At 39.8% G+C, this 141,933-nt stretch overlaps 1 protein-coding gene across 2 annotated transcripts; it reads right to left on the reverse strand.

The window, feature by feature from the left end:
* Positions 1–270: 270 nt before the first annotated feature.
* SEL1L (SEL1L adaptor subunit of SYVN1 ubiquitin ligase) lies at positions 271–61,102 on the reverse strand. 2 transcript variants are annotated; one of them, XM_003808901.5, is made up of 21 exons: positions 60,863–61,102; positions 54,881–54,918; positions 53,902–54,133; positions 33,292–33,459; positions 31,407–31,512; positions 29,928–30,090; positions 26,822–26,875; positions 26,672–26,731; positions 25,626–25,707; positions 25,104–25,258; positions 22,295–22,351; positions 19,717–19,785; positions 17,629–17,706; positions 16,493–16,555; positions 15,097–15,184; positions 14,630–14,778; positions 13,533–13,698; positions 12,916–12,990; positions 11,474–11,646; positions 6,940–7,068; positions 271–4,537 (listed from the first exon to the last, which is right to left on the reverse strand). In XM_003808901.5, the coding sequence occupies exons 1-21, from the start codon at positions 60,930–60,932 to the stop codon at positions 4,328–4,330; spliced, it is 2,385 nt and encodes a 794-aa protein (XP_003808949.1). In that variant the 5' UTR covers positions 60,933–61,102; the 3' UTR covers positions 271–4,327. The 2 variants fall into 2 exon arrangements, with proteins under 2 accessions (XP_003808949.1, XP_008959269.1); XM_008961021.4 differs by having other exon boundaries at positions 33,292–33,396; positions 60,863–61,068.
* Between the last annotated feature and the right edge of the window lie 80,831 nt (positions 61,103–141,933).

Raw genomic sequence — 141,933 nt, forward strand, 5'->3', positions numbered from 1 at the left:
TTACTACATATCAAGGCTGCTTCAAGACAAAGATATCAGAGATTTAAAAGATAACATTTCTTAGCAAATTCATGTTCTCCCTAGGGCAATATTGGACTTGTAAAAATCTGAATTTCAGGAGTTTAAAATGAAAGATAAATTCAAATTGCCACAAATGCATGTTTTCAGAAGCTTCTGAATTTCCAAAAAACATTAAAAAATTGAATCATTCAGCTTAAAAAAAGTCTGTCTGGAAAGGTGCTTGGTTGTGGTATATTACAGCATACAGGATAACCAGAGGTGGAATCTTTATTTCACAAGTTTCAAGATACAGTACAAAACGATTCTGTACATCTCTCTATTAACAGGATTTGTTTACACAATTATATTACACTTCACCAACCTTTATACTGCATTTCATTAAATACAAAATACATTTACAAAAAGAGTCTACCATGGTGTTCCTTCACAATGCCAGCTTAAGGTCTTTTAAAACTTCCTCTTCTACATATTTATAGTGGTTACATCTTGATTATATCAACATTATGAGTTTTACGAGTTTATTTTCCAATCAAAGAGAATAGTGTCAGCCTGTTTCTCAAACCAAATAGGGAAAACAGCATGTGAGATGATTCCCTGCATATAACCAAGGAATCCCTTTCATGCACACAACATCGGACTTTTACTTGTGCAAACAGTCACTTTAACATACAAATCATCTTTCCTTGGGATCGTTTTAAATTTTCTTGAAATACCAAGTGGGTGGAGAGCTTCTTTTCAATGAATACCACACATTTAAAATCCAGATCGTGCCTCAGGCATTCAGGAGTGTTATATTTTAATTTATATTTGAGAGTGATGACTGATGAAAAATATTTGCATGAAAATAGAAATTTTCTTTTGTTCTGATCATTTCTTACATACTTCTAGTCATAATAATGTGTAATACATATATATATTATGAGATTCACTTTCAAAACAAATATCAGCTGTCACTGAAATATAGCCCTGCTTGTCTTGGCAGGTAAAGGGGCTGTTTTCATGACACATCTTGTTTTGAAATGTGCATGTGAAATGTTAGTCCGAACCTCTGTAAAGGAAGTTTTTGCGTATGTACTTAGACATTAATACACATGCTATACACATAAAGAATTGTGTTTTTCATTTATAGGCCTGCATGCATACTTCCAAAACACTGGTTTGAAGAATGAACATGAGGATAAAAGAAGGGAGAGAAAGACAAAGCAAAATAAAAAAAAATTCCTATATATATATTAATAAAATACTTAAGTTTCCTGGAGGCATCAACGGCTCTTTAAATAAATCATCAGATCATCACCAGATCACTGGCAGGGGTTTCCAAAACTTCCCAACAGTACAGAGACAGAATGGCTTAGTGGTAAGACTCTCACATGTAAGGTAAAAATTAACCTAATATGCAGAAAAGTAACAAATCCTTAAGAGTATCAAGATTAATAACTTATAAATTCATCTGAGTTAAGTGCTAAACAATACATTTTGAAAAGAAGTCATCTTTGATTTACTTTTTCTTTGCCATTGACTGCTAATCAAAAATAAGCCTTACCTAGAAAACAGAAACTGAAACTTCAAACACAGAGACGAAAAAAAAAAAACCCACCAATGCTACCTCTGTAAAATAAAAATAGAAGCAAAATGAATAGTTTCAAGAGAGTCGGCTAACCAACAAACCAAATGCACAAGAGAATACTAAACAGGGTTTTACTGTCATCAAGTTCGAAGGCAGGAAGACAGACTAGAAAAGGTCTTAGGAGAGATGGGCTACCATGGACAAATGAAGCCACACTCTATCTGTTAAATCTAAATTCTAACATTAAAACTCCTGAATCCTGGAGTTAGTTTAATGTCACTGACATTAACTAGCTTTAGTTATTGTCATTTTATTCAAATGGATGCCATTTGATTAGGTAAGTATTGAGCATTATTTTAGGAGAAAAACCAAACCCAACTCCTATTTGCTTAGGTACCATGTCCCATGAACAAAAAAGAAGAAGAGAGCAAAGTATTTTTGAGACAGTCTTTAAGTGAAGCCATAAGAACTAAGTTATTTGAAAGACACCATTCACAAACTGCTGGCAGCAAGTGACCCAGGGTAAAACGAAGTAGAAACAAGCCAAGAAAAGGAAATTCAGAACATTAACAATAGAAAAAGGCAAGTGGTAAACTAATAAGAAGTGTGTTTTTATATGAAGAACAAGACTGCGCTTTCCCATCCAGCCTTAGGTGGCACACACTGTTTTAAGAAATGTTTTCTCAAAGCACGTACTCAATGGAGGGAAGGAAAGTTAGATATAAAAATCTTGCTAAAGGAAAAATGAGGGTGGATGGCAGAAGAAAAAAGTGAAAGTTGGTAGTCATCTTGGGTGGTTTTTCAACTTTTAAATAAATTATAACAGTTCCTTCTAAAGGAAGTGTGGCTGCTACCGTGGATTACACTTATTTTGAAGCGGGGAGAAGAGACAGTGGTGGAGACACCAAAGTCCTGTACCAACTGCACTCAAATCTCTACATGTAAGAGACCAAACAAGTCTCACTATTTACAAGAGTTGCCTAAAGCAACATTACACTTAGCGGGGTTAAGTTTCCTACCTTTCACAGATATGCTTTCATACATATGGCTCTCTTGGTGACCAACTCTTCGAATTTGGAAGCAATTATCTGGGAGGAAAGTTTTGCTTACCAGGTTTCCCATAATTCTCTAAACACAAAAAGGTATACAACTTCATATATAAAAGCCTTCATGTTCATTATAGACTAGTTAAATCTAGTTCTAACTACTACCCCAACTTCAAAAATCAAAGCAGTACAACTCTACAAGCAATAAACTTTTCAAGTTTTCTGGCAGATGAGGGATTCTGGGAAAAAAGCATGAAGGTTAGTATAAACATACTGACATCAGTAGGCATAGAACACCTGCTCAGATACGAATGCAGTCTCAGACAAGATACAGGCTGGTGACCACCACCATCTGACAATAAAATGAAATACAAATTCAGTTTAAGCTTTAATTATTTCACATGTGTAATTATGTGAAACACTTCAGTTTTTTTTCCCATACTATTTAACCAGACAATCCTGAAGCACAGTAGCCTTGATTTTCCTAATGTTAACAGTGAGAAAATGGTGATTATGATAGCTAAGCAGTGGCTGGCTTTCTATTATAATATAAAACTATCAGAAGTAAAAAGATACCTGAATAGTATAGAACAGTATAAACAGGTTTTGGCTTTCATCAACCACTGAGTTTAATCCATCTTTGATTCTCTGAGTTTTAGTATTATAATAGTAGTCACTGTAAGCCATACCCTGGCAATGATATTTCATATTTAAAGAATTCAGGAAGGTGATGTGTTCTTTGTGCAAAAAGAAATGCAAAGTAAAATAAATCCTGGGAACAAATGCTTCAACTTTAGGAAAAGTGTGTCTGTGTCTGTGATCGTGGTACTCCAACCAGAGTTCGTTTTGTTTTCTAATTTCTCCCACTTAGTCCATCCTCTGGCTTCTGGATCAAGGCTCTGTATATTCAAAACAAACAAGCAAATTACAGAGTAGGTGGGGCAAACTCACGTTAGCGCAAGGAGTCAGTTTGCAAGGTTTTGCATAAGTATATTCCATTCCAAAGAAGTAAAGCTCACAAAAAACTCCTTAACAAGGCCTTTCATTCTTTGAAGGAGAGGAGCATGGTATACCGTGTGACAATCACCAATAAGAAACCTCCCAACCTTCCCTTTTAAAATAACGAATATGCTGAATATGTCTAATTGCACGTGGACTGGTAAGAGTTTCTCAGTTATCGCAGTTCCAAAACACTTTCAAGATAGCTTTTTTTTTTTTTTAACTTAAAAGGCAAGTTCTATTTTCAGACTTTTGAACACGTTTAAACTTGCAACTGGGTTTTCCTTTTTACATTGATCAGTTTTTAGTGTCGATGCACAATACCTTAAAGACGGTTGACATTAAGAACTTATGCACACTGAAATAATGACCAAAAGGATCCAAGAAAGATAGCTGGATACAGTAGACGTTACTTTGAGTGTCTCACATATGTTTCCAGAAAAGAAAAAAAAAAGCCACTGAAAGTTGTTATTCCATATGGCACTGAAACAAACATTCAGCTCAGTTTAGGTAAGAGTTACTTATCCCTGAAAATAAAGGCATCAGATTCTAAGCAGCTTTAGGAATTCAATGCTTCCTTGTGCCGTGCCTCTTCTGGGAGGTGACCACTGATCCAAGGTCCTAAATCAAATGCAAGTGTTCCCAGCAGATAACTTCCTTCGCTGTCACTGATCAAGGCTGGACCCAGTGCCTATTACTGTGGTGGCTGCTGCTCTGGTGGCCCCTCCTGCTGGGGTGGAGCTGGCCGTGGCCCTGGAGGCCTGGGTGCAGGCATGTCTTGGTGCTGCCTTTGCCTGTAAGCTATGACTGTTCCCAACAGCAGCGCAATGATGGTCATGAGGTAAAGGTCCCACTCAGGTCCCAAAAGCTGGTCCATATCAAGTTGGGTGAACATATCTCGAATCTTAATGAAAATAATATAGAAACCATTATTATCACTAAAATGTCAGGCAAGGAACTGGGAAAGTTACATCACCAGAAGCACAGAAATTAAAATAATTGGTTTTAAAAACGTTTTGCAATGTGTGTGTGTGTGTTTAAAGCGGTTTTAAAAGCCTTCAACTGAAGCTCAAAATAATGTGTCTGAGGAATTAAGCTATTAATTTATAATAGCTGACACTTAATATAAAATGTCTGACAGTGTTCTTTCCACCAGTAATCCAATACACTAATTTTAACCATTTTTCACAGAAAATATTTGGAAAACAAAACAAAACAACACTGGGGCCAGGCGCGGGGGCTCATGCCTTGTAATCCCAGCACTTTGGGAGGCCGAGGTGAGTGTATCACTTGAGGCCAGGAGTTCGAGACCAGCCTGGCCAACACGGTGAAATCCCAACTCTACTAAAAATACAAAAATTAACCAGGCATGGTGGCAGATGCATGTAATCCCAGCTATTCTGGAGGCTGAGGCACAAGAATTGCCTGAACCCAGGAGGTGGAGGTTGTGGTGAGCCAAGACTGTGCCACTGCACTCCAGCCTGGGCGACAGAGCAAGACTCTGTCTCAGGAAAAAAAAAAAAAAGAAAAAAACAGTGGTTAGCCAAGGGGAGAAATTAGTATCTTGGCACAGCGAACCTACTGGCAGTGACAGCACACCAGCTGGAAAGCTCTGTTCCATGACAGTGGGGCCATTTCACAATTCCCATGTAATTGAAAATAGCAGGAATTCAAACATTTAATAGCTGAATGAATAATGCTTCTCAATTAGGATTTAACTAAAACACAAAATATTTAACATCTGAATTGAAACCTGAAAGTTATGTTCTTAGCCTATGATATTTTAATGGTTTTAGTATCACTGATACTTTCTGACTTTTATTATACTTACCCATTAAGAAAGTAAACATGGGGTATAATTTTTAAAATAAAATTACATTTGAAAGATCTCTATAACACATTTGTAGGTACAGGTGCTAAATTTTTCTGGAAAAAAAATGACAAGAAACCACTAATTGTGTTCTCTGGGGAAGAATCTGGGATGGGAGATTTGTGTTCTTCTGTACTGTTTGACTTTCTTATGATCAATACTTATTAGTCTTATACTCTCTTTTTCTTTTTAGTTGGAATAACTAGGTGGTAGGATTATGGGGCGTTTTTACTGTCTTCTTTATACTTCTGTATTTAAAAAAACAGCAAAGATATAATATACCCAGTACAGCATATTATAAGATGAAGTCCTAGACTATAACCAACAGTTAGTAATAAAAATTGTGAGAGATAAAGGTCTGAAATGGTACTGAAAGAGTAGGCTGCCACACGATCAGCTTTTAATTAAAGGAACAAAGATTGTTTCAATTGGCAGCGGTTACAGCACACCTGACTCATGCTACCATGCAATTATAGCAATTGACATTACACATGTGTAAGCGACTGGGAGGCCAGAGTCCCACAAGACCAGTGCTCTGGAGCCCTCTCTGTGGAGGACTTCAGCTGCATGGACTAGACAAGTCCATTTCTTTTCACTGATGCTGGAGCAGCATGGACTACATTTATACCTGTGACACACATGAGGGAAAGCCCATTCTTGAATCTAAAACTGAAAGACATTAACAAAAGGGTGAAACATCATCCTTTTCTGGTCCTGAAGAAACTTTCCTTGTCCTGAATAAGCCTATGTTAGAAACAAGGGCTCTGAACATCTTAGGGCTTTCAGAGTGAAATGCTCTACCAGTTAATCCATTCTAGGAACTATAGTACTGGAAACAAAATATAAAGCTGGCAGAACCCAAGAGTACCTACATACCAGTATTGCCAACTAAAGTTGGTGATTTTGAAGAAAATGGGTAACCCACTTCCTATATAGGTTCTCCCATTAGCCTATTTAAATAATTCACGCTATTTTTAGAGAAGAAAATTTGGGTGGTGTTTTCAACTTAACGCTTCACTATCGGAAGAATCTGAAGTACAACAACCTGGGGAGGTTCTCAGATTCTTCTTTTTTTTTTCCTTTTCTTTTTAAGGGACTGGTTTGAGTCATCTGATTTAATGTTTACTGAATTAAATACTGTTTCAAACTGCCATGAGTTAGTCTCAGTTTTCCCTAAACCAGAAAACATCTGCCTCCATGAAAAATGCTTTAGCGTCAGGAAGTGTCAAATGCTACCTAAAAACTGCAGTAGCTGCTTTATGCCTGCATTTATCCCTCCCCTGATAAGGTCCTCTGGTACCTGAGCTGAGGAGAAGGGAACACACCCGATACCTGCAGGACACTCTTCCCTGTGCTTCTCAACTTTTGAAAAACAAACCTCCAGGACAGACCTTCCATCATTTATATTTTAATGAAAAGAGGCACGGACCACTTACGTTTGTTTCCCGTATGTACTGCAAGAAATAGACAACGCCCAATTTGCAGAGGGCTAGGAAGACTGGAACTTGTGCATCTGGGCTGGCTTCAGCTGCCATGTCATAAAAACGTTTTGCAAGGTGAATATCCTATAATATAGGTAAGAAACAAAAATGCATTTCTTGTCAAAATAAGTAAAAATATTTAGTGAACATATTAGACAAATTTATTTTACCTTTGAGGTTTTCATTTTAAAATGAGTTTCCCTCACCTAAACAAAAATGCCAAGCTTTACTTGGGTAAAATTCATTTAATTATCTAACTGCTTAATATTGAAAAACTTAATTAAAAAACTCATTTTCCCCCAACATAACATCTAATTTGCTGTGTAGATATGCTGCATACAGCCATATATCTATGCATTAACACTGTTAACCTAGAGATTTCCAAGGGCAACTTCTGAAACTCACACTTATTTTTTGCTACTTAAAACTTCAATCAGTATTAGCAACGTCTGGTTTCAGTTCTGGACAGTGATCTTCAAAGTGGGGTAGAAACACTCAAGATTTTACAACAGATGACAGGCACGGTGGCTCATTCTTTTTTATTTTTTTAGAGACAGAGTCTCGCTGTCACCCAGGCTGGAGTGCAGTAGCGTGATCTCGGCTCACTGTAGGCTCCGCCCCCCAGGGTTCACGCCATTCTCCTGCCTCAGCTTCCCGAGTAGCTGGGACTACAGGTGCCTGCCACCTCTCCCGGCTAATTTTTTGTATTTTTAGTAGAGACGGGGTTTCACCGTGTTCGCCAGGATGGTCTCGATCTCCTGATCTCGTAATCCGCCCGCCTCAGCCTCCCAAAGTGGGCTCATTCTCATAATCCCAACACTTTGGGAGAGCGAGGCAGGAGGATCACTTGAGGCCAGGAGTTCAAGACCAACCTGGGCAACATAAACTGTCTCTACAAAAAATAAGCCAAATTAGCTGGGTGTGGTGGCACCTGCCTGTAGTCCCAGCTACTTGGGAGGCTGAGTGGGAGGATTGCTTGAACCCAGGAGGCAGAGGTTGCAGTGAGCTGAGATGGTGCCACTGAACTCTAGCCTGGGTGACAGAGTGAAACCCTGTTTCCAAAAAAAGAAACAGATTTTACAAGAGGTACTTGCATGGACATGTTAAGGGACTCGATTCTGCAGTTCTGCAGCTTCCATATGTGCTTTTTCCTGAAAGGGATCTGCTGAGAATAGGCCTGTGTGCACAGCAACGTTTCTCTGCTTCGCTTTGCTAAAGGAAGGCACAGCCCTTATCTACCCGACTCTTTCCTCAAGTGCATTGCCTTGGGGTGTAAAAACCTCAGGGGCTACCACCGGAAAAGATACCTTGAAATACTGGTTCTGGAGAAGGCTCCTTTATTGACTAATTATAAACCCTTATTAGGGCATCTTGTGTTTCCCTGTGTTAGATGTATTTCTGTAAAGGGTGAAACCAGTCATTCTTAATTTTGGCCCAGGCTGGAGTGTTCTGAATTCAGATATGTAATAGAATGGGATGGTGGGAATTTTCACTTAAAAATCTCACTTCTACTCCCTATTATCAAAGAATACCAAACTCTTAAGAAAGAATTCCATGAGATATGAGGAAGAAAGGTTAAAGACCAAAAATGACTCCCCCTCCAAACATATTTAAATACAAGCAGTTATTTTCAGCTATTCCTTATTCTTGTCCTTAGGGTGTGTCATTATTTAAAAAGAAGAGCATCTTCAAATAATGCTAACAGTATGGTTAGTGTCTGAGTTTTTAGAAAAATATAACTCAAATGGTTTTTTCAACTGCTATATTTTTCAAGATCATGGATCAAACTTCATGTGATTCATACATTGGATGATTCACTAGGGTAATTAAATAGATTCACTAGTGTGTAATTAAAACTTATCAAATAATATGATGATTTTTTTCCAATTATAGTCAATCCTCACATTTAATATTTTCCTAACTATATTAAATGGGGGATTGTTTTTAGTAGCATGAATATTTTAAACCTCAAAAGAAAAAAAATAGAAAAGGTGATCACGATGTCTTATAAAAAAAGTAATGGGACCGCGTGCAGTGGCTCACGCCTGTAATCCCAGCACTTTGGGAGACCGAGGCAGGTGGCTCATGAGGTCAGGAGTTCAAGACCAGCCTGGCCAAGATGGTGAAACCCCGTCTCTACTAAAAATACAAAAATTAGCCGGGCGTGGTGGCAGGCGCCTGTAATCCCAGCTACTCGGGAGGCTGAGGCAGGAGAATCACTTGAACCCAGAGGGCGGAGGTTGCAATGAGCCAAGATTGTGCCACTGCACTCCAGCCTGGGCAACAGAGTGAGACTCCATCTCACCGAAAAAAAAAAAAAAGTAATGGAGTTACTGATTTTTATACATGATTATTTTCATACATGATTATTCTCAAAAGCTAAACAAAAGTTCCCTCCCCCTACTCTTATCAAAGGAATACTATGCCTTTTATCATATTCTTTATTCACAAGAATTTCTATTATTAGCTATACAGTGTATTACAAATTAAATTAAAAGAACACATTTTCTTGTTTTATAAGCTATTATAAAAACAGATTAGTTATATCATTTTAATTTTGACTACAGTCAGTAAATTATTACTAGATGTACTCCATGAAAGCCATAACTTACATGTGATCTTTATATTAGTCATGTTAAACTTCACTTGAATTAAAAATAGTCAGCTGGGTGCAGGGGCTCATACCTGCAATCCCAGCACTTTTGGAGGCCAAGGCGCTTAAGTCCCCAGGGGTTTGAGACAAGCCTAAGCAACATAGTGGTACCCCATCTCCATTTAAAAAAAAAGACAAAAATCCGTCAGCCTTTCTGATAGAAGCTAAGTCTAATTTGGGACACTGGATGACTGGTTTGACAATAAAGAGAAGCTTCAGTTACTACATTAAGTGGCAGAGATCTTCCAGAAGTTGAATGTACTGAGTTTGCTGCTCCTGAGCCTTGACTGAACTATATTTAAGTATCTAATATTAGTAATATTCTAAATATTAAGGTAAGTTTAAAATATAAATATTTACATACTGAAATTAAAAGAAAATGTCCAAATGTGGACAAAGCAGCAGCATTTTGTCAAGAAAATACCACATTAGCAAAAATGAACTTAACTTTCCCTCAATCCTTAGGTCAACAAAGGGCCTCTAAGTGACACAGGAAGGAGTATAATTAACAGCCTATTTCATAAGTCTTGGTAAAGGCTTTTGTACTCTTCCTAGAAAATGAGAAAAGTGAAAGGTCCCAGTGTCAGGGAATGCATGCTTTCACAAGTCTCTGGTTTCCAATTCTTTGCTTTCAACACAACTGAAGAGGGACCTATCAAGTAGTCAGGAGATTGATCATTAAAAATAATTTCTAATGACAAGTCACTCTGATTTTTGGCATCTAACTCTTAAGGTAGTTTGAAGAATTAAGTGACCATGCTATAGTGAAACTCTTCCCATTTTCACATACATGACATTTTAGTCATACATTTAAAAAAATGAAAAACAGAATTAATGTGAAATCTACTCAATTTTTAACAAATACTCCATTTATCTCATTAAAAGATTCATTTTCAATTAATAATACAAAAAGCAAAGTTTTATCAAAACGTATTTTGTAGATTTGATCAACAATGCATTAACTGACCAACTGTGACTAGTAATATCTCATGAATTTTTCTTAACACTTAGATCACTGGTAATAAAATTCAAAATGAATTTATACACTTGTTTGTTTCAGGTAAGTATGATACAGTAATCAATAAAAGACCTAAGCATTAAAAACAATACATTAGTATTACATTCTACAGAAGTCGTGGTAGAAAACATAAATTTAGGGAAACAGGAAAAGACGTAATTAAAAAACTTGCTTGTATATTTCTAAAAAATTAATAATGGTAGGTGGGTATTAAATTATTGTTATTTAGATTCTGTTGGATATTTTAAGGGTAATTAATTTTATTTAAAAATGTTAATGCTTAAAATAGCTGGAACTTAGACCCTGTGAAACTTAAGAAACAACTTAAATGCCAACTTAAAAATGTACAAGGGGGTCCGTAGTTTTTCCAAATTCTTTTGAGGGCACACAGGAAAAACCTTAAGTCATGAGTCCAGAGAATGACAGACTTCATTAGGCAAGTATAAGAATCAGAAATAAATTTATCAGTAGAATACATTTAGTTCATTTCAAAATAATTTGAAAAGAATAGAATTTGGCTGACGATGGACAGATAGTTTCTCAAACAAGTAGTTATCAGCAGAGGAAGCACTGCACTTCCATTCTCATGAGTCTGTCTTCAGCTTAATCCCTAAATAAAACAGCGTGGATAGCAGTATCTGTGGGTGCTGGAAGATGAGAGATGGAAGGGCAGTCTTCTGAAATATTACAAATCAGTCCCATAATTTAGTGGCCTGAAATCCAACTGAATGTCAAGGAAAGTCTATTTTCTATACAAATGCAAGTATTTTCCCCAATCACAATTATGTGATTCAAACGTGTTTGGAAGCCACACTCACCTGTTTAATGCCCAGTCCTTTCTCATGCATATATCCCAGATTAAACATAGCTTGCGCACTGTGTTGCTGCTCAGAAGCCAGACGGTAATGAATAAATGCAGTTTCATAATCTACATCGGTGCCAAACCCATAGAAATGGTAGTCTCCGAGCTTAATTCTAGCCACAGTATAGCCTTAAACAAAAGTTAAATGCAGAACTGCCAATAAATAAAGTATGTTTAAAACAGATCAAACTTTTTTCTCCTCCCATTGACATGCTTACATAAAACAAAGAATTTTAATTCATAGTACACAAACTTTGTAACAAATCCTTTCAGCCAAGTTATAAAGTCCAGTAAAAATTTAAACTAGAAGTGTAGCTCTTCTGCAGAAGGCTTTGGAATACAGAGAGGTAAAACCAAGTTGGTGTGTGTGTAGGGGGACAGGTTTAATATCCCTAATTCAAAAAGCTGAAATCTGAAATGCTCCAAAACCTGAAACGACATTCAAAGATCATGCTCAAAGGAAATGTTCACAGGAGCATTTCAGATTTCAGATTAAGGATGCTCAAACAATATGTATGTGCAAATATGCCAAACACACACAAACAAACAAAAACATCTGAAATCTGAAACACTCTGGTCCTAAGCATTTCAGATAAGGGATACTCAACCTGTACTCCCTTCTTTCACAAACACTCCTACGTAAATGATCAGGCTCTACTTTATAATGTCATTTACATTTTAAAATAGTCCAGCTTGACCATTTAGGTTTGGAGAAGGAACAGGCAGAGAATGTTGAAAGGAACATGTATAAAAAATAAATATTCAAAAGAAAAAGAAAAGTCTCTTAGGTTTCAGACTAATGTTCTATCATACATTCTATTTAATTCCCATTTCACACAGTATACTGGCCTCAAACTGGAAACCAAAGAGTGAATCATACCTTGATGGAAATGTGTAGTACAAAGACTTTACAACCCAATTTAGAAACTCTGGCTCTAGAAACTTCTGTTAAGAATAAATACCAATAATATGCAAACAAATTAAGTCACAGTATCTCTGCTTAATTAATTATTTTATTTTTTTGAGAAGGAGTCTCACTCTGTCACCCAGGCTGGAGTGCAGTGGCATAATCTTGGCTCACTGTAACCTCTGCCTCCCAGGTTCAAGCGATTCTCCTGCCTCAGCCTCCTGAGTAGCTGGGATTACAGGCGCCTGCCACCATGCCCAGCTAATTTTTTTTGTTTTTTTTTTTAGTAGAGACAGGGTTTTACTATGCTGGCCAGGCTGGTTTCGGTTTCGAACTCCTGACCTCAAGTGATCCTCCTGCCTTGGCTTCCGAAAGTGCTAGGGTTACAGGCGTGAGCCACAGTACTCAGCTTCATGATTTAATGTTCATGGGAGATAAACAACATAGGGAGGTCCCTGGGTGAAACTCTTATCTTAGAATTAATCACTTACCTTGAGAGGCGGCCCTGTTCCAATGTAGCAAAGCTCTGGGATAAGTTTCATTCTCACCTACAATGGTTGCTTCTCCTACAGGAAAAGAAATGAAATACAAATCAGGCATTTAAGAAAAGGCACTAGACTTAATTTTCATTTGCAAAGTAGGAAGGATAGGTGAAGCATAAGTTAAACAAGAATTAGGATATAAGAATTAAAACAAATACTGAAATTAATTACTGAACTAAAATAGTGAGTTCAAAGCAATCACTGGATGCAAGAGGGCACTACTTTATGAAACATGTTGTATCTACAGAACCAGTCATGAGACTATTGAGCCACTCTTCTACAGTGTTGGGAAAATGGCATTTTTGTATCCACTGTATTTTGAAAAATACATTTATGCAAAGTGCTTAATTTTAAAATGAATGTCAAATCCATTTCTACAGTCAACTCGTTATAAAACTAACTTTGATGGCTAAAGTAAAATATTAATAACTTAAGCCTGTGTGTTCAGTTCCAGTTACAATAATAAAGAACGTTTCCTAGTAGCTTTTCTTTTTGAATACATTAAACAGTTTACTGGTGTGAACTCATACATTCTAAACCTAAGGCAGGACTAAAATGAACCTTACTCTGATCAAGAATAAAAGCTGCATTGCTTTGTGCCACTTCATAGCCCTGTTCGGCCAGGAGGAGGTACTGGATCACTGCAGCATTGTAATCGCCATCTTTATAGCTGTTATAGGCAGTCATAAGCCTTTCAGACCAACGGCCTCGTTCACATACATTCTTAAACAACTGTGTGAGGTGGGGAAAAAAAATACCAGTAACAGAAAATAAGAAAGATATACCAGAAAATCACTTATGCACTTTGGTTACACATGACTATTAAGCTTGCTCCTTCAATTTCTGGCAGCTTTCTTGAACAGACATAAAAGTTTGAGATACTTATTTAAAGTTTTCACTTACTCTTTAGAAGTCAACAGGTTTATAAAAAAAAAAACAGTACACAATTATTGTACTACAAAAATGACCATTTACTCTGCCCGGGCACTGTTGTAATGATTTATGTATATTACCATTCTTAATCTTCCCATGAGATTCATGAGGAACCACCCTAGGAGGTAAGTCCTGTTAAAAGCCCCATTTGACAAGTGAGTAAACTAAAGCACAGAGATTTAGAAACTTTGCTAAGCACTTATCAATGTCACTCTAAAGTGCCAAGTCTAAGAGACAGCAAAGAGACAATTTCCAATTAGGAGATATTAGCATTCCTTTTTGGAACATTCATTCAACTTCTTTTTCTTTCTTTCTTTTTTTTTTTTAAGAGATAGGTTCTTTCTATGTTGTCCAGGTTGGTCTCGAACTCCTGGGCTCAAGCCTTCATCCACCTCAACCTCCTAAGTAGCTGGGACTATAGGCACGTGCCACTGTGCTCAGCTTATATATTTTTTTGATGCTGATTATTATCAGATACTGTCTTAGGTGCTAGAGATACTGCAGACACCAATATCTCCCCTTATACAGTTGATTGTAATAGGGAGACACTGAATAAATAAGTATGGTAATTACACACAGACCCCTCGGTCTTCCCTCAGTATATCAAAGCTAGGTAGGCTGAGTCTAGAACTATAGAAGAAAACATACAAAAAAAAACAGAATTGAAAGCGCAGACTTTCCTGCTGGGCAAATCAACTCCCTACACACAAGATGGTAGGAAAGACCTTACCTCCACTGCAGTGTGACATGATCGCATCACGCCGGTGCCACTGGCATGCATCTGAGCTAGGTTATAGAAAGCCAAGATATGGCCTCCCTGAGAAGCTAAATTAAAATACTTCAAGGCCTGTTTATAATCTCTCTTGACTCCAATGCCGTCTGTAAGAAAAAAAAAAAAATCACACGAGATAACAGACTTAAGATTTAGCTAAGTATCAGAGAAGGCTTATATATGAAGAATAAAACTCTAATGAAAGAATTCTTACTGAGTAAATATGTGAATCTAATACAAGTTAACACACTGATACAGATTAATATAATTTACAATGAAAAACAAGATGTACAAATCATTGAACTGGGAGAACATTTAACCAGCCAGAATTTGATAGCACCCATTTCCATATCATAATGCCATCTAGTAGAAAACAGCTTAATTTAGATCTTGGTGTATCCATCATTAATTCCAGTGTTACTTACTATAGTACATGGAACCAAGCTGTAGCTGCCCATCCACCCAGCCTTGTTCAGCAGCTTTCTGGAAATACTTAAGGGCTAGATCATAATTCTGTAGAAAAAGATGTCATATGATGAGAAAGCTCAAAAGGCAGACATACTCAAAAGTTAAGAGATTTATTTAAAAAAATGAACAAAGCATATAAAAAATATTCCCAAAGAGCCATTAAAAAGACCACTTTCTAATTCTTATAATAGATAATAATATACATTAAGTCATAGGGGGATTAATATTTAAGGTGGTGAAGAAAAGTAAATAGAGTTTTTGTGAAACAATTTGTATGCTGCTCTCAGAAAGCATAAAAACTAGTAGAACATCAGACCAGGAATTAAGAAACAGTCAATCTTCTCTGCTAACCAATCAACCCTTTTTAAACCCCAATTTTCCTAAAATTAAAGAAAGAAAATTATCTCCTTATTCATTTATTCCGTGTACCTTACCAAACACTACGATTATTATACTTCAAAGGTCATATGTATCCAAGAAGAAAAGTTAAAATAAAGGTTACTACTGAATTTTAGTGTCCTAGAATGACTAGAAGGCCGCAAAATGAGAACACATTACTGTCTTTTGTGTTAGAGAATACCTATAGATATTAAAAACCTAGCTCTTAAACCTAGCTCTTAGTTTCAGCCTCAAATTAAAAGGACATATTACTTGGAAAGATCAAATAGAGAAGGAAACTGCAATGTGAATCCAGGGACATCCAACATGAGGAGGCTGCACAGAAGGATGAGATGCAATGGCCAAGGAAACCCAGACACAGACAGAACACCAGGGAAGCGAGAGGTCAAGTGAGGTAGAACCAAAAAATGTCAATTGGACCGACATTTAGGAGGTTACTGGTGATCTGTACAGAGAGTATAGTTCCATGAAGCAGAAGTTCGATTGCTAAGAACTCAAGAGTGAATGACAGCAGCTTAGTTTGACTCTGAGTGAAGGGCTGGGAGAAGACAGGTGGTAGCTAGAAGGGGCAAAGGGCAGAACAGAAAGCTTTCCTCCTCCTCAATGGAAGGCAGTTATGCATTTTGTCAGGCTTGAGTAAAAAAGCAGGCAAGGAGATGTTTAAGTCCTGAGAAATGGTTAGAGGACGTGGGGTAGAGAGCAGAGATGGAAGAACAAGAAACAACTCCATACCTCTGGGAGAAAGTGCCAGACACAGAGCTGTTCTAAGACAGTTGAGATGGTGTCTGTCAGGTATGGGGTGGTAGTGAGACAAACTCAGACAACAGAAAGAGGTTCAGCTTTGCTTACAATGGAACAGCCCCACCTGGGCTGACTGGAAGCTAATTAAGGAACATGTCCCTACCTCTCCAGCTGACTGCTCATTAAAGAGAGAATGTCAGACTGAACACTTACAACTTGAACTCCTCTCCCATAGAGGTAGGCCATTCCAAGCCCACTCTGTCCAACTGGGTTGCCCTGCAAAGCAGAGAAATCAGACAAAAGAGTGAAAAGAATTCATTCAAAAATAGGCAAGAATAAATAACTGCAAAATAAATCATTTATAAGCATATTCAAAAACATGTCTTAGTACTTTTCAATTCAAAACAAAACTTTCTTCTTCTCATCAGACTAAACATAATATTGACTTTTAGACATCTGGGGGCTTTGGGTAATTTGCTGAAAAAGAGTAAGTAGTAAATTCATTTAGAATTACATTTTGTTGACTTACTTTATGACCATCTCTACCATGAATTTATGACATAAAGCATGACTAATGTATTTCATCAAAATGAAAGGCAGGTCACATTTTTGCAGTTTTTCACTGGTAACATCCCACTCCAATAAAGAGGGAAGATATCATGGAACACCTTGTAATAATAGCATAATCATGTAATAATAGCAATGCTGCTATCAGGTGACAAAGATATACTTAGGATTATTGGAGTGTCATGGAACAAAGAGAATCACTGTTTTGGGACTAGAAAGAAAAAAATCTAGAATTTGCCTAAACTCAGAGGGACAGAAGACATCTTTAAAAAGATTGTCATAGCATTCCTTTGGGAAGCATTCAAGTGACATCTGGAACTACAGTAACATGTATAATAGTTGACAGAGAGGTAAGTGTACATACTGAAGACATACAAGATTTCAGGTACTCATATGCAGTTTTCTGAGCCAAAGAAAGCCTAAATTATGTACTATGATTATCAAAAGTACCCTATTATGTAAGCTTTTAAATTTCATGTTGTGATACAAATAGGGTAGATTATATAAGCTCAAGTTCCATTACTAAAAATCAGTATTTCCCCGATTAGGAAACTTCTCAGTGAAACTTAACAATTAAAAATTAACAACTTGGTCCCTAAAAAAATTGCCTTTTATCGGGAGGGCTTTGTTTAATTAATACATTCACATGAATCATACTTAATATGCAGTTTCAATAATGTATAGCATGAGTTGGTTATGATTAACCCTTTAATATAACAAATTCATTTATTAAAATATTAGTAATATGGTGCACATTTCAGTACACTGAGACAAAGCCTTACCATGTCAGCAGCTTTCTTAAAGTAGTGGAGAGCTGTCTCATTACTCTGAGGTACAATGTCACTTCCTTCCGAATACATCTGGAAAACAGATCCCAATTTCAGTAAGAGCTGTAACCCTCTCTCCAATTACATTTTTCTCCTTTCTCATCTCCTTTGAGTTTTGTCAGATCTCATTAAATCTTTCCAAAAAATTTAGAATTCCCCACAGGATATTTTAGAATTAAAAGCAAAGGCCGGGTACAGTGGCTCATGCCTGTAATCCCAGCACTTTGGGAGGCCAAGGTGGGTGGATCACCCGATGTCAGGAGTTCAAGACCAGCCTGGCCAATATGGCAAAACCCCGTCTCTACTAAAAATACAAAAATTAGCCAGGCGTGGTGGCGTGTGCCTGTAATCCCAGCTACTCAGGAGGCTGAGGCAGCAGAATTGCTTGGGCCCAGGAGGCTGCAGCTGCAGTGAACTGACAGCTTGCTACTTCACTCCAGACTGGGCCACAAAGCAAGACCTCATATCAAAACAAAACAAACAAACAAAAAAAACAAAAGAATTAAAAGCAAACTCTTAAAAGCAAACATTTTAGTAATTATATACTCTTGCCATCTCAAATTTATGACTTATTTATAAACATGAATACATAAAATCAGCTCATATATTAGTCTCAGAAGAAATCTTTAAGCCCAACATGAATCATTTTTCTCACTCTATTCCAGGGCAGTCAAATGGTTAGTAAGTTGCTTAGGATCAGATCAGTGATTCAACAAGGAAAGGGGAAGCTGCTTGCAGCATTCATTCTTCTTTCTCCTCTACCACTACTTTCCCCAGGATAAGATCACAAGTGGGTCTTAAGTTCAGGAAACGAAGTAACTAAAAGGTTTACTTGAAGAGGGTTTAAACACCAAACAATTAGAGCATCAGGTATGGAGAATGATAAAGGGCCAAGAGAAAGAAAAACAGAATGGTCAAGACTGTCTTTATTCACATACATGTTAAAGAAACAATAAATGCAAAAAATAGTTTTTAAAGACAGTGACAGTAATTCAGAGCAAGAACCAAAAGAGGAGGAATGAAACGTTCTTAAATGCTTAACAAAAACAGAGGGAAATACCAAGTTCTATGCTATGGAACAGCTGGAATATTTAAATATAGTTACCACACCCCAATTACTAGTATGATCATGAGGCAAATCATGATGAAATTTCCCTATTGTAAAAACCTTTGTGATATATTCCATCTAAACTTCCTTACTTTAGGATTTAGTTATAAGTGAAAATACCCATTGATTTATACTATGTTTCAAAATAATGAAAAAGTTTTGAGATTCTTCCATGACATATGGAATTTATTTATAAAGTTTCTAGACTTAAATGTTCTGTTCCCTTGATTGAGAACACAGCTACAATGAGAAGAGGTGGGTCATGGCTATCACATTTAAGACAATTAAAAACTCTGCAGATAAATTTCAACAAACTCTAATTGCCTCTATTCAGCATGGAAGGAAAGACAACTGTGAGAGTCTTAGCAAAAAACTGCACAGCATCAAGAATACATTCCTCATTATTGCATACAATACACAAAAAGTAAGAGCTCAGTGAGAGCTAATTTCAATGAAGAATTAACATACTGATGAGCAAACACTATTTTTTTTTTTTTAGATGGAGTCTTGCTCTGTCGCCCAGGCTGGAGTGCAGTGGCGTGGTCTCGACTTACTGTAAGCCTCAGCCTCCCACGTAGCTGGGACTACAGGCGCCCACCACCACACCCGGCTAATTTTTTGTATTTTTAGTACAGATGGGGTTTCACCGTGTTAGCCAGGATGGTCTCCATCTCCTGACCTCGTGATCCACCCGCCTCAGCCTCCCAAAGTGCTGGGATTACAGGCGTGAGCCACCGCGCCTGGCTGCAAACACTATGTTATATTTAAGTTGCCTAAGAAAATGCCTCAGAACAGCACTTTAAGATATAATAGTCTTGCACTAGAAATCTTATTTCCAATTTATTTTTGGTAAATTGTAGATCCTGAACACAATACATGCTAATTATGCAAACACCTCTTGCTATTACATAAAACATTCACAGGATGTACAGTACCTTTCCCAAAAAGGCCATGGCATGTGAATTGCCAGCATTTGCTGCTAAATTGAAGTAGTCAAATGCTCTCTATGAGAAAAGAATTTATTAAAATAATTAGTTTTTAACAGAATCTGCTTTTGACTTTCAGCCAAAATAATCATTTCAGGAACATTTAAAAAATCTTGTTATATTACAGTGCTTTAAAAACAAGAATACCCAGTTGCCAATATTTTGAAAGAGAAATCAGTACATCTAGAAGTTTTATTTTACCAAATAACAGTATCATTTATCATTAAGTCATCTGCATAATTATAGATGCAAAGAAATTTCTTGTGCTGCCTAAACGTAAGGTACAACAAGCCTCCTGTTACTTACAGGCAAAGCGAACATCAGCCTGCTTAAAAGACATTTAAGAGCAGCTTGACTTCTTTGGTCTATTTCTCTAATGATAACCTGGGAGAAAGGAAAAACTAGAAGTCTTTCCAAGACATGGAGCATATTTTCATTGTTGTCTAAAGGAATACATTCCTCTTGTACTGTTTAGAGAAAAATTCTTGACCCTACTTAAAAATCACTTAAGTAAACACACTAGCATCAGCAAAAATTCATCATCACCACTCTCAACTGTATTGCAGCCCATTTTTGTTAAGGACCTTGTACCATTGGTTATTCCTCTTATTTTCCTTGCTGACTTAACTTCTCCCTCTTTTGGAACCAGTGCCCCCTCAATCACATTCTATAATCTCATCATCAAAAAATAAAACTCATCTGTAATCCCTGCACTTTGGGAGGCCAAGACAGGCAAATCACTTGAGGTCAGGAGTTTGAGACCAGCCTGGCCAATATAGTGAAACTCCGTCTCTACTAAAAATACAAAAATTAGCCTGACATGGTGGCATGCACCTGTATTCCCAGCTACTCAGGAGGCTGACGCAGGACAATTGCTTGAACCCAGGAGGTGGAGGTTGCAGTGAGCCGAGACTGCGCCACTGCACTCCAGCTTGGGTAACAGAGTGAAACCCTGTCTCAAAATAAATAAATAAATAAAATAAATAAAAAATAAAACCCAAACCAAAACACACAAGATATGTATCTCCTTTAGACCCCCAATTTCTCTCCAATGATGACTGTTCTGTTAGCTACTTTCCTTCACAGCCAAGCTTCTCGAATAAATTGGTGACATGCACTTCAATTCACTCTGCAATCTAGTCTTAATTGGCTTCCACACACTACATCAAAAAGACAGCTCATCAAGGCCAGTGATGATCTTCATATTGCCAATCTAAATTTCAGCTCACCTCACTCCACCTTTCTCTGCAACATTTGGCAGAGTCCATCATGGCTTCCTTCTCGACAGACTCTTAGCTTGGCTAACAAGATGTCACACTCTCCTGGTTTCCATCCTAAGTCTACCTGTACCACCTAAGTCTCCTTTGCTGGTTATTTTTCTATCAGTTGACTTCTGAACATTAAAGTTCTTCAGGGCTCAGTTTTGGACTCCATTCTCACTTTGCATTCTCTAAGCAATCTCATCTATTCCCATAGATTCACACACCATCGAGATGATGGCAACTCCTAAATTTATATTTTCACCTTCAATCCAGTCTATTTGACTACCTCTGAACACACTATCCAATGCCTGAACATACCCCTAAAATCTTCTCTTCTTGACCTCAACTTGCTTCTCCTCCAGCAACTCAATTTAAGCAAATGGCAATACCATCTTACTGGTTGCTTAAGGTATCAGCTCCCCTTCACTTATATCCCATCCATCCCTAAGGCCTGTTACATTTACCACCAAATACAGCTTGAATCCACTACTATCTTCCTTTACCGTAGTTCTAGTCCAAGCCACATTCTCTCTCACCTGAACTTCTCGAATATTCCCCTCCCTGATCTGCCTGATTTTATTCTTGGGGTCTTCTAATTCATTTTCTATACTGCAGCCAAAGCCATTGTTTTCAAATCTGAACATGCTGATCTTTGTAGCTCCTTGAAGTGCTGCAGGGATATGCTGATGTGATCAGGCACTGCTTAATCTCAGTTCTGTTTCATGTACTATGGGCAGACCAGTCATATTCCTGTAGTATGGGCAGACTAGCCATATTCCTTCCTGTCTCTGGGCCTATGCACATACCGTTCTTTTTGGCCTGGAAGGACCTTATCTCCAGGGTCAACTTCAATGTTTTCTACTTCTCTTTACAGAAGTCTTCCCTGGCAAGCGGTACCTCCTACCCATTAACCAATTATTGTATCTTTTAAATCTCCTTTGTAAGAATAACCACAATTTATATTTGGTGTGATCATTTAAAAAATATCTAATACTCCTATTAAAGTTAAAGCTCCAAAAGGTCAAAAACCAAAACTATTTTGTCCAATATTGCATGGTGAATGCCTACCAGTGAATGGCACATAGTAGGTACTAATATTTGTATTCTTCAGCTTTCTTAGGGGTTGGTTACATCTTGAAAGCTCATTTGTGATGGGTGTTTAAATGACAGAAGTTTGATACTGGCATTGACTTAGCAAGAAATACATTGGGAACATCATTTCCTGCTATAACTGAGATGCAAAGCCCTAGGAACAGGGTAGTTACCTGATGATTCTGTTCTACTCCACGCCCTCCGTGCAGGTGCAGTTGTCCAAGACCAACCTGAAAATGATCACAAACAAGGCAAAAGTAAGTGGTACCATCTGGCACACAATTAAAATCAGACCAACAAGAAATGATTTGGTCATAAAATGGCTTCTGTTCATGACTCAAAAAACAAAAAGATTTAGTCTTAACTCCTGAAAATGCTATTCTACTTTAATTAACCTAAAAATTTTGAAAAGTAAAAACGTGTACTTGTAATTGCAAAGTACCATTTGCGGCCAGGTGCGGTGGCTCATGCCTGTAACCTCAACACTTTGGGAGGTCATGGGTGAATCACTTGAGCCCAGGAGTTGAAGAACAACTTGGGCAACATCGCAAAATCCTGTCTCTACAAAAAAATAGAAAAATTAGCCGGGCGTGGTAGCATACGCCTGTAGTCCCCGCTACTTGAGAGGCTGAGGTGGGAGGATCACCTGAGCCTGGAGAGGTCGAGGCTGCAGTGAGCTGTGATTGTGCTGCTGCACTCCAGCCTGGGCGACAGAGAGATGTTTTCTCAAAAAAACAAAAAACGGGCTAGGCACGATGGCTCATGCCTGTAATCCCAGCACTTTTGGAGGCTGAGGTGGGTGGATCATCTAAAGTCAGGAGTTCAAGACCAGCCTGGCTAACATGGTGAAATCCCATCTCTACTAAAAATACAAAAATTAGCTGGGCGTGGTGATGGACGTCTGTAATCCCAAATACTTGGTAGGCTGAGGCAGGAGAATTGCTCGAACCTGGGAGGCAGAGGTTAAGGGGTGCCGAGATCGTGCCACTGCACTCCATCCTGGGTGACAGAGCAAGACTTTGTCTTAAAAAACAAACAAATGAATAAACAAAACAAAAAACAAAAACACAAAGTATCCTGCTAAAGTGGAAGTGAAATAAAGGCATTTTCACATAAATTAAAACTGAATTTGGGCCGGGCACGGTGCCTCACGCCTGTAATCCCAGCACTTTGGGAGGCCGAGGCGGGCAGATCACGAGGTCAGGAGATTGAGCCCATCCTGGATAACATGGTGAAACCCTGTCTCTACTAAAAATACAAAAAAATTAGCCGGGCATGGTAGCGGGTGCCTGTAGTCCCAGCTACTTGGGAGGCTGAGGCAGGAGAATGGCATGAACCTGGGAGGCGGGGCTTGCAGTGAGCCGAGATTGCACCGCTGCACTCCAGCCTGGGCGAGAGCGAGACTCCGTCTCAAAAAAACAAAACAAAACAAAAAAAAAACCTGAATTTGTCCCCAGTGAACCTGCTCTAAAGGAAACACAAATGGGTGCTCTTCAGAAAAAAGGAAACTTACTAGAAGCTGGGAGATACAGTAAGAAATAAAGAGCTGGCTAGGTGTGGTGGCTAATGCCTGTAATCCCAGCCTTTGGGAGGCTGAGGTGGGTGGGATCACTTAGACCAGGAGTTCAAGATCAGCCTGGCCAACATGGTGAAACTCCATCTCCACTAAAAATACAAAAATTAGCTGGGTGTGGTGGTGCATGCCTGCATTCCCAGCTACTTGGGGAGGTTAAGGCACAAGAATCGCTTGAACCCTGGAGGCGGAGGTTGCAGCGAGCTGAGATAGTGGCACTGGGCAACAGAGCAAGGATCTGTCTCAAAAAATAAAAAACAAAAAAAATAAATAAAAAGCAATGAAAAGGTAAATTTGAAAATAAATGTAAATTAATATGGACTGTACAAAACAACAGTATCTCATGGTACCAAAATATATAAAATCAAACACACACAGAATACTCTGAGATCTCTGCTGTCCTGGAAATGGTAAAAGTGCTCATCGTACCAGACTTTGATAAGTCAAGGATGCATGTTGTGATCGCTAGATAACCACTACAAGAGTAGCATCATGCTGGCAGAGGAGAAGAGATGCAACAGGAAAAAGCACTCAACCAAAAAAGGGCAAGAAAGGAGAGAAGAGTAAACACAACAAGCAAGATACACAGAAAGCAAGTAAAACAGAAAATTTTAAGTAAACTAAATTTTACAATAATGTAAAAATAAGATGTTTAATTGAACAAGTTTATTATAATTTCTATCAGCTAACATTTAGATCTACGTTTCACTACGTTTTTTTTCCCTTAAGACTCCACTGCTAGTCTTAAAACCAACTGTTCTTAATAAGTATCTAATGCTCATCTGTACATGTCCTAAATTCGAAATAATTGCAAACTTAGTGGAAAAAAATATAAATGTTAAAGTTCTTTTTATTTTAACATCAAAAGAAGCCACGAAACCTGTGTGTGCACACATGGTACTTTGATGGACATTATACAACTTCCATTAAACGAGCTTACTTCTGTTCTTGACCTTGAAGAAATTATGATTTTAGATGAGCCAAAGAAACATGAATGGTAAATAGCTCTGAAGAGCATCTGATATTGCAAATATTCCAGGGACTTCTTGTTTAGAGAAAGTGACAGTTTTCATCATTGGTGACTCTAGTAACAGCCTTCATCATCGGTGTTAATGCTGCTCTGTTCAAGCAGTGATTTTTTTAGGGGCAGTACACGGGAGAGTCACCTGGACAGTTTTAGGAACCCTCAATGCCTAGGCCCCATCCCACACTAACCCAAATGGAATCTCCTGAGAGTGTGAGACTCTTGGTTTTTTTTTTTTAAGGGGCTCAGGTGATTCTAATATGTAGTTCATAATTGCTCAGGGCAATGAAAATGTAACTTACAGATATAAGTGCTTGCTCCCGTCCCCCACAGATTACAATATACAATGCAGTAAAGATATTTGGTGAGATGTTCAAACACGTACCTGTGCTTGTACATCACCTTTTTCAGCTAGGAACTGGTAATATTGAATCAAATCTTCTTCTAGCATTCCACTGTTCATTCCTGGATTTTCCACTTCATCAGGCAGCCGTATTCTCTGTACTACTGAGCCTCCTGTTAGCGAGATATCACTAGCAACTGAAATAGAGGGATAAAATAATAAGGTGGAGGAAAATCAGAAGAATTGTTCCAGAGAGAGAGAAGTACAATTCCAGCTGCCAAACGTTGACGAACACATTGTTAAAGGAAGCTGTTTTTACAGTAGTCTATATAGATCGCAAATCAGTAATCTATTAATAAATTGAACTTTTTTTCACAACGTAAATAGAACCTAAAGCAAAATTATATAAAGAAAAAAGTACTTCTGAACCTCTACTAGTTTAAAGATGAGTCCACATAAAAGAGCCATTTATAATACTTCAAATAGAACAATAAAAATAGAAATGTTTAAAGTTAATTCCATTTATTTTTTTTTCCTAAAAGGTAAAAGAGGAAACATAGATACCATGATTGGCAACAAGACGATAGTGAGTCAGGGCAGATTCACAACTCTGGAGGACGCCGATGCCAGCCCAGTATCTGTAACCCTGTAAAACAACTTCACGTGAGGAGGCAGCAGTTTCACGTACTTCAGTGTCATTCTTCGTGGAACAAACAAAGCTAAGCATACCCAGAATTTTGCTGTCATTTGATCCAAGTACACTAACACCTTATTTATGCTAAGTGTTAGGTTTTGAGGTAATGGATTCAGCAACTTCAACAAGAAGGCCATAGCTAAGAGCAAGGAAATAAATGATATAGTTCCTAGAGCAATCAAAATAGATGTCATAAACTTTATTTTTGAAGTGTGTGCATTTTACTCATAAGAGAAAAATTATAAGGGCTTTTGCTTAGAACCAGTTTTAATCTTAGACATAATTTTATTAAAAATGAGTTACTCTTCCAAATTAGCAAAGAAAAAGTAACAAATTAGCAAAACAGGGAAAATGAGACTACTGGAAGCAGGCACAGTGTCACTAGCAATAAATGACCAGAATAAATGAGAAGACAGCCAATCATGAAGAGTAAAAAACAGAAAGTAGAGCTCTCTGGAGTCATTCTGCACAAACAACTCCATGAATTTTAACAATTCTTAGGGCATTGTTGCAAAATATTGTATAATATTTCATGTTGTTTTTCTATAGCCACCATTTACAAAATTTTGAAAAACTAAAGAAAAATTTTAAAAATTATGATAATCTAATGTAAAAAATGATTCTGACAATTCCAACTCAGAGAAAATTTAAAAAGAGCCATTTATCAGATCTCTCTTTTTAGGGGCAATCAGCCAAACTAATCATTTTAAAGAAAAATTGTGGACTCCACCAACTTTAATTTACATGTAGATTCCATGTGTTATATCCATTAACAAGAATTTGAAGGAAGTTCAACTGAATATTTGGTCTTAATACAAGCAAATCTGGATCATGAAAGCTGAAAAAGTTGTGGCCGCTATAAACCACAAATTCTTCTGATATTAATATTATTAGCCTTCCACTAAAGTCTACTTACCAAAACCATGTGGGCTATTAGATTGCCCCCAAGAGCTCCAAATGTATAATATACAAGAGCCTGTGAAAGAACAAAACATGTTTAACTGAACATAGGCACGCATTTATTCAATTCAAATTGTAATATGCAATAAAGTTTTAATAGTATTACCTTTGCCTGACTTGAATTAACACCAAGTCCAGAGGCATACAGAAAGCCAAGAGCCTGAAATAGATGATAAAAGTAAGAAATCTTGCTTTGGTGAAGGTTTATCCAAGACAGACACAGACAGACACAGTTTTATATACTATGAAAAAATGCAAGAGTCTTTAAATGCTAAAAGATTTGAATTCAAGTATGTACAAACATGGATTAAAGAGCCTTGGAAAAGCATTCAGAGTTTTACACATTACACAATTAAATTAAATGTAGCATTATTTAAAAAAAATTTTATTTATTTGTGGCTTTTTTTTTTTTTTTTGAGACAGGGTATCACTCTGTCATCCAGGCTGGAGTGCAATGGCACGATCTTGGCTCACTGCAACCTCCGCCCACTGGGTTCAAGTGGTTCTCCCACCTCAGCCTCCCAAGTAGCTGGGACTATGTAGAGGCGTATGCCACCACACCCAGCTAGTTTTTGTACTTTTTGGGAGAGACAGGGTTTCACCATGTCAGCCAGGCTGGTCTTGAACTATTGACCTCAAGTGATCCACCCGCCTCAGCCTCCCAAACTGCTAAGATTACAGGGGTAAGCCACTGTACCCGGCCACAATTAAATGTAACTTTATTTTTATTAATTTATTTTTTCCGAGACAGAGTCTTGCTCTGTCGCCTAGGCTGGAGACCAGTGGTACAATCTCGGCTCACTGCAGCCTCTGCCTCCCAGGTTCAAGCAATTCTCCTGCCTCAGCCTCCCGAGTAGTTGGGATTACAGGTGCCGCCACCATGCCCAGCTAATTTCTTTTTTGTATTTTTAGTAGAGACGGGGTTTCACCATGTTGGCCAGGCTGGTCTTGAACTCTTGACCTTGTGATCTGCCTGCCTTGGCCTCCCAAAGTACTGGGATTACAGGCGTGAGCCACCACGCCCAGCCAAATGTAACTTTAAACAAGACAAAAAGTTTAGCTTGAGGACAATTTAATACTAACTAGAAAGACAAAGCTGAATACATGTAAACATGACTTTATCTTTATGAACAGCCATTATGAAGACAACTCCCGCTATAGGTACATCAGCATATTTCTCTATATATGCAGAAAGGAATACACTATGAAAACAGACAAGATATGAATTACCAAGATAAACTATCTCAGATATAAAAAGAGGAGCAAGGGGTCAAGCTGAAGAGGTCAAGGGAGAAAGGCTGCTCTACAATGTTAGAGCACACATGATTTTCTAAAAATAAAAACACAAAAATGGAAGAAATAATGCATTGGTGAAGTTCAACCTTTTCAACCCTTTGCCTTCTATGGATCATCCTTGATGATAGGAAAGTATAAGCTAACATGACAAAGGCAGGTGTGGCAGAGACTGGAGTGCTCACTGAAATCATGAGCTCCTCTACGTTTTCCAGCCTCTCCGTAGAATCACATGCCTGGGGTATGGCTGTCAGGGATGTAAGCCTGAAAACACCCTAATGAATCCTGAGGCTCTCTTTTCTCACTTCATCATGGCATGGAAGCCCCGTGTAGCAATCAGTGTAGCTACATAATAGAAACAGCCCATGACCAGGAGTCACTACTCAGAAAAGAGTGATGCCAACAGGAGAGCTACATCAAATCTAGTATGAGCAAGAAATAACTCTCTGTAGTGTTAAGCCACTGTGATTTGCGGGTTTTGTCTGTTGCATCAACTAGAACCAATTTTCATGGAGAGGGTGCTTTGCAACATATAAAGTGCTGTGGCTTTGTAAGGTTCTAATATTAGAGGGAACTGATGCCTTATAAAGTAAAACCGTTCTTCAGAGCAGAATACCTCTGAAAATAAGAATATATGTGTTTTTATATAAACTGATTCACGCAAAGAAGAGAAAAACCTTTGAAAACAAAGGGGAACAATTAAGATATAATCTGCTTATAATAAAATACCGAGGAAAGAGCTGCAGAATTGTTAGGTATTCAGTTCTAAGAAAACAACTGTTATGACTCCTGTTATTGTTTATATAGTTTGAAAACAGACTTCCCTTGTGATTAGATATTTCACTTATCTTTAAGCAGGTCTCGCAGCTTGAATAAGCTTGAATTATTGAAGGAATTTTAAATAAATATGATGGCCCCCTAAATCCAGGTGTCAATCTTAGCATTATTAATGGGGAAACAACCAGATATGTTATCAACTGTTGTGATACAATGTAGAATACAGAACATCCCTTGTAATGTAGTCTAGCCAAAAATATTTTACTTGTATTCATCAGCCTTTAGCTGTGACATCCTATTGACAGGAAATACAGGTGATGAAGAAACAAACTAAAAGCCACCATGAAAACAAACTGAGGTAGGATATTCTGCAGAAAAACTGGCCCTATCTCTAATATAGACAAAAAAGGGATTGGGGTATACTAGATAACAACCAAATGTAAGGTAGAGTCCTGGATTGAATACCGGTTTGGACAAAACAGGTATAAAGAAAATGTTTGGGTTCAACATCATATGAACATAGTGTGGGTATTATATGACTTAAAATGTGCTGGGATGAAAAGGTGAAGTTCCAGAACAATAGACAGTGATATCTCATTTTAATAAAAGTATCGTGTATATATACACAAAGAGAAAGATCTATTACAGAAAGATATGCATGCACACTAATATATTATTACTCATATTTGGGTGGTACATATGTGATGTGTACTTCTTAGTTTTGTTAGTTTGTATTTCTAGTTTCCTATAATGGACATGTACTGCTTCTGTAATAAAATACTTATTTAAAAAAACACCACGATTAACATGAGCTGCAACATCTGAACTTTGGAAAAATGCAATGGTGAGTAATTTCAGATAAAAAGTAATTATCTTCATATTTCATTCTCTACAGATCTAATTTGGAAAAGTACAAATGTAATTGTGGCAAGGCACAACTGCAAAAATGTCTTCCATGACCATAAATGTTCCCAGACTAAGGAAAAAGACTATCCAAGAAGACTGATAAAATGGTCAGCCACAAAATTGGTATTTATCTTCCAGTCTGACTTTTTAAAAGAAGTCAGGACAGAGAGAGTAAACTGCTTTTAAAACTAACAAGTGTTACATGCAGAGAGATTCTTCACTGAGAATGTACTTACAGTCTGTCCCTTGGGAGAGCCTTCCTCAGTCAGCTTCTCAAACATCTCTCTCGCTGCCTGGATATTCTGTGGCAAGTAATCACCAAATAAAAGAGCATATGACACTCTCTCCAGGGCTTTGGTATGGTTCATGCTTGCTGCCTTTTGGAGATACCGATATGCTCTTCAAATGTAAACAATTAAAAACCAAATTAGTAATGTTTTGAAACTGCCATTAAGTTTTTTTGATCTACTAAAACGCAACATAAATAATCTCCTTATGTTACAAAACCCCTTTGATAATCTTTTTGAGATGGAGTTTCACTCTTGTTGTCCCGGCTGGAGTGCAATGGCATAATCTTGGTTCATTGCAACCTCCACCTCCCAGGTTCAAGCAATTCTCCTCCCTCAGCCTCCCGAGTAGCTGAGATTACAGGCGTGCGCCGCCGTGCCTGGCTAATTTTGTATTTTTAGTAGAGACGGGGTTTCACCATGTTGGTCAGGCTGGTCTCGAACTCCTGGTCACCTCAGCCTCCCAAAGTGTTGGGATTACAGGCATGAGCCACCACACCTAGCCACCCCCTCTGATAATCTTATTTCTATTCAGTCATATTACTTATACATGTAAAAAACATCCCTTTTTAAAATTTTTTTTTGAGACAGGGTCTTCCTCTGTTGCCCAGGCTGGAGTGCAGTGGTGTGATCACAGCTCACTGCAGCCTCTCTACCTTTCAAGTTCAAGTGATCCTCCTACCTCAGCCTCCCAAGTAGCAGGGACCACAGTGTGCACCATCATGCCTGGCTAATTTTTAAATTTTTTTTAGAGACAGGGTTGCACTATGCTGCCCAGATTGGCTAGCTATTTTGTTTTTCATATAAGGTACAAGTTCTCCCTGTTATCCTAATATCTTGAAATAGTCTAATTATACTAACAGTAATTTTAAAAACTTCTATTAAAAAAAGTTAACCGATTTGCAATAAGAGAATATGGTGGTGTCCAGTATACGATCTAATAATAACTGTTGCAATTTTCTTTTTAAATCTTTGCAGACTATAAAAATGTCAGCTGAAATTAAAAGGACATAAGATGTTACGAGATAATCACTTGTTCTGTTTTTTCCAAGCACAAATTCCTAAATTCCAGTCAAAAATTACAAAGCAAAAACAAAAACGTACTTGACAACAATTCTTTTTGTTTTATGTCATTTTGAATTCTAAATAGTATATGCATGCTTGGTTCTTAGAAACTACTACAACTTGAGTCAATCATTGCCATTTTACTCACTGTTTGTTACTGTAATCAGTATAACAATTTTACCTTAACTAAAGTGTGGTAAAAGCAATGCTACTAATGCCCGTAAGTGATATTACGTTTTTTTGTAATGGAACTTAAAAAAATCTTCTGCGTCTCTGGCAGTGCACTTTTTAAAGAATGTAGTTGCTATTTGTCTCAGTAATGGCCTGTCATGGGGGAAAAGTGGACTTAGCAGTGCTACCTACTCTCTTTTTTGGCTTTTCTTATTGCTTCCATTAAGGATTTTCATTCCAGTTTGATACATCATTTCTGCTTCCTGCATCTGCCGTCTCTTAGCAGCCTCTTCTTCAGCTAAAAACAAAACGTCAGATGCATTTAAATGGATTTTAATTCTACATCAATTATCAACCATTAGTATTCTTTCTTTTGGGCAGTCATACAAACAAAATGAATGATCTTTCACTATTCCCAAACATGATTCTAAAAACACTTAAGTGTGGCCTTTACATGACACAAGATAAAACTTAAAAAAAATATATATATATATATATATACACATATATAAAATTCACTGAAATCACTTTTTTATAGAAATACCAATACCAAGCCACTCTTAGAGGGTACTTTTCTGTTAGTAATGCTAACTTTTTAAATATAATTCAACTAAAATTTCAGATTATATGTGATATGGTTTGGATCAGTGTCCCCACCAAATCTCACACTGAATTGTAATCCCTGGTGATTACAATCTCTCTCACCTGTAAGGCCTGGTGAGAGGCGACTAGATCATAGGGGTGGTTTTTCATGAATGGTTTAGCACCATCCCCTTGGTGCTGTTCTTGTGATAGTAAGTTCTCACGAGATCTGGTCATTTGAAAGTATGTGGCACCTTGCTACTCATCATCTCTCTCGTTCCTGCTCCCACCATATGAGACGGCTGCATCTCATATGGTAAGTTTCCTGAGGCCTCCCAAGAAGCCAAGCAGATACCAGCATCATGCTTCCTGTACAGCTTGCAGAACTGTGAGCCAATTAAGCCTCCTTTATTAATAAATTTCCCAGTCTCAGGTATTTCCTTACAGCAGTGTGAGAATGGACTAACACAATATGCCAAGGTCGGCTAAAATAAGGTCAAGACATAAGAACACAGTAGTCAGAAAAATACTGTTGGGGTCAAAGGACACTTTAGCTCTATTGGAAATACTGTATATCTTTACAAGGTGAAAATATTTGATTAACTATATAATACAAGTTAGTAAAAAATAGATTTTTATTAAATATAGAAACTGATTTAATGTTCAAGTTCACCAATTTTTCAAACTGATATAACACTGAAAATCATAGAACTGTTATAGATTTTTCAAAAGTTATTTTGCTACTGTAAGAACTCATCAAAACAAACATATTTCATTAGAACCAGTATTTATAGAAACAGAAGCAAATTCTTCTTATAATATAAAAAAATTCTGGTGCATTAACTGGAGTACCCAGTCACGCTGGCCTACATCTAAAGATGGACTATATTTGATGTGCTCTTTTAGGATTGCCCAAATATTCTATAACAGCCATTATTTTTTTAAAAATTGGTATTTAAGGGGTTATGTTCAAGATTTTCTGTTGTTTTTTCATAGTTAGAAAGTTTTTCCTGAAAATAGCTTTCCTTAGAGTCAGCATCTTTATAATGACATTTATACTAAAGATGGTTAAATACACTGTATTTGTCAAATGTTACCTTGGTATAGCATATTTCACCTTAAGTATTTTTAAAAAGTTATTTATTTTTCTTCTAATCACTATTAACCTTCTCCATAATGGCCCAGTTTCCTTTACTGCCCCCAAAATGTTTTATGTTTAATAATTTATCAGCCTGCCTGAAGGGTTTAACAAAACAACCTGTGTATACCAACGGAAAACCATCTCTAAATAAAACGTGAGTGTGACTTGAGTGACAGCCTGAAAATAAATACACCACGTTTCCCACTCTTAAGTCCACTCTTTAAGGCTGTAATGACATCAGCAATGCTGGCCATTTCTGACCAATGTGGAAAAAGGATGGCTAGAAAAAGGCCTTAAAAACATTGCCCTAGACATAAAGCAATGCAGATCTGCCTCCTACTGAGCAATACTTACTTTCACAAAAGCCCCACTTTTCATCTGCTTTGTAGTCATAGGTTGTAGCACACCACAGTCTGCCATCTTCCCTCCCATCTGATGTACATTCATCATACTCCTTATCTAGGAAAAGAAAAGGGAAGTGGCAGGGCTCCCCATGTGCTGTGCCTTCAATGGCGGTCAAAGCTGGAATGACAAGAAATAAAAATCTAAACATGAAACAACACCTCTGGTATTCATGGATTCAATGCCATCAATTTTGGCTGTTGGAATTTGAAGCAAAGATTCATGATGCCTGATTTGTAACTGGGAACATAAAAGGGCTAGCAATGATTTTGATGAGGGAGGACTTGGTTTAGTCAATTTAGTGAGCATGGCTAGTTGACTACATAGCATCTGTGTCTAGGTTAGACTTTCTGAAGTTCCTGATATATAACCTTAGAATATTAAAGGTCTACTGTAAAACTCCTGCCCAAAAAGTAAGCAAAAAATAAGGCAAAATGCAAGTGAATCAATTCTACTGCTCAGCACAGCTCTCGTTTCTGAATGCTGTAAGTCAATTTCTTCAGTAATACAGAGTTACAAAGGGCAAATGCTCCCCTCAAGGCAAAGCTAACCACTCACACACTCCTCTGCAATCCTGTGGCATTTTATTAGAGTACTTATCACATGTATGGAAGTTACTTCTTTACCATACTCTAGTTCCCATCGGACTTTGAGCTTGTTAAGGGTAGAGACTGCATCTGTAATTTATTCTATAAATTATTTATGAGTATCTCTTAGGTGTTGAAAATTATGGTAGGTGCTAGAAATGAGGTGCATCAGAGATCTTTGCTACACACAACTTACTGCCTAGCCAGGAAGAGAGATACTAAGCAAATGTGTGATGGATGCTGTGGAAAGGAAAGCCTCCCCTCTCAGGAACTGAGGTTTCAATTGAACCTGAAGGGCGTGCAGGAGTAGCAGTGAATGAAAGGCTCATGGGTGGGGTGGGTGGGAGTACTCAAACAGATTGGTGCTAAGGTGACAAGTATCAAATGAATGGCAAAGTGGACAACAGAAGAGGCTAAAGCAGCATGAGGAAGACAGACTGGGGAAGACCTTACATGTCTTAATAAGGAGTTTGAACTTTTATCCTGAGAACAATGGAAACTCACTGAAAAGTTTTGCAAAGGAGTGACATGCTCACATTTTATTAAAAGAGTGGAAAGTATGTAAAAAGTAAGGCTGGATGCAAGGTGACCAGTTTAAAGGTTGTTAACAGTAGTCTGAGAAGCAATGGTAGCCCGGAGAGGGGAATGGAATGGAAGATGTGGATGTACTCAAGTGATGCTAAGAAGGTAGATATGGTACCACTTTCTAGATGTGTGGATAAGAGGAAAGTTGAGTCAAGGAAGATACCCAGGTGCTTTAGGGGTACATAGATGGCTGCCCTTACTAAGATACAGAATTCTAAAGGAGGAGTAGGTTACTGGGTAGGTACTGCTACATTCAAGGTGGCTATTAAAAAAACAAACAAACAAAAAACAAAGAAAAAACCCACACAAAAAAACAGCAAAAACAAAAAATAAGTGAAAATGTCTTAAACATGTTTCAGTTATAGCTAAAAAAAAAAAAAAATTCTCCAGTACACAGATAACACTTGAATTCAAGGGTATGCATAAGAATGCTGCATGAGAGGTATATGAGAAGACCAGAGGCCCAGGACTAAGCCTAAAACCGTACACAGTAGGTAGGAGCCCATGTCAACTTCCACTGGTTGCTTTTACATGGAGAATTTAATTGGGTAGCAGAGCTCAGTCATGAAGGGTATAGATTCTGGGGTCAGAACATTTGATGCAAATCCTACCACTTATTAGCTGTGCACTTTGAGCAAATTATTTAATCTCTTAAGATTACTTAGAGATAACATCCTTATCTCCAAATAGGAGTAACAGTCCTTATTGTTTGCAAAGACTGACTGAGATAATACATGTAAAGGACTCATTATGATGCCTATCACTTTAGGTAATAAAAGTTCAAGAGATGACAGCTGCTATTATTATGGGCATCCCTGCTCTGAAGGCTAGAAAGTATCCCTTCTATCTTTCCAGTGTGAAAAAAGACATATCCTACAATACTAAATTAAAACATACTTTCAATAAGCTATGAAAGACAAAATGAATTTCAAATGGTTTACACCAAGTAAATGTCACTCATCATCCTGGTAATAAGAGGCAAATAACTTTTTTTACCTTTGCTTTGTCTATGTTTTAAAGAAAAGATCTCTAATGCAATGTATAGGCAAGGAATCCTTTAGCAACAACTTCAGAGGAGTCATTCTGACTACAGAATTTGGAAAGGACATCCCTATACACTGCTACTAGATCCAAATCTGCCGCTGCTTTAGAAAGACAGTGTCTGAGAGCCAGGCACGGTGGCTCATGCCTGTAATTCCCAGCACTTTGGGAGGCTGAGGTGGGCAGATCACTTGAACCCAGGAGTTTGAGACCAGCCTGGGCAACATGGTGAAACTCTGTCTCTACTAAAAATTCAAAAAATTAGCTGGGTGTGGCAGTGGATGCCTGTAGTCTCAGCTACTGGGGAGGCTAAGGCAGGAGGATCACTTGAACCTGGGAGGCGGAGGTTGCAGTGAGCCGAGAAAGCGTCTGTAGAACTGCAGTTTGTAAACCTGAATTTCAAATTAAATAGCAAATGATGGTTTAAAAGAATTAATACTTCTATGATAATAGAAATCTTTGTCTTAAAAACAAATAACTTATCATAGGAATTCTAGTTTGCCAAAACTTATATTTTCTAAATGTTTCAAATATATGAAATAATTCCCTTTCATGTGATGAACTATACAACAGAAAAGAAACTGGAGAGAGTAAAAAAAATTTGACAACAAAAGTTTTTCATCTACTGCTGATTCAGCACTGACATAAGGAGGAAGAACCCTCAGGAGGCACTTGCTTCATCAATTTAGTCAAAACTGCAACCTGTCAAAATAATTCATTAGTGAGTTACTACAAAGAAAATTTGTTTCTCTCAGCTACCTTCTCCAAGGGAAATCACAATATGGAAAGTGTTACTACCTTTTAAACTTGTTCTAAAATCTTCCAAAAGTTACTGATTGGGACTCTCTAGTTTCAAATCGATTATCTCAAACAGAAACTCCTCACAATAGTTTTAATTTCAGTTAATTTTCTTTCTAGGGAGAAATCCTGCAATAATTTCAAAGCCATCCTTTTAAAAACCTCCACTAGAAGAGTATCAATTTTAAAAACAAGGTAATCACTGCTCCGGTATAATGAAGCTGACAGGTTATGCAATTTAAATTAGCGATAACCAGTATCAAATCTGACACCATGAAAGGGAAAAATGGGTTCTCAGTTCTGCAGCTTCATGTAAAAATTCACATTTTCTAGGTAATGAATCATATTTTGGCTCTACAATTAATGACACAGTATCCCAATCTATTTAGACCTCAAGAGGAAGATATTTATAGTACAGAACTTATTGTAATAATGAACAGAATGCTTTACACTTCAACTAGTAGAAATCTGCTCTTGCAAAGTCAATTAAAATCAGTCAAGAAAGTAAGAAAAAGTAAAAAGCAAAATAAAACGGAAAATATGCAGTGTCGGCCAGAAGATGGGTAAATAGGCACTTTCATACTCTTAGCAAGTGTATGGATTAATACAATCTCTTCAAGAGGGGGCATTTGGTAATATCTGTTAAAATGTAAAGGTCCATATCTTCAGATCCAGCTTTTCTACTTCCAGGATGTTTACTTAAAAAAATGCTCCCATAAACACACAAAGAGATTATGTACAAGAGAATACTTGTACAGTATCCTAATTTTAAAAACATAAAACCAAATGAACTCAAAGATCTACTGATAGGAAACTGGGTAAATACACTATGGGGCAGCCATTAAACGAAAACCGGGGCATCGTCAACACGGAAGGAATTAAAGGTCCCTAGAGAGTAGTGGAGCCAGGGAAGAGGATCAAAGGCTGAGTCCTGAGGCAAGCTCATGTTTCAAGATCAGACAAATTCTAAGGAACCAGCAGCCAACTGAAGAAAGTATCTTCAGGGAAAAGAACACTAGTGAGGGGTTAAGATGAGGATCAGGAACCGACCAGGTATTCAGCAATTAGAATGTGACTAGTGGAGAAGAGTAGATTTAGCAGTCTGGAGGAGGCTCAAGCCTTGCTGGAGCTGGATTAGAGAACAGGAAGAGAGAAAGGGAAATCAGTGATTATAGAGAACGATTTCAAAGAATTATGCTATAAAGGGGAGTAGAGGAGTGGGATGGTAGCTGGAGGGGGACTAAGGGATACAAGATTTTTGTTTTTAACAGATAAGATATTACAGTATGCTTGAACATTGAAGGAAAGAATACAAGATAAAAAAGGTAAACATAGCTAGAATGCTGATCTCTCTCTCTCTATATATAGACAATTAAAGGCTAGGGGAATATAAGCACATCTTTTTCTCACTTTAAATTGTAAAATCAAAACAGAAAACTAAAAGTTAATTTCTTGATCTATACAGATAAACAAAAATAATTTAGCTTTGCAAATTTCTCATTTTAAGAACTTTTACAGTTTACATAGGTGATATTTAAATAAGAAAATTATCTATGTAATCAGACTGTCTCTCTGAAACAATCTGGTACTTCCAAACATAGAGTACTAAGTAGCATATGAATCAAATATACCTGTAGTCAAAGATAGCTGAGAAACAATTATTTAATGTTAAAAAGCTACCAACCTCAAGACAACTGTCATAGTGTTCATCAATTTTAGTAAACACCAACATAAAAGCTCAACCAAGCAAACGATTGTCACCAAAAAAAATCTCCCAAGGACTATGAACAAAGCACCAGTACATATGGTTTAAAGGAAACAAAGTACTTGACTTAAAGTAAGTGATATAGGCCAAATGATACAGGCAATATTTTACTGTTGTCTGGGAATATGCTATAGTAATATTTTGGGGAAAATACCAATGGTATGTAATTTGCTACAGACTGCTTTCACCAAAAGTTGAAAACTGCTAAATAAGGTCTAGAAACACGCTATACGAAGAAAGCCACCGCTTTACAGATTAAAATGTATTTTTCAGAAGATGTATTCATATGCAGAATGAACAAAACGTTAAGATCACGGTTCATACAAAGCTCAGCTCTTTCTGTGAGAAGCAACTAATCATTTTAAAATACAAAGAGAAAGCAGCACAATCACTGGCCCATGTGACCAGAATAAAGTGGCAAACTTCATATTAATCAGGTGACAGGCACTGTCAAAAACCATCCAGAGTAAAACTTGCTCAGGAAAGCTGCTATTTAAGAACAGTGGGTTTCTCTAAACAACGGCTTTAAAGACACGTGAGTTTTCAAAGCTGTGGTGTGGCTGGGATCTACAAGGATGGTCTCCTAAAGGAGTTTCCTTGCACAAATAATTTGCTTGTAAAACCAAATCAAACCAAAGAAACAATAACAAAAAAAGCCTTTTCATGAAAGTCAGGACCTGTTGCAGGCAACTGCCTATTCTTCTATCTTCTGTTTAATATGATTGCTAGGTTAAAGGTCGTTCCTTTCCTGCCATCCCCACTTAAGCAACAATGAAGTAGAAATGCCATTCTGTTGCTCAACAAACTTGCTTCAGAACCCAATTTTAAGCAAGATGTAGTCAGTTTAAACTCAGTTCCTTTTGTGCCATTTGAAATAGATCAAGATGCCAATTACTCTATTTTTCTTTTTTAAGGCTATAAGGATGTGTTTACTGCAGAGACAAACAGTAAGAAAGTATACAAAATTAAAGAAAAATGACAGTTATCTTTACCTATCACTTCAAGTTATTTCTGTCAAGAGGTAATGACAGTTAGTGAAAAAAGAAGTTCTGGACCTTTTTCATTTGCAAACTTATTTTTACAAATGGCTTCTCTTCACATAAAGGATTTGTGATGGTTAATTTTGTGTGTCAACCTGGCTGGGCCATAGTGCCCAGATACTGAGTTTATCATTGTTCTGGAAGTTTCTATGAAGGTGATTTTTGGATGAAATTATTTAAATTGGTGGACTTTGAGTAAAGCAGATTATCCTCCATGATGTGGACAGACCTCACCCAATCAGTTGAAGGACTGAGCAGAATGAAGACTGAACCCTATGAGGAAGAAATTCTCCAAGCAAATGGCCTTTGGTTCTGTTTCTCTGGAGAACTGTGACTAATACAGGATCATACTAACTGAACTACTTTTCAATAGGACATTTTTTTGCTTAACATATCATTGACATTCTTGTAGGTGGCAGACAGGGCAGACTGCCTCATTACTGATTCTGAACCACTTCCCCAGGAAAAATAGTTTCAGAATTCTCCTAGTGTCTTCTGAAAATGCTTCTGCTCTTCTGATGCAGGCAACACTTCTTCCTGAGGACCCAGGCCCTGAAGGTGCAGCCACTATCAGATTTGACCACATGGAACAAACATGAGGATGAAGCCAGTCTACTGAGGAGCTGAACAGGAAGAAAGGGAGAGCTGGAGTCTCTGATGGCACAAGTCCTGAACTGCCTATCTGTGAGTTCTAGTTACATGAGCCAAATAAACTTCTGGTTCTGCCATTGTCTGATGGATTTTTTTATTTACAACAAAACCTGTTCCTTTTAAAATGGCTATGGGTATTCTATAATAGGGAATACCACAATGTAATCATTCTCCTTATGATGGCCTTTTAATTATTCATTCATGATCAACAAATGTTTATTGAGATGATATGCAGAAAACAGTTAACACAGCAAGCCTGACTAGTTATCTTTTGAAAGACCGCTTATCATGTGGCCCTCGGCTGCTATCTACAAACTTAGATTTTGGAAGGGTTCCCACTGAGAGGTGAAGCCAGCTGGGCTTCTGGGTCAGGTGGGGACTTGGAGAACTTTTCTGTCTAGCTAAAGGATTGTAAACACACCAATCAGCACTCTGTGTCTAGCTGAAAGTTTGTACATGCACCAATCAGCACTCTGTAAGAATGCACCAATCAGTGCTCTGTGTCTAGCTAAAGGTTTGTAAACACACCAATCAGCTCTCTGTAAAATGGACCAATCAGCGCTCCGTAAAATGGACCAATTAGCAGGACATGGGCAGGGCCAAATAAGGGAATAAAAGCTGGCCACCTGAGCCAGCAGTGGCAACCCCCTCGGGTCCCCTTCCACACTGTGAAAGCTTTGTTCTTTCGCTCTTCACAATAAATCTTGTTGCTGCTCACTCTTTGGGTCCGCACTACCTTTATGAGCTCTAACACTCACTGCGAAGGTCTGCGGCTTCACTCCTGAAGTCAGTGAGACCACGAACCCACAGGAGGAACAAACAACTCCAGACGCGCCACCTTAAGAACTGTAACACTCACCGTGAGAGTCCGTGGCTTCATTCTTGAAGTCAGCGAGACCAAGAACCCACCAGAAGGAATAAATTCTGGACACATTTTGGCACCCACGAAGGGACAATCAGCAAGCAGTGAGTACCATCAGACCCCTTTCGTTTGCTATTCTGTCCTATTTTTCCTTAGAATTCAGGGGCTAAATACCGGCACCTGTCAGCCAGTTAAAAGCGACTAGCGCGGCCGCCGGACTAAAGACACGGATGTCAGGCTTTCTGGGAAAAAGCTCTCTAACCACCCCCAACTCTTCGGAATTGGGAGGGTTGGTTTGCCTGGAACCAGCTTCCGCTTTCCCTGTACTTCTGGGCTGAGCCAAGGGTGGACAGAGAGGAAAGCCATTCAGCTCCGGGGTCCCGACAAGTTTGTTGACCCTGTGGCCATGAGCGGAACTCTCGAAGTCACGTCGCCCAAGTGAGACTTGCCCATCTATCCTATCTATCCTGACCCTTGCCTCCTGGGTCCTAATGCTTGTCAGACAAACTTCCTCTTGCCTCTCTTCTCTGAGGCTAGTCCTGCTTCTAAAACAACTCCCTGTCTCTGGTGCTTTTCTAGTTTCTCCTATGAGACTGATTTCTAGTAAATACTCCAGGACTCTATTCCCTTCTTTAGGCACCTGGGCTCACTAACCAGAAAGACACAATTTTTGCCCAAAGCCCCATCGGGGCGGGGGACTAGCCTATCTGTAATTTTAGGATCCCTCCTCAGGGTAGCAGGCCTAACAAAAGCTATTCCTGAAGCTAGGATATGGGGAGCCTCAGAAATGATATCCTTCCTATTCAAGTGAGGACAAAAGGCATCACTCTTCCAACTCTGGAGATCCCTCCCCTCCCTTAGGGTATGGCCCTCCACTTCATTTTCAGGGCATAACATCTTTATAGGACATGGGTAAAATCCCACTACTAACAGGAGAATGCTCAGGACTCTAACAGCTTTTCAAGAATGCGTTGTTAAGGGTCACTAAATCCGATTTTTCTCAGTCCTCTTTGGGGTCTAGGAGGACAGACAAGAGTGCAGGATTTTGAGAATGCGTTGGTAAGGGCCACTAAATCCAATCTTCCTTGGTCCTCTTTGTGGTCTAGGAGGAAAACTAGTGTTTCTGCTGCTTTGTCAGTGAGCGCAACTATTCTGATCCGGAGGGTCCAGGGACCCTTGTGGGTTCTTGGGCAGGGAGAGAAACAAACCAAAACCGTGGGCGGTTCTGTCTTTCAGATGGGAAACAGGCATCAATAGGCTCACCCTTGAAATGCATCCTAAGCCATTGGGACCAATTTGACCCACAAACCCTGAAAAAGAGGCAGCTCATTTTTTTCTGCACTATGGCCTGGCCCCAATATTCTCTCTGATGGGGAAAAATGGTCACCTGAGGGAAGTATCAATTACAATACTATCTTGCAGCTTGACCTTTTCTGTAAGAGGGAAGGCAAATGGAGTGAAATACCTTATGTCCAAGCTTTCTTTTCATTGAAGGAGAATCCACAACTATGCAAAGCTTACAATTTACATCCCACAGGAGGACCTCTTAGCTTACCTCCATATCCTAGCCTCCCTATAGCTCCCCTTCCTATTAATGATAAGCCTCCTCTAATCTCCCCTGCCCAGAAGGAAACAAGCAAAGAAATCTCCAAAGGACCACAAACCCCCCCAGGCTATTGGTTATGTCCCCTTCAAGCTGTAGGGGAGGGGAATTTGGCCCAACCTGGGTACATGTCCCCTCCTCCCTCTCTGATTTAAAGCAGATCAAGGCAGACCTGGGGAAGCTTTCAGATGATCCTGATAGGCATACAGATGTCCTATAGGGTCTAGGGCAAACCTTCGATCTCACTTGGAGAGATGTTATGTTATTGTTAGATCAAACCCTGGCCTTTTAATGAAAAGAATGCAGCTTTAGCTGCAGCCTGAGAGTTTGGAGACACCTGGTATCTTAGTCAAGTAAATGATAGACTGACAGCTGAAGAAAGGGACAAATTCCCTACCAGTCAGCAAGCCGTCCCCAGTATGGATCCCCACTGGGATCTAGACTCAGATCATGGGGACTGGAGTCATAAACATCTGCTGACCTGTGTTCTAGAAGGACTAAGGAAAATTAGGAAAAAGCCCATGAATTATTCAATGATGTCCACCATAACTCAGGGAAAGGAAGAAAATCCTTCTGCCTTCCTCAAGAGGCCTTAAGAGAACATATTCCCCTGTCACCCGACTCACTTGAGGGTCAATTGATTCTAAAGGGTAAGTTTATTACCCAATCAGCCGCAGATATCAGAAGAAAGCTCCAAAAGTGAGCCCTGGGCCCCGAACAAAATCTGGAGGCATTAATAAACCTGGCAACCTTGGTGTTCTATAATAGGGACCAAGAGGAACAGGCCAAAAAGGAAAAGTGAGATCAGAGAAAGGCTGCAGCCTTAGTCATGGCCCTCAGACAAACAAACCTTGGTGGTTCAAAGAGGACAGAAAATGGAGGAGGCCAATCACCTGGTGGGGCTTGTTATCAGTGTGGTTTGCAAGGACACTTTAAAAAATTGTCCAATGAGAAACAAGCTGCCCCCTCGCCCATGTCCACTATGCCGAGACAATCACTGGAAGGTGCACTGCCCCAGAGGACAAAGGTTCTCTGGACCAGAAGCCCCCAACCAGATGATCCAACAACAGGACTGAGGGTGCCCAGGCCAAGCACCAGCTCACGTCATCACCCTCACCGAGCCCCGGGTACGTTTAACCATTGAGGGCCAGGAAATTGACTTCCTCCTGGACACTGCGGCCTTCTCAGTGTTAATATCCTGTCCCAGACAATGTCCTCAAGGACCACTACCAACCAAGGAATCCTGGGACAGCCTGTAACCAGGTATTTCTCCCACCTCCTCAGTTGTAATTGGGAGACTTTGCTCTTTTCACATGCCTTTGTTATGCCTGGAAGTCCCAGTACCCTTATTAGGGAGGGATATATTAGCCAAAGCTGGAGCTATTATCTACATGAATATGGGGAACAAGTTACCCATTTGTTGTCCCCTGCTTAAGGAGGGAATCAACCCTGAAGTCTGGGCATTGGAAGGAACAAATTCCGGACACGCCACCATTCTAACTTATAAAAGTGTACGGAGCCCAAACCGTACAAACATGTGGTTTACACGCAATACTACCCATTTTTCTTCTGGGATTCTACAGTTTTGGTACATGCTAGCAGAGGGTGATTACAAACTAGTTTTCAATAAAAACTCCAGGCACTGGGTCTCTAACGAGCCTCCCTGGTAGACAACATTTCACATGCGTTGTTACAATTTGCCGCTGGGGTAATTAAGTGATCCTGCATCAGTTCTGTGGGAGAGGACCCTTGGAAGCTTCTACCTTGTTTCCTCCAGACTTCCCCGCCATGTACCTTGCACCTGTGCTGATTTTGCTTTGTCCCCTTTTGCTGTAATAAATCATAGCTGTGAAGGCAACTATATGTCAAATCCCCCTACCAAATCATTAAACCTGGGGATGGTTTAGGGGTTCCCTGACACAGATGCATCAGAAGTGGGATTTGCTAGAATGACCCTGACTCACTGATATGTGGTGAAAGCGTTAAGAAGAGGAAGGCTAAAGGGCAGAATATGATGAATCTCTGGGGCCTGAGTGGTCATGGAGTCATCCACGGTATGAAACAGTAGCTGAGCTGCTGTTTGTTGAGAGCCATAGAATCTGAAAGTAAAAGATCCAGCTCCAGGAAAGCTGGCTTGCTGGATGCCCCTGACTGCTTTTAGTCCTGCTGGCTAAAATGAGGGAAAAGGCAGTGTATTGCAGGTGAGGCCTGTAGTTTTTGTTCTCTCTTCTAGATGGGAAGAGAAAGGACCCCCAAATTCCCAAGGATGGGCCAAACCAAAAATGTTACAAGTTTGAACTGCTCTCTTTAAAAAGTTAAATCTGGTCTGGAACAAAATTTTAGATAAACCAGAAAACAAACAAAAAAACTGGGGGAGGTAACAATCCAGCAGTTTTTTTTCAGCCTGGCTGCTGCTCTTGCTACAGTATCCTCCCCCGCCTCCCTTCCTCCACTGCATTCCAGGATCTTCCCTGGCAGCTGTAATGTTAACAGTGCAAACACTGAATTTACTGCTAGGAGGCTGAGTAAACTGCAGTAGGGAGAAAAAAGAAAAAGAAGAATATTTTTAAAATGGCTTTATATTTTGTGGCTATTGCATCTAGATGTATTGTAAAAATTAAAATAAAATGTTAAACACCTGTAATTTTGTAAACACCAGAGGAATAATCCTGATCAGGGGAAGCTGCAAAAAAATGTTTAGTGGGACACAACTTCCTTGCTTTTTGCTGCCAGTGAGAGGACTGGAATTTGAACTCTTTTGAGTTCTGGAAACAGAGTATCTGTAATTGATGGTTTGCTTCCAGGGTTACCATGTGTACCCTCTGGGACTGAACTTCTTTTTTTTTTGAGACAGTCTCACTCTGTCACCCAGGCTGGAGTGCTGTGGCATGATCTTGGCTCACTGCAGCCTCTGTCTCCCAGGCTCAAGCGATTCTCATGCCACCATACCTGGCTAATTTTTTATATTCTTAGCAGAGATGGGGTTTCGCAATATTGGCCAGGCTGGTCTTGAACTCCTGGCCTCAAGTGATCCACCTGCCTTGGCCTCCCAAAGTGCTGGGATTACAGGCATGAGCCACTGCGCCCGGCCTGGGACTGAACTTCTTGTACTCTGACTCTCATGAGACTGACTCAGCCCTGGAAAGCTTTTAGGTCAGCTTCCACTTACTAGGCCACAGTTGTGCTGCAGCTGATTAAAAAAAAAAAAAGTTAATACAGAAACTTAAGACCACGTACAAAAACAAATAATAGGTAAAATGTGTTTTAAAAAAGGTAGGCCAGGCGCGGTGGCTCACGCCTGTAATCCCAGCACTTTGGGAGGCCGAGGTGGGTGGATCACCTGAGGTCAGGAGTTCGAGACCAGCCTGGCCAACATGGTGAAACCCCACCTCCACTAAAAATATAAAAATTAGCTGGGCGTGGTGGCAGGCGCCTGTAATCCCAGCTGCTTGGGAGACTGAGGCAGGAGAATTGCTTGAACCCAGGAGGCGAAGGCTGCAGTGAGCAGAGATCACGCCATTGCACTCCAGCCTGGGGGACAAGAGCGAGACTTTGTCTAAAAAAAAAAAACAAAAAAAAAAAAGGTAAAAAGATTAGAAAGGTTAATATAAGAACTTAGGGAGGAAGCCTATTGTTTTTCTAAGATAGACCATTATGATAAATGGGAATTGTTTTAACTGGCTAAGTCCAGGCCTCCTAAAAGGCATACCTAAAATCAATACTGCAGGCTGGTCTTACTACTATCTGGGTCTTACTGGTAACTCTGCTATAAAGATGCCTTGGCCAATGACCTAGGGAGTAGACTGTGCAGAGAAGAGTTAAAAAAACAGACATAAACTTCTCTCTTTGAGAAGGCTGGCTTCCAAGGTTGGCCCTTGGTTAGCATCTGGAAATTTAGATTTCTGGAGAGTTCTCACCATCCTACAGATAAGAGTGGCTCACCAAACTGTACAATGTTGAACACCTGCTTTCCTTCTGCAAGTTTGGTACATGCCAGGAAGAGACTGCCAACTTAACCAGCCCCCAATAAAAACTCTAGTTCTCTAATAAGCTACCTGGGTGGAAAACATTTCACATGTGTTATCTTAACTTGTTGCTGCTGGATTTAAGCACTCCGTGTGACTCCTCCGGGAGAGGACCCTTGAAAGCTTACATCTGGTTTCCCCTACACTTCATTCCATGCTTTTCCTTTGCTGATTTTGCCTTCTAGTCTTCCACTATGACAAATTATAGCTATGAACACAACTCTACACTGAGTCCTTTGAGTCAGCATAGATTTACTAGGAACACTTCCTACCAAATTACTGCACCTGAGGGTGTGGTCTTGGGGTTCCCCAACACAACTGGGAATAAGTGTGAAATATTCAAGAAATAGCAAGAGGGCAAGTTTGGTGGGAGTCACCTAAAGGGGAGTGGCAGAAGAGTTAGTTAAAGAGACAGGAAGGGCCTGATGTCAGGCCTTGTAAATAGAAGAAGTTTGGATTTTACTTTGAGTAGGACAGGAAGCCAAAGGTTTCTGAGCAGGAAGTAGTCTCAGTCTGGCTGCTGTTAGGGAACTGATAGTGGGGGAAAGAGCAAAAGGAGGAAGGCCAGATAGGAAGCTCTTACATATAGTAAACACTTTGGTTCAGGAACCACTTCAGAAAGGAGAAACCTACATTTATTTTTAAGAATGAACAGAAATTTGACAGTGGATTTGGGCAAAGGAATGAGGAAGGCATCCTAAACAGTGAGGAGAATCTGTACAAAGGCCCAGGGGCATAAACTGTATGTTGTGTTTGGAGAACAGAAAAGGGTTTTGTATTGCTGAAAAAGGCTGCTTAGGGAAGGGGTACACTGAAGGCTCTGTGAATCATGCTAAGGACTGCATACTTCATCTCTCAGGCAAACAGGGAAGTAATGGAGGCCTGTAAACAGGGGAGTTATGGGGTCAAATTTGAGTTTGAGAAAGATTAATATGGTAGCAACATGATTGAGAGGCTGACAAAGGGCAAAAGTTTCAAAGTGACTGTCACATAATCCAGTTCTAGTGTAGCTGGAACTGTACACAGAGCCATATATATGCAATTTATGTCATATATTATATATGCATAAGTACTTAAGCATTTTCATATATTAAGAATAAATTAAAAACAAGTCTAAATCATTATTGAAAAGTGAAAACTGGTACAAATTAATCTAAATGTTTATAAAGTTGTTGATATAACCAGAGAATTATTAGTGATTTTAAAACACTGTATTATTACAAGTCCCTAGCAAAATATATACCGAGAATAAGAAGGACCATAAAGGCATCTTGGGCTGCATTCTGTGGTCCCACAGTTAGTGGTAAGGGCCACTGTTATTTTGAAACTATATATGCATATTTATTATGATAAAACAAAATAACATTAATGTCATTAGGTACCAAGATTTTCAGCACCAGTGAAAGGAGATAACACAAAAGAAGCAAAAACTCTGATAAGGTGGAAAGGGCTCGCAGCAGACCTGTAGTCTGTTCTTTCTTCTCACTGGCCCAAAACAGAGTGAGCAGATACCTCTCTCCAAGCATCATCAAATCACCTTAGAAATATGGTAGAGAGAGACCTCTGGCAAACACACTGAAGGTATTTACTATTGGAAGAGTCCTTGCTCATGAAATGCTTCAGCAGGATGAACTTGATCTGTCTACATTGCTCATTATACAAAAACCTGGGATGTATGTAGGCATGACTCTCTAGAAAATATCACATACACTATGTAATTATCAGAGAAGAAACCAGTGATGTCTCATGTCGGAAACAGCTTTCTTTCGTGGAATTGACACTCTACAGGCATTACTTAGAGGCCTCGAGTGTTGAACTCTGGGCTGGAGCACAGTCTAATTGAGGAAAGAAAGGACCCGAGAGCAGCTCTGGCAGTCACAGACTTCTCTACAACCCGCTCACGTCTTATGATAATTTTATCTTTGAAAATATTTGCCAAGCTCGATACTAGGTTAGGATCTCTGATTCTTTTAAGTTCAATTTGTCAATGTGATTTTTGTTATCTTGCCTGTAATATTTAATTTGAACTGAAAGTTATCGGTATGAAAGATACATTTCCTAACCCAATGCACCAAAAAGGCCTATAAGTAATGAAAATTTAGCAATGTAGATCACTGGTGCTTATATTATCTAACCCACCAAAAGCAATCTGGGTTCCTTGGAGAAATAGCTGACATTCATTTCTGGGTCAAGAAATGTACAAAATAAGTTTAGCACATCCTTGTTCTGCCTGGAAAAAAAAAGTTAGGAAAGATCACCAGGATCTAGTCAAAAAGACAAAGGAATGATTACCAATGGCCAAAAAAGGAAAATTCCGAGCAATCAACAAAAAAGAATGATTGCAATGAACAAAAATACGATCATGTGACACATCATAACTTCTTGGCCAATGACAGACTGTGTATACCACGGTGGTCCCATAAGATTATATCGCTGAAAAATTCCTATCACCTAGTGATGTCCTAGTCGTTACAACACTATAGCACAATCCATTACTCATGTTTTTGTAGTGAAACTAGTGTGAATAAACCTACTGCACTTCCAGTTGTATAAAAGTATAGTAATACAATTACGTACAGTACATAACACTTGATAGTGATAACAAACAACTATGTTACTGGTCTACATATTTACTATACTTTTCATCCTTAGCATGTACTCCTACTTATTAAAAAAAAAAAGTTAACTGTAAAACAGCATTAGGTATGTCCTTGAGGAAGTATAGGCATCGTTATCATAGGAAATGACAGTTCCATGCCTGTTAATGGCCCTGAAGACCTTCCAGTGGGACAAGATGTGGAGGTGGAAGACGGTGATATTGATGATCCTGACCCTGTGTAGGCGTAGGCTAATGTGTATGTTTGTCTTAGTTTTTAACAAAAACGTTTAAAAAGTTAAAAAATTTTAAAAATAGAAAACAGCTTATAGAATAAGGATAATATATAAAGAAAATATTTTTGTATAGCTCTACAATGTGTTTGTATTTTAAGCTAAGTGTTACTACAAAATAGTTGAAAAGCTAAAACATAAAAGTTTATACACTAAAAAAGTTACCATAAATGAAGGTTAATTTACTATTGAAAAAAAATTTTGAAAATAAATTTAGTGCAGCCTAAGTGTACTTGTTTATAAAAGTTTACAGTGGTGTACAGCAATGTCCCAGGCCTTCACATTCACTCAGCACTAACCACTCACTCACAGACTCACCCACAGCAACTTCCAGTCCTGCAAGTTCCATTCATGGGAAGTGCCCTAGACAAGCGTACCATTTAAAAATCTTTTATACCATATTTTTATGTGCTTTTTCTATGTTTAGATAGGTTTAGATATACACATAATTACCACTGTGTTACAGCTGAGTATGGTATTCAATACAATAACAAGCTGTAGAAGTTTGTAGCCTAGTAGCAATAGGCTATAACATATAGCCGAGGTATAGGCTACACTAGCTAGGTTCGTGTAAGTACACTCTATATTTGCACAACGATAAAATTAACTAGTGATGCATTTCTCAGAATGCATCCCCATTGTTAAGTGACACATGACTGTCCCTCAGTATCACTGGAGGACTGGGTCCAGGACCTGGCCTGGTGGTACCAAAATCCATGAGTGCTCAAGTTGTTTAGATAAAATGACATAGTACTTGCATATAACCTACGCAATCCTCCTGTTTTACATCATCCCTAGACTACTTCTAATACCTAATATAATGGAAATGCTATGTAAATAGTTATGCTACATTGTTCAGGGAATAATGACAAGAACAAAAAGTGTGGACATGTTCAGTACAGTTGCAACCACCCATTTTTTCCAAATATTTTCAAATATTTGGTTGAATCCATGGATACAGAGGGCTGACATGTATATAAGAATCCATGAATTTATAATGATGCTTGTGATATTGTGAAAAAAAATTTGATCTTCATCCGTTTCCAGAAACATAGCTCTTAAAATCCCTGAAATCTCTTGAGTGATAAGAATGTCTTCTGTATGATAATGAGATAATTGGTGGCTGGAGGCTCCTAGATAGCCTTGGGATAGGACTTGGTTGCCAGGGAAACCAACCATTAGATTAGATTAGAGGGTTAGAATTTACAGTCCCACCCCCCAACCTCAGAAGGGCAGAGGAGCTAAAAGTTGAGCCAATAAATCAACGCGCAATGATTTAATCAATTATGCCTGCATAACAAAGCTTCCACAAAAACCCAAAATAGCTGAGTTCTGGGAGTTTCTGGAAAGCTGAGCACATGGAGATTCCTGGAAGGTGGGTGGCGTGATCAGATCAGAGAGGGCATGGAAGCTCTGCAGTCCTTCTCCCATACCTTGCCCTACGCCTCTCTTCCATCTGGCTTTTCGTCTCTATCCTTTGTAATATCCTTTATAATAAATGTAAATTTATATTTACATTTATCCATTTATCATGCTTCCCAGAGTCCTAAGTGCTAGCAAATTAATTGAACCCAAGAAGGGGGTTGTGGGAACCCTGATTTATAGCCAGTCTGTCAGAAGCACAGACAACCTGGGGCTTATGATTGGCATCTCAAGTAGCGGGGACTGGTCTTGTGAGACTGAGCCCTAAACTTGTGAGATCTAATGCTATCTCCAGGTAGTGTCAGAATTGAATTAAATCAGCAGACATCCTGCTGGTCTCTGACAGAGAATCCTCTGCAGAACTGATTGCTTACTTGGTATGTGGGGAAATACCCACAACATATCTGGTGTCAGAAGTGTTAACTCAGTGAGAAAGAGAAAGAAAAACACACCTTGGTTTGGTTTTTACGATATCCTTACAATGCTCAAATACAAAGCAAAACAAAACAAATACAAACAAACAAAAACATACTCATTAGTCTCTTTCAGAGATTGCTTGGGCACCAAATTTTCATTTCACAACAGTGCAAAGGAAATAAGAGTTTATCTAGCTTTCTCTGGATGAGACTATATTTCAGGGTAATCAAAGACTTGATGAGAGAAAATTCTTTGTAAAAGAATCTCAGGTAACAAATGCAGGAGGAATGGTAGAATTAGAAAGTCACCATTTTGCAACCCCTAATAATTAAAAGATCCAGGCAACAAACATAAATGGTTGCCAAAACCCCTAGGCAAAAGATTAATGAGGAACTTTAGAATGGTGAGATCAGGGTGATACCACCTGACCTCGCTAATTAATCTTAACATCAGTAAAAGTAGAAAAATCAGACACTACATGTCTCTCAATGTAAAGCAATAGAAAGTACACACCACCACCTACCTATGAAATACTCTCAATAAAAAGACAGAACCAAATCTACCCATGTCTCTAGAACTAACTCCCAGTTTATAGAATAAACAGCAGATAATGGAACAAGCTCAATGACATTACAAGTTCATGACCAGCAAGATCCAAAACGTGGGAAACTGTATAGCACAAAGGATACTGCATATTTCTTTAGCAAATAAGATGACACTTAAAAACAAAGGAGGGGCTGGGTGTGGTGGCTCATGCCTGTAATCCCAGCACCGTGGGAGGCCAAGGTGGGCAGATCACTTAAGGTCAGGAGTTCGAGACCAGCCTGGCCAACATGGTGAAACCCCAACTCTACTAAAAATACAAGAAAATTAGCCAGGCATGGTGGTACGCGCCTGGTATCCCAGCTACTCAGGAGGCTGGGGCAGGAGAATCTCTTGAACCCGGGAGGTGGAGGCTGCAGTAAGCCAAGGTCATGCCATTGCACTCCAGACTGGGCAACAGGGCAAGACTCTGTCTCAAAAAAAAAGAACAACAACAAAAGAGGGAGAACAGCAACAGATTAAGAGAAACCTAGGTCTTACCTTAGAAATGAATTCAAACAAATAAATTGTAAACAGACATTTGAAGTAACTAGAAAAATTAAACAGTCTGGGTATTAGGTAATAAAGGAGTAATGGCTAATTCTGTGATTTTGCTGAAAAGAACATTCTTACTAGAGAGAGACACAGAGATGTAAAAGCACATGCGGAATTTGCCTTAAAATATTCTAGGAAAGAAAAAAAGGGCAAATGTGTGTAGGGTAGTAAAGATGAAAAGACCAGCAGAATGTTGATGTCTATTGAAGCTGAGTGAGGGTTGGTAAGGGGTGTCATTTTACCCTCTACTTTTATGCATGTTTAAACATTTCCCAGGCTTGGTGTAGTGTCTCATGCCTATAATCCCAGCACTTTGGGAGGCCAAAGAGGGAGATCACCTGAGTTCAAGGCTGCAGTGAGCTATGATTGTGCCACCGCACTCCAGCCTGAGTGACAGAGTGAGACCATGTCTCTAAAAATATAAAAACTAAAAAAAAAAAAAAATCCCTAATTAAAAAATGAAGAATGAATTAAATTATAATATTTAGTAAAAATTTTAAAATGGTAATACACACTTGGGTGAGGTACAGGAAAAGAGGTATTTTCAGAGGAAGTAAACAGAATTACTTTTCTGAAGAACAATTTAACAATGTGTATCAACTGTCTTTTAAACTTTTACATCCAATTCAGCAAATTTACTTTAAGAATTCTAAGGAAATTTTCACAGATAGGCACAAAGATACATCTAAAATGATCTCCCAGCAAAACATAAACATTTTGGTTTATGGTACCATATATTTACAAATAAAATTTTTTATAGCCATTAACTATCAAATTGAAAATAAGCTAAATGACATGGAAAAACATTCATGGTAAACTGTTAAGTGCAAAATGCAGGCTGCAACATAGAATACACATTTTGACCCAATTTACTTTTCTTAAAACTACTGATACACCTAAAAAAATCCTGAGAGAATATTCTCCATGATGTGAGTAGCTGTTATTTCTAGTTGATGGGATTCAGGTACTTTTAATTTTTTAAAAATAGTTTTCTATTCATGAGAATGGTATATTTGTAGTAAAAAAAAATTCTATTTTTTTAAAAAGTTCAAATTTGGATCAGTTCCTGAGAGTGGTTAGTAATGGAATAATAAACAGATAAGGCAGTGATCATTGAAATAATAAATGACAGAAGGGCAACAAGACATGGTAGAATGCATACATTAATAATTTTTAAAAGGATTAATATTTAGAAGACTATTGTGAAAAAGGTCAAGTTTTAAATTGAAAAGTAGAGGTTTCAAGATTGTGAAAGTTAGAATAGGATGAAGTACACACAAGCGTCAGCTGAGGGATAAACACCTAAATCAAATTACCTAGGATGATCGACAAGGTTATTGTAGTAATAATCCTACCACAATCCTGAAAATAACCACAGTGGCATGTTAGACGGTTCTTCCTGAGTTTCTGTTTTGTATGCTACCCTGACAGATTATTTTTTTAAATTTCTCAGTGAGAAATGTATTTACATACTGGAGTCCAAAAAGAAACGTCAGGATATTAATAAAAAGATAAATGCAATCTCATCTATTGAATTCAGCTTATGTAACTTGGGTCAAATCTGTTAAGTGAATAACTTTGGTATATTAAAATCTAGAAATTCTCTCCAAACTACACTCCATATATTATTTGTGGGTAATAATCAGTGAAGCCAGTCTTCTTCAGCCTCTTTATTCATTAGCTTAAAATTTTCAGTTGTCCCCTAAATAAATCAAAAAGCAAGGAAAATGTCCAGACTACCTGGTTTCCGTACTTTCTTTGGCTCTTCATAGTCCTTGTTTTCTGGATTTGGAGACTCTAGAAAGCTGATATCTTCTGTGACACTTTCCCCCTCTTGGCTCTTGAGGCTGTCTTCCTCTTCTTGAATAGAGGATTCTAATTCAGATTCTTCTGAATCAAGAAATATTTGACCAGCAACTACTCTGCCTGCAGTAGTATGGTCCTTTACTGACTCATCTGATGTCAAAGTAGTCTGAGAATATAAAGTATTTTTAGTTATCAACAATGCCAAGACTTTCCCCAACCCTATTTGACCGTTATTTTTACTAATCCAGATATCACATCTCCTTCAGCTCCTTGAAGTGCCACACTCACTCATCTCTATAGGCTTTGGCATGTGTCCATCACGTGCCTTCCTTCATCACCTAACTTGTAGCCTTTTTGAATTTCAACTTAGATGTTACTTCCCCCAGAAGCCTTCCTTAATTCCCAAAGTCTGGGTTCGGTTTTCCTCCACATGCCCCCAACATACCTTATACTTCTACTTCCTGCTTTTATCTACATTCCCTCAAATCTAAAGATCAGAGCTCATAACTGACTGCAGGGTTGGGCTTGGTTAGTACTTGGAAGGGAGAGCTCAATCAACCAATAAGTGCATTAGCTCACTGGATTTATTTTTGAAAACTGGAAAGTGGAAACAAATGACACAGGTTAAATCTTCAAACTTAGACACACACACACACACACACACACACACACACACACACACACACACACAGAGCACATTCAAGTTGAAATATTTACTATTCCCTCTTGTAGGTCAGTAATTTTTTCTTCCTCCAGAAAAACTAGAACTAATACTAATACCATCTGTCTTTTTCTGTCCTTTTTAATTCAACTGTTACTCAAAAGTTGCAGATCTCATATCCTTTCTAAGATATATAATTCATCCTTTTAAATCAGGCAGCAAATACTGGCCAATATACATTTTAGTACATACCTTGGAATCTAAGGATTCATCCTGGCTGCCTTCTTCATCTGCAAAGAAATTTTAAGACAATTTAGTAATCTTTCTTGTTGGGAAATTAGTTATTATTAAAAGAAAACGTGAAAAGTATAGCAAATAATAATCAAACATTGGATAAATAAACCTAGAATTATTTTAAAGTTAGCTATATTCAGCAATTGTTCAGAAAAGATCAAGTGAAAGGAAAAAAAAAATGGGTTGGGGGTTTAGTTTCTCTCTTTCTCCAGAAAAGACATTAGCTCCATCTGTTACAAAGGTAGGAAGACCAACAGCCTCCACCAACAAAAACAGGTATTTCTTCACATTCCATCCAATTCTTGTGGGTCTATTTAGTCTATTTCTGAGAATGAGTTACTAAGTTCATAAAAATAAATCTCTAATTTCATACTCCGGGCTTCCACCTATTCTGTTTGTCTGCTCAGGATCTTGAGTTAGAGTAGCCCATTTTAGTGCTAATTAGTATTTGTATTGTTTACTACTATAGTAAGGATGGAAACTAAGAATTATTATTTGATAGCAGAGTTGCAAAACAATTATATTTAGGATTTGTGTTCTACTCTACTCAGAGATAACCAGATGCAGGTAAAAAGCAGCATGGTCCTATCATATATTCACTCAATTGACAGCTATGTAGTAAGAAATCAATAACTTATATTAAACAATGAAAAACAGCCACCGGTTACACCTTGCTTACACATTCACACAGCCGGCTTTGGTGTTGTCTGATTACATTAATTTTCCTTCTGTTACTTTTTCCATGTTTTCTGACTATTACTTTTCTGGCTGCTTGTTACTCTTCTTCCTGCTCTTACATAAACACATGCAACAACTCAATGTTCAGATGCAAATGCTTGATTTTTGTATTCCTTGCCAGTTTAAAACAGCGAATCTGTCAGATCATCTTTAAGTTTCCCTCTTGCTCTTAAAATTACCTGATTTTATTCAGGAGTGAGTTTCAGTTTTACCTGCTCCATAAGCTGTATGAGAAATTAACCAGTAGACAAAACCCTGTAAGACCATGTGATTTTTTACTAGAAAATTTGCTACTATAGTTGTCATTTATACTTTACTTCATATGGCTATATCTTAAATATCGTTTGTAATTTGCAACTCTAAAATATAACAAAAAACCTGTGTTAGAGTTTGTTATCAAAGTACTGAGTTAAGACTAAGAAGTATAACCAACTCAATTATGCACAAAATACCAGACACTACCTCACAATATTTCTTTCGAATATTTGAGGAAACTAGTCCATTAGTGAGGTTTTGCCATATATGAAAGTGCTGTCAAGTCAAAGAAAATTTAAATTACAGCTACTATTCATATTCACCTACTTTTAGATTACCTTCAAAGTATGTTTTACTTCTGGCAGGTGGAGAGAAGGGTATGCCACATATTAGTCCCACAGCGCCCATAACATTAGGCAATGATGTCAGTTAATTAACAATTGTCCTTCATGCTAACTTCTTCACAAGTATTACCCAAAGCCCAATTTCTAACATGTGGTTCAAATTCCATTCTCAGCAAATCTTTAGATAAATTTAAAAAACCCATCTCTATAATATATCAAAGTTGTACTGTAAGTATATGTAATTAATCACAAACTTCAACTAGTTAATATATCAAAACAGATATTAAATGTTTAAACGTATATGAAATACCCCCAAATACTGAATGAAACTTTAGATTAGCTGGAACTCTAAATCACTATCACTAAATTGCTACATTTAGTACCTCACCACAACAGGTTACATAGGTAGCTAACAGGTGAATCATATGGACACACCTGTAAATACACTTAAAGACATGTACATTTCACACAGCACAAGCTGTTAGGCATTAGAGTAGCAAAACGTGTTTTCAAACTCCAAGAAACATGATTTGTAACATCAGAGTTATTTCATGTGAATTGCATCATGCTTCTCTTTCTCTCCCTCTCTCTTCGCAACCTGGACTATATGCTAATATTACTGGTGAATAAGATAATTCTCAGTTACTAAACTGGGAAAGCCTACTCCAGATGGTAGTCTCAAAGCATAAGCTATTTTCTTTTTCAAACTGATATAAACATTCACACAACACTTTTTAAAGAGTTGTTTATAACCTAGGAACTTCTGATAAGTAGTATTCAGGTAAGGATTAAAGAGACTGAAGTTATGCATAAATAAAAAGCAAATAGTAATGTTTTCATCAGAACACAGATATCAAGCAACAAGAAAAAAATGCAAAAGGATTAAGTTATGTGCTTCTCGCTCATCAGCATCACATCCAAATGGTTCATATTATTTTATTAATTGTACACCTTCCTTTGAAAAGGACCAGTTTTTATTGTATTAGCTAACAAAACTGCAAAGTACCAGAGATATGCTTTCAGGGAAAAGTGATCACTACAAAATCATTTTTCCATTCATCACGTAAATTAAACAGACTGATAACCTTTAAACACAGAAAGTCTAAATAGTTTGGTGAAAACAGACCAGATATCCTGTTCTCTGCTTTAGCTCTAAATCGGTACAGATCCTAAGATACTCTCGATTCTAAATTTCTTCAATTCTGAGACCTGGAGAGCTAGGTCTGGAACCTGGCTTCATCACATGTTAATTCTGACACATGGTTCAGTAACAAAAGCTTGCTCAGTCTCTGTTTCTCAATCTGTCAAAAGGGGTAACATCTCTGTCCCGCTGACTCACAATATTTTAAGGAACGACCAAAACAGTGAAATTAAACATCCTCTGCTGTCTGAAAACTACTCTCTGAATTTATAATTATTACCTGAAATACCTGGCAGTGGACCTAACTAAAATGACTAACACTGCTTGGCACAAAGAAAAAAAAAAGGTTAAGCCATTTGCCTCTTCTGCCAAAAATAAGAAAGCACGCATTTGTGAGAAAAATTATAACCTTTGCACTATTATCCTGAGAAAATGAAGAAATATCTTTTTAGTGTCCTCCTTTAAATTTGTTAATAGAAAAGAGAAAATGTTTCTAATATTAGCCACGTGTCAATGACGAGGATATGTTCTGAAAAGTGTATCACTGGGCGATTTCCTTTTTGTATACTTAAATAAACCTAAATGGGATAGCCTTCTACATACCTGGGCTACATAGTGTAGCCTGTTGTTCCTAAGCTACAAATCTGTACAGCACGTGACTATACAGACTACTGTAGGCAACTGTAACATAACAGTAAGTATTTGTGTACATAAACATAGCTAAACATAGAAAAGCTACAGTGAAAATATGGTGTAAAAGATTACAAAACATATACCTGTCTAGGGCACTTACCATAAATGGAACTTGCAGGATTAAGAGTTGCTGTGGGTGAGTGAGTGAGTGAATGTGAAGCCTAGGATGTTACCATACACTATTGTAAACACTGTACACTTAAACTACACTAAATTTATTTTTTAAAAAGTGTGCTACCATGTTCCAATGGCTACAATGTCACTAGGTGACAGGAATTTTTCAGCTCCATTATATTCTTACAGGGCCACCATCTTACATGGGGTTCACTGTTGACCAAAATGTCATTATGTAGCATGTGACTATATCATATTTTTACATGCTTCTAAAACATGATACTAGCTAACAGCTATCAACAGCGATAGAATCAAGATTCTCTTTGTTGGCTGACCATACTCCACCTGGAGAGATGCGACCTGCCCTGGGTAACCACTAATGTTCAAACACAAAATTATAACCAAAAACTTGATTTTAATACTGGAGTAAAACTTTAAACTTTGAGGCCGAAACCCTGTGAATGAAAATCACAATTGAAAATCCATAGCTTAATTTACACAACTTTATTTAACACAGGGTTTTTTTTTTCTTTTTTTTTGAGACAGGGTCTCGCTCTATTGTCCAGGCTGGAGTGCAGTGGCATAATCACAGCTCAGTGCCGCCTCAACCTCCTGGGGCTCACTCCATCCTGCCACCTCAGCCTCTCGAGTAGCTGGAACTACACGTGTGCACCATCACACCTGGAGTTACGTAGAGATGGGGTTTCACCATGTTGCCCAGGTTGGTCTTGAACTCCTGGGCTCAAGTGATCCTTCCACTTCAGCCTCCCAAAGTGCTGGGATTGCAGGTATGAGCCGGGCCTGCACAGGTGTTTTATGATATATGAACTTCATGTGAGCACAGCACTGCCTTTATTACCTTTTAGCATGCACATCTACATTGTTTTAGTTCTGGCTAAGGCTTTTGCCTTTACCATTGAAATGTTGTGGCACAGCTTTAACTATGATGGAAATCAGAGCAGACATTTCTTGAATACAGTCCTCTACCTACATCAATACAACCCAAGGATTTAATATATCAGTGTTAAGTCTTTTATTATAACATCCTGAAAGCCCCAACTGTTGATCTTCAAATATCTTTTCCACTGGCATGGAGCTCTAAGTATGTAAAATGCAGTCAAAGACAGACAGCACAATTCCTATGCTTTAATTTTCTTTAAACTCTGCCAATTAAATTCAGAGGGATACACACCGTGCTCTTTCATTACTGTAGTTCTCTTTAGTGTGAAGAATCCCTCATGGAGATTGTTAATCTATGTATACCTGAGCTGTTCCAGACCTAAAACCAAATGTTTAACAAACCCATAAGAGGAATTCTGATGCAGGAGGTCCATGGTCCAGCAGGTACTCTACTCATTAAGCTCAACAGCTTCATTTCATGCTTTTTGATCAAATATTAAATAACTGCTAAAAGTGCTTCGAGAGTTAAGTATAGTCTGAAGATCTGGTCATTAACTCAAACCATCACTACTACTGGAGGGAGGGGAGTGGACCTGAAAGAATGATGTTGGCAGTAAAGTAATTAGCATAGGGTTGGTGCTTTTGAAATGGTATCTCAAACCACATCATGGATAGAATTTAGGTTTAGGCCTCTTATTTTAGAAGCAGAATGACGTTATGGCATTGATTTACAACTAGGACAGGTAATTTGGGGATTCAGATAACCATCTGGGAAATTTTCTGTTAAAAAAAAGCTGACATTTATTAAAAAAAGAAAAAGCTGACATTTATACTCCGTGTTGTCCCCCCAAAACGTCAAGCCACAGAACACCTGTCCTGTTAACTGAAACTGATTAAAATTCCAAAGTTTTACTGTACTAATTTTTATTTATCAACACTTAGAAACACGAAGTTTTCATGAACACTCTCAAAATGGAAATTTTCAAATGTAGGCAGATTAAAACATTAAAAAAGGGGGAAAAAAGCAGAACCAGAATAAAAATTAGCTAACTGGAAAATCAATTCAAAAGCACACAAATTTCTGTATCTATATAAAACGCATCTTATAAGAACCAAGATTTTCCCGAACATCATAAAATGACTGTCAACAAACATGGGGCAACTCAGAAACACTGTGACAGGTCACCGCTTTCTCAGGAAGGTTTCAAAAAAGTAAAAAGTGGCTACGATGAGATCAAAAGTCTTCGTTTTTAAACAGACAAACAGACCAGGGACCATCTCAGGTGTTAAGCAAACTCACCAAACTACTGTCAACATCCTGGTCTGGATGGATCCTCCTCTGCCCCAAAGTGACAGCTCCAGGTTTGTCAATTATTTAACTTACAATTCCCAAGCCCAGAGTTCTAGACCAGACCCTTCCTCTACCCCAGGGTCGAGGAAGCTCCACTCGGGCTCCTGTATCAGGATTCATTGCTTTGGTGTCAATTCCGCGTTCGTGAGAAGAGTCGCGCAAAGTTTGTTACGTGGGAGAGAGGTGTGGGCAGGGTGACCGCCCCTTCTTTTTCCACCCCACTCCACCTTCCTAAATAGCCCCTTTGGCGCAGGCCAAGCAAAGCCAAAGAGCGAGTGACAGCCCAGTGCGAGATGTGCCCAGGGAGAACGGGGTCCCGAGCCTGGAGTCCCCACGGCCCCGCCGGCTGTAGAGGCTGGGGGGCGGAGGCTCTGGGCCTTCAGCCCGAGGGGGCGGATACTGACCCGAGGACGCCGAGGCCAAGCTCAGCAGCACCGCACAGAGCAGCAGCGTCAGCCCTATCCGGACCCGCATCCTCCTCTCGGGGCCGGTGCCAACCCCTAGAGCTGTCGCCTTCGCCTGTGCCACCACGGACTCAGCCACCACCGCCGCCTCGCCGCTGCTCTTCCTGCTCTAGTCTCCTTCCTCCGCCCCTTCCCAGGCTTCCCTGGCCCAGCGCGCAGCCAATCCTCGCCCGCCGTCGCGGGCTTCTGGTCCAATCACCATGGTCTCCCCGCCCACCCCCATTGCTCCGCCCCGGGGGTCATTCATTGGCCAATCATTGTACGAAGCTCCCACACCAGCTTTCTCGGTTGGACCACGACTCACGGACATGGCCCCAGCTAATTGGTAGCCCCTGGGTTCAACCGGAATCAGCGCGTGAGTCAAAGACTGGGAGAAAGAGGCTCATCCGAGACTACAATTCCCAGAATGCGCTTCATGTGATTAACTCGGGGGGTGCTCTTGGGAAACGTAGTCCATCGTAGGGCAAGATTTACAAGTGCGGGTGACTGTTGAAGTTAGAATTTAACTAACACCTGGGCTAAATATTAACTCAAGGCTATGGATTCACAAGCCTTTTTAAATTGACCCAAAATAAATATTAAGGAATAATTTTAAGAACTTGTAATGTGTTTAGCATCTTTTCCTGTTTTATTTAAAAAATTTAAATTGGGCATAGTGATAAGAGCACTGAGAAAAATGCCACAGCTAGTTGAATTTGAGGTGCTTTTTAAAACTTAGATAAAACAGTACCGTGAAGTACGGAAACCAGGGTGCAACTCAGTACCTGTCCTCCTTTCTCCGACAAAACAAAAGGAAATAAATCCGCTCAGCACAGATTATCTCAATACAGTATTTATTTTCACTAGGTTCACCAGACAATAATCATCAAGAAAATGTGTCAACAGCTTTGAAAAATTATTTTAAACACTTGTCCTCATCCTTCTCCTCTTGTGAGTTGCATTGTTCTCTTCTTTCCTAACTAAAGTCAGGAGACCAGGTTCACGTGTGTGGAGGTAGAGGTGATAGTGATTGCATCGCAGGCACGGAAATACTCTATGTAATAAGCACGAAATCCAGGCATGTTCCAACTGAGTAGCAGAGCAGTGGCTTGGTGTGCCTGCCCCTTCTTTTCTCAAACCGTGTCATTCTGCTTTCCCTGTCATCCACCCACAGTCAGCTCTAAGGCCTAGAACCTAGTCCAGCCAAGTGAAGGACTTTGGAAAAGTCTCTGCTGGCCATGTGTCTTAACACTTCTGGGCATTTGTCTTCCTTCCTTTTTTTTTTTTTTTGTTTTTTGTTTTTTGTTTTTTGTTTTTTGAGATACAGCCTTTTATTTTCAGGAAGATGGTAAAAAACCAACCACTGTTTCTCATTCACATCGGAGGAGATGAAGGAAAGAATTATCTCCTCCAAAAACTTGTCTTTTCAGCTACATCACCATTTCTGTCACTAACAATGTTCCCTCTGAGTTCCTCTGATTATAAATCATAGAGTAAAATCTGGTATATTTTCCTTTATTTTTCATCTTATTGATAATCAAGTTCTATCAGTTTAAACTATGTAACTTTTAAATTGTTTTATTTTATTATGTACCTCTGTTCTCTTCCTCACTGAAAACTCCCCTAATGGCTTTCATTTTCTCTCACCTGGATGATGCACCTGAGTTCCAGCCATATTCACTGACATCATTCTCCCTTTAACCTGAATCACATATCATGGCCATATTAATTTTCCTTAAACACTGCTTTCATATGCCTATTGAAAATTTTCAATGGCTACACTTTTCACAGAATAAAAAAAATTAGAACTTATTCTACTCACAAAATAGGAACTGTGCTGACAGTTCTACTCTGTTGGGGAAGTACCAGGGAAGAAACTTCTGCCTTCTACAGAAGAGCCAGTGATTATCTGTTTGATTAAAACTGAGGAAAGTTTGCTGCTTAGTTAAGCCCCAACTTCTTTTTTCAGTTTTGTCTTTACTGAGTACGTCTTATATTTAAGGGTTGTTCTGGGTGCTGCTGCATGGACCAAATAGCCACTTCCTTTTTACTTTCCAGATTTCACATTAACACAATCATGTCTTCCTAAGGGTTCCTCTACCCTTTCTCCAACTGCCCTTGCTTCTTTCACTTAGCCATAACTCTGGCATCCTTCCCAATTTCATTCACATTTCGTCTTGGATCACACTTCTCCAACCAGATCTGTCCTCATTAATCTTCATTTCTCTAAGAATCTATTGAACACTCACAATCTTGCCTTATAAACAGATTGTAAACATGCTGAGGCTGGAGATGATCATGTGATTCTGTGTATAGGTATATAGTGCTGGACTTGCCACCACTAGCACTAGTTAATTATTTATTGGTTGATAGATTATGTCTTGCCTGTCTGTTGTGAGATTCAAAATGGAGACACAGGATAAAAGCACTTTCTACATTGTAGGATGTTTTACATATAGTATTGTTTCTTATTGATTGCTTGGTTGAGGCGAAGGAGGGAAATTAGTTTTATACCCTTAATGCAAAAAGGGCTTAGAGCTGCTAGAGCTTTTGCCTTTAGCCAGCAATGAGTAGCTGACGTGCTCTGAGAATTCTCATAGGACCTGACTTCCTGGGGAAGTTCCAAGTCTCCAAAGTGGTTCAGAATATGCTGTGGGAAAGTCAGATTTATTTTATCAGGCTGCTATATTGCATGAGATTAATTAGAAAAAAGGTTGTGAATTCTCCATGGCCTATCCAGTCTGTGCATACACTCCTCAAGGTTACCTGCCAGCATTCCCAGTTAAGGTTATGTACTTGTACAAAATGTTAATATTATTTATTAATTCTTAGACTGCTTCAATATTTGCTCAGCTGTCTTTATTCCATCTGTCCATATCAGCATTCTGGGTCATTGTCAGAGATTTCCAAGTTGCAGAAAACCTGTTTGCTCTGCATTGCAGCACAGCATAGCACTCAATAGAGGTAGGTAATAAACACCTTTTAATGCAGATGACACTGATGTAACCTCATTCCATTGAAATGAATCAAGCAATCAACAAATGCTGAGAACCTGAACGTGTTGAGGACATAAACCCAGCTTGCTTTTCACTTAAGGATGGTGAGACAACCTCCAGAGACTTTTCCTGAGAATGGGGCAATTGTCACCAACTCTAGTGGGATATATCCTTTCCTCTGCTTTTCTTTGCATTCCATTTGAATTGGTAATAGGCAAGACTGTCAGCATTTGTATTAAGGTATTTGCCAGGGCAGGATTAGGGAGAAGCAAGAAGCAGAATATTTTTCCCTTCAGGGCTTAGAAAAGAATGTACTTTCTTTCCTATAGATGAGGTAAATTAAAGTTTTCATGCATAAATGAAAATATAAACTCTTGCATTATATAGTGAGATAGAACCTGGCATCTTCTTATTTATATTCTGAGCTCTTGGAGTAAATGAACAATGGACTTATACCTCATCTTATCCCTCCTAACTTCAGGACAGCATATGGCAGGTGATCAAAGTGATCAAATTAATAAGTTTTGGGTGTTCATGCCAGTTTCCATGATTATAATTAAGAGCATTAAGTTTGGATTGTAGATCATAGATTGTGGAGGAGTATGTTTGATCTACCTAATCTTTGAAGCTGATAGAAGATGAAAGGGGGGAGGGGGCCTCAGGCTGTTTACCAAGTTTCATCGTGAAGTGACATTTGCTCTGGACATGTGTATTCTCTGAGCAGTGTTGACTCATACCAGATAAAGGAAAGGCCAGGATATGTTTTTACCCTAAATAACTGGACAGGCATCTTTGGGTCCAATATTTTCATAAATTTGTTAACTGCTAGTTCCAGGGAGAGACTGGATTATAACTAAATTTAAATAAGAACTCGATGAAGTGAACTTTATAAGGTAGAGATAAACAGCTTAGAGCTCCCATTAAATTCAGTTAACCCTTGAGTAGATAGCAATGTATTTAATTAGTGAATGTTGCATTAGGAACATTATTTTCACAGGACCTTCCTTCCTTCCACAAATATACAGGAACATTCCTGTAGTTGAGCACATTGGCTTTATTACTCATTGCAGTGTGGAAAAAAAACACACCATAAGATATCTCTGTAGGAGGGTATTAGAAAGAACCTATCTTAGAATTTGGGCTTTGATTGGGTGATTTGTCAGAGACTAAGGAAGTTGGGTTTGCTCTAGATTGGATGCTGTTAGAAGTGCCCCTGCCTTCTATCGGGGGAACCAGCCCCCAATATTTCAACATAGGTTCTTTTTTATTTTCCCTAAGTGTTGGCTGGTCTGAAAAAGAGAAAGAGTACAAAGAGAGGAATTTTACAGCTGGGCCTCTGGGGGATGACATCACATATTGGTAGGACCATGATGATGACCCCGAGCTGCAAAACCAGCAAGTTTTTATTAGGGATTTTAAAAGGGGAGGGGGTGTATGAACAGGGAGTAAGTCACAAGGATCACATGCTTCAAAGGGCAATAAAGATCACAAGGCGAAGGCAAAATTAGAATTACTGATGAGGGTCTATGTCCCACTGTGCACGTATTGTCTTGATAAACATCTTAACAGGAAACAGGGTTCGAGAGCAGAAAACCAGTCTGACTAGAATTTACCAGGCTGGAATTTCCCAATCCTAGTAAGCCTGAGGGTACTGCAGGAGACCAGGGGGTATTTCAGTCCTTATCTCAACCACATAAGATAGACACTCCCAGAGCAGCCATTTATAGACCTCCTCCCAGGAATGCATTCTTTCCCCAGGGTATCAATTATTAATATTCCTTGCTGGGAAAAGAATTCAGCGATATCTCTCCTACTCACATGTCCGTTTATAGGCTCTCTGCAAGAAGAAAAATATGGCTCTATTCTGCCCAACCCCGTAGGCAGTCAGACCTTATGGTTATCTTCCCTTGTTCCCTGAAAATCACTGTTATTCTGTTCTTTTTCAGGGTGCACTGATTTCATATTGTTCAAACACATGTTTTACAATCAATTTGTACAATAATGGTCCTGAGGTGACAGACATTCTCAGCTTACGAAGATAACGTGATTAAGAGATTAAAATAAAGACAGACATAAGAAATTGTAAGAGTATTATTAGGGAAGTGATAAATGTCCATGAAATCTTCACAATTTATATTCAGAGATTGCAGTAAAGACAGGCATAAGAAATTATAAAAGTATTAATTTTGGGAACTGATAAATGTCCATGAAATCTTCACAATTTATGTTCTTCTGCCTCGGCTCCAGCTTGTCCCTCTGTTCAGGGTCCCTGGCTTCCTGCAACACCATGATTTGATAGAAATAAATCAATAATTAGCAAGGCATGGTGGTGCACGCCTGTAGTCCCAGATACTCAGGAGGCTGAGGCATGAGAATCGCTTGAACCTGGGAAGCAGAGGTTGCTGTGAGCCAAGATGGCACCACTACAGTCCAGGCTGGGTGACAGAGTGAGACTCTGTCACAAAACAACAACAACAACAAAACAGAAAAACAGAAATAAATCTTAAGGAGAGTAGACAAGAATGAGGATAAAGCTGTAAGTAGAAAAGAAGTAGCATTCACTCATTTTGGCCAAGACAGGAGGTGTTTGGTGTTTTGTGGGTGGCACAGGGACCTTGTTTGGGTCTGTGCTTAAAGTTATAAAATGACTTTGACTTGTCTCGTTGTATCCTGGTCTCAAGTAACCTGTCTAGGGTTGCTTTTCTGTGGGATTGCTTATGTCTAATCAGAAAATAATATGCCCTAGTTCTGAGTGCTAGGTCAACTCTGCTTGTTAGAGACTGCCCTTTATTTTCTTTCTCAGCACGTGCTGTGTGACACACCTGGTTCTTGATGAGGGCTCGAGCAATGAATAAAAAACAAAAAACCATGGAGTTTACCTTCTAAATAGAGTGAAAAACAGACAAAAATAAATAAGTAAATTATAAAATTAGGAAGTGATAAATGCTATGGAAAAAAAGATAAAGCAGGGAAGAAGAATAAGAATCTTGGAGCAAGGGCGTTAAAATTTAAAATGAGGAGGTCAGGGCAGGATTCCCTGTAAAGTTTACATTTGAGCAAAGACTTAAGAAGATGACAGAACCAGCCATGAAGATATGGGAGAGAAGAGCTGTCCAGGAATAGGGAGCACGCTGTGTAAAATTTCCAAGGCAAGAGCATGTCTGTTGTTTTCTAAAAACACCAAGGGGTTCTATGGTTGCAGAAGAAGGTGGGAGGGGTGGAGGAGGTAGGAAGCTGTGAGGTCTGAGCAGTGATTGAAGCCAGATGGTCTGAGGATTTTAGGCTGATATAAAGTTGAAGGTGAAATGCTACTTTTGATGACTTTGAAACAGGCTATCTCCAGGTGTGACCTGTGTAATGGCCTGGAGATCCTCTCCTGCATGGGAATGACCAAATTAATTACACAAACTTTTAAATTCATTGTTTGGATATAATGCTGAAATAACCAATGAAAACCATTGTACTCAAAGGTTTATTCAGAGGAAATTCATATGCCGGTTAGAAATGGAGATAGATGGGTGTGGCTGGCAAGATGGCTGAATAGGAACAGCTCTGGTCTGCAGCTCCCAGCGAGATCAATGCAGAAGATGGGTGATTTCTGCATTTCCAATGGAGGTACCTGGCTCATCTCACTGGGACTGGTTAGAGAGTGGGTGCAGCCTAGAGAGGGTAAGCCAAAGCTGACTGGGGTGTCACCTCACCTGGGAAGCGCAAGGGGTTGGGGAACTCCTTCCCCTAACCAAGGGAAGCCACGAGGGACTGTGCTGTGAGGAACGGTGCACTCTGGCCCAGATACTATGCTTTTCCCACAGTCTTTGCAACCTGCAGAACAGGAGATTCCCTTGGGTGCCTATACCACCAGGGCCCTGGAGTTCAAGCACTAAACTGGGTGGCCGTTTGGGCAGATACCGAGCTAGCTGCTTACTCTCCTTAAGATTTATTTCTGTTTTTCTGGGTTTTTTTGTTGTTGTTTCGTGACAGAGTCTCACTCTGTCACCCAGGCTGGAGTGCAGTGGTGCCGTCTCAGCTCACGGAAACCTCTGCTTACCAGTTTCAAGCAATTCTCATGCCTCAGCCTGCAGGAGTTTTTTTTCATACCCCAGTGGCTCCTGGAACACCAATGAGACAGAACCATTCACATCCCTGGAGAGGGGGCTGAAGCCAAGGAACCAAGCGGTCTAGCTCAGTGGATCCCACCCCCACAGCGCCCAGCAAGCTAAGATCCACTGGCTTTAAATTCTTGCTGCCAGCACAGCAGTCGAAGTTGACCTGGGATGCTTGAGCTTGGTAGGGGGAGGGGCATCCGCCATTACTGACCCTTGAGTAGGCAGTTTTCCCCTCACAGTGTAAACAAAGCCACAGGGAAATTTGAACTGGATGGAGCCCACTGCAACTCGGCAAAGCCACTGTGGCCAGACTGCCTCTCTAGATTCCTACTCTCCAGGTAGGGCATCTCTGAAGGGAAGGCAGCAGCCCCAGTCACTGGCTTATAGATAAAACTCTCATCTCCCTGGGACAGAGCACCTGGGGGAAGAGGCGGCTGTGGGCGCAGCTTCAGCAGACTTAAGTGTTCCTGCCTGCTGGCTCTGTATAGAGCAGCAGATCTCCCAGCACAGTGCTCGAGCTCTGCTAAGGGACAGACTGACTCCTTAAGTGGGTCCCTGACTCCCTTGCCTCCTGACTAGGAGACACCTCGTACAGGAGAGGTCTGGCTGGCATCTGGCCAGTGCCCCTCTGGGACAAAGCTTCCAGAGGAAGGAACAGGCGGCAATCTTTGCTGTTCTGCAGCCTCTACTGGTGATACCCAGGAAAACAGGGTCCAGAGTGGACCTCCAGCAAACTCCAGCAGAACTGCAGTAGAGGGGTCTGACTGTTAGAAGGAAAACTAACAAACAGAAAGGAATAGCATCAACATCAACAAAAAGGACGTCCACTCAGAGACCCCATCTGAAGGTCACCAACATCAAAGACCAAAGGTAGATAAATCCATGAAGATGAAGAAAAACCAGCACAAAAAGGCTGAAAATTCCAAAAACCAGAATGCCTCTTCTCCCCCAAAGGATCACAACTCCTCACCAGCAAGGGAACAAAACTGGATGGAGAATGAGTTTGACGAATTGACAGGTAGGCTTCAGAAGGTGGGTAATAACAAAATCCTCTGAGCTAAAGGAGCATGTTCTAACCCAATGCAAGGAAGCTAAGAACCTTGAAAAAAGGTTAGAGGAATTGCTAACTAGAATGACCAGTTTAGAGAAAAACATAAATGACCTGATGGAACTGAAAAACACAGCATGAGAATTTCGTGAAGCATGCGCAAGTGTCAATAGCCAAATCGATCAAGTGGAAGAAAGGATATCAGAGATTGAAGATCAACTTAATGAAATAAAGTGTGAAGACAAGATTAGAGAAAAAAGAATGAAAAGGAATTAATGAAGCCACCAAGAAATATGGGACTATGTGATGGGAAGAATGGAACCAAGTTGGAAAAAACTCTTCATGATATTATCCAGGAGAACTTCCCCAACCTAGCAAGAAAGGCCAACATTCAAATTCAGGAAATACAGAGAAGACCACAAAGTACTCCTTGAGAAGAGCAACCCCAAGACATATAATTGTCAGTTTCACCAAGGTTGAAATGAAGGAAAAAAATGTTAAGGGCAGCCAGAGAAAAAGGTCAGGCTACCCACATAGGGAGGCCCATCAGACTAACAGTGGATCTCTCTGCAGAAACCCTGCAAGCCATAAGAGAGCAGGGGCCAATATTCAACATTCTTAATGAAAAAAATTTTCAACTCAGAATTTCATATCCAGCCAAATTGAGTTTCATAAGTGAAGGAGAAATAAAATCCTTTACAGACAAGCAAATGCTCAGAGATTTTGTCACCACCAGGCCTGCCTTACAAGAGCTCCTGAAGGAAGCCAAAAGGTGGAAAGGAAAAACCGGTACCAGCCACTGCAAAAGCATAGCAAATTGTAAAGGCCGTTGACACTATGAAGAAACTGCATCAACTAACAGGCAAAATAACCACCTAGCATCATAATGACAGGATCAAATTCAAACATAACAATATTAGCATTAAATGTAAATGGGCTAAATGCCTCAATTAAAAGACACAGATTGGCAAATTGGATAAAGGGTCAAGAACCATCCGTGTGCTGTATTCAGGAGACCCATCTCACATTCAAAGACACACATAGGCTCAAAATAAAAGGATGGAGGAAGATCTACCAAGCAAGTGGAAAAAAAACAAATGGGTGCAATCCTAGTCTCTGATAAAACAGACTTTAAACCAACAAAGATCAAAACAGACAAAGAAGGCCATCACATAATGGTAAAGGGATCAATTCAACAAGAAGAGCTAACTATCCTAGATACGTATGCACCCAATACAGGAGGACCCAGATTCATAAAGCAAGTCCTTAGAGACCTACAAAGAGACTTAGACTCCCACACAATAATAATGGGAGATTTTAACACCCCATTGTCAACATTAGACAGATCAATGAGACAGAAAGTTAACAAGAATATCCAGGAATTGAACTCAGCTCTGCACCAAGCAGACCTAATAGACATCTACAGAACTCTCCAACCCAAATCAACAGAATATACATTCTTCTCAGCACCACATCACACTTATTCCAAAATTAAACACATAGTTGGAAGTAAAGCACTCCTCAGTAAATGTAAAAGAACAGAAATTATAACAAACTGTCTCTCAGACCACAGTGCAATCAAACTACAACTCAGGATTAAGACACTGACTCAAAACTGCTCAACTACATGGAAATTGAACAATCTGTTCCTGGATGACTACTGGGTACATAACGAAATGAAGGCAGAAATAAAGATGTTCGTTGAAACCAATGAGAGCAAAGACACAACATACCGGAATCTCTGGGACACATTTAAAGCAGCGTGTAGAGGGAAATTTATAGCACTAAATGCCCACAAGAGAAAGCAGGAAAGATCTAAAATTGACACCCTAACATCACAATTAAAAGAACTAGAAAAGCAAGAGCAAACACATTTAAAAACTAGCAGAAGGCAAGAAATAACTAAGATCAGAGCAGAACTGAAGGAGATAGAGACACAAAAAAGCCTTCAAAAAATCAATGAATCCAGAAGCTGGTTTTTTGAAAGGATCAACAAAATTGATAGCCCTCTAGGAAGACTAATAAAGAAGAAAAGAGAGAAGAATCAAATAGATGCGATAAAAAATGATAAAGGGGATATCACTGCCAATCCCACAGAAATACAAACTACCATCAGAGAATACTATACACACCTCTATGCAAATAAACTAGAAAATCTAGAAGAAATGGATAAATTCCTGGACGCATACACCCTCCCAAGACTAAAACAGGAAGAAATTGAATCCCTGAATAGACCAATAACAGGTTCTGAAATTGAGGCAATAATTAATAGCTTACCAACCAAAAAAAGTCCAGGACCAGACGGATTCATAACTGAATTCTATCAGAGGTACAAAGAAGGGCTGGTACCATTCCTTCTGAAACTATTCCAATCAATAGAAAAAGAGGGAATCCTCCCTAATTCATTTTATGAGGCCAACATCATCCTGATACCAAAGCCTGGCAGAGACACAACAAAAAAAGAGAATTTTAGGCCAATATCCCTGATGAACATCCATGCGAAAATCCTCGATAAAATACTGGCAAACCGAATCCAGCAGCACATCAAAAAGCTTATCCACCATGATCAAGTGGGCTTCATCCCTCGATGCAAGGCTGGTTCAACATATGCAAATCAATAAACGTAATCCATCATACAAACAGAACCAAAGGAAAAAACCACACAATTATCTCAGTAGATGCAGAAAAGGCCTTTGACAAAATTCAACAGCCCTTCATGCTAAAAACTCTCAATAAACTAGGTATTGATGGGACGTATCTCAAAATAATGGGAGCTATTTATGACAAACCCACAGACAATATCATACTGAATGGGCAAAAACTGGAAGCATTCCTTTTGAAAACTGGCACAAGACAAGAATGCCCTCTCTCACCACTCCTATTCAACATAGTGTTGGAAGTTCTGGCCAGGGCAATCAAGCAGGAGAAAGAAATAAAGGGTATTCAATTAGGAAAAGAGGAAGTCAAATTGTCCCTGTTTGCAGATGACATGATTGTATATTTAGAAAACCCCATCATCTCAGCCCAAAATCTCCTGAAGCTGATAAGCAACTTCAGCAAAGTCTCAGCATACAAAATCAATGTGCAAAAATCACAAGCATTCCTATACACCAATAACAGACAAACAGAGAGCCAAATCATGAGTGAACTCCCATTCACAATTGCTTCAAAGAGAATAAATACCTAGGAATCCAACTTACAAGGGATGTGAAGGACCTCTTCAAGGAGAACTACAAACCACTGCTCAACGAAATAAAAGAGGACACAAACAAATGGAAGAACATTCCATGCTCATGGGTAGGAAGAATCAATATCATGAAAATGGCCATACTGCCCAAGGTAATTTGTAGATTCAATGCCTCTCCATCAAGCTACCAATGACTTTCTTCACAGAATTGGAAAACCTACTTTAAAGTTCATATGGAATCAAAAAAGAGCCTGCATTGCCGAGACAATCCTAAGCCAAAAGAACAAAGCTGGAGGCATCACGCTACCTGACTTCGAACTATACTATGAGCCTACAGTAACCAAGACAGCATGGTACTGGTACCAAAGCAGAGATATAAACCAATGGAACAGAATAGAGCCCTCAGAAATAATACCACACATCTACAACCATCTGATCTTTGACAAACCTGACATAAACAAGAAATGGGGAAAGGATTCCCTATTTAATAGATGGTGCTGGGAAAACTGGCTAGCCATGTGTAGAAAGCTGAAACTGGATCCCTTCCTTACACCTTATACAAAAATTTATTCAAGATGGATTAAAGACTTAAATGTTAGACCTAAAACCATTAAAACCCTAGAAGAAAACCTAGGCATTACCAATCAGGACATAGGCATGGGCAAGGATTTCATGACTAAAACACCAAAAGCAATGGCAACAAAAGCCAAAATTGACAAATGGGATCTAATTAAACTAAAGAGCTTCTGCACAGCAAAAGAAACTACCATCAGAGTGAACAGGCAACCTACAGAATGGGAGAAAATTTTTACAATCTATCCATCTGACAAAGGGCTAATATCCGGAATCTACAAAGAACTCAAACAATTTACAAGAAAAAATCAACCCCATCAAAAAGTGGGCAAAGGATATGAACAGACACTTCTCAAAAGAACACATTTATACAGCCAACAGACACATGATAAAATGCTCATCACCACTGGCCATCACAGAAATGCAAATCAAAACCACAATGAGATACCATCTCACACCAGTTAGAATGGCAATCATTAAAAAGTCAGGAAACAACAGGTGCTGGAGAGGATGTGGAGAAATAGGAACGCTTTTACACTGTTGGTGGGACTGTAAACTAGTTCAACCATTGTGGAAGACAATGTGGCGATTCCTTGGGGATCTAGAACTAGAAATACCATTTGACCCAGCCATCCCATTACTGGGTATACACCCAAAGGACTATAAATCATGCTGCTATAAAGACACATGCACACATATGTTGATTGTAGCACTATTCACAATAGCAAAGACTTGGAACCAACCCAAATGTCCATCAGTGAGAGACCGGATTAAGAAAATGTGGCATATATACATCATGGAATACTATGCAGCCATAAAAAAGGATGTGTTCATGTCCTTTGTAGGGACATGGATGAAGCTGGAAACCATCATTCTGAGCAAACTATCGCAAGGACAGAAAACCAAACACCGCATGTTCTCACTCATAGGTGGGAATTGAACAGTGAGAACACTTGGACACAGGGTGGGGAACATCACACACGGGGGCCTGTCGTGGGGTAGGGGGAGGGGGGAGGGGGGAGGGATAGCATTAGGAGATATACTTAACGTAAATGACAAGTTAATGAGTGCAGCACACCAACATGGCACATGTATACATATGTAACAAACCTGCACGTTGTGCACATGCACCCTAGAACTTAAAGTATAATTTAAAAAAAAAAAATTGAGGCAATAATTTATAGCCCACCAACCAAAAAAAGCCCAGGACCAGACGGATTCACAGCTGAATTCTACCAGAGGTACAAAGACGAGCTGGCACCATTCCTTCTGAAACTATTCCAAACAATAGAAAAAGACGGACTCCTCCCTAACTCATTTTATGAGGCCAGTGTCATCCTGATACCAAAACCTGGCAAAGACACAACAACAACAAAAAGAAAATTTCAATCCAATATCCCTGATGAACATCCATGCGAAAATCCTCAATAAAATACTGGCAAACTAAATCCAGCAGCTCATCAAAAAGCTTATCCACCACGATCAAGTCAGCTTCATCCCTGGGATGCAAGGCTGGTTCAATATATGCAAATCAATAAACATAATCCATCACATAAACAGAACCAATGACAAAATCCACATGATTATCTCAATAGATGCAGAAAAGGCCTTCGATAAAATTCAACACTTCTTCATGCTGAAAACTCTAAATAAACAAGGTATTGATGGAATATAATAAGAGGTATTTATGATAAACCCACAGCCAATATCATACTGAATGGGCAAAAGCTGGAAGCATTCCCTTTGAAACCGGCACAAGACAAGAATGCCCTCTCTTACCACTCCTATTCAACACAGTATTGAAAGTTCTGGCCAGGGCAATCAGGCAAGAGAAAGAAATAAAGGGTATTCAAATAGCAAGAGAGGAAGTCAAATTGTCTCTGTTTACAGATGACATGATTGTATATTTAGAAAACTCCACCATCTCAGCCCCAAAGATCCTTAAGCTGATAAGCAACTTCAATAGAGTCTCAGGATACAAAATCAATGTGCAAAAATCAGCTGGGTGTGGTGGCTCACGCCTGTAATCCCAGCACTTTGGGAGGCCAAGGTGGGTGGATCTCGAGGTCAGGAGATCAAGACCACCCTGGCTAACACGGTGAAACCCCATCTCTACTAAAAATACAAAAAATTAGCCAGGCGTGATGGTGGGCACCTGTAGTCCCAGCTACTCGGGAGGCTGAGGCAGGAGAATGGCGTGAACCCAGGAGGCGGAGCTTGCAGTGAGCCGAGATCACAGCACTGCACTCCAACCTGGGCGACAGAGTGAGACTCTGTCTCAAAAAAAAAAAAAAAAAAAAATCAATGTGCAAAAATCACAAGCATTCCTATACACAAATAATAGACAAACAGACAGCAATCACAATTGCTGTAAAGAGAATAAGATACCCAGGAATACAACTTACAAGGGACGTAAAGGACCTCTTCAAGGAGAACTACAAACCATTGCTCAAGGAAATAAGAGAGGACACAACAAATGGAAAAACATTACATGCTTATGGATAGGAAGTATCAATATTGTGAAAATGGCCATACTGCCCAAAGTAATTTATAGCTTATACCTACCATTGACTTTCTTCACAGAATTAGAAAAAACTACTTTAAATTTCATATGGAATCAAAAAAGAGCCTGAATGGCCAAGACAATCCTAAGCAAAAAGAACAAAGCTGGAGGCATCACACTACCTGACTTCAAACTATACTACAAGGCTGCAGTAACCAAAAAGCATGGTGCTGGTACCAAAACAGATATATAGACCAATGGAACAGAACAGAGGCCTCAGAAATAATGCCACACATCTACAACCACCTGATCTTTGACAAACCTGACAAAAACAAACAATGGGGAACGGATTCCCTATTTAATAAATGGTGTTGGGAAAACTGGCTAGCCATATGCAGAAAACTGAAACTGGACCCCTTCCTTACACCTTATACAAAAAGTAAATCAAGATGGATTAAAGACTTAAACATATGACCTAAAACCATAAAAGCCCTGGAAGAAAACCCAGGCAATACCATTCAGGATGTAGGCATGGGCAAAGACTTCCTGACTAAAACACCTAAAGCAATGGCAACAAAAGCCAAAATTGACAAATGGGATCTAATTAAACTAAAGAGCTTCTGCACAGCAAAAGAAACTACCATCAGAGTGAACAGGCAACCTACAGAATGGGAGAAAATTTTTACAATCTATCCATCTGGCAAAGGGCTAATATCCAGAATCTACAAGGAACTTAAACAAATTTACAAGAAAAAACAAACAACCCCATCAAAAAGTGGGCGAAGGATATGAGCAGACACTTCTTAAAAGAAGACATTTATACAGCCAACAGACACATGAAAAAATGCTCATCATCATTGGCCGTCAGAGAAATGCAAATCAAAACCACAATGAGATACCATCTCACACCAGTTAGAATGGCGATCATTAAAAAGTCAGGAAACAACAGATGCTGGAGAGGATGTGGAGAATTAGGAACGCTTTTACACTGTTGGTGGGAGTGTAAATCAGTTCAACCATTGTGGAAGACAGTGTGGCGATTCCTCAAGGATCTAGAACCAGAAATACCATTTGACCCAGCAATCCCATTACTGGGTATATACCCAAAGGATTATAAATCATTCTACTATAAACACACATGCACACGTATGTTTATTGTAGCACCATTCACAATAGCAAAGACTTGGAACTGACCCAAATATCCATCAATGATAGACTGGATAAAGAAAATGTGGCATATATACATCATGGAATACTATGCAGCCATAAAAAAGCATGAGTTCATGTCCTTTGCAGGGACATGGATGAAGCTGGAAACCATCATTCTCAGCAAACTAACACAGGAACAGAAAACCAAACACCGCATGTTCTCACTCATAAGTGGGAGCTGAACAATAAGAACACTTGGACACAAGGAGGGGAACATCACACACTGGGGTCTGTTGTGGGGTGCAGGGCTAGGGGAGGGATAGCATTAGGAGAAATATCTAATATAGATGACAAGTTGATGGGTGCAGCAAACCACAATGGCACGTGTATAGCTATGTAACAAACCTGCACGTTCTGCACATGTATCCCAGAACTTAAAGTATAATTACATATATATATGTGTGTATATATATATGTATGTATGTAGTGGAGTTTCTTAAAAAAATAAAAAAAAGAAATGGAGATAGATAAGTGCAAAATAGCTGTTAAGAAAAAGATCTTCAAACAAGGGAAATAATATTACCGTAAATGCAAATTACTTGAGAGTAAGTTTAGAAAACATTCATGATGCAAAACAAGGCTTTTGGACCATTTTCTATTCTCCCAGCTATGCCATGTTGACATAACATAAATGGAAACCAAAGGGCTGCAGTTGGCAAAATATATGTGATATATAAAGATATATTTTATGTAAATACATGAAAAATATTTTCACAGGCACACACATATGTGATTAAAATAAACAGCCTAAGAGTTGAGAGTAGGTTGCAGACATGATGCTTTTCCCCCCAGTTATGTTAGTGTACATTTCCTGAAAACAAGCAATTCTCGTACGCAACTGCAGGACTGTTGTCAAAGTTAGGCACTTAATGCTGATCCAATACTATTGTCTAATCTACAGACTTTATTCAGATTGCACCAACTTGCCATAATGATGTCCTTCCTAACAAAAGAAAATCCAAGATCATGAAGTGTGTCCAGTTTGTCACATCTCATTAGTTTTCTTTCACCTGGAACAGTTCTTGAGGGGAGTATGTGTGTGAGAAAGAGAGTGTGTGTCTGTGTATGTTTTCCTGAGTCTCATAACACGGCATTTTGAAAGTGCATAAGCCAGTAATTTTGTAAAATGTGCTAATTTCAGTTTGTGTCATGATTAGATTCAGGTTATGCACTTTTGGTAAGAACACCACAAAAACGATTCGGAATTCTCAGTGCACCGTATCAGGAGGCAAATGCTGTTGGTTAGTCCTTATTCTGGCAATGATTATTTTGATCAATTAGGTATAGAGGTGTTTTCACTGTATTTTACCTTTTGTAATTAATAGGTATCTTGTAGGGGATACTTTAAGACTATGTAACTATCTCATGAGTTCTCAAACATTTACCCACCAATTTACCATATATATTCACGATTCTTGCCTGAATGAATAATTATTATGATGGCTGCCAAATGGTGATTTTCTATCATTCCTCTTGTGTTTATCATTGGCTTTCTCCTGTAGGCAGAGCTTTCTCTTCTTATTTATTTTTTCATTTAATTAACTAATTTACATTGGTGTGGACTGTTAGATTCTTAATTTATTCAATAGGTTATAATTATTTACTATCACCAGATTATTTCAGATTTGACCAGTGGGTACCCCTTCAAAGGGACACCTATATCTTTGTGACATATTCCCATCATTCCTTGAGCACATCCTTACATTTTTGTACTATTTATGTTTTTTCTACTTTCCCTGACTCAGCCCTGACATCAACCACTTCACTAAGGAGGCCTGCTCTCCCTTCAGTGGAAAAATGGTATCTATATCCGCGGAGTGCTTACTGCTACTGAGGTGTTATTGCCTCTAAAATCTCTTAGCAGATAGAACTGGGAAATATATATGTATGCGCTCCTCTTGTGTGTGTGTGGGGGGGTATAGATGTGTGTGAGTGTGTACATATGCATACATGCACACACATATACACAGTCACACACATCTGTAGTCATTTCTATATCTCTCTCTCTATATTCAAATCTCTGTGTAAATGAATAAATGAGCCACAGAGAAAATAGGAAAAAATACTTGTAGTACATGTGTTTTAAAGAGAACGTGTTTCTAAAGATATATGAAAAACTCAATAAATTATAATGAATATATTATAAATACTACGTAGACTAAAACATGCAAATTGAATATGTATTAAATAATATAAGCAATATAAATATGATATAACCCATATTATAAATATAAGAACTCAATAATAAAAACACACAAAAAAACCCAGGAATGATTTGAACCGGCACCTCGCCAAGAAAATATGCAGGTAGAAACATGAAAAGGTTTTCAACTTCATTAGTTATTAACGAAAAGCCAGTTAAGATCATAATGAAATATCACTTACTTCAGCTAGAATGGCTAAAATTTAAAAGCTTCACAATGTGAAATGTTGATGAGGATATGGAGCAATTGCAACTCTTAGATAAAACTGATAGAGCTGTAAAACTGTACAACTGTGAAAAATTGTTTGGCAGTATATCTTATAAATTTTAACGTATTCCTATCCTATAGCCCAGCATTTTTTATTATTAAGTATTTTTTCAAGAGAGATGAAATCATTTATCCGCAAAACATCTCATGCAAAAATGTTGACAGAAGCTATATTTGCAATATCATTTTATAATAATGAAGATCTTGGAACAACTCAATGTCTACCTTCTGGTGAAGAGATAAACTGTGGTACATTCATACAATGAAATACTACTTGGCAATAAAAAGGAAAGAACTAATGACATGTGCAACATCATGGATGAATCTTATGCTGAATGAAACATGAAACATTATGCCAAGTGAAAGAAACCAGACAGAAAAGAGCACATACTTTATGATTCCACTCATACGGAGCTCAAGAATAGGTGAAGCTGGCTGGGCGCGGTGGCTCACACCTGTAATCCCAGCACTTTGGGAGGCTGAGACGGGTGGATCACCTGAGGTCAGGAGTTCAAGACCAGCCTGGCCAACATGGTGAAACCCCGTCTTTACTAAAAGTACAAAAATTAGCCAGACGTGGTGGCGGGCACCTATAATCCCAGCTATTCAGGAGGCTGAGGCAGGAGAATTGCTTGAACCTGGGAGGCAGAGGTTGCAGTGAGCTGAGATCGCGCCACTGCACTCCAGCCTGGGAGAAAAAAGCGAGACTCTGTCTCAAACAAAAAAAAAATACGGAAGTTAATCTGCAGCAATAGAGATTAGAATAGCAGTTGCTTGGGGTAAGAGTGGGCAGGGGAATAATTGACTGGAAAGGGGCAGGAGGGAATTTTTGGGTGATGAAAATCTTCTATAATCTCATTCATGTGTGGGTAACACGAGTATACATATTTGTCAAAACTCATGGAATTGCATCTTCAAGATCCAAGCATTTTATTGTATATGAATTATGCTTTGTGCTAGGCAGAATAATGCCTCCTCCTCAAAGAGGTTCATGTTCTAATCTCAAACTAGTGAATATGTTTCTTTACGTGGCCAAAGGGACTTTGCTGATATGATTGCATTAAGCTTCTTGAGATGGGGAGATTCTCCTGTATTCTCCAGATGGGTTCTAAATGTAATCACAAGTGTTCTTATAAGAGAGAAGCAGGAGGGTCAAAGTCAAAAGGAGAAGATGTGATGATGCAAGCGGAGGTTGGAGTGTTGCCATTGCTGGAAGGCCGTGAACCAAGGAATGCAGGCAGTTTCTAGAATCTGGAAAAGGTAAGGAATGGTTATCCTCTAGAGCCTCCAGAAGGAGCACAGCCCTGACAACTTCCTGATTTTACCTTTGTAAGATTCACTTTTGGACATTACAAAAATTATTTTTAATATTTTTTAAGAGGTGAGGTCTTGCTCGGTTGCCCAGGCTGGAGTGCAATGGTGCGCGCATGGCTCAATGCATCCTTGATCTCTTGGGCTCAAGCCATCCTCCTGCCTCCACCTCCTGAGGAGCTGGACTTTAGGTGCATGCCACCATAGCTGGCTAACTTTTTTCACTTTTTAAAAGAGATGAGCCCTCACTATGTTGTCCAGGCTGGTCTTGAACTTCTGGGCTCAAGTAATCTTCCTACCTCAGCCTCCAAGTAGTTGACACTAAAGGTATGAGTCACTGCACCTGACCATTTTTGGACTTCTGATATCCAGAACTATAACATAGTACATTTGTGTTGTTTTAAGCCACTAAGTTTGTGGTAATTTCTCTTTCTTTCTTTCCTTTTCCTTTACCTTTTCCTTTTCCTTTCCCTTTCCCTTTTTCTTTTCCTTTTCCTCTTCCTTTCCTTCCTTCTTTCTTTCTTTTTGACAGAGGCTCACTCTGTTGCCCAGGCTGGAGTCCACATCCCAGGTTCAAGCAATTCTTATGCCTCGCCTCTTGGGTAGCTAGTATTACAGGTGTGCACCACCAGGGAAGAACCGCTTGTCATCGTCGGCTTCAGGTAGAGGCAGCTCCTGGGGAAAAATGGCCTGAGGCTCCCAGGACTGTGGCTGTTGGTGACAAACACATGGCCACTTCCTACAAAGCATGCTCATGGTGTCAAGAAGGCTGAGCCAGGAATGTTCCAGAATCATTACCCTGCTGTGCCCAAACCAGGCCTCTCTTAGGACGGGCTGAGTTTGCAATGATTGTTCTGTCCCCCAAGACCAGCCTCTACCCTCTCTGGTGAGTCTTAGGGAACCCTGTTCTCCTCTCTGGCTAGGAGGCCTCATCTGAGGCCATTTTGCCCTTCTGTCATGTTTCATTACGTTGAAAAAACAAAACAAGGCCGGGCACGGTGGCTCACGCCTGTAATCCCAGTACTTTGGGAGGCTGAGGCAGGCCGATCACTTTAGGTCAGGGGTTTGAGACCAGCCTGGCCAACATGGTGATACCCCTTCTCTACTAAAAATACAAAAATTAGCCGGGCATGGTGGTGCATGACTGTAATCTCGGCTACTCTGGAGGCTGAGGCAGGAGAATCGCTTGAACCCAGGAGGCAGAGGTTGCAGTGAGCTGAGATCACGCCACTGGACTCCAGCCTGGGCAATAGACCGAGACTCTGTCTAAAAAAAAAGGGGGGGGGGAACCAAAACCAAAATACCTTTTAAAATGTTAGAATCATTTTAGGTTTACAGAAAAGGTGCAAAGCAGTGTGGGGTTTCTGTATATTCCACATTCAGCTTCCTCTTATTGCTAGCATCTTATATTAGTGTGGTGCATTTGTTACAATGAATGAACCAAATGGATCCATTATGATGAACTAAAATCCTCACTTCCCCTTGTTTTTACCTAAAGTGCCTTTTCTGTTACAGAACCCCATCGGGGATACCACATTACCTTTCATCATGTATCCTTAGGCAACTCTTGGCTGTGACGGTTTCTCAGATGGTCCTTGTTTTTTATGACATTGACAGTCCTGAGAGGTACTGGCAGGGCATTTTGCAGAATGTCCCCTCAATTGGGATTTCTTTTTTTTTTTTTGAGATGGAGTCTCTCTCTGTTGCCCAGGTTGGAGTGCAGTGGTGCGATCTTGGCTCACTGCAACCTGCATTGCAACCTGCACCTCCTGGGTTCAAGTGATCCTCCTGCCTCAGCCTCCCAAGTAGCTGGGACTACAGGTGTCTGCCACCACGCCTGGCTAATTTTTGTATTTTTAGTAGAGACAGGGTTTCACTATGTTGGCCAGGCTGGTCTTGAACTCCTGACCTCAGGTGATCACCTGCCTCGGCCTCCCACAGTGCTGGGATTACAGGTGTGAGCCACCGCACCCGGCCCCTCAATTGGGATTTGTCTGCTGTTTTTCTCATGATTAGACTGGAGTTATAGTTTTTGTGTGGAACACCACAAAGGTGAAGTGCCATTCCTACCACATCGTATCAAGGAAACATACTGCCAACACGGCTTGTCACTGTGGATGTTGACCTTGAGCACCTGGCTGAGGTAGTGTCTGGCAGGCTTCTCCACTGTCAAGTACTTTTTTTCTACCTTTCTGAAATCTAGAAGGAAGTCACTTTATGGAAGCCTGTTCTATCACGTTTGAATCTCAGTGTGGAGTCTGTGTCTCCAGCTGTTGTTGTGTTTTACAGTCATTCCATAATTGATTTATTAATTGTGGTAACAGTCACATGAAAAAATAATGTTTGGACCCATTAACATGTACAAATATTCTTCGAAGCCTATTGCTTTGCGAAGAGACTACACACTTTCATCAAGCTAAATACAAAATAGCAAAAAGGGAACAAAAAAAAGCTTTCATTGGTGACGCTGAGCATTGTGTCCTCCACCAACAGACACACCTGGCACACACCTGGCAGGGCCCAGGGCATGAGTACAAATGGAGGCCTATATGCCATGGCTCTTACAAATTGAAAGTTATAAATTAAGCAAACAAACTGTTAAATTATGTCCTATCTACCTGCCAAAACAAATACACCTTCACAAAAAAAATGTACAAAGTTATATAGTCTTATATTACTGAAAATCGGCAAATATCAAAGACAACTGACTGTAATTATTGTTGCACATGCCTGGGTGTTCCCTTGATGTGTTGGGCATGTTTGGGTGAGTCATAAATTAAAGACATATGTAATTTGCAAATTGTACATTTATTCTAAAATTTTTATTTTTCTTGCCTAACGTCAGCAGTATCTCCAATTATGCTGTTTAATCAAGATTTCCACAAAATTTCTGTTCTCTTGATGGTAATGCCAAATTACATAATCTTTCTTGAGTCATTGAAATTATTATATGGTTTTAAAATTCCAACCTGGGAAACCTCTCTGCCGAGGCTGTAATGATTAAAACTGCCAATAAAGTTCTTCAGACATTACTTAAATTAAAAAATGAACCACAAATATGACTAACATGTTCAAACATTGTCATGGGATTTTATGTGATAAACTATTTTTATCATAGAAAATACTACTACATATTTTAACTCATCTACATTACTATTTTTATATCACAACTGTAATTGTCTCTTAATGTCTAGATCCATTCAGTATTTTTTCTTTTTTTGTTTTTTTTGAATAGTTCTGTTGCAATAAGTATTTTCTTCTTTTAAATTTTTCAACATTATGGTATTATGAAGATAACTTGAAAATAGCAGTTTGATACTCAATTTGTTAAAATCTCTCTTCAATTAATAATATACTTTGATTTATGATTTGCCTTTCTGAAATTTGTTTCAGAATTATTTATACATGAATCTTCTTTCATTGTCATAAAAACTTTATAATTCCCTTTTTAAAAGTTCTCTCCCCACTGAAGGAGGAAAAGTAAAATGTGTAGCTGCCTTAAATTGTGTAGGCCAATGACTGAGCCTTTGATCTTAGATTGTCTGCTGGATGTAGTTCACCTTGAACCACATACTATGCTTACCACTCACTAACATATGTAAGGATTTTTTTAAAGGACTTTGAAAATGAATATATTCTATCAGCTTTAAAACAAAAGTTCTCTCCCCAACACCCCCCTCCACCTTTTTTCTTTTTTTTTTTTTTTTTGTGGAGACAAGGTCTTACCATATTGCCCAGTCTGGTCTCAAACTCTTGTTCTCAAGAGTTCTTATGGCTTGGTGTCCCAAAGCACTGGAATTACCGGTATGAGCAACCATGCTTGGCCTTCTTTTAAACAACTCTTTATACTTTATCTAAGCATAACCTTTGTTGCATATTTTATGCCAATTTTTTCAATTAAGAAAACAATTTCTAAAAGTAAACTATATATATGTATATATAGTTTAATGCCTTTAACAAAGTATCAAACTAGATCTGTTTTGTTTTGTTAGTTTTTAAAAGTTAAAATTAAGCAATAGATTATACTAAATAAATGTGGATGGCACAAACTCAAAATTAATTTCATTTTTGGTGATTATTCACTCATTTGGGAATGTTATTTTGCCATACTCTCCTAGTGGATCCTAATTGTTCTAACATGTGGTCCAAATTCCCATTATGTGTCAAATGATGGTGTAGGGTCCAATTTCATATGTGTTTCTTCATGCTAGTTCATTTTTGGGCTGACCCAGGAGATACTGAATTTTATCTCTGAATTGTTCCAAAGAATAGTGTTGCCATGGGTGCAGATGAGCTCATTTCTCCCAGTAATAAATTCCAACTCTGTGCATATGTAGCACAAAGAAATGCTTCTGGATTTTTGGTAAACATTCTGGCTTAATCACCTTATTCTTTGCCAACCATGTTAGTGAGATTAGGTAAGCCATGAAGCTTGCCCTCATCAATCTCTTAAATCAATGCCTAAAATTGAAAATTATTTTCTCAGCTCTTCAGTAAAGTCTAAACCTATTTTCACAACTGATGTCAACCAGTGGAATACCGTTGCGTTTTGACTTGTTTCCTTTTCTGGTAGTTCAACAACACATATAGTGAATATTACTTCATCAACATGAATTTTGACCCTGTTACAACCTAGTTGAACTGAATAATAGTATCTTTAATTTTATTTATTTATTTATTTATTTAGACAGGGACTCACTTTGTCCGCCAGGCTGGAGTGCAGTGGTGTGATCACAGCTCACTGCAGCCTGGACCTCCCTGGCTCAGATGATTCTCCCATCTCAGCCTCCTGAGTAGCTGGGACCACAGGTATGCACCACCACACCTGGCTAATTTTGGTATTTTTTGTAGACAGAAGGTTTCACCATATTGCCCAGGCTGGTCTCAAACTCCTGGGCTCAAGAGATCACCTGCCTCAGCCTCCCAAAGTTCTGTTATTACAGGCATGCGCCATTGTGCCCAACCAATAGTATCTTTTTAAAAATTACATATGTTTTTTTCCTCACCTTATTACTCATTAAATTAGGAGCTTCATTTTGAATTTTCTAACCTTGAGAGTGATCATTTGCTTCATTATATTTTTGTTCATTTTAGCATCAAAATGTGAAACAATTTCTACCAAACCTAGATATTGTGCTTTTACTGACACAGAAAGCATCATTATGCATGGCAAATTTTGGGTACGTAGTGTCATCCTTTTCAGAACATCAGAGTAAGGTTCTGAGGTGGCATTTCCTTATCTTTATTGAATATGATCAATTATTCTTCATTCATCCTTTTGTTTCAGAAATTGCATTGTACTTTTTCTATGTGCAAATAACGTTTTGTGACATGTAATTACATCTTCATTTGGTGAAGAATATGAGGTTGTAGGCATTTCATATGACCTGTGCAGACTGTGAATTGATAAGAATAATTTGCTAATTTTAATTTTTTAATCGCAATTAAGTCTTCATTAAATAGAGAATACGTAATATCTTGGTCAGGACTTTTCTGTGGGGCATACTTGCCAGACATTTGCTTATTTCCCTTGTTTCCAGTTTTAAAATACGTATGCAATCTGCCTCTTTGAGGAACTTCTACTTATTTTCTGGTTAGCTCATTTTCTTTCTGAGTTCCACTTTTGTATATTTTATTTCTAACATGATCTCAATGATCCAAAGCATTAAACAATAAAACTCAAAGTGTATGTAATTTAGACACACTTTTATTTAAAATGTAAGTGGAAGTAAATTTGAAAATAAAAAATTGTAATAAAATATATATATTTTAGAAAATTATATTTCTTTGGAAATATCAAAAGTTATATGCTAAAATTAAAGGAGGGTATACCTTTTAATTAATAAAAACATTTTAAATAAAAAAGATTAAAATGAAGTTAAAATATTTCTATTTAATTTTTTGAAAATTTAATTAAATCACATTAAATATTTTTATAAAACTACAGTGATTTACAATTCCAAGATTCATTGTCTCTCCAGTTACCAATGTAAAGATTCAGTGTCAAGCTTTATACTTGTTGTGTCTAGACCTATTTCTATTAAGAGTAATATGAATTGTTTAATATTGCAAAATATTTTATTGCCATTATGCAACTGCTGTGAACATCATGGAAGTTGTGAGAATCTCTAGAACTGTAACTTGGAGTATTAAGTGAATAAAAAAATGGATGTTTGGCACTACTGGGAAATGATAGTATATTTTGAGAAAATCCATTACATTTCTGTTCTCTAAGAGAAATAAATCAATTTGTGTTGTCTCTTACTGAAGCAGTGTCTACCTCTGACATTGGCATCAGAGCAATTCTATTAGTCCATTCTCACACTGCTATAAATATGTGAGGCTGGGTAATTTATAGAGGAAAGAGGTTTAATTGGCTTACAGTTCCACAGTCTGTACAGGAAGCATGATGCTGGCCTCTCCTCAGCTTCTGGGGGGCCTCAGGAAACTTACAATCATGGCAGAAGGCCAAGAGGAAGCATGCACATCTTACATGGCTGGAGGAGGAAGAGAGTGAGGGGAAGTGCTACACACTTTTAAGCAGCTGGATCCCGAGAGAACTCTATCATGAGAACAGCACTAGGGGGATGGTGCTAAACATGAGAAACGGCTGCCAGGATCCAGTTACCTCCCACCAGGCCCCACCTCCAGCACTGGGAATTACATTTCAACATGAGATTTGGGTAGAGACACAGATCCAAACCATATCAGCAATACAAAGCCTTTCAAGACTTCTAGACACAATTGCCTTCTGTTTCAAAGTCTTTGGAAAGAAATGCAGAATCCTTTCCCAACCCTGGCTGGTGTTGGTTATGAGTTAGGTTTAGGTTGCAGGTCACACTGAGCCAGAGTGCATTTGTGGCACTTGCAGAAGTGCATGTCCCCTAAAATATAGAGTCTAGGGTGGATCCCCTTTTGCTGAGGTCAGGGAAATCAGTACTGACACCTTGCATCACAGCAGTGTGGATCAAAGAAGAGATTGAGGGTTATAAAAATTATTTCTTTTTTTGTGTTAAAAAAAGACTTGTTAAATACAAACATGGGCTGAAACTCTTATAAATTAATAGCCAACACCCAACAAACCAAACCAGATACCAAAAAAACTAGCAGAAAACCCTAACCCAAAACACTGTGTAAAGTTTTCTCAAGTGAAGGATAAGCGTATTCTTTTGCCAGATCAGTTGTTTTTTATAGCTCAACATCCACGTGTAGCCCAAAAAAGTGTATCCAAAAATGAAAAAGAGCTTGTGCATATTATTAACAAGTGTGGTCTCCCTGTTGTACTTCATGGCGCTTATCCCAACTTGTAGTTAATTTTAAATTTATGTATCATATGTTTAGTGTTTGTTTTTCTTGTTGGAATGTGAGGAAGATAATGAAGCCTACCTTTTTCTTCCTTCTTTGAGTTCAGAATCCATTAAGAAATAAGACAGTTTGGGAGGCTGAGGCGGGCAGATTGTTTGAGGCCAGGAGTTCGAGACCAGCCTGGGCAACGTGATGAAACCCTGTGTCTACTAAAAATACAAAAATTAGCCAGGCATGGTGGTGCATGCCTGTAATCCCAGCTACTGGGGAGGTTGAGGCATGAGAATCACTTGAACCCAGGAGGCAGAGGTTGCAATGAGCCGAGATCACACCACTGCATTCCAGCCTGGGCGACAGAGCAAGACTGCCTCAAAAAACAAACAAACAAACAAACAAAAAACAAACAAAATAAGACAGACATCAGACACATAAAAGTATCAGCCTAATTACTGGTAACTTCACTTGCTGCTGGTTTTTATAACTCATTCATTCAAAGGGGGATGGAGTTTTTGCAAATTTAATTATAACCTTGCTGGATACACACAACACTCACAATCACCCATTCCCGAGTTCTTTTAGGAGATACCTTAAACATTTCCAGAGATTAAAAAAAAAACTATTTAAAATTTCTTTTAATTAAAATAAATTATCATATGGCTCGCTGGGAGTAGAATTGCAAAAGAATGAAGCCACGCTACACAAAAACAGGACCGTGCTGGGTGATGCATAGAGTGTGTACACAGGGCCCGTACATGTTTGAACACAGGAAGTAGTGACTCTTCTCTGCATGCATGCCGGGTCATTCTTTCTCAGCATGTTCAGCCAGGGGTGATGGAGATGGATATGTAAGGAGGATACCTAAGATTCCAGAGTTCCTGACTCTGCAGGCATCGTAGAGTCTTCAGCATAAAACAGAGACCTCAATTTTCATTCTTTTTGAAAGGATGGCTTGAGAGAGTTCAGTTAGGTCGTGTGAAGTTGCCAGGGGCCTCATACTGGGAGAGAGATAAGAAACGAGTGAATAAATAAATGGAAGTAGCTCAGAAAGAACGTTCAGACAGAGTAGAAACATATATTCATCAAAAGTAAGTAAACAAAACCAGATTAATGCTTAGAATGAGATTGTGGATTGGGGAGGATTAGTCCCTCCCAGGAGGCCATGAGCCAGAGGTGAGCCTGCCTGCAGTGGTCGTGCAGGGGAAGCTACAGATAGGAGGTGTAGGAAGATGTGATAGGGCTTACAGATAAGAGTCAAAAAATAAAATAAAATAAAATAAAATAAAAATGCTCTGTCTTCTAAATAAATTGATTCAGAAGTCTGGATATCCTGCAGCACGCCTGATGGGTTGCTGCTAGTGGAACAGACTAAGAGCTTGTTGCCCTCAAATGTGAGCTGAGTAAAAAGCCATCGCTAAGAGGAATGTACACAGAAACTTACAAGGTACACCTGAAGGTGAGGCTGCCTTGCAGAAGACCATTTCACGTGTTTGAACTTTAAGAAACATTGGTTCAGATCTAACACTACGTAGAGTTTTGAGTGAATGGTTAGTAGCATTTTCTTTAAAAGGGGACATTTCTACCCACAAACTAAATGACCCAAATAAGGCAGATACTATGGGGCTCAGCCAAGTAAACCATTCTGTCCGCACTGGTATCCCAGCCATGTCTTATTTATTTACCTAGCTTTACTTTAGATTTTTATCTTACTACAATTATAGTAGGAGATCTAATAAATCCAGCAATAGGAACAGAGAGACCTTAAATATGTAGATAGCAGCCGAGTAAATTTTTTTTTTTTTTTTTTTTTTTTGAGATGGAGTTTCGCTCTTGTCACCCAGGCTGCAGTGTAATGGCATGATCTCGACTCACTGCAACCTCTGTCTCCCAGGTTCCAGGGACGATCTCCTGAGTAGCTGGGATTACAGTTGCCCGCCACCATACCCAGCTAATTTTTGTATTTTTAGTAGAGGCAGGCTTTTGCTGTGTTGTCCGGGCTGGTCTCGAATTCCTGACCTCAGGTGATCTACCCACCTCGGCCTCCCAAAGTGCTGGGATTACAGGTGTGAGCCACCGTGCCCGGCCAGCCAAGCAAATCTTATATGTCCTGTGCAATTTTATGGGGGCAAAGTAGGCTGGAAGGTGGAAATGTCCTTGCAAATCTGCACCTTCTGAAGAATTTGATTTTTGAAGACTAAGGGGTAACAAGGCTGGCTGTTTACTTTCATTCTTCAAAGTGAAAATTTAGCCTTGGATCCATCCTTTGAGATCATCTAATCTCACCTTCTCCTTTCAGAAAGGGTAACAGACCCATCAAGGGCCAATGCTTTGTTAAAGATTCTAACACCCCACTAGCAGTCAACCAGGATTCCCTGTATTCCCAAAATCGTAACTCAAAGGCATCCTCTGATTAGACTGGAATATTGCGGACCAAAAGAATCAGTATCTTCTGGTATGTGTGACATCTGGGCAGTAGGGGCTCCTGAGGCTGCCCTCAAGTCCTTCAACCAGTTTGTCCTCATGCATAGACCTTGTGGGACTCTCCCATTCCCCTGCCACCCACAGGGAAGACTTTGGAGGAGTAATGAGCCCTGCTGGAATGTGCTTCCAGCCACCACCACCCACATGCTGGGGTCCTGGCTTCCTGATGTGGCCCGTTGTCTTGGAGAACACAGAGGGTTTTGTGCTATTTTCTTTCCTTAGTGATTCAGGAAGAGAATTTACACACAGCTCAGTGACACTGGGGGAAAGTGAGGATTCACCTTTAGAGATCTGAACGTCAGATTTGAAATGTTCTGCAATTGATCAGCTGGGTCCGCGAGATTGATCTTCCTGCCAGTCCCCTTCTCACGCCTCTTTTCAGGCAGGAATGTCCTCTTTATGGTTTAACTCACCCCCAGAGCCCTCCTCGTTCCCTCTCTACTATACTTTGGGGGCTTTTCAGCCTCAGGAAAGCTCTCTTCCCTCCTGTGACCCCCCTCAGATAAGAGAGAAAGAGACTTCCAGGAACTCATCAAAGGGCTGCGAACAGCCAGCAACTTCAGACTACCCAGGAAGAATATAAAGCAAGATGTCAGCTTTCCTTCCGTGTAAAATCCAACCCCAAAGCTATCTTAAGATAGGGCACATGGCACGATTCAACAGATCTTTGCTGACTGAATGAATGAATTTGCAGTCACAAAGACTGAGATTTCAGAACATGGCGAGGTCTGTTTAACATTGATTGTCTGATTTCAGAGAAAAGGAAACAGAGAGGCAAATTTCCTTTAATTTCAATTAGAATATTTTGGAGATGACAGCAGTCTTAGTGATTATTCTGTTTCCTTATTGTTTTCTACAAATAGGAATTTAATGACCTGAATTTCTCATTCTCCGAACTTTGGTTTAATAACGTGTATTCAAGTATTTTTATTTTTGACTTGAATAGAATACCTATTGGAAAGATACCCAAACTGCTCTTTCCTCAAATTTCCCATTCCTCGCTCATGCTTCCTAAATACTTGCCTGTGGAGTGGCTCATTAAGCTGGGAAACAGGTGGTGACTTTGGGATCTTTATGCTTTAATCCTAGGTCTTGCTGTGGGCTCATGATGTCCAAAGTGGGGCCCCTTGACAGTTACAAAACTGCCTGAGGTTCAGATTTACAAATAACGGACAATCCTGCCAAAGCTGCTTTGATGAGTACAATTAAAAAACAACACAGACATTTTAAAAAAGCTATTTTATGCCACTATTAAGTAATTTAGATAATCTAGGATGTTAATAATTAAGATCCATGCCCCAAAACACCATACAGCAAATTCTTACAGATTTGTGGTTCAGTTCCAGCTCTTAGAGAAGTGAAGGAAAAGCCAGTACAGTGGGTATGAGGCTTTAGACACATCATTCAAACTATTCAAGCCTCACCACAGCTTAAATAGTGTTCAGCACACAGTAGGTCTTTCATGCATTCTTATTGGATGATGAGTGCACGTATCTGTAAATAGAGAGTGTACTTAAATTCTTTTAAAAAATAAGGCTGGGTGCAGTGGCTCATGCCTGTAATCCCAGTGCTTTGGAGTCTGAGGGTTGGAAATTGCTTGAGACCAGGAGTTTGAGACCAGCCTGGGCCACACAGTGAGAACCCTGTCACTACCAAAATTTATATATATGTGTGTGTGTGTGTGTAATATACATACATGTATGTATATATAAAAACAGATATATATATATACACACACGTTTGTATATAAATTAAAAATAAAGAATAAGCTAAAGAATACAGCAGAACAAGGCCAGGCGTGGTGGCTCACACCTGTAATCCCAGCACTTTGGGAAGCCGAGGAGGGCGGATCACGAGGTCAGGAGATCGAGACCATCCTGGCTAACACGATGAAACCCTGTCTCTACTAAAAATACAAAAAAATTAGCCAGGCGTGGTGGCGGGTGCCTGTAGTCCCAGCTACTTGGGAGGCTGAGGCAGGAGAATGGCGTGAACCTGGGAGGCGGGGCTTGCAGTGAGCAGAGATTGCACCACTGCACTCTGGCCTGGGCAACAGAATGAGACTCTATCTCAAAAAAAAAAAAAAAAAAAAAAAAAAGAATATAGCAGAACAAGTGTTTTTGTTTTTTTTTTTTAACTTTTAAGTTCAGGGGTACAAGTGCAGATTTGTTACATAGGGAAACTTGTGACATGGGGGTTTATTGTACAGATTATTTCATCACCTAGGTATTAAGCCTATTATCCATTAGTTGTTTCTCTTGATCCCCTCCTTCCTCCCACCCTCTACCCGCCACAAGACCCCAGTATGTGTCATTTGCCTCTATGTGTCTATGTGTTCTCATCATTAGCTCCCACTTATAAGTGAGAACAAGTGGTATTTGGTTTTCTGTTCCTGTGTTAGTTTGCTAAGGATAAGGGCCTCTAGCTCCATCCATGTCCCTGCAAAGGAAGTGATCTTGTTATTTTTTCATGGCTCTGTAGTATTCCATGGTGTATATCTACCGTATTTTCTTTATCCAGTCTATCACTGGTGGGAATTTAGGTTGATTCCACGTCTTTGCTATTGCGAATGGTGCTGCAATGAACATATGCTTGCATGTGTCTTCATAACAGAATGATTTATATTCCTTTGGTTATATACCCAGTAATGGGATTGCTGGGTAGAAGAACAAGTCTAAACTTCTCCCTGGTTAAGCATAATGAAATTATACATGTACATGGCAGGCACCCAACACATGATAGGTACTGATATAGACTTGCAGCATTTTTAACTGCTGCTGTAAAACCATAACTGCTGCTATTGTCATTCATCCATTCAGTAAATATTTAGTGAGTATCCAGTATCCACCATGTGCAAGGCACTGCAGATATAGCTATCAACAAATTATTTATACAATATAGTGAAAAGCATATGGGCTTTGGCATCAGACACACCAGCTCTCTTACTTAACTAGCTCTAGTGTGAACTTGCTGTGCTAACTTCTCTGAGCTTCAGTTTTCATATCTGTAACATGGGGATAATAGCATCATCTTTGAAAGTAGGGTTGTTATGAGGATTACACGAAATTAGTAATGTCTGAGAAGTTTACAGAATCATAGAATGTGGTCTAATTTATCATTAGTGGTAGTAGTCTACTTCCACAAGTTTTTCTGTTGAAATGTTGCAGCTGCTATAGCATTTCACCACGAGAGGGTGGCCTGACCACACTACTTGAAACTTGTCTGTCGTATGCAGATGGCTCTCAGCATTGAACACAGCATTAGCCTCATTTTCTGAGTTTAGCACAACATTTAGAGGTCTGAACAGCTTAGTCTAATATTTTTAAAGTGTCAGGTTTTAACCTCTAGGCTTCTATTCAACTGGGTATCTATGGAACGATTAATTAAGTATTCTACATTCCAGATGTTGAAAATATTTTTCAAATTAGGACTCAGCAGGATCTGAAATTTTGAGTGTTAAAAATTAGGCCAAGTTATCTAAAAGCATTAGGTTGTCTTTGGGTATATCCAGAATTTCATGCAGAGCTGGCCAAGCTGTTAAACTCAGGCCTCCCTGCAGTAATTTGAAGTTCGTTTAAATTCAATTTACTCTGTACAAGCCGTTACAGTAGCCAGAGGATACAAAGCTGGAGTCTTTGATTCAACAGATATTTACAGAGAACCCACAATGTACCATAGTTTCAGCAAGGGGTTAAAAAAAAGAGACCAAAGTTAAGACGTGGTCACTGTCATTAAGAAATCTGTGAGATTTATCAAGCTCCTAAGTGGAAAGTAACAAGCAAGAAGAGAGCAGCTCAATGGGCTGAGACGATAGAGCAGGGTCTGCTGGGTCTTGCACCAGGGGCTGGCTTGCAGCTATCTGTAGGCCTCTTTGTTGAAGAGGCGCAACTCCCTGCCTCACCCATGACCGATGGACTGGACTCTGCCTATATGATGTCCCAGTGGGGAACATTTGTATCAGTGCTTCTAAACATTCATGCCACGACACACAGGTATATTGCTAAGAACCATAATGAGGATGTCAGAGGCAATTTTCTTTTTTCTTTTCTTTGAGACAGAGTACCCCTCTGTCACCCAGGCTAGAGTGCAGTGGCAAAATCTCAGCTCACTGCAACCTCCGCCTCCCCGGTTTAAGCGATTCTCCTGCCTCAGCCTCCTGAGTAGCTGGGGTGGCACATGCCACCACACCCAGCTAATTTTTGTATTTTTAGTAGAGATGGGGTTTTGCCATGTCAGCCAGGCTGGTCTCGAACTCCTAACCTCAAGTGATCTGCCCGCCTTGGCCTCCCAAAGTGCTGGGATTACAGGCTTGAGCCCCCGTGCCCGGCTGTAATTCTCTTTTACTGTGAATCTCAGCCAAGGAACCAGGGAGCAAAACCTGTAGCTTGCTTTATCCTCCAATGAGTCCTTCTAATTTTATTTTGTCCCCTCAATCTGTTAGGAGGCCAGAGATGTCATCTTAGTCAATTCATTTCTCTTGTTCTGGAACAGGTCATGTGGCAGGGGCAGGGGGTGATGTAAAGGCATCGGTGAGTGTGTGGAGCTGTTAAGCCCTTGACATCACCTGGCCACGTGGGCATCTGTTGAGATGTCCGTTACTCATCTGGTTCTTGGTTATCAGTTTATTCGGGTTGCCTAGGAGACATCCTTTCTCTCCCTGATAAGTTTCAGATTCATTGGCTCACTCTATCTCCTGGATGCTTTGGGGGACAGGAATTGTTCTGTCACACTGGAATTCAGCAAATTCTCTGAGGCCACCCATGGCTCTGTCCAGCAGTCCCAGAAACAGTAGGCAACAATGTCTTCTCTGCATCTTGCTGCCTCCCAGGGATCTTCCCCAAGAATGGGGACATTTTCCTGCTCTCAGATGCCTCATACCCACCTGGGGACTTTAGTGTCTCCCTGGGGTTTGCCCAAGGTGCCCCTTCCCCACACAGTCCCCAACTTCTACTATGCCATTGCTTCCCCTTAGGTTCCCTATCTCAAGCTTCTAAAATCTAGGAACGGGAGGGACCCTGGCTCTTGTATTCGTGATTTGCCTCTAAAACCCGTACGCCAAATTCTCTTTGTGGCACTTAAATTTCCTGTCTTTTTGAAAAAACAAAATCTGGAATGAATCTCAAAGGTTGTGTGATTTTCTCCTCGCTGCCTCCTTTCTCCCTACAAAGCAAGTACAGGTGAATCCAGCAGCTTGGGGTTGGGCAAGAGGAGAAGGGTAGAAAGGTGAAAGCAAATATAGGGAAAAATATTGGTTAATATTTCAAATATATTATCCTGCCATACCAATAATAAAGTACCAGCATTTGTGGATAATTTATCTTTTTTTATAAGTTGAAGTGGTTTCAAGGTTATCCCTATAATAACTTCCATCCTGTTGTTACTCTGAATTTCAGCTCAATCATTTCTTCCTCAGGGAAGGAAGGGTCCCCTGACCTACCCCCATCTATGCTTTCATAGCACTATTTATTTCCCTCCTATAATACTTAATCTTGTTTTGTAAAAGTTGTCGTGAAATACACATAACAAAATGTACTATCTTAACCATTTTTAAGTGTAGAGTTCAGTGGCATTAAGTACATTCACATTGTTGTGCTACCGTCACCATCATCTATCCACGGAAATCTCTTCATCTTACAAAACTGAAATTAAATTAATGTAATTTGTGTGGTTTTTTGGATTAATATCTGTCTGCTCCCATGGGCTCCAAGTTCCATAAGGGCTTAGACTGCCCTGTTTTGTTCTTCGCTGTATGTTACTGTCACACTCAGAAAACACTGGTTGAGCGGGCACTCTGTGGTATGCACTGCGTCAGACACTAACACTTACTTTTCATATATGCATTCTTGACTGGGAAAGAAAGGAAGGAGGTACAATTGTTGTGACAGAAATTGCTCAAACCTTGGGTGTACATGAAAGTGTGTTGTACAATTCAACAGCATATAGACAAGTATGAGACTTTAGGCTAACATGACTAAAACGGCATGCCTTCCCCAAAATATAATGAAATAAGGAAATAGGAAAAGAAACACAAAAAACACCATAAGCAGTAATCGAATGAAGAAATATAAAATAGTACAATAAACTTTAAAGAAAAAAAACCTGGCCATTATGAAAAGACTCAGAAGATGCTGGAACAAATTATCCAGTAGAACCCTAGTAATGCCTGAATTCTCCAGACTGGAGAGGCAATAAGAATTCTAAGAATTCTCACTACTAGCCCCAAAGTTGAAGAGAAGCAGATGGAACAAAGTGACCTTATTTTCTCCTTCTGACTGAGGAATCATGGAAATGATACTGGAAGAAAGGAATGAGTGAGGATAGCTCTATAGCTACACATGGGACTGGAGAAATCTACCGAAGCCCAAGGTCACTGAGCAATGGGAAGGAGACGCTTTCATCTCCATCGCCATTAGGTAGGGTGATCCTTTGTACAGCACAGATAGCAAAATAATGGAAGAGAGAACAGGATTAACTTTTCCAACCAAATCTGCCCTGCCTACCATCTCAAGGGTAAGGGCCCAGTTGGGTCTTCCGCAGAAAACTTAAACTGGTCTCAGACACGGTGAGAAGAGAGCCAAGAAGTCATCCCACTCTGTCAGACCACATAGAAAGTCCACACAGGGCTGGTGAACATAAGCAAAATGCAAATAAACAGCATAGCAGGAATGCAAACCCACTACAGTAAAAGAAACAAGTAAAACCCCAAGTCAAAGCAACCAGGCTAGATGTATATTGCACAGATTGTGTCTAGAAGAAAACATAAGGGACAGAAGAAGTTCTTTGCAATCACTTTATGTTTTACAGCAACTTGGCTTTATAAGAAAACAAATATAATAAGTCAAGAACTCAAAGATAATAAAACAATAGAATAAAATCAAGGAGTTATGGAAGCACTATGGAATTAGAAGAATTAAACACTATCACTCTCAAACTCATAATTGCTAACTGCAAAGAGCACAATTTAAACATTGCTGAAATTTGAATTATTAACATAGAAGAAAGGCTTGAGGCCGAGCGTGGTGGCTCACGCCTGTAATCCCAGCACTTTGGGAGGTAAAGGCGGGTGGATCACCTGAGGTCAGGAGTTCGAGACCAGCCTGACCAACATGGTGAAACCCCGTCTGTAACTAAAAATATAAAAATTAGCCGGGTGTGGTGGCTCATGCCTGTAATCCCAGCTACTCGGGAGGCTGAGGCAGGAGAATCACTTGAACCCAGGAGGCGGAGGTTGCAGTGAGCCAAGACCGTGCCACTGCACTCCAGCCTGGGTAACAGAGTAAGACTCCATCTCAAAAAAAAAAAAAAGAAAAAAAAAAGAAAAAAGAAAGGCTTGAGACATTCTAAATAAATTAAATGGAAAAGACAAAAGATAAAGCAATTAAATTGAAGCTAATGGATGTAAAAGACAAAAAAATTCTACATAAAAACATTGGATGTCTCCAAAGAAGTATTCAAGGAAATAACAGTAACTTTTCTCTGAATTGAAAACAAAACTGAGTCTGCAAATCCATCCCTTGGACACTGTTGGTGGAAATGCACAGTGGTGCAGCTATGAGGAAAGATAGTAAAGGGGTTCCTCAAAAAATTAAAAATGGAATTACCATATGAATTTGCAATCCCACTTCCGGGTATTTATTCAAAAGAACTGAAATAAGGATCTTGAAGAGATACTAGCGTTCCCATGTTCATTGCAGCACTATTCGCAATAAGCAAGTTGTGGAAATAACCTAAATGTTCATCAAGAGTTGAATGGATAAAGAAAACACAATAATATAAATACAAACATGAGGAAGAATAGGAGGGAGTAGGAAAAAAACTGGAGGATCTGAAAGTTTTCATCTCTCATAGCAAATTGCAAGGAGTGAAGAAAAATCGTCCCCCCTAAAATAGGTAGCTTTAAACTCCAATCTTCTCATGTTTTTAGTAAACTCATTTCTTAACCTCAGAGATATCTTTTTAAAAATATAGCTTTAAAAAGTGAAAAAAACTTTTATTTGAAGTTCAAAAATTACTTCGATTTCACCGCAGTTTCTTTTACTTCTGTAAAATCAAGTAAATTTAAAATTAATTCTTTTTAATGGAAAGTATGTATATACAAATAAGCCCATTTTTATAAATGGATTTTCCCTCCTCCCTCTCTCTACTTATCAGTTCTTTTTTTCTGTATTTTTGCATAGAAAGATATATGTGATCATTTTAACCTTATATGAACAATAGTTATTCCTGGATGTAGAATTTGGATTTTTAAAAAAATTACATTTGGCTTTGTGATTTTCTGCAGTCTTTATATTTTTTAGAATAGGCATGTATCATTTTTACCAAAACAGGTGATTTTTAAATGTAAAAACCAAAGAAAAGACTAGAAATCAATATGCAAGATATGAATAGTAGTCAGCTTTGGGCAGGGGATAATTGGATGATAATTAGATTTTTTTTCTTTGTACTTTTCTGTATTTTTTAAATTTTCAAAAAAATTAATAGAGGAAAAAACCCAAAAGGATAAGTTGAAAATATCTGCTTTATACCAACTGAATCGAAATCATGCTGGTCTCATTTATGGGCTGCCTAAGAAATTCAAGGACAGGTTGATAGAATGACTGGCTGGCCAGAATGGGTTGTAGGGTCTGTAATAATGAGCTTCAGAATGACAGGCTAGGGTGGCACATGGCCACTCTTGGGTGGTCGAGAAGAAAAGTGATAGTGTCTGAGTACTGAGAGAATCACAGAAATTGCAAAAGAACAGTCAGATCTATTCATCATTGCATATACTCAAATATGCCATGACTCATTTTTTCCCTTGAAGCATAACACCTAGTAAAGTCCGTGAACGCTCATAGGTGTTAGTTTTTTCATCGACCTTTTAATGGAATCTTATTCTACTTATTAGGCACTCGATAAAGATGGAAATATGTTAATGAAAACTAATGAAACAATTTTAAAACTAAAAACGACAGCAGATTTTGCTAAATTAATAGGAAATGGATATGATTCTCAAGAAACAATAGGTAAAACATAAAACTAGCATGGCTGAAAAGTGGTTGTACAATAGTGATGCTCTAACCATGCTGGCCTGATCCTTCTCTTGGTGCGCTGAGACAGGCAAGCATGGCAAAGCTGAAAGACTGTGGAGTTTCAAGTCAAATTCTTGCCCCTCCAATTATAGTTTCCTTCTCCATAAGATGAAGATCCTACTGCTAACTTTGTTGATTTGATTAGGATAACAAGTGCATTAAAAAACTGTCAAGAGTTCAATGGAGGTAACTACTACTGGAGCATGAATCAGGGCAAACCTCTCCTCTTCTCCAGAATGACCACAGACTAGCTGTTACCTAAAATTGTGTGTTTTTTCTTCCTAATTGCTCTCTTTTTTTTTTTTTTTTAAGACAGAGTCTCGCTCTGTCACTCAGGCTGGAATGCAGTGGTGTGATCTCAGCTCACTGCAACCTCCTCCTCCAGGTTCAAGTGATTCTCCTGCCTCAGCGTCCCGAGTAGCTGGGATTATAGACATGCACCACACCTGGCTAATTTTTGTATTGTTAGTAGAGACGGGGTTTTGCCATGTTGGCCAGGCTGGTCTTGAACTTCTGACCTCAAGTGATCTGCCCGCCTTGGCCTCCCAAAGTGCTGGGATTACAGGCATGAGCCACAGCACCCGGCCCTAACTACTGTCTTTTTATTTATTTTTATTTATTTTTATTTTTTACTACTGTCTTTATGTCCAACTTGACCAATAACCAACCACACAGGCAGCTCCCTAGGGAATCTGCAAAATTAAACATGGATTAAACCTTATTCAGAGGCAGAGGGGGGACGTTCTGAGCTGACGGCCCTAAATCTATGTAGGAAGTACATGTGCATGAAGCCATGTTCTGAGCTGATGGCCCTGAATCTGTAAGGGAAGAACATGTGTGTGAAGCCTGTGTGTCCGGTGTGTACTGAGAGCTGGAGGGATCACAGAGATGGTTTGGTCCAACATCCTCACTTTATAGAACACGACACCAAAACCCAGAGAGGTGGACTTGCTTAGGCTCGTATTACTAGTAAGTAGCAGTCAGCATCCTGACTCAGAATAAGTACTTCTATTTTGGGTAAGCAGGGAAGTTTTAATGGGAGGACTGGCTTATGGAGAAGCACAGAAGTTCAGAAACTAGACTGGGGAGAAAGAGTTGGCCCTGAAAACCCCTGCCATAGCCCACGATTCCAGTAGCACACATGTCCTTGTGCTGCCTCTCTATATGTGGTGAAATTGTCACTTCCTTGTTGCAAGAAAGACTTGCCATCTTTTCTCCTCTTCTTGGTTCACCTGCTGATGAACACATTGTCCACTTCCAGAAGCATCACTGGGCAACATCTATTCTCTGTGATGTGTGCATGGGGCTGGCATGAAAAAGACCTGAATGTGAGCATTCCTGGGTCCCAGAGAAAACCATGACAAGGAGCAAAGCCAGAGCTGGCACTGGGCATCCTCCTGGACACAGAAGGAGGGGCTGAGGGAAAGATGCTGACTGGCAACAGGGGAGTTGGTAGCAGCACAGTCAGGAACTAAGATAGAAATATTCTTTCATCTCTTGCAGCCAGAAGGCAGGAAAAGCTGAAGAGCAGGCTCTGTATTTAATTACAAGATCTGCTGATCTCCAGAGAAGGTTGAATTTTGTGGGTCAGACCTAGAGTAGTTTCTAACAAGACCCTGGGAAGGAGAAAATCGGCAATGAAGTCAGGCCAAGAATAAACATGTAGCTCCACAGATGCTTAGGATCAGGCAGGAGTCGCAGTTACTGCCTCTCCTAACTTCTTAGACACCAGGTCTCTCACCTGAAGTCTGTGGCCTTGGTTGACTGTGCTTCTCTTCCATGGGGACTGAAAGTCTGTGTCTGGAAGCGTGTGCTTCTTTCAAGATGAGCTGTGGGCAGACTTTCTGACAGCACTGGGCTGAGATGTGTGCTTTGCCACATTTTTAATCTTCAATCCCTACTGGCCCCTTCTATCCTCACCTTCTTTTCCTTTCTCCAGGGTCTTCCCATCTGCAGAATTGAGAAAGCACACATTTAGAAATTCCAAGAGTACGGAACAAAAATACTTTATAAAAAGGAGACATGATCTCATAGAAGAGGGATGTTTATTTGCCCCAGCCCGGGAGAAGTTCATTCTGAGAGCATAATTTTAGAGTCGATTGGACAAACACACCTGGGAAGGAGCTGGATAAACTAAATTAGGAACAAAGAATGGCCATTGCCTCGGGCCCCCAAATCTGAAGACACTAGCACAGATTTAGAAACCCACTCTCCAAGTTACTTTTTCCCCTCCACTGGCTAATTTTCTACTTTTGCTATTTATTCATGAACTTTTCTTTATATTTGGAGACAGGGAGGAGAATGTTCTTGGGGATTTGACAGACTTGGGTTAAAACAAGTAGCTACAGACATCAGGTATTAGTAATGACTCTTAGAAAGAGACTGTCCCAGCAGGAGTGGATGTGGGCTTGGGGTTTGGACTTTGCTTTCCTTCATGTCTGTTTTTCCCAGAATCTGCTTTTCCCTTAATTTGCTCTCCATTTGTCCTCTTTCTACGAGGCTGTGGCATGTCCATTGGCCACCTCTGGCTTTCATATGCTGAGCTCAGTCTTCCATAAACAAGGCACCTTCCAACCCCTAGTTCTTGACAAAATAAACCATCGTTAGGCCTGACACATAGTTGGCACTCAGATATTTGTTAGAGAATGAAATGAATAAGTTCCAAGTTTAACACAAATGCAGAAATGGAGGCTCAGAGACCTACTTACTCACTGTCCCAAGGTGCATCCTGGCAAGTGGCAGAGCTTATAGTCTAGTCGAAGTCAAGGAAAAAGCATCTAAAAATACTAGTAAAATTCCAGTGGGCTCAGGGTGTTCTCATGTCATAAGATTAGAACAGGGTGCAATCGTTACAACTTTCCCCAGTGGTGAACTGGGATGGCTACCACTGAAAGAGAATGCACTGGTGGATGCAATAGCTCAGCCTCAGCGGAGGCTTGGGGGAAGTGGTCATTATTGAATTACTACTAAATGAATGCTCTTGCTGGGGGGTATTGATGCACTTGCAAAAGATTGAGGGTGAACAGTGGCCCATTTAAGGCCCTTGACTTATAACAGGCAGAGGTCCTCCTTGGTAGATACAAATATTCTTTCATCTCTTGCAGCCAGAGGGCAGGAAAAGCTGAAGAGCAGTCTCCATATTTAATTACAAGGACTGCTGATCTCCAGAGAGGGTTGAATTCACAACCCAGCAGGTGCACCTCACCAAGTCAAAACCCCCAGTGGGAGGAAAGAGGACTCTGAGACTCGAGATGGGGACATCTGAGTTGGTACGTTCAGAATTTTTTTATCCCCAGAATTCCCTGGACCCTCTGGGCTGTGGAAGAGGCTACTTTGCTATGCAGTCATCTGAGGCTTGAAGTGTTAAAAGTCTGAACTAGGATGGTTACAGTAAGACTTGAGAAGTGAAGGGAGTGATGTGGGAGATGATGGGAAGAAATGAGGTTTGTGTTCCAGTGGTCACTAATGCTCCAGTGCTTACTGGGATAAGAGGCAATTTAATACTTTGATGAATATGATATTGTAAGATAAATAAATATAGCTTGTCTACGTAGACAGCAGGTATAGTAACTCTTACATGTCCTCAAGATAGCATGTATTTTTCTTTTCCAATTTCCATTTTCAGTTTTATTTCATGAAATAATAACAATTCTCACAACAGTGATTAAACTAATAAATAACATTGTGCATTAGTGCATGAGAATGAAGAATGCACATTATTAATAAGTTTATTTATGATACCATCTCTACTCACCCTTTTTTTCTCCCAACAAAGTGCTTAAGGATCTCAAAAAGCTACCAAACAAATACACCCATACACACATATATACACAGGAGATAGAGTTATATATGTATATTTCACCACAAGTAAGAAATCTTCCAAATGACAGTTTATAAAGAAAGTGGTAATTTTAGAACAAAAATCATTAGAGATGGTGGACATTTATTAAATTTATATACTATCAAAACTTGGTTTTATTAATCTCAAACTCAATTTGAACATTTTCTAAATACAAATAGACAAAAATCTTACTAACATTATTGACTCTCAGGCGGAAAAATACATTCATGTGCCTTTTTTTTTCCTGGCAAAGCTATATATATCCCATCAATTTCAGTGGTTTGCAGATGTCTGGATTCCTTGGACCAATACATTTGAAAAAAAAACCTTTTGGGAACCAATATTGAGTCTCATTCTTAATTTTGCCAATTAAGTTTATTTGGAAAAAAATCACTGGTCTTTTACCACCATTCTTGTTCTTCAAAAGAATGAAGATTTAAAAGTAAAACAGTATGAAAGATATAATCTCACAATAAAAACTTATAAATTTATTCAATGAATTTAAAAATTAGCTTCATGAAAAACTCTTGGTTGTCTCATTTATCTCATTCCTCTGGGGATCAACGAAAAATTTTGTCAAGATAGGCATTGATGCTGTACATGAACAGAAGTTTAGGACCCACTAATGTAATGCATTTCTAGAAATTAGATTTAAGAAAGTTTTAATTATTTCCACTAGAGAGATGCAGAAAGCATATCACAGGATGATTTGAAGTCGGTTGCTCTGGGGCAGCTCTTCTCACATGTTAGCATCAGCATCCCTTACAGAGCATCTTAAAACACAAATTGGTATCCCACCCCAGAGTTTTTTGAGTCAGTGGATTAGGGGGAGGGGGCAGTCAAGAATGTGCATTTCTAACAAGTTCTCAGGTGATGCTGATGCTACTGACCTGGAGGTCACCTTTTGAGAACCACTGCTCCATGTTAATAAAAAGGCAATTGCTAAAATGTATTTTTCATTTTCAAGCAATATTATAAGAACTTATCAGACTTCTTATTTCTCAAAATGTAGAGTCACACCTCAATCTCTATTTTATAGAACAGAGAATGCAAATATCTTGCCCAAGTGTTCCCATGGCCTGGGATGCCCTTATTGCCTTGTCTTTTGAGTGAATGCTGACACATCTTTCTAGAGCCTGTTTAAGTCTGATCTCTTTTTTCCTTAACCCCTCAGGTTAAATCTATCTAATCATTCCTTCCCTTTTCTCTTTTCCTTTTCCCTCCCTCCCTTCCTTCCTTCTTTCCTCCCTTCCTTGTATGGATGTTCCTATTAGATTTTGGGCTTGTGGAGAACAGGTGCTGTAGCTCCTTTATTTTTCAGTCCTAGCATGTAGCATCAAGCCTGGTGTTACTTTTGTCCGCCTGTTTGGCATATCATGGCAATAGCAATATTAGTGAGTTGAGTAATCGCTACTGGATTTGCTCTCTTAGATGGTTTGGATTATTTAGGTTAAACATTTTGTCTCCCTCGCCCCTTATAGTCAGTGTTATTTTTCTGAAATCACGCTGATAGCTTCTTAAGCTGCACACTTAAGAAGTATCTACTATGGGGTACTAGCCAATTAGTCAAATATTGCAGCAAGCATATGGAAGTCCTCAGCTCCCATATTTGTCAATTATTAGCCTAATAGGCTTCCCTGTACATAATCCTATTTACTATATCCTGGGCAAAAACTTGCATACTATTTCTGCCAGCCTTGGGTGACATAAAAATGGGATGCTTTAGATATCCAAATTGAAAATTCTCCAAGTTTTTTTTGAATATCAAAAATACATGGAATAGTAAATATGCTTGGAGTATTTTTCCACATTCCATAGGTAGGAACTGAAAGCTGAAGCCATCTGGTGCACCCAAGTTTTTCAATAGTTCAGTGCCTCTTCTCCTCATTTCTTTACGTGCTATTTTTCTTTTGAAACTAAGGGACAAACATAATGGTATAGCAAAAATATTGACAGGTATGAATACGTGCTAAATGCAGATGATTTTATCTTTGAATTGATGAATTGGTTTTTGCCATTTTGGCCAGATTTTCTTTTTTTTAATTTAATTTTATTTTTTAAAATTATACTTTAAGTTCTAGGGTACATGTGTACAACGAGCAGGTTTGTTACATATGTATACATGTGCCATGTTGGTGTGCTGCACCCATTAACTCGTCATTTACAAGATCCTTGATTGTATGACCCAGGAAAAGGCTGATTGATTGTGGGAAAGTAGGGTTCACTACTTGCATTGTATTTATCATAATTTCTGGGCCCATGAAGACAGAGAAGAGGGAGCAAAACATATTTGGGCTATAGACTGGGCTAAGGAGCAGAAAGATATGCAGATAATATCGTGGGATAGAATAGGTAATGAGAATTGAAGTCCTAAAATTTTTAAGTTATTTTCTATAACTGACATAAAACATTTCCCAAAATATCATGTTAATCAAGTGAAATAAAGAGATAGCATTTTATTAATTTTGGCCAAAAGATGTCATTTTCCATCATACTTAGTGAAAAAGAGTTACTCGTTACTTTTTAGACATGTTTATATTGCTCAAACTCTTTCATTTGAGAAACGTAGAGTGTCTTGCCCTCAAACAGAACTACACAATTAATGAACATTTGTTTGAAGTGCTTTGTGACATTTCATTCAAAGGTGTCCACGAGATGCCACATGCTATTAGAAGTAGCAATCCTTGTTTTGTTCGTAGACAATTCAATTATAGAAAAGACCCAGAAAGAAGTTGCAAAAGGAATATCATTAAACAACCAGGTAGCTCTCTTCTCATGTATATTTTAGAGAGGGATCAGCTTGTGAGCTTGCAGGTAATTAACTGCAGAATTAGGTTGTCCATTGACCAAGCATTTATGGAGACTGTAAAGGATGAGAAGTAATACATAGCAAGTTTCCTTGTAAAAATCTCTAGGAAGTTCAGGGGGAAGGAAGGGGAGAAGGAAATTTATCTCTAGCCTTATTGGATACTGAGGAACTCTTCTATGTTTAAGAGCAACTCTGGGCCAGGCGTGGTGGCTCATGCCTGTAATCCCAGCACTTTGGGAAGCTGAAATGGGAGGATTACTTGAGTCCAGGGGTTCAAGACCAGCTTGGGCAATATGTCAAGACCCCGATTCTATTAAAAAATACAAAAAAAATTTACCTGGGTGTGGTGGCATGTGCCTGTAGTCCCAGCTACTGGGGAGGGTGAGGTGGGAGGATTGCTTAAGCCCGGGAGGCAGAGGTTGCAGTGAGCTGAGATCACACCACTGCACTCCAGCTTGGGTGACAAAATGAGACCCTGTCTTAGAAAAAAACAAACAAAAAATCCCCCTCCAAACAAAAAAAAAGCCCTATCCCATTACCTCTTTTTATTATTCTGGCCCCAAATAAGTTCACTCTTCTGAGTTTTATAGCATTTTCTGTCTGCCATTTTTCTTACAAATTAATGATACACTGCTTCAGTCATCACAGGGAGAGGTCAGAGTCCCATCTGCTGGTTAGGCTTTGTTTACTCTTGATGAGGGCAACTGTGTGTTAAAAAGTCTCACACACAGGTACTGCCTCCCTCCAGGGGCCTCAGTAACTTAACCATTGTTGGGACAGGTAGCCTGTGACAGGTGCAGTCAACTTGAGTCACTTCCTTCCTCTTCTCCTGTGGCTGCTCAGTGTGATGTCCCTCGTGCTGTCCCATACAGTCCCTCCAGTTAGAGGGTGAGACAATCCCATGCTTTGGGTTTGGGTTTAGGAAGATGGAAAAGGCTCATTTGGTGTTCAAGCAGAACACATGTCCACTGACCAGGTTATCAGTCAACTCTTCCCAGGAGTTTAGAGCATAATTACAGGTAATTAAAAATAACACAGTTCTTCAGTTCTGATCTATCATTGTCCCTTTTATGAGAGGCCTTACAGTGTGGAAGGGAGGCCAGCTAAGGCAGGATTTGGGAATTCTTAGGTGTCTTTAGTCAATAGCATCTTAAGCTTCATCAACCCTGCCACTTGAGCTCTTAATTGTGTGTGCGTCTTTTATTCATCTCACAAACATTTATTGAAGGCCCGATCCATTCTTCCGCACTAGATTCAACTAGATTGTACATTACCGGAAAGGCAAGGGACTACATCTTTAAACTTCTCTGTAGCTCTCCTCTTTGCCTCTTTATTTTAGAATCTAGCAAAGTACTGTGTACTTTGTAGGCACTCAGTGATTATTTCTAATTAAATGAAACACTGAACAAAGTCCCAGCTTCCTGAGACCTCAGACAAGAAGACAAGTATTGGGTAGATGAGGGAAAACCTAGCAGTTTTCGAGTACTCTATGACAGTGCCTTTGCTAACTACATTATCCAACAGTTCTGCCAGCTAGGGCCCAGGGCCTAGTTCTGGTGATTTTGAAAGGAACTGTTAGTGTCTCCCATGGAGAAAGTTCATGGGTAACAGCATTCTGGGACCACACCAAATATTGATTCCTGGAATGACAGTCCAAATTGACATGAATGCTCAATTTGAGAGCCAGACATAGATAAAAGATGGAGTATTGGGGACACCAGGGCTACAAAGAGGCTACAATGGGAAGGCCCAAGGGAGAGCTGGATGTGGACCTTGCCAGAAAGAAATAAAGAGAATAAAGAAAGGACAGGTGGTTTGAAACAAATGCCATGTTTTCTAACGCTCCCTGTGAACCAGTGAAAAGAACTGAATTATTATTCTCATCAGAGTCGGAGTCAAGATAAACCCAGGATACTTCTCAGACTGCTAGCATAGAAAGACTGAAGAAATACCGGAAAAGTATATTAAAAATGTAAGTTTAAATTTAAAAAATCTGATTTTTTAAACACACACACACACATTTTATTTAAAGAGAATGAAAACAATCTAAACATGAGGCTTTTTAAAATGTGGGGCCCTGGCCAAATGTCCCTCATGTTCACTTGGTGACAGTATCTATCCTCTTAGTACAGATTGGGAAACTGAGGCTTAGAAAGAGTAAACGATTTGAAGAAAGTTGAACTAGTAAGGGGTGGAGACAGGATTTAAACCTGGAGCTATTGGATTCTAAACCCCCTGTATTATTCTGTTCTCACACTGCTATGAAGAAATATCTGAGACTGGGTAATTTATAAAGGAAAGAGGTTTTATTGACTCATAGTTCGGCGGGGCTGAAGGAGGCCTCAAGAAACTTACAATCATGGTGGAAGGGGAAGCAAACATGTCCTTCTTCACATGGGGGCAGGAAGGAGAATGAGTGCCAAGTGAAGGGGGAAGCCCCTTATAAAACCATAAGATCTTGTGAGAACTCACTCAGTATCATGAGAACAGCATGGGGGAAACACCCCCAGGATTCAATTATCTCCACCTGGCCCCACCCTTGACACGTGGGGATTATTACAATTCAAGGTGAGATTTGGGTGGAGACACAGAGCCAAACCATATCACCTCCCTCCTCCCTTTTTAAAAAACTATACTACATTGTCCAGGCAAGAATAGGATCTGATAGGGATAGGAATGTGACAGGTTGAGAGCAATGGCTCACACCTGTAATCCCAACACTCTGAGAAGACAAGGAGAGAGGATGGCTTGAGCCCAGGAGTTTGATACCAGCCTAGGCAACACAGAGAAACCCCATCTCTACAAAAAAATAAAAAATTAGTCATGCATGGTGGTGCATATCTGTAGTCCCAGCTACTTGGGAGGCCAAGGTGGGAGGATGGCTTGAACCCGGGAGGTGGAGGTTGCAGTGAGCCATGATCACACCACTGCACTCCAGCCTGGGTGACAGAGCGATACACTGTTTCAAGAAAAAAAAAAAAAAAAAAAAAAAAGGCCATGTTGTAGGTCAGGGCATCCAGAACACCCTATGGGATTCTGTTGTCAATGAATTAAAAAAAAAAAAAAAAGATCCTGCTCTAATTAAACAAATAGCATACCATTTGAAAGAGTTTTTCCTTTCCAAGTAATTTGCTTACATCTCAACTGCTTTTGTGTCTACCTACGGTCTGACCCTCGTTTATAGAGCCCAGAGAATGGTGGCTGTTCCCTACCAACACGCTACTGGTTGTGCCTTTTCTGGCAAACCCAATAAAAAATATATTTAGGCCAGGTGCAGTGGCTCACGCCTGTAATCCCAGCACTTTGGGAAGCCGAGGTGGGTGGATCATGAGGTCAGGAGATTGAGACCATGCTGGCTAACATGGTGAAACCCCATTTCTACTAAAAATACAAAAAAATTAGCCAGGCGTGGTGGTGGCTGCCTGTAGTCCCAGCTACTCGGGAGGCTGAGGCAAGAGAGTGGCGTGAACCTGGGAGGTGGAGCTTGCAGTGAGCTGGGATCGCGCCACTGCACTCCAGCCTGGGTGACAGAGCAAGACTCCATCTCAGAAAAAAAAAAAAATTATATATATATATATATATATATAAAATAGTCTTACAGAGTTTGATTTTGTTGGGTAAAATAACCTGCCACTGCCCCAAAGCAGAACAACATGTTTCAAAGGGCCAAAACAATGTTTTTAATGACTTGGTAATTAAAACAACACTACACAAGAGCAGTTTAAATGTAAGCAAATTACTTGGAAAGGAAAAAAAATGCTCAAACTCTTTCAAATGATATGCTATTTGTTTAATTAGAGCAGAATCTTTTTTTTTTTAGCCATCGACAACAGAATCCTAAATGGATTGACAGAAACAAAGTAGTAATTAAAGACATCTTTTCTGATAAGAGCACAGGAAGAAAAATTCAGCATGAATCATGAAGCCAAAGGATACTTGGCATGGATCCTATAAAGAGAGATTGTGAAAATGTTTGGACTGCACTCTTAATTTGGGCCCCTTAAAGCAGAGCTGAGACAAACACTGCACAGGTGACAGAGCAGGAGTATCGCCATCTTGAATAAGCACTGTTATTTTAAAATTCACCTTAATCCCAAACCGCCTAAATCCAAAGGGCATCAGCCTAATGGCTAAGGTCAGCATGAGCATAAATTGCAAGTAACATCTCTGACCAGAAACATTCCAAACTCTTCCCTGACCAAAGATGTCAGTCCCAAGATAACCTTCCCTCTGCCAGAGACATTCCAACCCTGCCATAAACTTCTCCCTAACACAGAAACATTCCAAGGTTGTGATAAGCCCCCTCACCCTAAAACCAATATATACTCTTAGTTTGTAAGAAAAAGCACTCCTGACCGAAATCGGTCAGAAGCCCCTCTCAGGTTTTTTCTCTAAAATAAACCTGTCTTTTCCTATTAAACCTTGTTTCATGTTTCTTTTCTCTTTTTTTAATTCTTACAACAGGGAGTTTATTTGGGAGGTGATCCTGGGAAGCACAAGGGAGGGAGTTGGGGAGGTAAGACAGAATAAAGTCTGTCCATGAGCAACCTATTGCTGTAGGCAACTGGTGTTCAATTGTGCTGGAACCTTCCGAGAGACAATGCAGGACATACCTTAAAATTGTCCTGCTGAGGGACTGCTGAAGATGGGGCATTTATTTATCATCCCTTGAGGGTTACTCTTGGGAGCATTAAATCCTGGGCACTTCCAAACTGTCCTGTGCAATCTCCCATGGTGCTAGAGATGGCTTTCAGGCAGAGAAACAGAGAATGCTCCCTTAAGGTGGAAATTGGGAAGCTCTTGGAATGCCTGTAACTGCCCTTGAAGGCTGCTGGTAAACTCAGAAACGGGCCAAGGGGTCATGGGGCCGTGTACCAACAGCATCTGTTACAGATAGACTTTTATAAGATGTCATCTTTCCAGACCAGCACAGTCTAACAGAAATAACGTAAACTACAAATATAAGCCACATAGGCAATTTTAAATTTTCTAGTAGCTATGTTAAAAAAGTAAAAAGGAACAGGTAAAAATAATTTTAATAATGTGTTTATTTCATTCATTATGCCCAATGCATTATCATTTCAACATGTATTTAATATAAAAAATTATCAATAAGATCTCTTATGTTCTTTTTTCTTTACTATCTTTGAGATTTGGTATGCATTTTACACTTACAGCACATTTCAATTCAGGCCAGTTACATTTTAAGTGCTTCATGTGGCTCATGGCTACTATATTGAACCACACCATTCTAGATAAATATAAGAAAGACATTCATTTGGGAAAGGGGTATGGAACAAAAGTTTGCAATTTGTTTTTCTGTGATTTTCTTCAAAATATCACTCAAATCATAGTCTTCCAAAATATTTTAGGATTATCCTTTCTTATTTTGAGAACATCATTAAACGATGTCCTTTTATAATTTATGGACTTTTTCAGAAACTTTCTCTGCCCTTTTGATTTCAGACTCTCTTCTTCTGGTTTATGTGGCAAGGACTATATAATTAATTTTTCCTCAGAACATTGATGGGAGAAGACCCGAAGGGTATCTTGCCATTATCAATGTAGTTTATGGGGCCCATAACTATGGAGGCCTGGGGGAGCGATGGGAAGGCAGGAGCACCATTTGGCCTGGACTCTTAAAGGTTGGTACTGACTAATGAGGTTCTACCTATAGTTACTGCATTTTAAAAAAAGTTCATTTGTTATAGATGCATAATATACACATTTAAAGTATGCTACAATTTTTGCAATTTCCATTTTTGCAAATTTCTTTCTTTTAAAAAAATCTAAGAATTCTTAAGAAAAAGGCCTGTGCCTCTCTTTATAATTGAGAGGAATAGCAAATGCCTTTCATTTCCAAGCTCTCTTCTTTTGTGTCTATATTAGAGAGCCTATTATTACAACAAAAAATAAAACATGGATTCATTGATTTTCTAGTCCTCCTTGAAGTTAGTAGTGGTCATGTGATAGTGTTGGCCAATGAGATATAAGCAAAAATCTTCCGGTGCTTCTTCTTTGTCTTCTTTATTCCTTCCTGGAACTCAGACATGATGGTTGGCATTGTGGCAACCATCTGGTAACCAGGAGGCAAGCAGCACAGAAATGAAAGCCAACATGCTGAGGATGGTAAAGAAAAAAAAATGATAGAAGAAAATTGTGTATCTAATAGCAACACTGGACTTCTTTACCAGCCCTAGAAGTACTTTCTGACTTGTTATGTGAGACAAATAATACCTTATATATTTAAGCCATTATTACTTAGATTTTCTTAGAAAAATGAATTCGTATCGGATATAGAGGCACTGCCAAAACCACCACTGAAAAAAACTCAGTGTGCATTTGATTTCTTGCTCTTCCCTACAAGTGGCTAATTAAACAGTCATCCAGAAACACAAAACAAATACACAAAATGCTGTAAATCTGAAGTTCATAATTATCCAGAGAGCTAATTAGATATCTTCTATTTTAGAAAACATATAGACTGATCAGAGCATCTACCTTCATGTTCCAGCCCCAAAGTCACGTATTCAAAATGATTGCAATTTCTTCAAATTGTCACTCTTTTCATTTACAGGGGACAAAAATATCACTTAAGAACACTCATCTATCTTTGGGTCCTCAGATCTTACCTTGAGTTTGGCACATGGAAGGCAATCAGCAGATTTTTATCATATAAATACAATGATAATTTATTTAAATGGGCAATGTAATGATAATTTATTTATATGGACAAGTAAAAAATCACTTCCTATGCAGGATTTGTTCATTTTTAGCCTTCTTAAGAAAGCTTCCCCAGACTTTTAATGGGTTACCCCATTTTATGGACAATATTAATGCAGGCTGTAATAACCCCAGAGATGTCTCCTGGAAGTTGTCTAAGAGCTTCCCAGAGAGAGAGAGACAGATGGAATGACTGGTTTATCTCAGAATTTCCCCTCCCATGGTAACTGCCCAGCACCTCTAAGAACTGTAAATGAGGAGTTATAAGTATGAAAGGAAAATATCTTTGGCCCCCAAAATCACGAAGGAAAACTCAAGCTGGAAACTGCTTAGGGCAAACCTGCCTCTCATTCTATTCAAAGTCACTTCTCTGCTCAATGAGATAGATGCATATCTGATGTGCCTCCTTTGGAAAGGCTCATCAGAAACTCAAAAGAACATAACCATTTGTGCATCACCTATGTGTGACCTGGAAGCTCCCTCCCTGCTTCCAAGTCTTCCTGCCTCTGCTTCAAGTTGTCCTGCCTTTCCAGACTGAACCAATGTACTTCTTACATATATCGATTGATGTCTCATGTCTCCCTAAAATGTATAAAACCAAGCTGTGCCCTGACCACCTTGGGCACATGTCAGCAGGACTTCCTGAGGCTGTGTCACGGGTGCGTCCTCAACCTTGGCAAAATAAACTATCTAAATTAACTGAGACCTATCTCAGATTTTCTGAGTTCTCGTAAGTTTCCAAATTGTCTTTACTTTCTGGGACATAAAAAAAAAAAACAAACCTCAAAATGAGTACTTTTTAAAACCATGTAGAAATCTGTCCCTTTTCCATGTGGGTGAAACTCAAGGCAACTACTATGTAAGGATGAAAGCCTCAGAGTTCAGATTTGATAACCTATACAGGAGGATCAAAACCCAGTCTTAACATTTTCTGACCAAACCCAGCTTCTATAAGTGGTTGTTAAAATAGCTTCTCTTTGGCTCACTGATATTCTGTGATTTCTCTGAGGAAAAGAATCTACAGGATTCTGGCTTTTACTTTTAACATTTTTTTTTTTTTCTTGAGACAGGGTCTTGCTTTGTTGCCCAGGCTGGAGTGCTGTGACATGGTCACTGCTCACTACAACCCTGACCTCCTGGGCTCAAGCTATCTTCCAGCCTCAGCTTCCAGAGTAGCTGGGACTACATGCATGTACCACCACACCCAGCTAATTTTTGGATTTTTTTTTGTAGAGACAAGGTCTCACTATGTTGCCCAGGCTGATATTGAACTCCTGGGCTCAAGTGATCCTCCCAGCCTTGGCCTCCCAAAGTGCTTAGATTATAGACATAAGCCACTGCACCCGGCCAATCTTTACCTCTTGCATGATGGTTGAGCTTTTGCACCTTAACTATGAGTGGGAACAAATATGCTAGCTGTCTGACCTTGGATAAGTTTCTAAACTTCTTGAGTATCAGTTTCTTCATCTTTAAAATGGGAACTGTAATAATACTGGTTTCATTAGGTTGTTGTGGTAGTTAAGTGAGATAATACATGTATAATGTTTAGCACAGTGCTTTGCATAGACTCAGTCCTTAATCAACGTTAGTTGTTATTAATAAAATTAATATAAAATTGTAAATTATGAATATTAATAATTATTAATAAATTACTATTTACAACTGTCTGATTAGAATTTATGCTAGATTAATGTAGATTAATCTAGCAAGTGCTGACGTCTTCAGGAGCACATGATCCCCATTTTTTTTTAAATGGAATTATTATAATGACTTATAAAGAGTTTCTTTGGTTTTCTTGTTTGATTTGCTGGATGGTCTGTTTGGAAACCATATCCAAGAATTGGAGCATTAATTCAAAGAAAGAGGCTCAGAAGTTTCTTTCTGAATTGTCCTTGAAGGTAATGGGAAGTGAATCATTCAAATTCAACTTTCCTTTCCCTGACCCATGCACTTGGATCAGAACAACATACATCATCAGTGTTAGAACATCTTTCTTTTCAAGAATTCTTTGGCTGGGTCTTTATAGCTATGGTGAAGTGCAACTGGGATTTCTAATATCCAGGGAAACCTCATTTCTATCTAGTTCTGACTTTGCTTGGGCCTGAACAGCAGGTGATAGCTTTGCAGTCATGGAAGAACAAAAATTTTCAACATTTTTAGTTGAGAAAGTTTAGCCTTTAATTCAATCAGGGCTTGGAAGAAGGAGGAAGCAATGGGGTTCTTTGTTTTGTTCCAACTAGTTTACCCTGAGTCTGCAGCTGGTTAGAGTTTCTAAGAGGCTGTTAGTTCCAATTAATTTGGTATACACTCCCATAAGTGTGCTTGATGAATTTAGAGGCAGCAACGAATTTATCTGTGCACCAGCCATAAAATTTCCATTACTTTTGTTAATGAATTTTACATTTGATTTTGAAAGCTTTTTAAAAAGTTGCACATTTGTTTTTCAGGGCTTCCCCTCCTCCTTCTACATAATTCGTGTCAAAATAAGAACTTCACTTAGAGAGAGACTGGACATTTCTATGAGGCATTTTGCCTTTGGGGCCAGGGAGACTGCATTTCCCAAATGTCTCTAAATTTTAAAGGCCATCATGCACTTCTTGGGCTCCAAAGTAAGTAAAATAGGAAGTCCGAGCTGAAGAGGATGGGTTTCCCAGAAAGTTCAGTTATTAATTGTAGGGGGAAAAGGCAACAATCTATGTAGCAAGCTGTGGTGGGAAAATAGTCTGTTGCAATAAGGTCAGTGTCAGGTCTGAGTTTCCTTTCCTGAGCTCTGTGCCTTTTTTTTTTTCTCTTTAGCAGAGACATCCCACAAGATGAGAAGCACTGGATGCTGTAAGTCTGACTGTTAGCTAAAATCTGGCCTTAAGATTCTCAAACCCTAGAGAGCAGAGACAGAAGCAGATAAACCTGCAGTTCAAAGCTCGAAGCAATTTTCCTTCAAAAGCAACACTTTTGAAGCAGACTGTTTCTTTGTTCTGGAAATACCATCCAAATATACAGTTTTACTAGGTAAATGTAATCACACCAGAATCAGAAAATGTGTTTGAGAGGCTGTGACTCTAAGGAACTAAACCGTGAATGTTTATGTTGTCAGCTTCTTGCATGTCTGAAGACTCTATTTCATTTAGAGAGATGCTCCTTTTCTGTGTGTTAATTTAGAACGGGCTATGTGTCACTTGTTCTTGTGCAGGTGTGAGGACTGGCAGATGGCAGGAAGGACAGCAAGGCAACAAGAAGGTAGCAGGGCAGGGCTGGGGGAAGCTGACGCTGCACATTGTTCTGTAGAAGTGCGAACAGCTCAGACAGACATGGAGCAATCTCCCTATTGGTGAGTGGGGGTCAAGTCTTATCCTACTGGGTAGGATCCATTTGTTTTGGAGGGAGTAGACACTTCTCACATTTCTGTTGCCATTTTTTTCTGTGGGAAACAGCAGGAAATGAACACTTAGAAGGTATATCTTCAACTGGGGCCCCTCTGACCTTTGTTCAACAGGTCTGGTCACGGAGGAGTCTAAACATGTAGCCCACATGCTAAGCACAGGGGGAAGACGGCCTGCCTGAGGACAGAGGCACCTCCCACAGGGGGTTTCTGAGAATGGGCCAGGCTTGGAATCCTTGAGACAGCCGAATCTAGGAGTTGCAAGTTGTTTTCTGCATCCGATGTTTTGTTATCTCTGGCCCTTCAATAAAATCATGTTAAAATTGATATGGTTTGTCTGTGACCCCACCCAAATCTCATCTTGAATTCCCATGTGATGTGGGAGGGACCAAGTGGGAGGTAACTGAATCATGGGGGAAGTCTTTCTGGAGCTGTTCTTGTGATAGTGAATTAGTCTCACAAGATCTGACGGTTTTAAAAATGGGAGCTTTTCTGCACAAGCTCTCTTTGCCTGCTGCCATTCACATAAGATGTGACTTGTTCCTCCTTGCCTTTGGCCATGATTGTGAGGTTTCCTCAGCCATATGGAACTGTGAGTTCTCCGTTAAACCTCTGTCCTTTGTAAATTGCCTAGTCTCATGTATGGCTTTATCAGCAGCATGGAAACGGACTAATACAAATATTACAGCCTGGTTTCCAACAAAATTAAGGTAAAATTTGAAGTCACTTTGGTACAGAATAGTAAAAGAAGAGTAGCTGCTCCAGTGACTGGCAGGAGGCTGCTCATGGATGGAACCTACTCATGGATGGAGCCGGCAGGTGGGTGGCGCCTGTCACTGGGTGGAGCCTGCTGGTGGGTGGGGCCTGCTAATGGGCGGGGCCTGAGGGAGGAGCCAAACTGAGTTTATAAATGCTAAGTAAAGTACATTTTAGAAAATGTAAGGTTTGAACCGACCTTTGGGAGGCAAATATGATTTTAAAAAATGTTAATGAAAGATTGGAGTAGGACAAGGAGGCAGAGAGACCAGGAAGGAGCTTTTACCTGTATGTTGTGGAAAATAAAAGGAAGGGGCAGGTTTGAGAGAGGGAACCAACAGACCACGGGTCAGGCTGTCCTCTGGAAACTACTCGACGTCCTGTGCCTGAAACAGCAAGTTATCTCTGCCTCATTTTCCCCAGCACAGAATATGACCATTAACAATAAAGCAGGTATCCAGGGCTCCCTAGGTACCAGGCATATTCCGAGTGCTTCTTGTGCCCTATTAGGTAGAAGTTGTTACAGATGGGGAAACTGAGGCAGGAGCTGTAACTTTCCCAAGACTCTTACCACCACACTTACAGTGTCCTGTCATGCTCAAGCTCCTCTTCCCTCCTTACTTGGTATTTTACGTGGAAAAATAAAATAATATTTGTGAATTTATCTCACTTATTTTGGAAGGCGAATGTGAAATGAGTTCTTTTTTCTCTTTTATTATCTTCTAAGCCTCCCCCAAAGTTCGAAATAGAAAATTTGAGCACTCATTGCACAGATGTTCAGCACGACTACCCTATCCCGCATTTTCCCCCTTCTCGACTATAAAGTGATGATACCCTGGTGAAGTTGCTCTTATTTTCTTTCCTTTTTTTTTTTTTTTTTTTTTGAGATGGAGTTCCACTCTTGTCCAGGCTGGAGGGCAATGGCGCGATCTCGGCTCATTGCAACCTCCACCTCCTGGGCTCAAGTGATTCTCCTGCCTCAGTCTCCTGAGTAGCTGGGATTACAGGGTCCTGCCACCATGCCTGGCTAATTTTTGTATTTTTAGTATGGACGGGGTTTCACCATTTCATGTTGGCCAGACTGATCTCGAACTCCTGACTTCAGGTGATCCACCAGCCTCAGCCTCCCAGAGTGCTGGGATTACAGGCGTGAGCCACTGTGCCTGGTCAAGGGTTACTTTTATTTTCAAGAGCAGGGGAAGCATAAGTCAGCTACCTTGGAGTAAGGGGAACCTGTTAACATGACATTACATTTACAAAGCTCATTGACTAATGTTTCCTTAATTTACCCTAATAACTTGCGAGGTAGGCAGTATTTTGCAGATAGGTGACTGTGTTCTCTAGAGAGACTGTGAGTTGTTTAAGATCTGGCCGTGTTAGTGCAGAAGATCAACTTTCTGACTCTCTCTCTCTCCAGTCCTGTACTCTGACCTATCAAGGGGCTTTGGCTGCCAGTGGAAAATGGTAAGAGCTTCCCTGTCCCCCTCCCCACTGGATTCATGATATTCACAGTATTTTTGCATAACTCTCTGGGTAGTGGTTGAAGATGGCGGGGCTGCTCCATGCTGTTCACTTCTAGAGGGCCCCTCTGGAAACCTGTTAAGGTAACACATGGTGTGAAGAAAAAAAGGTCAAAGTTTTTCATGAAATCTGTGTTCACTTGGGCCTGCTGAGGAGGGGTGCTAACATTCTCTACTGTCTCACCTAGCAGAACTTTCCTCATCTTTAATTTTGACCCAAGTTTGTGAGACCTTTTGATTTGGATTTCTGTGCATGGCTGTATTCCCAGAGGGATCAGACCACATCACCTCATTAGTCATATACACTGATCTTCACAGCAAATCGTGTGCCCACCAAAAGCCAATGGTTAAGGACCACTTGGGGCCCAGAGCTCTGAAGGGCCAGGTTTATTTCCACATGCTGAATTGTTCCTTGACCTCAATTTTTCCCTCTAACAGCAGGGCACCACGTGGGGAAGAATGCAGACTCCGGAGTCCTGCCAGCAGGACGTGTGAGGAGCTGGGAAATTACTCTACTTCTGAGCTCTCCACAGAACTAGCACACACGCTGTTTTGGAATAGCTGGGTGTTCACATTAAAGAGGGGGCTGGAGGAAGGGGCAACAGTGCTTGGAGAATAATACTTGTTACACAGCTGTAGCTGAGACCCCTCTGCTTATCATGAAAGCTTCAGGCATTCACTTTCCCTCTTCCTCGTTGTAATTGCTCTGTATCTAAGGCTTCATAGACCTGCAGTTCCTGTGGAGAGTGGGCTCATATTTGAGAGCCAGATCCCTTGACCCAGGTTGTCTGAAAGATGCACTTCCAAAGGTTAACATTTCATTGAGTGGCTGACAAAGCCTTTCAAAGGATAGCTATGGTCCAATTTTAGGGGGTGCTGTGAAGATCCTGTCTCCTGGTGGGGTCTTTATTCTGGTGTCTGAGATCACAATAGAGGCTGAAGTTTGCCTGAGTGAGTCCGGTGTGGGCTTCTTTGGAATCTTGCATATGAAAAGGTATTGGGTATTTCAAAGGATGAGGGTCTTTCTTACTGCACTCATCTAGGTGGGCAGTTATTTATTTGGGGTACCTGGCTCCCTCTCTACCTCTGTAGATATAAGGTCAGCTTTTGGAGGGCAAGGCTTGCATTATGGACATCTTTATTTATATCTTTGGATTCAGATAAATAGTTTACCTTCAGTAAATGTTTATTGAGTAAAAACAAATGTGTGGTAGATAAGTGCTCTCTAGAAAATGCTAGATAAGACTTTTTTTCTTTTTAAAGCTAGATTGTTATTGTAAAAGTAAAGAAAGTTCATGGTAAAAATTAAGAGTATGAAAAGATAAAAATGAAGTTTCCACTAAGCAGAGATAATTGCAGTGAGCAATTTTCTGTGTTTCTTTACAGAAATGTTCAATAAGTCTACATCTCAAGAACATTTTTATTTTCACAACTGGCATTATACTATAGTTACATTTCTGCAACTAGCCTTTTTGTATAGTTAACTGTATATCTTGAACATCTTTTTATAATAATGCATATAGATTTACCCCAATCTTTATAATAGCTGCAGTCCATTGTATGAATTTTCTACAATTTATTTAATCAATTCTCTATTAATACACATGCAGGATGTTCCTAGATTATTGATTATTACAAAAGACACTGCAATAAATATCTGTCCATGTTTATATTTGTATATCTGTGGGATAAATTGTTTTAAGTGTAAGTTTATGGGATATTACCAGTTGTCTTTCAAAACATGGCACCAATTCATACTCTCACCAATAGTGTATGCAAGCGACCACTTCCTCACACCCTTGGCAATGATAAGGATTAGCAAATGCTTTCATCTTTGTCAATATAATAGGAGAAACAGTAACTCATTTTGGTCACATTTATATTTCTTTAATTTTGAGTGAGTTTCAATCTTTCCCCCTTTGGGGACTGTTCTATTTTATTTTCTGTGAACCACTTGTTCAGATCCTTTGCTGATTTTCCTATTGAATTGCTTCTCTCTCTTTTTTTTTTTTTTTGAGACAGGGTCTCACTCTGTCACCCAGACTGGTGTGCAGGGAGATCACAGGTGTGTGTCACCACACCACACCCAGCTTTTTTCTTTTTTCCTTTTTCTTTTCTTTTTTTTTTTTTTTGTAGTGATGGGGTCTCACCATGTTGCCCAGGCTGGTCCTGAACTCCTGGGCTCAAGCAATCCTCCCACCTCAGCCTCCCAAACTGCTGTGATTGCAGGTGTGAGCCACTGCACCTGGCCTGATATGCAAGCAATTGTAGTGCATTTATGGCATTATTTCTTTGTCATACTTAAAAAACTTGTCAAAGTTTATCATTTACCATTTGACTTTGAATACGACATTACTGTAAATAATTTCAACATTTTATAGACTTAGGTTTACCAATCTTTTTCTTTGTACTTCTAAATTTCATGTCATGTCTAGAAAGGATTTTGTCATTCAAGGTTATAGGCAGAGTTCACTTATTTTTTTCCCAAATATATTTATGACACTATTGTCTATATTTAAATATTTGAACAATAATTTTAACATTTTATATACTTAGATTTACCAATCTTTTCCTTTGTACTTCTAAGTTTTGTGTCATGTCTAGGAAGGATTTTGTCATTCAAGATAATAGACAGAGTTCACTTAATTTTTTTTTCCAAATGCATTTATGACACTATTTATATTTAAATATTTGATCCATCTGTAATTTTTTTGGTATGACAGGTAATAAAGGGACAAAGATTTATTTTGTCCAAAAGACTAGCCATTTGCTCCAGCTCCATTTTTCCCTCACTGATCTGAAATGACACTTTATTATATATTAACAAGTAAATTTTTGTTTTTCTTGTGAGGTGATACATGGGAGTATTTAAAAGAGACCAGCACGTCCTTTTCCAAATACCACTGTACATATATTTCTCCTACTCCCCAAGTGAATCCTTTGCAATTTTTCCCAAATATAGAATCAAAGATTAAATTTAAAAAAATAACCTTTTCTACAAGAAATGGAAAAAGGGAACATTGTGATCTAAGACCATGCTTAATGCTACAACAATTTGGATAGTAAAGAAAGATTGGGTGAGTTTCGCATTTTGAAAAGATTCCTGGAGAAAGCATGGCTACTGTGTAGGCCCAGATCCCCGGGCTGAGCTGCAGGCCTGCTGGGTTTCTCTTCATTCTAATCCGGTCTTACCCTCAGTCAGTCAAACACAACAGTCTGTTACTTGCACACAACTCCAGGGTCAACATCTGCCTCGTTCCCTGGGGTAGTGCATGAGTCACTGCTTGTGGAGGTTGGCTTAGTGCAGAGGGCTGCCTTCTATCCAGATCTTTTCATTCTAAATGAAAAGGCTTTTGATCCATGTATGCTGCTGTTTACTCTACCATCACTTGTCTGCTTCGAAGCAGAGGATTTGGCTTACTGAGAAGTAATTAAATTAACCCAAAGTGTAAATCCTAAGAAACAAATGAATACTATGTCTCATTCTCAGGAAAGGGACCCCCTACTCAGAAGATATGTGTTTTAAGAGGTGTTTCCTTTCATAACTGTGCTGAAATTTGGATCCCAGAGTTACCCCTGGAAGTGTTAACTAAATACATAAGTCTGGGAAGGTCTCCCCTTTGCTCCAAAGAGTCTAGGTCTGCAGATAATAATATAATTATTTACATACCACAAATCCATCATGGAGAACTTAAATTTAATATATATTGCAGGGGACTTCGACATGGTTCTTTCACTTACAGTTGAGAATAAAAATTAAAAAAAATTCACACTTTGTACCATACCACACACAGATGCATGAGAAAAACCTAAAAGTTTACTCGTAAACCTCAGCTCTATTGTTGAAGCTTTCTAATTTTCTTGTGTTTTTCCAGCCAAAAATGAAGAAATTCCCTAGAGATTTCTCTAGCACTTTTCAACTGATGCTGTCAAAGCACTTTACACCCGCTATCTAATTAAGACTCTGAACACCTCAGTGAGAGAGAGAAGCATCAACACCATAAACCTGACAAATAGAAGCTGGATTCCCTGAAAACCTAACTAAATAAAATAGCTCTGGGTACATGAGGAGAATGCACTGAATTTAAAGCATTGAAAGGTTTGCATTTCATGCGGTTGTAGACTCCTGAGCATCTTCTAGAGCATTCCCATCATTCCACTAAGAATTCTATGTTGCAAGAATATTTGTAGTGAGTGGTAGAGTTTCAGAGAAATATCTTAGGCTTTAAGAACACCAGAAAAGGAATTGGAAGGCAAAGACATACAGAGGAAGAATTTAGAGAGCATGCTATTGACATGATATAGTTTCTGGTGGATAACTGGCAACCGGGTCATTGGACAGGCTAGACAAAGTTCAAGAGAGGTATGAGGAGACTCTAGAATCTGTAATACTGTCAGGATTCTTAGTTGCTAGTAGCAGACACCAATTCTAGCAAAATGGAAACTTATTGGTGGGGGTATCAGAATCTTAGATTTAAGAGGAGACTCAAGGACTGGTCTTGGAAAACAGGGAAGAACCAAACAAGCTCCAAAAGTCAGGAATGAAAGTAATTTGAAAAACAAGACTAGAGAAAGAACAGTGTAGTTTTTTTCCTGCTGCTACTTTTGCCATCAAGAATGGCCTCCACTATTCTGACATCTTTGTGATACTCACTCATGAGTCTACAGTTTGGAGACAGCATCCAACTGACCTAGCCCAAGTCATTTGTCCACCTTTAGGTTGTGCCCAAGCAGGAAGGAGAGAGGATCTGGCTCTTTCAGCTTTCAGTGTGGTAGTGTCTATAACACAATGGAGTTTTCCTCAAAGTATGCTAGGAAGTGAAGGACCTGGAATGTACATAGCCAGAAAAATAAAATCACAAGAATCGCCCCTCTCCACTCACTGTTCTCACTTGGAATCCAAGTTCCGAAATTTGAAGTGTGTGATGAGTAATGGATGTGTTTGTGTGTTTCCACATGGAAATTGCTCTGGCTGAGGGGTGACTGGCCTATTTTGTCCTGGTGATGGCAGGAATGCATCATGAAACAGGTCTGTACTTGTGAGATCCTCCTTTTTTTTTGAGGTGGAGTCCCACTCTGTCACCCAGGCTGGAGTGCAGTGGTGTGATCTTGGCTCACTGCAACCTCTGCCTCCCGGGTTTAAGCAATTCTCCTGCCTTAGCCTCACAAGTAGCTGGGATTACAGGCACCTGCCACCATGCCCGGCTAATTTTTGTATTTTTTAGTAGAGACAGGATTTCGCCATATTGGCCAGGTTGGTCTTGAACACCTGACCGCGGGTGATCCACCCACCTCGGCCTCCCAAAGTGCTGGGATTACAGGTGTGAGCCACCGCACTTTTCACTACCTTCCACCTTCCTCCACTGGCTATTTCTAAATGTCCACCTTGGCAGGGTACTCAAGCTGGGCAAATTGCATAGAGATGCCCTTCTGTTTTCTTTTGGTAAGGACAATAGTGCCCTTGGGCAGGGAACAGAACTGGACAGATACGGCTTTATTATTTGCACTGGCATAAACATTGATTAATCTGAAAACTTCCCTTCAGTTTGCAAGCACTCCACCACCCTGTCATTCCTGAGCCTAGAATGCCTCCCTGTCACTCCTTCTAAATTCCTATGGCCTATATATATTATCTATCAGACAATTGAGGATGTTGCTTTACACTACTGCTTTGTGGATGTTAGTCTAATTCATTTCTTCTTTCCCATATTTGAAGAGCTCCTGAAACATAATCTTCTTTGAAAAACTGATTTTCCAAGTGACATGTTTAGATGAAGTCCAGGCCCGTCAGTCAGTCATACAGATGTTTCTCTGCCACACTTCTGAATATATGTCAACACTGGTTGATCAACTCCACAGTGGGTTTCAGTGATCATTCATTTTGTATCTTTGGTGCTCTGTACTATTATCAGTCTGAAAATGGAATTTCCTAACTCTGTTTTCATCGTCCACCACTCAGTTCTTTTTTTTGGAGACAGAGTTTCACTCTTGTCACCCAGGCTAGAGTGCAATGGTGCAATCTCAGCTCACTGCAACCTCTGCCTCCTGGGTTCAAACAATTCTCCTGCCTCAGCCGTCCCAGTAGTTGGGATTACAGACATCTGCCACCACACCCGGCTAATTTTTGTATTTTTAGCAGAGACGGGGTTTCATCATGTTGGCCAGACTGGTCTCGAACTCCTGACCCCAGGTGATCCACCCACCTCGGCCTCCCAAAGTGCTGGGATTACAGGCGTGAGCCACCACACCCGGCCCACTCAGTTCTTTTGATCCTAAATTTGTATTTGTGTAATTGCTTATGCTGGTTCAGGTGTTTCTGATTGATGTATTTTTTAAGTCTATTGATGTCAGTGTCACATAGCTAAGATTATAAGAGCTCACAAAATAAGGACCCAGACCCTTTATTCAGTGTCCAACATGGAGGACAAATGACTTCTGGTGAGGGTAGTATTAGAGATGGTGACGATGATCTGCAGACAAAGAAAGCCTGTAACTCTAGACTGATCAGAATTAAATAGCTTGTAATGCCTCACAGAGAAATGCAGACCATGTACCTGGTCACCTGTCCAAAACCAGTCTTCCAGTATCTGTCACCCCCTTCCTGAATACTATATTTCACACTAGCAAAATCTCTAGGCATTGGGAATACAGTTTCCTGTTCCATGCTGGGCTCTGTCTAAAGGCTACCATTTGCTTCTATTGACTGAGAGTTTTTGCAATAGGTTAAAGGATTTCTGTATTTGAGGCCTATTGAGTACTTTCTGTGTGGGCAAGACAGGTGCAAATGTTCAGCTATTAACCTAGATACTTCTTGTGCTGCTGAAATATTTTGTCTTAGATAGGGTGTCAGCCAGGGTTAGCCAAAGCATTATAGTGGCAGGAAGGACATATCCATCACCTTAAATACTCCACACTATGTCCACTTTGCATCTATTAACCTACTGATACAGAAAGACCGGTGGAATAGGATGTGTAGCAGAGGTGCTGAATATTTAAAGAATCCCATCCCCATGACACTGATCAAGGCGTGAAGCTAGATATTGAGGTGGGAAGGCCACATTAAAGTTGTACCTGCTTTTGCAATGACAAATACAAGCTCCTTTCCTTGGATTTACATTGTACTAATTTTAAAGAACTTCAGTTGGCAGGTACAATATTCAATACTAAATCCGGGTTCCCATGTCTAGGAGATTCAAACATGATATAAGAATCCCAAGACCCTGGTTCCATCTCAGGCACTTAGACTTTGCCTGTGACCTTGGCAGAATCATTCAGATTGCCATAAGCAATCTGTTTTACATCTTGGTAAATGGAGAGAATAATACCATACATTTAGCCTTGTGATGCTGCTGTGAAGATGCACCAGGCATTGCTTACAAAGTAATTCCCTGCTTAGAGAAAGCATTAGCGAGAGGCTGAATGCTTTGGATCAGAGCTGCACTGCACTCTAAAAAGATTTTTTCCCCATCTTTACCTTGCTATTGTGTAGTTCAGGAATGAGAAAAACACTGGTGTAGACAGGCAGAAGCCAGGCATTTTATGAGCAAAGGCATCGTAATTACTTCCTGCATCTGGGAGCCAAAGATGAAGCTGCAGGGAAGTGTTGCTGTGGAGGAGCTCTTCCACGCTTGGCCTGGCTTCCTCAGTATCCCCAGGCTCTGTTGCCCCTGCCACTACTCCCTTCCCCTTGTCTCCAACTCACATTCCATTTGGATTATTTATGTGTCTTCACCAATGTTAGGTGAAAAACAAAAATGAAGCAAATAAAGTTTTTTGTTCGTATAGGCAGGACTGAATTTTTTTTTCAAAAGGACTTCTAAACAAGGAATGACAATATACAAAGAAACCTAGAAGTAAGCAAGAATAGATTTCTGATTCAAATCTTATGGTTCACAGAGGTGAGTGGGAGACTTTGCTTCCAGGGAAGTTCAGTGATGGTGGTTACCACAAATAAAGCATTGACAACGGTGCCTGGCATAGAACAGGCTCTTGATAAAGGCGGCGGCTGCTGCTGCTGCTGCTATTACTGATTCCTTTCCTTCACTCTATAACAGGGTGCTGCCACTCTGGACCTTCTTGTTTTCTGAGGTTTGGGATTTCTCTTTTATTTCCTATTTGTTGGGAGCCAGGCTCTCTGGCATTGTCCCTTAGAAGAGTGGCAGAGTTTTAAGTGTCACAGAGGTAGCTGTGCTGCATAAGGCAATCCAATTTAACGAATATTCTTTAAGGGCAGGCTAGGGAATAAAAAGGATGAATTTAAGATCTAATCTCTATTCCCAAGGAGCTTTCTTACTGATGGGGGAGTCAGACAAGTACAATATAGCCTACTACAAAATAATTTGTGATTTTAGAAAATAAAACAGAGCTTTTATGCTTGGCCACATGGAGAACAGTGAGGGTGTGGCTCCTCAGAATTAGCATCCAATCCAAGCCCTTCTGACTACAAGACTCTGCTCTGTCTCCTTCCATCCCACTGCAGAAAAGAGTTTACTGCCCTCTTTTAATAGGGAGTTTTTCTTTTTCTTTTTTTCTTTTTTTTTGAGATGGAGTCTCGCTCTGTTGCCCAGGCTGGAGTGCAGTGGTGCGATCTCGGCTCACTTCAAGCTCCACCTCCTGGGTTCATGCCATTCTCCTGCCTCAGCCTCCCGAGTAGCTGGGACTACAGGTGCCTGCCACCACGCCTGGCTAATTTTCGTATTTTTAGTAGAGACGGGGTTTCACTGTGTTAGCCAAGATGGTATCGATCTCCTGACCTTGTGATCTGCCTGCCTCGGCCTCCCAAAGTGCTGGGATTACAGGCGTGAGCCACCGCACCCGGCCAATAGGGAGTTTTTCTAAGAGGAATGCTAATCTCCTAAGCATTAAAGGTATAAAAAAGTGAGCTTCAGGTAAATGATCTGTGCTAATCCCAACTTTCACTTACAAAGAACAAAGGAAGTGTTGCCTCAATGGGAAATCCTTGGGGTGTTGCAGAAACAAGACAAAACAATGTTTTCAGCAGCTCAGGCACCATGAAAAGGGAGGGTATGATGAACGGGCAGTCATTTAATTGACCCTCAAGTGTTCCAGTTACCAGGGAAAATAGAAATCTGTCCTTAGTTTATTCTAAAATGAGAAGGCTCAGAAATGAAAGACCTTGTGCTAAAGCCTTGATAGGGTGGAGGCTGGTGGTCTTTATGCTTCAGTATTTCTATTAATGCCCCAGGCAGCAAAGCCAGGATGATGGAATGATTCACAGTTTTGTCAAATGCTCTTGTCATTTGAAATGTCACATAAAGCAACTCTAGTAGCTATCATAACTACTGTGATGTTAGCAGTTTATAGAGAGTGGGGGCTGTGAATTTCCATTTCTTATTATACTTTCTGTATTAATGATGTGTTGTGCATTAATATCTGATGTGTTGTGTATTAATGATGTGTCAATAGTTCCCTATTAACTTCAATGGGAACTGGCATTAGGTTCAAGAGGCTGAAGAAGAGACCTGGAGCCAGAGAATGAGACATAGGGCTTATTGGGAACTTACATACGGGAATGGTACAGAGGTGGTGGGCTGGGCAGGAGAACTGTAACGACTTGTAAAAAGTATGCAGTTTATACAGCATGTTCGCTTAGCAGCCTCCCCCTAGCAACCTCCATGTGGCAACCCTCATTCAACCCACAATAAAGGGCCTCGATCCCTGCTGCAGTCCACATTCCATGGGACGGGCCAGGGTCCAGATGTTCCTCATAGATAAGGAATGAGTCTCCAGGTTGTCCACTTCTGGATTTTTTAGCTTAGAACTTTAAACACACATTCTTCTTCTTAAGTTACTGCTCTCAGGTGCATCTACCATTCATGATGCCTTTTATTTTTTGTATTCTTGATGCTTTGACCCCTGAGGCCTTGCTGACCCTGGAGGGACTGCCCCTTCCAGGACTAGCCACTTTCTAGACATAGTAAACAATTTGCCCTTGAACATCTGGAGCAACCCTTTTACATGCAAACCCACGAATCCAGAGCCCACACTTCCAACCACCTCCTCTGTTGCGCCTTCAACACTCAGTGTCACAATCCCCTGCCCTAATCACTGCGGGGGCCAGATACCAGACAGCTAGAGACAGCCCCTATGCCAGAAGCCACTGAAATTATTCAAATTAGCCAATCCTAAATCGTTTACCCTGTCTTACCTGTGCCTTGCAGCAGAAACCACAATAACTTGTGCTTCTCTGTGTGGTCTCCTCTCGTCTTGGGATCTGTGAGTATGACAAACTGTCTCTTCAATGGCAGTCGTGTCCTGATCTGTTGGTTTTGCCATGCCTAAATAATAATCACACCTATATTTTAAAACAGTTTCCCTTTTCTAAAGTAGAATCCAAATGAGACAATATCTGAAAAGATCTCAAGGGATAAGTATGGATATGGATGTGGCCAAACAGGATTGAATGCATTGAGCTAGGTGAAAAAGTCATTTAAACAACCTGGTTTATTTTTAAAATCATTTTTTAAAAAACCTGATAGTGTAGGATATGACATACAAGTGGAAAATGTTCAGACCCCATATGTCCATAGAACTCTGACCCACAACTTCTGCAATTGGCCCAGAATGATCAGGACTTGGTCAGCTTGACTGTCAGCTTCCCGAATTTTCAGTCCTACCTTCAACTCGGAACCAATCAGAGAAAGCCAAATATGCTCCCCAAAACAATCAGTCACATAGAATATCCCTCTTCTAGTCAACAGCCTTCAGCTTCTCTGTGCCAGCACCTCCAGTGAAGGCATACCTAAGCTTTCCCTTTCTTTCACTATAAAGTTTTCCTACTTCTTATTTAGTTTTGAGTCTCTACCAAACACAAGTGACATTGGCTGTCTCCATTGCTATCAAAAGCTCTGAATAACCTCTGTGTTTGTTCTCAGCTTGTTAGGCTTTATTTTCACTCATGCTTTAATGCTTCAACATGAAATAGTGCTTCAACCACTATTTCTTTTTTTTGTTTGTTTTTAATGCTGTCCTGCCCTGATTTGCCGTGTACCAAAGCAATCTTCCTCAGCCCCTTGCCTCTCTTCATATAGGCAGAGCTACCCTCTCCTACCCCTTGTAGCCCTGGTCATTATTTTGGATTTTCTGCTGGAGCCTATTTCATGTTGCCTAGGCTATATGACTTTATTTTACTTCATATTTAGTGATATATATTACCACAGCAATGCTTTCCTCATGGCTTACACCATACCCTTATACTTTCTGTGTTTGTTTTAATTTTTTTAAATTTTACTTTAAGTTCTGGGATACATGTGCAGAACGTGCAGGTTTGTTACATAGGTATACGTGTGCTGTGGTGGTTTGTGGCACTTATCAACCCGTCGTCTAGGTTTTTAGCCCTGTGTGCATTAGGTATTTGTCCTAATGTTTTCCCTCCCCTTGCCCCCCACCCCGCGACAGGCCCCGGTGTGTGATGTTCCCCTCCTTGTGTCCATGTGTTCTCATTGTTTAACTCCCACTTATGAGTGAGAACATGGGAATGGGAAGTTTTCACCATGTTGGCCAGGCTGGTCTCGAACTCCTGACCTCAGGTGATCCGCCCACCTCGGCCTTCCAAAGTGCTGGGATTACAGGTGTGAGCCACCGCGCCCAGCCTGTCTGTTCTTAATGTACAGTTTAAAACTGACTCAATAGATTTATCCGTTAAACTGATTCCTTTTCCCAATTTCCCAGTATGGGGCTGATTCTATTCCAACTCCTCTTTCTCCTCATAAAGTTGTAGACATATTCCAATAACCCTCCATATTTCCTCCATTTCATAGTTCTAATTAGTTACTAACTTCTTCTGACCTTTGTTCTCACAGACTCATCCTTTCCTCTCCATTCCAACAACCATCTCCACTGCTTGATTGCCATCATCTAACTGGTAGGTATCTTTAGATTTTTCTAACACCTAATCAATATTTTGTCAGTTAACATGTTATAAAATAACAATCACTTTTTTTTCCTCCTTCAAGGGGAGGTAGCTTCTTAAAACAGTGGTTTTTTCAATCCTGACTGTACATTAAGAACAGACAGGCTGGGCGCGGTGGCTCACACCTGTAATCCCAGCACTTTGGAAGGCCAAGGTGGGCGGATCACCTGAGGTCAGGAGTTCGAGACCAGCCTGGCCAACATGGTGAAACCCCGTCTCTACTAAAACTACAAAAATTAGCTGAGCATGATGGTGCATTCCTGTAATCCCAGCTATTTGGGAGGGTGAGGCAGGAGAATCACTTGAACCCGGGAGGTGGAGGTTGCAGTGAGCTGAGATCACACCATTGCACTCCAGTTTGGGTGACAGAGTGAAACGCCATCTCAAAACAAACAACTACCAAACAAAAACAAACAAACAAACAAACAGAAGTTCCATACCGTACCAAACAGTCTTTGTGAATGGGATCCAGATACGTTTATTTTTGAACAGCTTCCCCAGGTGATTCTATATATAACCAGAGCTGAGAACCATCATCAGATCAAGCCAAACTTCTGTTAGTCTGATAGTCAAGGCTATCAACTTACTGGTCCCATAAATGGAGAACTCTTTTCAATGTTTCTCAAACTTCTTTGATAAGACTAACATGTAAGTGCTTGATAAATCTCATCTTCTCTTGGCTCTACCTCAGGATGTCTCAAAGCCCTTTACTGTACAGCTTTGCAGACAGTGGCTAGGTTTTTCCAGTCACAGTCTATACATACATCTTCTACTTCAGTGTCTAAACAATGTCAGGAAAATTATCCAAACTTAGAAATAAACAAAAGAGATTACTGCATGTTTAAGCCCTGGTCTTGGCTTGACTTTCTATCCACGGGTCTGTTTTACAACTCCAGTTCTCTAAGGGATGGGTCTGGGAAGTTGCAGGTCACTCAAGTGCCCCAGGTGATTGTTATGTTTAGGGATGGTGGGAACTGTCTGCAAAGTATCTTGCAGCTTCTCAAATTTTGATGTGTCTACTAATCACCGGCAGATCTTGTTGATGTACAGGATTCTGACTGAGTAGGTCAGGGAGCGGGTGCTGCTGTCTGCAGATCTAACAAAGTTCTAGGTACTGCTAGTGGTTGTCAGTCCATGTGCCACAATTGAGTAGCTGCAAATGCCCATTGAAATCACCTGGGGAGCTGCAGCAACTACTGTGGTTTTGTCCCATCCCTGGAGATTCTAATTTAATTAGTATGGGTGCAGCTTGGGGATCAGGAGTTTAAAAAGCTCCCCAGGTGAAAGCAATTTGCTGCCACGGCTGAGAACCAATGTTGTATAGCTCTATCTCTGTGCCTACTTTTAATGTCATGCTGTTCTTCCTATTTGGATACTTCTTCTTTTTCATCTTCATTAAACTACACCCTATAAGTTCTACCAAGCTCTGAAGATGACTTCCTTTTCCAAGATGACTTCCTTCCTTAGCCCAGCTTATACTACCTCTCCCCTTTGATTTATTTTAGCATAAATGCATACAATTTATACTACATTACCTGATAACTTATAGGTGCCTTTTAAGATATAAATGTTTCTGGCCGGGCGTGGTGGCTCATGCCTGTAATCCCAGCACTTTGAGAGGCTGAGGTGGGTGGATCACCTGAGCTCAGGAGTTCGAGACCAGCCTAGCCAACATGATGAAACCATGTCTCTACTAAAAATACAAAAATTAGCTGGGCATGGTGGCGGGCGCCTGTAGTCCCAGCTACTGGGGGGCTGAGGCAGGAGGATCGCTTGAACCCAGGAGGCGGAGGTTGCAGTGAGCCAAGATCATGCCACTGCACTCCAGCCTGGGTGACAGAGTGAGACTCTGTCTCAAAAAAAAAAAAAAAAATGAATGTTTCCAAGTTGTGTAGTCTGAAACTTTGAGGTAGGGCTTTTCAGACAGTGACTACGTTTTTCCAGTCACTGTCTATGCATACATCTTCTACTCAGTGTCTAAACAATGTCAGGAAAATTATTGAAACTTGGAAATAAACAAAAGGGATTACAGCATGGTTAAGCCCTGGTCTTGGCTTGACTTTATATTGACTGGAATATTTTACAATTCTGTAGGGGCATAGGTTAATTTGTTAATTTTGTCCAGTAGAGATGCAAATAATACCTGTCTCTTGGAAGTGCTAACGCCAAAGGTTATGGTAAGACAGTAGTCAATTTCATATGTAACCCAGCAATCTTATTCTAACATTTGTTTATTAAAATGGCTATATATACCTCACTTGTTCCTTCATTAATTAATGAGTTGAATAAAACCTTTGGCATATCATTCACATGACAGTCCTGATTTTACCTTTTTAAAAATGTTTTAAAATGCTGAAATGCTTAAGTAGGAGTTTAATCAATGCATTGTGAAATTAATTGAATTGATGAAGCAAGTGATAAAGTTTTATTTCTGAAGAGACAATACGTCTTGCAAGTTTAAAACAGAATAATCAATAAATGAAATAACACGTGAAAAACCCTAAGTAGTAATAATTTCAGACAGGAAGAAGCCATGCTGATTTGGATGTTCTTAGTCACGGATTATGAGGGTAATCACTCAACAGACATCTTCAGCTGCTTTTCTCCTTCCTGTGCATTTAATCAATGAAAACAGAGGTTCAGAATGATATGCTAATAGTGGGAGGAACCACAGCAATGGAATCAAACAATCAGTTCAAATCTTGGCTCTGCCCCTAGTAGCTGTTCTCTGTAAATTGGAGTTAATAAATCCCTATGAGAAGTGTCTGGTATATAATGGGTGCTCAATAAATGTTAGTACTCTTCCTCATGAGCATCTCAGAGGATAAGAGGTGGACAACTGCAGCCTAGATTGGAAACCTGAGTTATGGAGAAAGAGTTAAAATGACTTAATACTGTTTATATAGGGCCATAAAAACACCATCTGCTAGCTCTAGCCAGTTAAGCTATTACAAAGCTGACATGCACTAATGCTGCACTGATAGGAAAGGAATGGCCAAGGTTTTGCTGTTTCTATCATTATTTGACGAGCTGCCATCTCGGGACCAGTCGCCAGTTTAACCCATCACATAACCTGGTTGTTCAACGTTTAAAGATTTATTTTGGTCCTTAAATATTTATACTCTCCCCCAACCTTTTATTGCTATAGTTACTGCTGCAGAAAAGACAAGACTCAGGAGGTTACTGTGTGGTATATCAGCAGTTCTAGGCTTTATCGTTAGATTGGGGTATGTTTTATGTTGAATTAGACTCAGATGAGTGGATTAATATTAAACTCTCATTTTGCATGATGAGGCTAGATGTGCCTCAGAGAAAAGGATAAGGTCTATTCCTTTTCATATTATCAGTCAGTGAAGAAAAGGCCGCTTGCTCTGCAATGCACATTGCTGAACCAGAAGTGAATAGCAGCAGATTCTGGATCTTGGAGGGGGGCGGTTTGCCTCCAATAAAGTGTGCAGCTGAAGATTGTCCCAGTGGTAGAAGTGAGCTCAATGATTGCTCCTGCTGCCTCTCATAACACCTGCATTTGGATCCTTGGTACCCATTAGGCATAATGATGGGCTGATTCCACATCCCTGGGACATTTGGCCTCATTTGGATGATTAAAGAGAATGAAATATATGTCCCAGACACCTGCCAACTTGCAATAATAATAGCCTGTATTTACATAATATCTTTCTCTAAGAATCTGAAAGTCCCTTGTCTTTGAAAATCTATTTCTGTTAGGGAGGGGGAGATAATCTCATTTCTGTTTTGCAGAGTTTTAGCGCCATGGTAAAATCTAAATATTTGGTCATTTTGGTAACTATTCTGTGTCCAAAACTTTGCAGCATATTGAAACCAACTGGACATCTGTAACAAATATGGATACCCAGCTCCTATGCCTAGGCATTCTTATCTAATTGCTCTGGGGTTGGGGGTGGGGGATCACCTGGGCATCAGGATTTGTAAAAGCTCCTTAAGTAATATGAACGTACAGAAAAGCCTGGGGACCACATAGGTAAAGACATTTGGTCGGAGACATTTCTGTGAAGTATTAGCAGTAGGAAACATTCACATGGCCGAGCTGTTAGAATTACGCTTCCCCACTGGGTTCTTCATCCTTTTTGCTGTTTTCATTCTGGACCAACTCTATTAATAAGGAAGACAGACATTTAAAATATAGCTCAATGCCAGAATTCTCTCACCTTCAGCCAATAGTAGGTTAGGTCAGATCATTATCTTCCAGTAGGAACTGTACTTTGGTGAAGTAATCTAGAGAGAAGATAATTAAATCAACATATAACTGTAGTTTTAAAAGATGACAAGAAAAAAGTCATCTCCTGGGAACTCTATATACAGCTGTGTGTGTAGCAAATATTTAGGAAATAGCATTCCATTCAGTAAACTGGTGTTTTAAGAAGGGAAAATGTAAAAGGCCTTTTAGTGACAGTGGGGAAAGGATTCTACAAGTCATGCATGAGTTTAACAGGCGGTTGTGGTGGTATGGCTGGGGGGCTTTTATCCTTAAGCTTATTTGTTGTTCCTGGACTTTCACAAAGATGTTCAAGCATGGCAGAGGGTTGGAAAAGCCAAGAAGCAACCAGTATGTCCCTGCATTACTGCTGGTGATTCAGCTATGACTTCTGGTGTGGGACCAACTTCCCTTGAAAATATATGGATCTGATGGTGACAATTACAGGGCTGTTTTCTGGAAGCAGCTGTTGCCTGCAGGGAGTAAAACTGGCTTCTCAGATGTTGAGCTGCCTTTCCATCTGCTGAAAGGAAGAGAAAACAGAAGTCAAAACCAGAACAACTACAAAAAGTGGGACCTGCACAGAAACAATAGAAAAGAGAGGAGATGATGGGAGAGAAGGCAATAAAACCTTAATTAGTTACCAGGAAGAGTTCGTTCTCTTAGTGTCTTTGGCACTAAAGATAAAAGTCATGTCCTCCACCGCCACTAATGGAAAGGAAATGAAGTGATGAGAAGATGCATTAGGGAACCCTGGATTTGGGCCAGCTCACTGGCTCCATGGGCCCCTGGAAGACCCTAGAGTCCGTGACTCTCTGACTGTGTCTCAAGTGAACAGTTACCTCCTTGCTAAAGCCCCTTTGGTGCCCCTAAGTGTTAGAATATTTTCAAATTAATTCTGGAAGCATGAGACATCCACGGACATTTAGAATATCTGAGCAATTCTCAGCAGACATTAGGTGAGTTTGTCTTAGGGCGTCTTAGTTTCCCAGGGCTGCCCTAACAAATTACCACAAATTGGGTGGCTTAAAACAACAAAAATTCATTCTCTTGCAATTCTGGAGGCTAGAAGTCTAAAGTTAAGGTGTCAGTGGGGTCGTGCTCTCTCAGAAGGCTCTAGGGAAGAATCCTTCCTTGCCTTATCCCGGAGGTGGCTCCTGGCGATCTCTGACATTCTGTGGCTTGGAGCTACATCACTCCAGTCTTCGCCTTCATCACTCTCTTCTATGTGTGTTTTCTTGTGTCTTCTCTTCTCATATGCACCAGTCTTTAGATTTAGGGCTCACCTTAAATTCATGAACACTTCATTTTGACACTCTTGCCTAATAATATCTAAAAAAAAAAACAAAACTGTTTCTGGTCAGGTGCGGTGGCTCACACCTGTAATCCTAGCACTTTGGGAGGCTAAGGCAGGCGGATCACCTGAGGTCAGGAGTTCAAGACCAGCCTGGGCAACATGGTGAAACCCTGTCTCTACTAAAAATACAAAAATTAGCCGGGCGTGGTGGTACACACCTGTAATCCCAGCTACTCAGGAGGCCAAGGCATGAGAATCACTTGAACCCGTGAGGCAGAGGTTGCAATGAGCCCAGATCACCCCACTGCACTCCAGCCTGGGCAACAGAGCAAGACTTGTCTCAAAAGAAAAAAAAAAAGACTATTTCTAAATAAGGTCACAGTCTAAGGTTCCAAATGAACATTAATTTGTTGGAGGGGGCAGACACTATTCAGCTCACTACAAAGAGAAGAATACAATAGAAAGAAAGATTGATGTATGGATTGAGAGCAGGGGCTAGAGCTGTGACTAACATTGGTTGTTCATTAGAAACACCTGGGCAAGGGCAGCCTTTAAAATCTCTATCCTGGCCCCAACTCCAGATATTCTTATTTAATCAGTCTGGAGTGGGTCCTGATTAACATAAACACTCTTAGGGGCCAAGCATCATACGGTATATGGATGAAGGATAAAGAGGGTTGGTCTAAAAAGTAATAAGGAGGAATGGTGACTCAGGGGGCGGGAGGAGCCTGGAAACCCACATGCAACATTAAGAAGCATTCAGATTTGATTTCATAACGTCTCCTGAAGAAAATGGGTTTGCGGGCTTTGAAAGACAAGTTGCCAGTTTGAGATGCCAAGTCTAGACTTGTAGGAATTCTTCTGTAATATCTTGGATCTGTGAAAATGGTAACCTAGCCCAAAAATGCACATGGTGATAATGACACAGAATATGTGGGATGAATTCTGAACTGAAAAATCTAGAATGTGGAATTGACTTACCTAAGTGGACCCTATGAATGAATGTTCCTACTCAGGAACTAGGTCATGTTCTAAGTCTCTTTTGCCCAGTTGTACATACGCTATGCTCTGGAGTGATTCTGCCATATTGTCAGGTTCTATTCTGGGCGCCTGTTGGACACTGTTCTCCATGCAAAAATTCAGGACATTTTTCTAAAGCTGAAGCATCTACTTTTTTTTTTTTTTTTTTTTTTTTTGAGACAGAGTTTTGCTTTTTTGTCCAGGCTGGAGTGCAGGGGCATGATCTCAGCTCACTGCAACCTCTGCCCCCGAGGGTTCAAGTGATTCTCCCACCTTAGCCTCCCAAATAGCTGGGAATATAGGCGCTCGCCACCACGCCTGGATAATTTTTGTATTTTTAGTAGAGATGGGGTTTTGCCATGTTGGCCAGGCTGGTCTCAAACCCCTGACCTCAGGTGATCCACCTACCTCAGCCTCCCAGAGTGCTAGGATTACAGGCATGAGCCACCATGCCCAGCCAAGCATATCTACTTCTAAAAGAGCTAACTCACTGCCCAGTATCCCTTTTTAATAGTGAGCTCTAGATTAGTACTTAGCCTTGTCACTTAGTAGTTGCATGACCTTGGGCAGGTTACTTATCCTTGTTTTACAGATGAGTTTATTAATATCTACCTTAATGGGTTATTATCAGGATTAGATTGTTATGAGGTCTAATAAACATTCTTTTTCTCTGTCTCTTCTCCATCCCAGATGATGAATCTGGTTTTTTTTTTTTTTACCAAATAAACACTATAGATTATTGAATGACATATGCTACTGTTATTTATGTTTTAAATAGCAATGAAATTATAATGGTACTAAATAGCTGACATTTTCTGAGTACTTTATATGTGCTGAAAACTTAAAAATATTTTGGCACATATAATTTCATTATCACAATGATTCTATTACCTCATTGTAAAGGGAGATAAATAATGTATATAATGTGTAGTAGATATATAAATGATATATATTTATATAAATGATATAAATAACATATGTAACTTATATAATGTATCCTTCTTAACAAATGAAGAAATTGCAACTCAGAGACAAGAAGAAATTTATCTAAGGGTGCACAGCTCTTTTGACCTAAAAATTGCACATTATCCACTATACTTTACAGTTCTGCCAACTCACTTGTGTCCTATGTGAGGACAGGGGCCTATGCCAGGCAGGGCCAGTGACCAACTCATGGTTGCCTTTCAAAAAGTCCTTGTAAACACTTAGAGCTCTGTCTTCTAAAAGCCCAAATTGAAATGAATGAGCCCTCAACAGTGCTCAGTAAGTGTTTGTATTTACAAATATTGTGTCAACACTGTCATTTTAGAGTGTGAATTATAAAAAATGATTGTTAATTAAAAAACTAAAACAGGTAACATTCCTTTAGTGTTTCATGAGAAAGAACAGTTTCATGAGAAAGCCTCGTCATTCCTGATATGTTTTTAGGCTATTTATACAAGTAGAGCCAAAGAATCTATAGATCCACAGAGTTGGAGAACCATTAAGAAAGGGGATAAAAGAATACAAAAGGGGCGTCACCTTTCAGGGATTAAAGTAAATCAGTTTTGAAATCTTGGCATAAAGCTTTATAACCCAGGTATTGACATATAAAATGTCATATTATGTTTTTATAGTCATATAATAGGTAATAAAAATACCCAGGCTGTCCCTGGCACATGGTAGGTGCTCAGCAGGGGTCTGTATCTCTAAATTGATTAAAAGGAAATTAGAAATGAATAATGCTTTACATAACTCCCAAAATAAATACATCAAGCAGGATGTGGAGTTAGGGGGACAGACCACAAAAGGATACAAGCAGAAACAAATAAACCTAATTGTATTGTAACTGTAATATTTTCATTGCCTGTTGCACACAGCAAGTCAGTATACTGAGACACTGGATTGCAGCAGAGAAAGATGTTTGATCATGGGGTCGCAGAACAAAGAGATGGGAAAAGACCTCAAATCCATCTCCCTGATGAGTTTGGGGCTAGGGTCTTTAAGGGCTTTGGAGTGGGCCAAAGTATGGAGACTGTTGATTGGTTAAAGAGTACAGGGTAGGCTGGGTGCGGTGGCTCATGCCTGTAATCCCAGCACTTTGGAAAGCTGAGGTGGGAGGATCACCTGAGGTTGGGAGTTCAAGACCAGCCTGACCAACATGGAGAAACCCCGTCTCTACCAAAAATACAAAAATAGCCCGGCGTGGTGGCGCGTGAATGTAATCGCAGTTACTCAGGAGGCTGAGGCAGCAGAGTCACTTGAACTCGGGAGGTGGAGGTTGCGGTGAGCTGAGATTGCACCATTGCACTCCAGCCTGGGCAACAAGAGCGAAACTCTGTCTCAAAAAAAAAAAAAAAGAAAAGAAAGGAAAAAAAAAGGGTACAGGTAAAGTCATGGCACAGGGAGATGAAGAAGCTGTATTCTCATGCTGATCTTCCTCCTCTGTGAGGGTCTTCAAACTGGTTGCTGGAATTCAGGGTCTGAGAAACATCTTAAGCAATCTGTAACCAAAAGCCTATGATTCTAATGTCTGTAGGAAAAATCTTGTCTATAGGAAAAACGTGGATGCAAATTATTCTAGTTATATTTCTGTCCAGAATCCAGTGTGCAATTTCTGTCCACCTTGTGGGGGTGGTTTCAGTATTACAAATGAACAACATAACCACACTGAAGGGTGAAGGGTTCCCCTTGACCCTCTGAAGATTTGCCCCCCCAAAAACAATCAACTTGCAAAAGGCAGATTAATATGAGAAAAGTATTACAGTAGGTAGTCAGGCAGACATGAGCAGGGCAGGAGAGGCCCCCATTTCCCAGGAACTACAGGCAACCATCAGGTGATGTTCAGGCAGTTGTTAATTTCTCAAATAATAAGTGGTTGCAGCCAGCACTGGGAAAGGCAGTCTCCCAACTGATAGAAACACCTGAAACTGCTGATCAGCAGCTTCCCAATAAGATCTCAGGAATTGGGTGAGTGGGCTCACAGATGCAGATTAAGAGGGAAAATGGCAGAGTTCAACTGGTATATGACTTTCTAAGAACGTAATACTGGTAAGGGAAGAATGCCTCAAGTGAGCATGCATACAACTCCAGTAAACATATGCCCCGCCCCAAGTGCTGGCAGGCCACTGTGCAAACAAACAGCCCACCCCAAAAGAAGAATCAGGGGAAGAGTAACGCAGACCCTGGAAAATGCCAACATGTAAAACCCCAAGTCAAAAGTCAAAGTGTGCACTTGATCTCTCAAGTGGTCGGCCCTCTTCCAAGTGTACTTCCTTTCATTCTTGGTCTAAAGCTTTCTAATAATAAACTTTCACCTCTGCTCTTGCCACCATCTCTCACTCTGTCTTATGCCCTTTGGTCAAATTCTTTCTTCTGAGGGGCAAGAATTGAGGTTCACTGCCGGTAACAAAAGGGCAGGGCATGGTGGCTCATGCCTGTAGTCCTATCACTTCGGGAGGCTGAGGAGGGTGGATTGCTTGAGCTTAGGAGTTCAAGACCAGCCTGGGAAACATGGTGAAACCCTGTCTCTAAAAAAAATACAACAATAATAAAGTTGGGCATGGTGGCATGCACCTGTCATCCCAGCTACTCCGGTGGCTGAGGATTGCTCGAGCCCAGGAGGTTGAAGATGTAGTGAGCTGTAGTCATGCCACTGCACTCCAGCCCAAGTGACAGAGCAAGACTGGGTCTGAAAAAAAAAAAAATTAAAAGTAAGAGAAAAGGCATACAAATTTATTTAGCATGTATACATGGGAGCCTTTAGACCGAAGACCTAACCCCCTTGTATTAGTTCATTTTCACACTGCTATAAAAAACTTCCCTGAGACTGGGTAATTTACAAAGGAAAGCGGTTTAATTGACTCACAGTTTCGTATGGCTGGGGAGGCCTCAGTAAACTTACAATCATGGTGGGAGGTGAAAGGGAAGCAAGCACCATCTTCACAAGGTGGCAGGAGAAACAGCATGCATGCATGCAAAGTGGGAAAGAGGCCCTTATAAAACCATCAGATCTTGTGAGAACACACTCCCTATCACGAGAACAGCATGGGGGAACTGCCCCCATGATCTAATCACCTTCCACCAGGTCCCTCCCTCAACACCTGGGGATTACAATTCCAGATAAGATTTGGGTGCCAAACACAGAGCCAAACTATATCACCCCCCAGTGAGGTACAGAAGCTTATACATCATTTTAAGCTTACAGAAAGAATGTGTACTCAGGGCATGGCCAAGAACAAGTTATGAAAGTAAATCAAATTTTAGCCGTAAGACAGGTTATAGGAGAGAGAAACGAAGAGTCTTGGCTAGCAAAGGTTGTCTTGTTATGCAGATGAAACTTCACAGGTAGGAGTCATTAGAGATAATAGATGGTAAATGTTTCTTTCAGACCCTTAAAGGTGTCAGACTTAGTTAATCTTTCTTAGATCCGGATAGGAGAAGAGCTGACTGGATTAATGGAAATTCTCTACAGTTGAAAATTTCCACCACAGAAGACAGCTTTGCAGGACAACTTCAGTTGGCTGGCCCTGTGGCAGTCATCTCAAAAGATGTCAAAGAAATACATTTTAGGATAAAATATTTTGATTTCTTTCAAGGGGATGCAGAAAACATGAACTAACTTAGGTAACTTTGGGAAACAGCATTTTGACTGGATGCTATAAGGCTAAAATGGAAAGAAGGTGTGTCCGGAATAGGTTCCTTCCAGTGGGTTCTTGGTCGTGTTGACTTTAAGAATGAAGCCACGGACCCTCGCGGTGTTACAGTTCTTAAAGATGGTGTGTCTGAGTTTGTTCCTTCAGATGCTCAGATGTGTCCAGAGTTTCTTCCTTCCGGTGGGTTCGTGGTCTGACTGACTTCAGGAGTGAAGCTGCAGACCTTCACAGTGAATGTTACAGCTCATAAAGGTAGTGTGGACCCAAAGAGTGAGCAGCAGCAAGATTTATTGTGAGGAGCAAAAGAACGAAGCCACAACGTGGAAGGGGACCCGAGCATGTTGCTGCTGCTGGCTCGGGTGGCCAGCTTTTATTGCCTTATTCGGCCCCACCCACATCCTGCTGATTGGTCCATTTTACAGAGTGCTGATTGGTGTGTTTACAATCCTTTAGCTAGACACAGAGTGCTGATTAGTGCGATTTTACAGAGTGCTTATTGGTGCATTTACAATCCTTTAGCTAGACGCAAAAGTTCTCCAAGTCCCCATCTGACCCAGAAGCTCAGCTGGCTTCACCTCTCAAAGGCACATGCATACTGTACTCTAGTTAATACATCTTTTTGTCAGTGT

This window comes from Pan paniscus, chromosome 15, assembly GCF_029289425.2.
Source record: "Pan paniscus chromosome 15, NHGRI_mPanPan1-v2.0_pri, whole genome shotgun sequence".
In the NCBI taxonomy this organism is placed as follows: Eukaryota; Metazoa; Chordata; class Mammalia; order Primates; family Hominidae; genus Pan; species Pan paniscus.

Bases quoted from the DNA above. Each gene is read 5' to 3' on its own strand.
- SEL1L (XM_003808901.5), bottom strand. From the start codon at position 60,932: ATGCGGGTCCGGATAGGGCTGACGCTGCTGCTCTGTGCGGTGCTGCTG. The intron at 54,919-60,862 runs GTCAGTATCCGC...ATTTCTTTGCAG, and splicing joins CTTGGCCTCGGCGTCCTCGG to ATGAAGAAGGCAGCCAGGAT. The intron at 14,779-15,096 runs GTAAGTAACACT...TTTTTCTTACAG, and splicing joins GCTTGGTTCCATGTACTATA to ACGGCATTGGAGTCAAGAGA.